This window comes from Salvia splendens, chromosome 1 (assembly GCF_004379255.2).
Source record: "Salvia splendens isolate huo1 chromosome 1, SspV2, whole genome shotgun sequence".
In the NCBI taxonomy this organism is placed as follows: domain Eukaryota; kingdom Viridiplantae; phylum Streptophyta; class Magnoliopsida; order Lamiales; family Lamiaceae; genus Salvia; species Salvia splendens.
In genome coordinates, this window is record NC_056032.1 from 40,617,045 (window position 1) to 40,748,898 (window position 131,854).

A 131,854-nucleotide genomic window follows, 5' to 3' on the forward strand; every position below is an offset into this window, starting at 1 on the left:
ACGAAGGCGATGATGGATCGCATCAATTCCCCCTTCTAGCACCGGCCAAGTTGGCGACAATGATGAGGAGGAGGCCGATCCTCCTCCTTCCGCAGGACGACAAAAGAAAAAGATGCCTCCCAAGTTGAAATCCGAGATTTTCACCAAACATTTCAAGAAGGTCCCGGTGGTAATTTCAAACCCTAATGATCCGACCACTACCGTGGAGACAAGTGAGTTCAAAGCATGTTGCAACTATTGCGATAAAGTCTATCCATTTGTTATCGGTGGGGGATATGGTACTCTCAATCGCCATTTGAAGTCAAAACACCTCGTGGAATATGGGCATACTAAGTCCCAAAGCCAAATAAACTTCTCCGCCGGCTCATCGTCTCAAACAGGTACGCCGCTATTTAAATATGATCCGAAAAATGTTACCGATGCTATGGTAAGATGGGTGGCAATGAAACATTTGCCGTTCAATTTTTTTAATGACAAAAAATATGAAGTTATTATGCAAACTGCTTTTAATGTTGCTACAAAGAGAATTCCCCCCTCTACTGCTCAAAGATCTAACAACCGTCAGTTTTTTGACAAAAAGCGAGAGGTTGGAAAATTCCTCTCCACCTTGGGGCACAAAGTTAATATTTGCTCCGATGTGTGGACGGATTCTTTCCAACGAAATTCTTACATGGGAATTTCATGTCATTTTATAGACAATAGTTGGTCTTTAAATAAACGTTTAATTGGTTTTAGACAATTTCCTTCCCCACACACCGCACAAGCAATTGCATCTTTAATTATTCAAGTTTTGAATGAGTATGAGTTATGCAACAAGATATTTTCGGTTGGTTTTGATAACGCAACCGCTAACACCGCAAGTATAGCCGATTTAATTGCGGCTTGCTCCCCGGTGATAAGTGGTAAGTATTTTCACCAACGATGTATTTGTCATATTTTAAACTTATGTGTACAAGATGCTTTGTCTTTATGGCAAAGACATATTCAATCTATTACTACAGCTGTATCCTTGATCCACTGGAAGTCTCAAATTGGCAAGGCGTGGAAGAAGTATTGCCACTCGAAGAAAATAAGGTACACAACTTTTACTTTAGACGTGTCTACTAGATGGAACTCCACATATGATATGTTGCAATCTACATTGGAGCATATAGAATATTTAGTTGATTTTTATAGAACTTACCCTGTTGATGATTTATATCTAACATCTTCTTGTTGGGATCAAAGCATGAGCTTGTTTAAGTTATTCAAAGGTTTTCGAAATGCCACTATTGAGTTATCGGGTGTGTATTATTGCACATCCGTTCGTGTTTTAGAACATTGCATGATCATATCACTTGGTTTTAAAACTGCAATGAAAAATTCCACAAACAATCTTGAGTTAATGTGTGTTTTATATTATATGGTTGAAAAATGGCTCAAGTATTTCAACGAGATCCCCACGGTTTTTTTGCTTGACAAAGTTTTGGATCCAAAGTGGAAATTAGTTGGTACTTTCAAAATTTTAGAATTTTATTACAACAATTTGGCTTATATTGATCTTGAACCACTCCGAGCTTTGCAAACTGACGAGGACGACGACAACTACATAAACCTAGCCCAAATATTCCAAATAAACATCCCCTACCTCCCAAGCCTCCAAAGAAGTTTCTTGCGGGCTCTCTTTCACGATTACGAAGCCAAGTACAACCGTACCCACCAAGTGAGACCTAGACCCCCCCCCCCCCGTCAAACACATAACTTTGGTTTCTTCCAAGTTGATGACCCCGACGCCCAATCCCAATTGGCGGACCTATACGGCTTCAGTAGCGGAGGAAGGACGGCAAATTCGACAAGTGAGTTAGACTTATATTTTGACTCACACTTTTCATTTAATAAGGAAAAATGTGGTCCCGTTCCCCAACAAATCGACGTCCTAGATTGGTGGGGATCACACGAGAAAGATTTTCCCATCCTTGCATCAATGGCCAAGGAGATCTTTTCGGTTCCGGCTTCCACTGTCGCCGTCCAGCCCGCCTTTAGTGTTGGAGGCAACGTCTTGGACGACAGAAGAAGTAGACTCACCGGGCAAAACATGGAAGCCACCATGTTACTTGATGATTGGTGCTCCGCCGAAATTAGAGACCAAGAACCGGATTGGAACAATCAAGTAGTACAACCCGACCAAGACTACTTCCCCGACGAAGAAGAGTAGACGCGCCGCCAATTCCTCCGATCAAGTCAAATAGGTAAGCAAGGTAAGAGAACTACGTGGACTTTGATTCCAAAATGCAATTGAGCATTGAGGATACGTAGGCATCTCAACTTAAATTTTAAATTTAAGTTGAGCTCGAGTCCTTTTCCTTTATTTTTTTTCTCCCCTTTGTTTCGAATATGTAATTTGTAAATTGTAATCAAGACTTTAGGTCTTTTGTAATTTATAATTTTTAAGTTGTAATTTGTAAATTTTAAGTTGTAATTTATAATTTTAAAGTTGTAATTTGTAATTTTGAAATTGTAATGTGTATCAATAAAATTGCATTTGTACATCGTTTTACTCTAATTTTATTTATGCAAATATATTTACATTTTTTACTTGAATTTCAAATTTACAATTAAAAAAAAAATCGAACCGCCGAACCGGACGAACCGGCCCGGAACCGGATTTGCACGGCGGTTCCGGCGGTTCACGGTTCACGAACCGGAACCGCCGAACCTTGGCCGGGCCGGTTCAGGTTCATCCAAATCTTGAACCGGAACCGGCGGTTCCGAACCGTGAACCGCTGGTTCCCGAACCGTGGTGACGTCTAATCCTTGGCATAATTGGGTTTTGAGTTGCTATGACTCCACGACCGATTGGCGAACCAAAAAGATTGATTGCTGAGGCTGAGGCCACAGAATCATTCCCTTCAGACTGTCGACTTCTGCTATTAATAAATCGGTGTATCACTCGCTGTATGCGTCGTCTGTCATGCAAAGTGAATGCCCCAGACCCAGAGGCAGGCGAAGTGGTTTGAAGATGCCCAACTGAATATCTTGGTGATTGAGAGTGTCCACTTACTTGACTCAATGGGGTGTCAGGTACGTATGCCTCATTGAGATCGAAAGTTTCACGGACAGCATAACCAGGTGATGAGCCAACTGATAAATTGTTAATTGGTACATGATCAGGAGTAGAATTCAGACCTTGGGCATTTGAGGCTGTTGGCCTACAGACATCACAGTACCAATTTCCATCAGGTACTTCAGGCCCGAGACCAACACAGTAAGTATGTGCAGGTGAGTCGCAGAGGTCGCAAAGCAGCACAAACACATCATCCCCACCGTGTAAACACTCGGTACAAAGAACATTTTCGTATGGATCAAGATAGCCCCTAAGCTCCTCCTCAGATGGCTGATAAACCTGACAATGTTTATTAAGAATGAGATAAGTAGAGCATCTAGGAGATAGAAAGAAGATATTGTTTGTTGATCATTTAAATTTATAAAATGGTTATCCTGATACCTGATCACGCTCAGGAACTGGAAAAACTGCATCCCTTAGATCATGCCCACCATCCGTTCGTGCAGTTCTACTGATGGTTGTGAACCTTTGCTTGCAGAGAGGGCACCGAGATTCAACTTTCGACCACTCCATGATGCAAGCAAAACAAAAGTAGTGACTGCAACAATTTAAAATTCCTTTGACTGTTCTTTTACCCTCTTCAGATAAACAAATCCCACAAACTTGCTTCCCGATCTCAATGTTCAAATCCACCACCTTTTGTTTACCCTTCCTTCCTAGGCACTTTCCCTTTAAAGGCCCTAACTTTTCCTCTTCCATCATTTTCAAAGAACCAGAGCTTCTTAGATTAGTTTTCAACCTTTTACAGAACCGAGTACCTTCTTTAATCTGCTCTCTCTCTTCTTCTGATATCGTGTATTCATAATCAGATGATTCTGAGCTCACAAAATCAGAGTCAAAATTCACAGTTACAGTTGCTTTCTTCCTCCTGCCCCAAACCCACTTCTTTATTGTTTTCCTTTTTTTTGAAGCATGTTTTTCATCTTTAAATTCCTTTGAAAGCTTAGACCTATTTTTTGGCCTTAAAACTCGTTTTCTTACTGGCTTCCTACTGTTACTTTTCAAAACCTCACCTGGAGTACGTTCCTCATCATCAGAGTCATCTGAACCTTGTTTCTCCAATCGGACTTTGTTTCAAGTCTTGCGTTTGTAACCAACCTTGCCTCCCCTAGCCATCTGTTCAGGCACCCCCTGATAAATGATAGTATGATTCAAAATTGAAACATATAACATCGCATTTACCAAAATAAACTTAATTGGGGTATTAACATCCAGAACCCACACTTCATATCTTTCTCTTATAAGCTAACACATACATATCCAAATTTCAGCGATTAAGGTTTATACACGAAAGCAATAAATCAGTTAATCAAACAGAAAGATCACTGTTTTACCAATTCCCAGTCCATGAATTTACATCATATTACTAAATTAAACAATCCAGAAGATCGACCCCATTTAATTTCTACAATAACTCAACAAAATAGGCGAATCAAATCACAACAATATCAAATTAAGTCCCAAACTATTATAAGCAATCGAGTTCACCAAAGCGCGAACAGTCCTTCGACCTAACCAAACCGATCTGATTCATCTCGAATTTGATAAATCCCCAAAAAAAAAACCTAGAACACATCGAATCAGAAAATCCTCACCCTTCAGTAATTTGTTCGAATTACAATCGAAAAACAATCATAATCAATAAGCAGAAACGATTTTATAAAAAAAAATGTGTTGACAACGTAACCCAATCTTCGATATGAATTACACTGAATAGACAGAGAGAAAAATAATTTACCGATAATTCCGAATAAAATCTCGAGCTAGTCCTTCTTTCTCAGGAAAAATAAGATAACGAATCAAGCAATAGGAGAAGATAAAGTAATATAAATGGTAACAGTCAGGCAATTTACAAGTTGAAGAGAGAGAAAGGAAGGGTAGCACTACCAGCGTCGAGAGAGAATGCTGAAAGAAGCAAAAACTAATTTGTACACACAGCTGCTGCTCCCTCTCTCTCATCGCACTTATATAGGGATTTGGATCCTCTACGGTGCTCAGCACTGCTGTGCACCTAATAAAATAATTTTTTAATAATAAAAAAAAATTATTTTTTTAATGTGTTGTGAGGTGCACAGCAGTGCTGTGCACCGTAGAGGATCCAAATCCATGCAAAATAGTTAAAAGGAAATTCAATCAAATTACGAAAGCGAGGACTGTAAAACCTTAATTCATTTCATATAAGAACAGAATAAAACTCGTTAGGTTTTACTGAATGCGGTAAATAATCATGACAGCCAATCTAATTGTGGATTATAAAATTTTTGAAATACGGAGTATGTATAAAATTTGTAAAATTGGTGAGATTGTATATATATGAATAATATATGATGATAATGAGTGAATAATACTTTCTCATATTAATACTGGTTATAAGATGTGTTTTTTATTGGATAAAAATTGAGATCGTTTTTTTAAAAAAAATATCTATATTACAAAAGTTCATCCTTGAAGGATAAAAATATATGATGATAAAAATTGAGATCGTTTTTAAATAAAAATATCTATATTAATAATCTTAGGAAATGCTTGAATGTTAAATAAAATTATAATAAAATAAAATATGAAGTAAATCAAATAGAATTTATTTTTTATTAAATTAGTCATAGTGGTGGAATATAAATAATCATAAAATACAATATATTATTGGTATTGTGAAAGCCACGCAAAATACATTGTCATAAATCGAATTTACCTTCTTCTCTTGGAATTCATTACTTTTCAAAAAAGTTTATCTTTTTGAGAAGGTAAATGAGAAATGTGTCTTCTCAATTTACCTTTCCTCCTTAGAGATATTCTCAGTTCGGACTTATCTAGGGCACGGTTGAGAATGGTGTTGCATGCAACTATAGTTGTAGGCATAGATCACCTACGTAGGTCACAATTTTTTTAATTTATTTTTATTTTATAAATATTACTCAATAATTTTAAAAGTATATGAAATTGTATATAATAAAATAAATGATGAATTAAAATTTGAATGATGAGACTATTAACAGTATTATATGGTTGACCTAATTTGTGGTCCGATTGGAAGTTTGGGATCTTGCTTGAAAAATTGATATTGCGAGTAAGTTTAGCCTATTTGTGAGGAAACTGATATTTCTACTTATTTGGGAATTCAACCCAATTTTAAGCATGGGTGTGTACGTGACTGTGTGTGATTTTTTATGAATACGAAATTTAAAAGATCATGTCACGACACACTATGGACTCAAATTTACAACCTTTAATCTCAAGTATAACTACTCTCTCAGTAAGCCAACATATGCATACAAAGTGTATATTTTGATTAGGGATGTCAATCGGGCCAACCCGTTCGGATTCGGGCTAACCCGTTCGGATTGTCGGGCCATTCGGGTACGGGCTATTCGGGTTATGATTTTTTCGGGTTATAAAAGTTCGACCCTAACCCTAACCCTTCGGGTTTCGGGCTAACCCACCGGGTTATTCGGGCCAATGCGTATTTTTAATTCTTTTAATATTTTTAAAAAAATAATACGTACTTTAAATTTTCTTTAATTATATACATATTAATTAATCATTCAATGAAATATGTATTTTTAATTTTCTTTAATATTTTAAAAAAAGATTAAGTTATTTAAATTTAAATAACTTATTCATTACATAATTATTTACAAAATATCTATCAATAGTATGTTTATGTTTATGTATTTAAAACATAAATCAACCCTTTGTTTCAAGATTCAAACATAAATCAATTAGTAGAAAATTAAATAAAATTTTCATAACGTGAGAGGTGCATCGTAGATGTAACAAAAATATTTTGAATTGTTAAAAAGTGAATTATCAAGATGCTAGCTAATTGGAGTAACTCTAAATTTTCTTGAATTATGATTGGTCAAATTTAATTTATTCCAGCTGTAAATAAGTCAAATAATAATTTATCTTTGTTTTAAGAATCATCAAAGTACGTATAATTCAATGACGAAGCGGCGTCAAAACACTTTGCACTATTATATTGGAAATATACTAAAAGAAAGCTTTTATATACGAGTATTTATGAATCCATGAACCACATAGTGATTTTTTTCGTGATCTTTTATAGTCGGTTGACGTATTTGGATTTTGCATGGTTTTAGAGGGTTGTCTTGGATGATTTTGATTATATTTCTATATTTTGGTATGTTTACATGTTTGTTGAAAAATGATAGAAAATGGATTAGAAAATGTACACAAAATATGTGGATGTGCAGCAACCTTGTTTGAGTCAATGTTTCTCGCGATTTTGAAGTCTGATAAACCTTTAATACATATCATTCTCTTCGTCTTCGAAAGAGCTTCGCGTGGATATATTGCACACCTCAATTGGAGCTTTGTAGAGAAAGTTATGACCGTTACAAAAACTGCTCGTTGTGCAGAAGCCTTCAACCCGACGGGCCGACCCGTAACCCGATCGGGTCAGCCCGCATAACCCGACAACCCGAACGGGTCAGCCCGAATGGCCCGATTTTAAATTCGGGCTGCGAAATTACAACCATAACCCTGTATTTTTATCGGGTTATTCGGGCCGGCCCGCGGGTTCGGGTTACATTGACATCCCTAATTTTGATTAGGCCTGCAAATTCGGGTATCCAAACCTAAAAATTCGGGTACCCGAACTCGAAATCTCAAAAATATCATATCCAATACCCGACCTATATGTGATTTCGGGTACCCTAATACCCTATGCGGGTACCCAAACCTAACTTATCGGGTATCCATAAACTCGAAATTATTATATTTTAAGTTTATTCTATTTATATAAAGGAAAATGATTTATAGACATAATGACAATGCCTTAATAGGGCTAAGTAGTAATTTTAATCATGATTTCATTTCTTATTAAATTATTTTTTTGTAAATGTACATTGTTGTCTCTATAACCGTTTCTCTCTTCTAATTAAGATGAATTAGATTTTCTATCCCTATAATTATGGCATACACCTAATACTTTCTTAATTAATTAATTAGTTACAACAAAATTTCTATTTGATAATTTTATTGGTTAAAAGTTGATTGTGATTCACTTAAAATTCGCAAATGTTGATAAATTAAATTGATTAATTTTTGGTTTAGTATTATTAATAAAATCAATACTAATATTATAAAATATAAAATACAAAATAATCAAACATTTAATAACAAGTTAATTGAAGATATACCATGCAAAATAAAATAAATTAATAAAGTCATTGATGAATTTTTTTATCAAATTAACTAATTAGTCCGGGATATATCTTTCAAAATAACTCTTATCATATTTAAATTTTATAAATAGTTTATTTTCTCTTTTCTTTAAAGAGGAGTATTAGAGTACTTTGTTCAATTACTTCAGTATGAGACAAATTAAAATTTGATTAATGACTTTAGTTAGATTGAGTTTACGATTTTGATTTAAATTTTTTACTTTCTCAAAGTTCAATTTCTATAGTCTTTTTAGAGCATTACGGTCGAATTTTGATAAAAAAAAAATATCGCATATTTTTAACTCTTTTATATAATATTTTAAATGTGGTTAACATTTTGTCTTTTATGCTGTAAAAATGTTAGAGTTCTTAGGTCAATTCTTAATATTACGAAACAAATTAAAATTTGTTACATGGTATATTAATACTGACTGAGTTTATGTATTTGTTTTTAAGAATTTCATAATTTGATTTTAGCTATTCATATTTTTAAATTCTATTTTCTTTTAATTCTTATTTTATAGAATATTGCAATTGAATATATCTTTTAATCCAAGAACAAAAATATTAATTTTTGGAGTAATTTTTATATGATGATGAAGTGCAGTTTAATTGGTAACACACTTCCATCCAATAGGTCAAAGGGTTTGAGTCATCACATGATAGATGCACAACGACTATTGATCTTTCAAAAGCAATAATTTCCATTGATCATAACAATAATTTTTATTCAAAAAAATAAATGGAGTAATTTTTATTCAAAATAATGATATTTTATATTAACATAGTAATTTTTATTAGTAAGAAGAATAACTTTTATTAGTAAAAACATTAACTTTTACTCAGAAGAATTATTATTTTAATCATATATAATAACTTTAATTTATAAAAGTAATTGAGTAACTTTTATAAATAAAATACTAGTAAATTATTTTTTTAAGAGCAATCATTTTTAATTTTATATTTTAAAAATCATATGACCTCTTTCTCGTATAAAATATATGTGTTTTAAAAATTATTATTTAATTAATAAATTTTATACTATTAAGTAAGTATGAAATAAAAAAATCAAATTATCCTACCATTTCATAAAATTATAATCAAGACTTTAAATACTCTAATTAAAACTATGGATACATTAAATACTAGCTAATTTAATTTTCATAATCTAAGCTATTTTTTTAAAACTAACATTAGGTATATAAGTCAAAATATAGATTATACTTATGGCAAAGTGATATAGGGGCATTATTGCATAGAGACATATGTACTACTACTATTTATTGAAATTATTGACTATTTATGAAAGTATAACTTCAATTTTAATACTTTAGCTTTCCCAAGGTTATGATTCTATGATCATATATATATAATAGACATTAGACAAATAGACACTACTTAATTTTAAAATAAAAATATTTTTGGCATAAATTGAAACTCAAAAGAGATAGAAATAAATTTTTAAGATTTTAAACTAACATGTAAATAAAATGGAGAAAGCATAAATATATATTGAAAATATAACAAGTAAGAACATAAATAATGCAACATGATGTTTAAATAAAGCATAACACAAATAAAAGAATAAAGTACTAGATAAGTATAACAATAAACGTCACACTAATCCTAAATCAGGTTGCATTATACTAAAAGCATTCATAAATCTAAATATGATTAAATAAATTTATTATACGGGGTTGTAGACCCTATACTAAATAAAAATATTTATCACAAATACATAATTAATTGGGTATTAGTCAGGTACCCTAATACCGATTTCGGGTACCCTAAACCTGAAAAATCCTAACATTAACTGCCCAAACACGTACCCGAACCCATAATTTCGGGTTTCGGGTACCCAAAACCCACCAGGTAATGGGTCGGGATCGGGTATACCCGAAACCCGAGAACTAAATGTGCACCCCTAATTTAGTAATTTTGATTACATATTACGTTTAGTTGTTATTTGAGTAACTTAATTTTGATCAAATTGGTAATATAAGCCAAAAATTGCAACAAAAGACGCAAATTAGTAGCTAATTAAATAATTTGAAGAATTGACTAAAATAGAGATAGTGATTTTGTTACTATATATACGCCTAAACCATTATGTCTGATTATTTAATTTTTCGTGTTTATTGTGTTATTGAGCCTTGGAGTGAACCTTTATGTGCAACTTATGTTTAACTTTTTTTTAGAGGGAACATTTTTGTAGTTCATGAATTTTGTCAAAGTATCATTTTAGATCAGTGAACTTTGAAAATATCATTTGAGATCCATCAACTATGAGTTAATATCAATCGAAATACTTTTTTACTATTTTTAAATTTTTTCGGATAAAAACCCTCAATACCTTGAAGGATGTATATTTTTACTAAACTTATCACATACTCATATTTTTTATAAATATCTTTACTATATATTTTTGACGAATTTTCTAAAAATAATTTGACCTTTAATATTATCACTTAATTATGTGACATGCAAGAAAAGTTAATTCTTCAACTTTTTATAATTAAATAATTATTCAAGTATCATCTGTTGTTTGTGACATTAATTTTACGAGTATTCATGCCTCAAAATTATTTAGTTATAAAAAGTTGAAGAATGATATTAACTCATAGTTGACAGACACCTCAAATGATATTTTTAAAGTTCACGGCTTAAAATGATACTTTCACAAAGTTCATGGATCAAAAAAGATGATCCCTCTTTTAAAAAGAGACTATACAGTTTTCAATTAACTCATAAATAAGATGTTACAACGAGTCTAAATAATAGCCTCTAATTCTTTACGAAAATAAAACAATATTTTTGTGTAAAAATTGAAATACGTTGCTTGGTAAACTATTTAAGCAAGATAAAATATGCTAACTAGTTATTTTTACTCTGACAAAGTCGGAAATTAAAATAATTTTTAAAACTAAGGGTGATTTACACAAATGTCCCTCTAGAGGTGGTTCGATTTTATGAATTCGGTAAACATTTTTTGACTTCTGGGCCCTATCCAGTAGTCGTATACCAATAATCCAATCAAATTATGCACAGCCTTGATTGCAGATTCAATTATTATCCATATATAATATACAAATAATTTGAGTAAAGTAATTTATTTGTTTAGTGATAATTTATCCTTCTAATAATACACAAACAATTTAGATGTATTCAAATAAATTCAATTCATATAGATGTATTATTATATGGATCTTTACCATTTTCAGATGTTTGCCGTTAAAATAGCCCATTTCGCTCGAATTAAAAATTTTCACTTATAATTCTCTACATTTATTAAAATTCGTGACAAATCACAATAAAAATATTTTTCTACATTAATTTTCACTTATATTTCTCTACATTTATTAAAATTCGTGACGAATCACAATAAAACATTTAATCTCGACGGGGACATAACATAGTCAGAATACTTTCCTTTACAATTATTTACCAATTTAGTCTGTTTATTTATAATAAATATTACACATTTCATCTTACCACAAATGAGTCACTTTCCTTTTTAAATGTTCCACCATAAATAAATCATTTTTTTTAACAAAAATTAACACAGTACATTTCTTCTTTCTTAATTTGTTCCCATTTACTTTATTTCTTTATCCTATTTTGCTTATTTTCTCTATCATACTTTAAAGTTTAATCTATTCATTTAACTCTTTAACTATCAATTTCTTAAATCTCATTACCAGCTTATGACGGGAACGGAGGGAGTATGTGTTTATATAGAAACCCTTTGGTCATGTTTGGTTGCCAGGATTCTGCATGGGAAAGTAATCTGATTCCTTAAATTTTAAATTCCTGTGTTTGTTTCCGTTTTTAATCAAACTGGGAAAGTAATCAAAATCCTGAAACAAAGAAAGTTAGTACAACTTTTCAGGATTCTGAATCCTAACTTTTCTTAGGTATTCTTTTTCCCAGTTTTAGGATTCTTACATATTTAATGCAATACAGTACAATTTATCATCATCATCATCATCATCATCATCATCATCATCATCATCATCGTCGTCGTTATTATTTATTACAGTGTTTTAAAAATAATTTAAAAGTATAAACCATACTTAATTTCAGGATAATAAATAACTATAATTCAAATTATCATAAATATAACTATATTATTAATATTTATTTTTATTTTTATTATCATAATAATAATTTATTAAATAATTAAATATAATTATAATTATATAATAATAAAATAATTATTAATTTATAAATTAGTAATTAACAATAAAATTGTAGTGAAATTTTAAATTATAAAATTTATTCAATTAAAAATTAAGTAAATATAATGATAATAATAATAATAATAATCTTATTTATTATTATATTATTATATATTATGATGTATAATCCATATTTAAACTATCCATCGTAATAATAAATAAAATAATATAATTATTATCATTTGTAATTAATAATTTATTAAATAATATGTATTATTATTTTTTATAAATAAAAATGATAAGTATATTTTTAGTTTAGTGTTTAAATCAAATATATACTTTCAAATTTTGATATTTTCCAAACACGGGAAAGTAAAGTTATTAGAAATCATATTCCCGAGATTCATTTTCCTTGTCAACTTTACTTTCCCGCTCAAACACATGAATGCTAAAAAAGAGATTCTTATTCATTATGTTTCAAGGGCAAAAGAATCCCCAAATTACTAAAGCCATTAAAAACAGGATCCAGTTAATACTGAATGAATGGAGAAGTAATAAAAATAATCAGGTAAAGAGTAGCACTTGGGAATTCGAAGCATTTGACATTCACAACCAACACTCTGCATATGTACCGAACTTCCTAGTGGACGAGGGTTATTTGTACTCCTCAAGGTGGCGATCCACGATGCTCGAAACACAGTCGAGGAAGGTACCTTCACTCGATCCGGGGAGGACAGAATCAAGAGCTTCTTCCACAATCTCTTCAATGACAGAGATCTTCCTCAATGTTTCTCTGCACATCATGTTGCCTATGTCAAACGGGGTGAGCCCTTTTTCCGCGCCTTTCTTCAGAAGCATAGTGGAGATGCGTAGTACACGAGCACATTCATTCGGTAGCTCCCATCCATAGAACTTGAGCAAGGCAATGTCCTTCTCTGCATCCATCGACCTTATATATTCAAGGGTGTCCATTCCAAAAGGCTGGCAAGCTTGAGGCCAGTACAGCCAGTCAAACGTGCAATCTTGAAACTACAATGATGAAAGAAAGAGATCAGAATGTGTGATTGATAGGATTGAATGACAAACTAATCAGTTTTGCATTTATCAAAGAATGACAAACTAATCAGTTTTGCATTTATCAAAGAATGACAAACTAAATCAGTTTTGCATTTATAAACATACCATGATGAAATGAAACTCTCTCAATAAAAGTGCTAGTACATATTTCAGACACAAACATGCCGTGGTTATGAAGTTTTGCTGTGTACCATTACAGTTTACCCCATAAGACCCAACCAGATTAAAAGCATGAGACACAAAATTATGAAATTTTAACAGAATCACAATATACATTATTATACAACATATAGCATGAATCTGTGGTTGATGAAAACAAGTCACAGTAATATATAAAAATGGTATACAAAGGTAGATGAGACTTACAGAGTATGGCAAGCAATATCCATGATCAATCGGGATGAGCACAGTTTGACCATCTTCACCTTTGCTTACTAATATATTTCCAGCATGCCTATCTGCATTGGCCATCCTCATATCCAACACTGCAATCTTTTGAACTTCCTCTACCGGGAATGCACCTGGCCCCATGTCTTCACAACTTCCATTGTTCTCCATGAACATTTGCAGCGAACCAGTCTTGACAGAAACGCCACCAGGATGATTAAAACCTTCGTGCAGGCATTTCACATATACAGTAGGCGGAACACCAGCGAAGCCCCTAATCTCACCAGAGAAAGAACGGTTACCACTCTTTGGATGATCAAGTAAAAACACAGCACACTCCCTTAGTGCCCCCTCCCCAACTCTTGTTCCCTTCTTCAGCCCTTCTCCATCCTCCGATAAGGGTAGCCCTCGAGGGTTATTCTCAGCCAAAGGCTCCTCGTCTGCTGGCTTAAAAACAGATAGATATTTAGTACCTGATGGATCAAGCATAAAATATGCACCTCCTGTGCCCTCCACAGACCTGATTGGATAACTACCTTGTTCCAATCCTTTCCTAGTAGAATCTATCATTTGGTTAATCTCAAGAGGCAACTCAGTCTTCGGGTTGATAATTACAGGCTCCAATACAGATACTCTTTCAGGGGCCTTCCTTGGCACATAATGATTGGCCTTACGTTCACTAACCACATCATTCTGCTGTGGTGCAACAATAGACAACTCAAAGTTCTTCCCCACTGGAGACCCCCTAATTTTAGCAGATTTCCTTACAAACAAATGTATCACAGCATCTGTATCATCCTTAGAGATGTCATTTATCAACCTCTGATCCTCAATCGGCTTGCCATTCAGCAACACCTCATGATCCTCAATGAGCTCCGATTCTCTTTCCGCAATCTGACGCTTGACATAGCCAACATCCCGGCACTTTTCCACCTGAAACTCGAACTCTTTCCCACAACAAGTCCTCACTTTAATAACCTGAAGGTCCTTGAGGCGGAGGAGCAAATGCACAACATTTCCATCACTTAAACCATAGTCCCGCACGAGGGATTTGCTTCGAGCCAATTCTTTACCACCACAGACCAACTTTTGGTTCCTGCGGGAAATCCCTTTACAGGACTGAATTCGGACCTTCACAGATTCAATCGAATCGGACTCCAAAACCCGTATTGGGACCTTGGAGCCTGGCATTGCCACAAATAGCAAAATCGACTCTTGACTATGTGCAGGAGGTAAAAATGTCATACTCTCCTCAAGAACTGGGACAATGGAAACCAATCCTGCTGAAGACATTTTTCTGTATTCTTCTGAAGCTCACCTCAGAATCTCCAAACCCTACAAGAAACTACACTACCAAACCTTTAAGAATAAAATAATTAATAATTCATCATACACATGGCGTTCACCTTCACACAAAAAACTAAACCCAAATGCAGGAACCTAAAACTACCCCGAATTCCAGAAACACCACACAAACCCTAATAGGATTCGTGATTGGCCATTCAATCAAAGCATGCAAATTGAAGAACAGAAAAGCTAAAAAATAAAACTTTTCAGAATCGAAGCTTGAGAAATCGAATCAAAACAGCGCCTCTGATTTCACCGAATAAAAATTGCAGCAGAAAAGGGGGTTTTTTGCCGGAGAGCAAGAGCCGAGGTAATCGGCGCCCTCAAAAGAGATGATGATTAAATCGGCAAGAAATTAGAGTGATAACAACGGGCTTCGCGGTGATTGAATGGAGAATAGGTACAGAGGAGAATTGAGAATTTTCTTTCCTTTTTTCGGTGCGTGTAGTGAGAGAAATTTTGTTTGGGTGGAGAAGAAGAAAGAGAACGCTGTTTTAGCTTGAATTCTTAGCGTTGAATTTCACTTCACGATTAATATAGCGCCGTTATCCATTTTCCCGTTATCCATTTTCATAAACTTAATTATTTTACGTTGTTTTTTACTAATTGGTACACGTTTCATTTTTAACATTGGTTTGAAACTTTAAGATATTATAATAATTGATACGAAATTATAGTTTTTATAACCAAATTTTCTGAAAATAAGATAAGGAAAACTATAATTAATAATTACCTATCACGAGTGGCAGTATAGATAAATTTTGTACATATAGTTAAATAAACTATAACAGTATAAACTTTGTTATTGGTCAAGTGAGAATAATTCACTCTTAATTAGAAGGTGTTTGATATATATTCATATCATTCTTTCATTTTTAAATTTGTATAATTATCAATGGGATTAATCAGCGGGGGGAAAAGGTTAGTGGATGTGATGTGGCAAAACAATCAAAATATTTTAATTAATTTATAAAAGAAACTATCCGTTTTCTTTCTGTTACAGAATATTCAAAAAATTATAGTACTACAGTACCATTTTGGATATCAACGGATTGATAGCAATCTTATTTTGTTACACTGACCAAATAATGAAGAATTGAAGGGAGGAGGTAGAGAGTGTTATCTCAATATAATATAATATACACCTTTAGTCCCCAAAGGTTGGGTCAATTTGACACAAGACATATTTTAAGAAATTATTTAACTTTATATTAAATGGAGTGTATAGTGGAATAAGGTTCCACGTTAAGGAGATTGAAGGTGTATTTCATGTATATTTTTGGTAAGATTCTAAATAGGACAAATTTTATGGGACGGACGAAAATGGTAACATGAGACAAACTTTGGGGGACAGAGGGAGTAGTCGAATTATAACATACGATCAGACTACTGTAACTGATCATTCAGGCTGAAAATGCTTAATACAAACCACAAATTTTAATTAAGCACATTTCCACTTATATCGTTCCTGAATTAAATTTGTTTGATGACGTGTTTGATACTAGTATGAAATTAGTGCCACGACCGCACTTTCTAAGGATAGAAAGCCGGTTGATCGCGACTAGGGGAGGATGAAAGAAGCGGGGAAGAAAGGGGAAAACTGTGGCACAACTGAAACTTGAACCGAAATAACTCAAATAATATATATCAGAGTGCACGATACAAAGAGCGCAAACTCGACTTTTACATTGCAGCGGAAGAGTCAAGAGCAGATAACGTCGTGTATGGAGACACGTCGCATCCGAGCACTATTCTATCGAAGAATCTTCATCGTCTATGCTCAACACCGCCCGCCGTCATCACTGCTCAACCTGCACATTTTTAAAACATATGCAGGGCTGAGTACTTGATGTACTCAGTGGACACGTGCCGATATATATTTTACTGAAAAACTAATTTTGTCAAGCCACTCTTTGAGTGAACTCGAGGTTTTGGGAAAAGGTCCGAGAACACTAAAACATTTTCCTTTTTTTTTTCTTTTTCAAAAGCGATCTGTCAATCTATTTTCCTAGAACATATGCAGTATCTGACTAACTCCTGGTGAACAGATGCCCACTAACCTCCTAGTACACAGAATTCACGAAACTCCTGGTGAACCGGAATGTATGGGCTTATCCCACTTACAAACCCGAATTCACTAACTCCTGGTGAAACGGAATGTATGGGCTCATCCCACTTATAAACCCGAATTCACAAAACTGAACTCCTGGTCTAGTAGGGACATCGCCTTGCTAGCCAATCAGATAGCCATTGTTCAAAACAAAACATGGCTTGACATAACCTTTGCAACTTTATTTTCCTCGTAAACATATTTGGAACAAACTCATTTTTATCGGTCAAAGCCGAACTCAAATCTTTCAATACTTCATTTTCCTCGTAAACATATTTGGAACAAACTCATTTCTATCGGTCAAAGCCGAACTCAAAACTTCAACAAAAGCTACACTTCATAAGCACTCGTAGAGCAACACATAACATCATATAATAACACCAAGCAAATAGCATTAAATAGCAAACTTGCACTTAACATCGTATCTTAAATAGAAGCACACAAAAAAAATACTTCTCATAAAACTGTACTTTTAACAGAAAGCCCACAAAATACTTTTCATAAAAACTGTAAACATACTTTAAACTGAAAGCTCACTAAAAATATCTTAGTTCGAAAGCCCACATAAAAACACTTTAGTTCGAAAGCCCACATAAAACACTTTAGTTCGAAAGCCCACATAAAAACACTAGTTCGAAAGCCCACATAAAAACACTTTAGTTCGAAAGCCCACATAAAAACACTAGTTCGAAAGCCCACATAAAAACACTTTAGTTCGAAATCCCACATAAAAACACTTTAGTTCGAAAGCCCACCTCGTTCGCTTAAAACTCCTTAACTTGAATTTTCCTGACTCCACCCTTAACTTGCGGAGATAGCATTTTAAACTTTAATTAGAATTAGAATGCATGCCCCTAATTAATCATAGCCCAAGAACTTAATTAGAATTCCGGCTCAAAACTAAATTAATTTCAGCCCAAGCTCCCTCGTAAATTAATTCCATCCGACCCAACTGATCTTCTCCCTTTTTGGTTTATTTTGGCCTAAGGATCAATTATTTCAGCCCAACAAATAATTCTCTGCCCAACTGCCCCTCTCATTTTCTAAGAACTCGGCCTAAATAAATTATACGAAAGCAGCCCAACTGTCAAATCTTCTCAGCCCAAGCATACACCATTTCCGGCCCAATATAAATTCCTCAAATTACTCCTCAAGGCCCAACTTCTGTAAATACTTAGGGTGGCCCAAATAAAGATACTGTATATGGGAGCAGCCCAATATTAATCCAACTATTTTATTTCTCACCTCCCTCTCTATTAAGAATCAGTCCTCAACAAAATTAAAACATCAACTATCCCTTCTCTCTCGCTCTCTGCGTGAATTCGCAGAATGGGATTTAAATCCCAAACTTCTCTCTTTTCCTTCAAACAAAGCTCCCAAATCAGAAACCTTAATCCATGTCTCTCTTCTATCTCTCTTCTTCACTCTCGGTGGTGCACGCCTATTGCCTGTAGCCGTCGCTGTTCTACTCCTATCTCTCAAATCACTTTTCACTTTCTCTTCCCTAATTGTAGAAAATAGGGAAAACCCCCAAATCGGTCTTCTTTCTCAATTCTAGTTCTAATTAGAGAGAAGCAGCGTCTACCAAATCGGTCTTCTTTCTCAATTCTAGTTCTAATTAGAGAGAAGCAGCGTCTACCTTCTTCTCTCTACACTTGCTGCCAATTGCTTCCCCTCTCACCGCCTGCCTCCTCTGGCGAAACGCTCACCGCCGCCGCTGCCAGACACGGCGGGAGCTCCTGACCGAGCTGCTGCTGCTCGATGGTAAACGGACAACCTCTCAGCCTAAGCTAAGTTCATTCACTCACTTTCATTACTTAGCATTCTACAGAGTTCTTAGGCTGTGGCTATGTGCTATTAGGATCCTTGAATGATAGGTGATCAAAACTGAAAAGGGCTTGTCTATTGTTTTTGTGTTGGGATTTTTGTGGTTTTGCTACTGAATTTGGGCATAAAGGCAGCTTATTGTGCTCTTGTTCCATTTATGTGCTAAAGCTCTAAGAATTGCTACTTTCATGGGGTTTCTATAGCAATGATTCTATGTTCTTTGAGTCTAGCATGATGTCTAACAAAAGCAGAGGGTGTGCTAGTGTTTTACCTTTGCTTGGGTGATTCTCTTGGCTGTCGGACTGCCCTCTCGGTCTTCACCACTCCTTCCTCCCTTGCTGCACTTCTTGTGTACTGTGAATATAGAGAGGTGTGAGGAAGGAGATGGTGGTGGGGCTGGTATTTATAGCCAAAACTCCTTGGCATTTTGTGTTTGATTTGGGTTAAAGATTCTCTCTTCTTTTTGATTTTGGGCTTAAAGCTTCACTACTAAATTGGTGTAAGGCATTGGAGAGCTCCAATTTCTATTTTAAGCTAACAACTAACCTCTCTTTTTGAGCTTTGTGACTGAGCCCCTTTTGCTTAATTGGTGTAACATTTGGGGCTGTTCTTAGGCTGGATTCTCGGCCTTGGTGTTGGGAAGGAGTATCTGACCCATGTTCCTTTTGAGCATGTTCAATGAGCTCATTTTACTATGCTCATTTGTCTTAGCTTCCATTTTGGTGTAAGATGTGAATGTGACAAAATGGCTGCCTCTCTGCCCAAGGAGATAGACTCTCGGCTGTACAATTCAGCCTGCTTCCTCTCCATGCTTATTCGAGCTTGCCCTTCCCTACCACTTTTCTATGAGATCATCTTCTAACCCCACTTTGTGTTAACTTTGCAGGTTTAGGGGGCTGCCCCTTTTTGGAGTTTTGGTGGAGGTAGAAATCGAGAAAGATAAAGTAAGAGAAGAGAAGTGATTTACTACATCACTCACTTTGTCTTATTGCTAAGTTTAGCAATTGTTTAAGCATTAGGTTGGGAATAGCTCTTGACCAAGTCTTAATTAAGCCTCTAGCTTGATGTTGGTTCCTTTCAAAGCTTAGAGTAGGATTAGTTGTTATTTTGTTCTCATTGTAGCAAGGGTCCAAGAAATGTATCACTCTCTTGTATTTTCTATTTTTCCAACAATTGTAATTTCAAAACTTAAATTTCCTTGCACTTTAATTTCCAATCGTCTCTTCATCCTAAATTTTTTTATACTCCAAAATTCGTGCACGAAAACTCGGGGTGTTACAATTAGATATTTGGATTTAGAAATAAAGCATTTCATTTTGAATTTACTACGACTTGATATCACAAAAATATTTGAATTAGATTGTACAAAACAGAGTAATAATAATATATTGCACTAATATAAAACGCATGCACCTCGTTTAGAGCCCGCTCTCCCTTCCGCTGTGAACCGCGGTGCCGCCCAATCGCCGCTTCACCTTCTTTTGCTCTATTTAGTCTTCTTCTTCAGTAGTGTTCGGTTTCCTAGATAAAATAATACCAAGATAAATTCTAGGATTGAATTGTAAGATTATTTTAGTCATATGGGGTTAGCTATGACTAATTATCCTATAATTATCCATCTAAGATTGAATTGTGGGATTAAATCTCATGAATCAAACACACTACATATTTAATTCGGGATAAAATTTTGCAAACCGAACAATCCCTTCGTAAATCCTCCATTGATTTGGGATTCAAAAACTTGGATTTCTAACACCCAAATTAACTCATTTATTAAAAAAAATGTTAGGAATTCTTCACTTACATTGCTTTTCACGTCATAGGATCGATATTTTGGTTAATTTTTTATTAATATCAAATTTACATTGATACCCAAGAGTTGTGCCATTGTCATCTCACTGCTTAAAAAAAAATCATTAACAATTTTTAGAGGTTAATTTATATTTTTAAATATATCACCAACGCTTCAAAAGACATCATATCCTATGTGTGGCAACTAAAATTATAGGATACAAATGGAAACATCCTTAAAAAAAAGTAAAAGATTAAGTTAATTTGTCATTAATTAAAAACGTTTTCTTTTGCGTCCTAAATTATTGTTTTTTAAAAAAATTAAAAGCAAGTAATTGCATCTTAATTTTTTTATGTCATTAAGTTTGTTTTTTTTTCTCATATTGCAAGAAAAAGTTATGATGAGTTGTATCTGCTATGCAATGCTTCTTTTCGAGTGACCACCATCGATTTCATAGGATTTTGAATGAATCAGCCATTGCCTGATTCTCCTTAAATATTAACTTCATTCTAACATTCATAACAATTTTTTAACTTAAAAAATCTAGCAAGTGATTTATATCCACTTTATTTTGATAATGCATAGTACTTTAGATCATGATTTGCAATGTTAAAAGCAATTTGTTAATGCTTCTCTAGTTGAACATTTGTTGTCCAAGCTGAGAATGTCATTTTGATAGTATCTAGAAAATTGATTCTCCACGATTGCTAGTGTTTGGTATTGTTGTCTAACTAACTTTAGTAATTTAAGATTGAAACTTTCAACTCATCATTCTGTCAAGCATTTCTAAATGCAATTGGGTTGATCTCTCTTTTCTTCACATAACATTTTTTTTTATTTGGTCATGGTTGATTTTGGAATAATGGTTAGATGAGAAACCATTGTATATTGATTTAGTTCTACATAATGTATAGAATGTAAATCAATGAACCATTCTTTTACTTTGACTACGACAAATATTGAATGAGACTATTCAAACTTCAAATTAACATGACTATACGAGTATGCATTCTTTGAACGTTAGTTACAATTTGTGTTTAATTTAGGGCAATTTGTTTGAAAATATCTAAATTTCCGTCAAATTTTGATTTTGAACATCAGTTTTAAAATCTGCTTGTAAATTATTAACTATTGATTTGTTCTTACTTCTTATTTACAACCAAATTATTACTATTATTACATGATTTTGCAATCAATTAGCTTAGAGACTTACTTACGTTGCACTATCGGACGTCAATCAAAACGACATCATATAATAGGTAGCAAAACAACGTCATATTATATCAATTTAAATAATTTCATTGGATATTATCCATCTGTCCCATTTAAAGTGTTTCACATTAGACGGGACATATAGAGTATCCAAAAATAATGAGATTGAAGAAATGAAACGATAAAATAGAAACAAGATGGAATAAAGTATAACAAATGAAATGATTTAATTTTGTGTAATAGGATGCAATTTTGCTACTGACATCATTTTGGTTGATATTCGATAATACCACAAAAATAAGGCACGAAGCACGGTATCATTGAAATCTTGATTGGTTATAAAATAAAAATAAGTTAATAGTTTCATAATTTACATACGTACTTTAAAGTTGATAGCAAAATTAAAATTTAATAAAAAAATAAAAAATTTACAGACATATACACATTTAATTTATTTGTCATCACATACTAATTTACATTGTAAGAGAATCATAAAATATCAAAATTCAATAACTAGTGTGCATATAATAAGAAAATTATACTATCTCAAAAATTGTAAGATAATTTATGTATATATGTTAAAAACATCTCTAAATTAATATATTATTATTATATAAATTCTCATAATTAATAAAATTTTCGGATGCCAGCATTAGCAATATTAATTTATAGAGGTTATAGTCTACTATAGATGGATCAAGCCATTTGTTCCAACTCACTCACTGCAAGCAAATCACACGTTAAGCTTAATCCAATGAAAAGTTCCACTTTCGATTTTAATTTAAACCGATTTTCTTATGAAGTATTATTTTAGTATTAAACCGGTTTTCTTATTAAGTATTATTTTCTTACTAAATTACCCTTTTTATAAAATATGGAAAATATGAAAATGTGGAAGATGAATACAATAAAAAAGATGTCATTTATATATGGAAATTTTGTAAACTAAGATAATTTAATGGTACCCAAGATTGTTGCTTATGCATAAGTTTTAAACAAAAGAATATACTACTACTTAATATTTAGCACTAAAATTATCGTTAAATTCAAAATAATAAGATTACATATCTTAAATTTTTTATATTTATAGTAAAATGATGAAAACAAAACGAAGTTACTTTACACTTTTAAATTAATGTCATATAGTATAAATTTAAGAAAAAAATTAAAAGTTTAAAAGGACTAAGCTCCAACGTAGCTTTGGCTATTACATTACTATATGTCAATTTTAAATATATAAATAAATAGAATAGAATAGAATAGAATAGTAAAGATTAAAAAGAATGTGAATATTATTTTATTGAATGATCATATTAGAAAATTAAGTATATACATGTAGTCGTGTATATACCTTAAAATTTCAGTGATAATTTAATAATAAAATAATTGAATGTGAATGATTATTACTTTCTCATCATATTAAATACTATTACAGGATTTTAATAATAATAATAATATTATTATTATTATTATTATTATTATTATTATCGAGTTAAATAAAGAAAGAATAAAGTAAAAGAGAAAAAAATAGAGAAGATGTTATTTCTATTTTAGGAAATGTGTCATTTTCAGTAGGATAATCCAAAAAAATATTTTATTTTTAATGGGACGGATGTAATATTAATTTGTTGAATGATAACACATATATACATTGTTGTTTTTATAACTTAAAATTTTAAGAAATATTTAAAAATAAAATGATTGCATGTGAATGACTATTATTATTTCATTTGATGACAACACTAAGATATTATATAATAATAAAATAATTGGATGAGAATGACCATTAGTATTTCATTGAATGATAACACTCAGAAATAAAGTATGTATACATGTAGTTGTTTTTATTAACTTAGAATTTTAAAGATTATTTAATAATAAAATAATGAAATGTGAAAAACTATGATCGTTTCCTTGAATGACGACACTAACAAATTAAGTGTACATCTACGTAGTCCTTTTATAACTTAGAATTTTATAGATTATTTAATAGAATAATTGGATGTGAATGACTAATTTCATTAGATGATAACACTAACAAATTAAGTATATATACATGTAGTTATTTTTATCACTTTAAAGTTTAAGAATTATTTAACAAAAAATAATTGGATGTGAATGACTAATGTTATTTCGTTGGATGATAACAATAAGAAATTAAGTATATATACATGTAGTCGTTTTTATAACTTAGAATTTTAAAGTTTATTTAATAATAAAATAGTTGAATGTGAATGACTATAATTGTAATGTTGAATGATAACACTAAGATAATAAATATATACGTTTACATGACTTATAATTTTACTTAATACTATTAAAATAATTAGATGGGAATGACAATAATTATTTCATTGGATGATAACACTATATATATATATATATATACATGTGTGTGTGCGCGCGCACACACTTTTATAACTTAGAATATTAAAGAATTTAATGATAAAATAATTGAATAAGAATGACTATGATTATTTCGTTGGATGAATGAAGTATATATACATGTAGTCGTTTTTATAACTCATAATTTTTTAGATTATTTTATAATAAAATAATTGGATGCGAAATGACTATGATTACTTCATTGAAATAACACAAAATATTAAGTATATATAAATGTAATCATTTTTATAACTTAGAATTTTAGGAATTATAAATAATTGGATGAGTACGGCTATAGTTATTTCGTTGGATGATAATACGAAAAAATTAAGTGTGTATACACGCATTTGTTTTATAACTTAGAATTTTGAAGATTGGATACGGATGTTATTATTTTTTCATTGACTGATAATATTAAGAAACTGAACATATATGCATATAGTTGTTTTTATAATTTTAAAAATTGTAAAATTATTTCATAATAAAATAATTTGGTTTCAATGATTATTAGATAGTGAATTAAAAATAAGTACGTATTTATCAGTTTTTAGCAAACTCAAACGATAAATAAACTTTTATATTAGTGTGTGAATATTAAATAAAATTTTCCATTTGTAAGTCAATTCAAAAACTTTTACAGGTAATTTACAAATTTGGAGAAAGTTAATCTATAATATTTTCTTAAAAATATTGTAACTTTTTATTAAATTTATTCCTAATCATATTATTCAACCGAAAATCATGAAATTATGAACCATATGAATATAATTTGTAGGGGAGAGTTTAAATTTAGATAAAATGGAAAAGGAATATCCTCATTTTTGTTAATAAAAGAAGATATATATTATGTAACGGTTGATCACATATTAATTACTAATCATTCCTTAAATATATAAATGTTGATTATGAGAAACTTAATCTTTCCTAAATGGTCAACAAAAAGGGTAAATATGTAATACATTACATTTTAAATGTAAAATACCTTAAATGTCCAAAATTGTGTATACAATTTTTGTTAATTTATGACCGAAACTCTGGTACAGATGTCAGGCACCTTCGATTTAATTAATCTCAATTACAATTAGAAACATTAATTAATAATACTAATTAATTGGGGTGTAATTTAAGAATTTGACTATGATTTTTTCGTACTTTATGTTGATGCATGGGAGGATGGCTCAAATTGATGGTGGTGGGCAGGGGCTCCTACTAGTTTATTGTGTACGTAATCCAATGTAGTATTAAAATGAAGAAATGAGACAATTAATATATAGAGAAACAATTTTAGAATATGTACGTAAAATTCCTATAATTAATATATAGAGCAAACGCTAATAATCCTACCGTAGGTAGCAACGAAGGAAAAGCCCTAAAATATACTACTCCATAGATTCAACGAAGGCAAAGCCCTACCGTTAGGGGGGTCATGGTCATGGTCATGGTCATGGAGCGACGATTATGATCACACTTACATCGTAGATGAAGACATTCTCTCTCAATTCAACACGCGTCATTGTGTTAATGATGAAGAAGACGATGATGATGGAGAAGAAGCGGATAACTGCTGCATCATGGACTCAGGAGTAGGTGGCTCTGCCGTGGCCAGAATTTCTGCCCCCTCTGCAAAGCTACGGCTTTACGCTGATCTGATTGCATACACTGTATTCAAATTTGGAGAGTTAGGGTTTGGAACTAATTGTGAATAGCATATTCAAATGTATGAAACAAAATTATCTTGAGATGCAGTTTAAGATACACTAAAATAGACCTAGGGTAGGATTAAATTAGTATTATGCATGGTTGTAGAGTAGGGTGGAGAGGAGAATAATGAGGAGAGCCAGATGGACAAATTAGGAGGTGAGATGGTTAGTCATGAGATTACGGGGAAAAGGAGTCCATTCAAACCCGCCCAAATCTACAATTGTTAGCTAAGATTTGGTTGAAAGTGTGAATGGAGAAGATAAAAGTTATCTTGGGAACCGAACCGGCACTTAATATATATAGCCCCATTCATTTTACTTTTATAGTACTATATTTTGTGAATTGTTTTTGTTTTCTGTGTTGGTATATACAAATATGTTTTCAAGTGGTTATTGATATTTTCATAAAACAGGGTATATTTAGACATCAAATTTGGAGATGGGAATGTTGTATGTGAATTGAATAGATGAATCTGGTAATGATAATTGACTTCGTTATAGTATCAAAACAAAATGAATGACTATCTATAAATTTGTTGTGAAAATATGGAATCAAAACATGATTCCAAATCAAGATCATAAATTCATTCAAGGCAATAAAAACACAAAATTAAGTTTCTGCCCATATAATTATACGCATAATACCTAAAGGTTTGGAAATTTATATATGAATATCTACAATTTTAAAATGTGAGTCCTAGTTTTATTTTATAATTCTCTAGAGGGATATATAATATAACATTTAAGTGATATAAGCGAAGCATTTCTTTTGAGCACATGATTTAAAGAATTGATATTTAAAGAGTAACAGTAGAGTGTGACGCCCCGGACTTTTAATCCCCTTATTTATAATTAAGTTGGAATTTTTTTTAGCTCGATTAATTTTCGTTAGAAGGCGTGTGGACGTAGAATTTCCGTTGTAATTTCCGACTTTGAAATGAGTTAAGTATTTGTGTTGGGAAGAAAATAAAGTACAAGGAAATTTTGGTTGAAACATAAAAGTAGAAGAAATACTTTTATTAGAGAAATGTGGTTGCACCTTGACGAAATAGAAATTCAAAATATGGAGATATAATTTGTACATGCTTCGATTTCCACACAGTGTAACAACTAATCCTACTCTAAGCTATGAGATGAGCTAAGATCAAACTAGTAGCTAATATGGGACTTGGTCAAAAGCTACTCAAAGTCTAATGCTTGAACAATGGCTAAGTTTGGCAATAAAACAAAGGGAGTGAGGTAATGGATTCTCTCTTGTCTCCCTCCTCTTTTCTCGAAATTCCAGCCCTCCATATGACTCCAGGAAGGCAGCCTACACCTGCAAAGTTTACACAGAAAGGGGTATTAGATTTTAGACACAAGTAAGGATAGAGGGAGACACCAGCTCAATAAAGAAATGAGGAGAAATAGAGCCGTATAGGTCAGCCTGTAGGCTGCAAAATAGAGCCAAGATCAGCTCCCTTCTGTCAACCATTCAGTTACACCAAAGTAGGAACCAAGGCAAATGGACCTAGTGAAATGAGCTTGGTATATGCTCAAAAAGGGATCATGGGTCAGATTCCCCATCCCCTCAACCGAGGTCAATCTGGCAGCCAAGTTTATCACCAATTTAGCATGCAGAACACATTCATCAAAGATCAAAAGGGAGCTAAACTTAAAGCCAAAAGTAGTAACGCCCAATGCCCCAAATCTCTGCCACAAGAAGCCAAGGCCTTGGCCTATAAATACCGCCGTCCCCTCCCCACTCCACGATTTCATTCTATCAACTTTCACGAGTCAAAGGGTGCGACGGAGTGAGGAGCGACGACGAGCGAGGCGGCGGCACCAAGAAGGGCAGATCAAGGGGATAAACCGAGCAAGGTAATCACCAAACCCCCCTCTTTGCATCATGTAGACAAGTAAGATAGCGCAAAGAACATAGACTTTCCCATAGGATTCACCACAGTTTCAAAAGCAATTACAGTAGGCAGAACCTCATCAAACATTGAACAACAAGAGATAGCAAGTTCTCCCCGAGTTTCGTAAATAACCCCACGAGATCAGACAATCAATGATCGAAGTGCACTTAACCACTACGTAATCCAACAAAGTAGTAAACGGGGCAAGGGGGAAGGGACTTAGCTTTAGGTCGAGAATGGGTTAACGAGGCGAGCCGGACGCGGGGGCAGCGATGGCCAATCCGCTGGAGCCAACGAACGACGACTGCCCGCGATGTAGCGACGGCACCCCGACCGGAGTCACGCTGCTGAACTCGCCGCCAACGCCGACGATGGCGCTGAGAACTCGCCGAACGGAAGAGAGACGCCGGCGGTGGATGACGAACCGTCGGCGGCAATTTCGCCGGACGGAGAGGAGAGCTCGAATGAGGGAGGCCTCGACGGAGTAAGGAGGCGTGACGGAGGAAGTGCGCGCCGGCGGACTCTAGGATTCCCGTTCAGACGGCGACGATTCTGTCAAAGGGGAAGAGGGCGCCGCTACTTCCCGATTTTAATTAGGGATTTGGATTTTGAAGGAGAGGTTTAAAACGGGAGAAGAGGTAGAAAGAGAAGGGGGATCCGACGCCGGAAGCGGCGGCAGATTCGCCGGAGGAGAAGGTAGAAAGAGAAGGGGGATCCGACGCCGGAAGCGGCGGCAGATTCGCCGGAGGAGAAGGGGGATGGGAGAAGACGAGACGTCGCAGCCTCTGTGGCTGCAAATGTTGAAATTGGGAATTTGGAAAAAAAAAAGAGAATGTGAATGAAAGGGGGGGGGTCACGACGGAAGTTAGGAAATGGGTGTTTGACCCCAATTTGAATTAAAGTGGTTGTGGGCCCTAATTAATTGGAGTGATGGGTTTTATTTAAGGATTTGGGCCTTAAGGATTTAAAGAGCTAAATGGCCTAATTGGAATTTGGGCCGAGAGTTTTGTTGGATTGGGCCGTATAATTAAATTTAGTGGAATTGGAAGATAAATATTGTTGGAAAGGAATTAATTTAAGGAATTAAGCTTGGAGCTTAATTAAATTAATCTCCGAATAATTTGAGTTACGAAGGGGGAAAATATATAAGTTAAGACGCGAAAGGCCGACCGGCGTCGCCCCGCGACGCCATGGGCTGCCTTAAGAAAAATCCGAAGGAGAAGGAATTTAAGGAGGGGTTTTAAGAACCCATATTTTATTTAGAGAAATAGAATTTCTCCAAGATAAGTAAAGCGAATAATTAAATGCGGCCGCACGATAAAGCCGAGTTAGGATTAAAGGAAAAATCCTATAAGCCGAGACTAAGAGATAGATGCTATCCTATAGGACGCATGCATTCTTGTTCAGAAAAATAGTTCAAGTACTAATTAGCGTGTTACGCTATCTATTTTCAAGGGAGAAAATATTCAAGGGCAAGTGAGGCCTAACGAGGAATTTAATTGAAGATAAGCATACGAGGTGGACTTTCTTTTAATATCCAGCACTATAGTGTGGATATAAAGCAAATGTTTTGAAGTTATGAAATATCTTTTCTCAAAAATGAAGATGTGATCTCTCTTTTAAAGTTGTTGTCACGCCATAAAATATTTATTTTTGAGACCTGTCTGTGAGAGCTATATGCCGAGAGTTTGGCGATGCCAAAAGTTTAGTAACGAATTCGGTTCCCAATAGGACCGCAAATCCTATTCGGAATTACGTGCACGAGCGCTGTGAGCCATCCTAGAGAGAGGTTGGCCGGCGAGGGTGTTTGTTGAAGGTGACCACCTTCAACGGCACATTAGATACTCAGACAGGGAGGGAATACCAAGAACTTAGACTGATCAGTCGGACTTTTAAGATCACAAAAGAATTTAGTATGCTCGGGCCTTTTTAAGAAAAACCCCGTGTGATACTGTTGATGGGTGACAACTTATATATGTATGTTTTGTTTTCGGCACGTGTCCACTGAGTACTCATGTACTCAGCTCTGCAAGTATTTATAAATGTGCAGGTTGAACGTCAAGATGAAGGAATATTGATCGGAGTCGATGCTATTGAATAATCAAGTGGATCTCTCTACGATTCGTGTCTTCATACACGAAGTCGTTTAGTAAGGACCTATTCCGCTGTACTTTTGTCAAGTGAGAATTTTCAAAGTCTCACCTTCGAACTCTGATTTAGTTGATATGTCAAATCATTCTATTTTGAGATCTTGTAATCAAATACTTGCATTCTAATTTGCGGTATCAATTGATTGGCCTTTCGGCAAGTCCCTTGAGTTCTTTTCTCGTTTCGTTAATTCCACTTATTAGTCACGGATTTCCCGCTTTTGCTATCATTAGCAAAGTGCGTTCGTGACATAGAGAGAGGAAAGTATAAGAAAGAGAAAAATAGAGAAATAAAGTGGAGAACAAAGTAAGAGAGATGATTTATTTGCTAAAAAGAGAAATGGTTCATCACTTATAGTGGGACATCTCAAAAAGGAATATGACTCGCTTATCTTGGGACGAATGGAGTACCTTTTTAAACTTTTATGGTCAATCCTCTTACTTTCAATTTTTCACAATTAATTTTAATTGGTTATTTGCCTATAAATACATGAACTTTCACAATTTTCTGTTATATCCCCCAAACTTTATTTTTTGAATATAAATACATCAACTTTAGAGTTTTCTAGTTTTTCCCCAAATTGAAAAATCAAAACTGATATGGCAATTTAAAGCTTATGCGGCAATTGTAATTTTAATTTAAATAATTTAAATAACTAAAAGATTAAAAAACAAAGTTCCATGTAATCAACTTTCTTCATCCACCTCAATCCTCTTTTTCTTTTCTTTCTCTTCGTGTTTTGATTTCTCTTCTCTTTCGTAATGGCAACTTTCTCTTCCACCTTTTAGAATAATGGGTTAAGATTGGTCAAATCAAATTTAGCATAACTTCCACCTTTTATATCGAAATCTAATTCCATTAGTACTTCTGTAATTTTTTCCCAAATTCTAATTTTGAATTTGCTGTTAGAATTGATATGGAGTCCCACGACTTGGAGCAACTTGACCCAATGCTCGAGCGGGATATGCCTTGGGATGACATATTGGTTCTACAACTTGGAGGAAGAGAAAGGAGAGAGATAGGTGAAGAAGATGATGACATGGAATTTTAGTTATTTAAATTATTTAAATTAAAATTAAAATTGCCACTTCAGTTCTGATTTATCAATTTGGGGAAAAACTAGAAAACTAAACAGTTCATGCATTTATATTCAAAAAATAAAGTTTTAGAGAAATAATAGAAAATTGTGAAAGTTTATGTATTTGCAGGCAAATAACTATTGTGAGTGTAAATTAAGTTGATGTTGATATATATGAAACGACATGATTTTATTGTCAAAGTTATATTAGATTTTGCCACATATTGACAGTATTATTTTAAAGTTAAAATTTAAAACTTTCTATAATTGATATAGACACTTTAATTTAATTTCAGACATATTATCACAAACAATGTTAGTGCGTTATATTATTGGTGAATTTACTAAATTTGTTACCGAGTATTGTTTTGTAAAACACTAAATTGTTGTTGCATACACATACTGTATTTATTAATAGGAGTTCTACTCTCTCCGTCTCATGAAAATAGACTACTTTTAAAATGACATAGATTTTAATGCACAACTGGCTAGGTAAGAGAAAATAGAAAGAAAAGTAATAGAGATGTTGTTAGTGAACAACGAGGTTCAATTCATGGGAGAGAAAAAAAAATTCTAAAACAAAGGTTGCTATTTTTATGAGACAATCCAAAATGACAAAAGTGATTGAGTATTATTTTTGTGATGTGTAGATATTGCTTAATTATTTAAAATTCGTAGTAAGGATATAAATTAATATACTACTATTTCTTATTAAAGTAGAGAAAAATAGAAGATAGGTTTTATAGGAGAGAGATTATATTTTGGGAAAAGTTTTTTTTTTCAAATAGATTCCACATGTCTGCTTGACATATTGATGTATTAGGAAATATTATTTGCAATTTCGCATATTACTATTTAGTATCCTAAACTGGGTTGGCTAAAATCATCAATGGACAATACACACTCAAATTTATCTATTTATTTCTTGTGATAGTAGAAACTCCTTTCATTTGTGATCGTAACATAGTGAAGTCAAGTGGATGGATGTTGTTGATTGAAGATTAAGCATGTTTATTTTTGAAAAATAGTAGGAGTATGTGAATGAGAAAACACTACGTATTCTTTGCACTGCATTTAAGTTCCTCTTCTCAAAATAAATAATACTCCTCCTATTTGATTTTTAACATGGGAATCATCTCCAATGTTTGCCTTACTAATGAATAAAAATATACTCTTATGTTTATTGTTGTAAAATAACATGAGTCTGGTTTCTTTTTTTGAAATGTCCCAACTAAATTGAGTCACTTTTTTTGGCCAAAAAAACATCTAATCACTTTTACTTAATTCCATCTCCTACTTTACTTTATTCTATCTTTTTTGCCAAAAAAGAAATTGACTAATTTAGTTGGCAAATTTTGAAACGGAATACGATTCAACTTAGTTGGGATGGATGTAGTAGTCGTACTTAACTGGGGTGTAAATTAAGAATTTGACTAGTATTCGTACATAATGTTGATGCATGGGCGGATCAAGGATGGCTCAAAATAATGTTGGTAGGCAGGGCTCCTACTAGTTCATTGTGTATGTAATTAAATACTAGTAATAATTAAAATGAAGTGATGAGACAAAGCATATCGTCGAAGAAGCATATGTAGAAGAGGAGACATAATATCTCTACATAAAGAAACTGCGTACCATTCCTTTAATTAACATATAGAGCAAACATTTATAAACCTATCTTAGGTTGCAAGTTGCAACCAAAGCAAAGTCCTAAAATATATAGATTCAACTTCAACAATAAATATCAAAACACTATTAAAGATAAAAATACCCAACTACTACCTCCATAAATTTACAAAATTAATGCGAACCTATCAAGATAGTCGTGGTTAGGGATGTCAATCGGGCCGGCCCATCGGGTTTCGGATCAGCCCTACTCGGGTTGCGGGTCAATCGGGTGCGAGCTAATCGAGTTGTGATTTCTTTCAGGTTATAAAAGCTCAACCCTAACCCTAAAAGCTCGGGTTTCGGGCTAGCCCAACGGGTTAATCGGGTTACTACCGATAAGATTAACATTCAATCAAACTAACAATAAATGATGAAAATTAGCTATATTCATAAAATGTAAAATATTTATTTATGATAAATTTGATATACATGCTCAAATTCAATCATAAATACGATAAAATACTAATATTAGAGATATTTCATGAGATTTTAATGCTTGTTTTTAAATTTAAATATTTTTTTAGTGAATTTGAAGTTTTTAGTTTAATTATCGATTACTATTATATTAATAAAAATTGAATATATAATTTGTATATGTAATATAAAATTAAAAGTTATTTTTTAGTTATCTATATTATAAAATTAATCAATAAAGTGTCGAATTAAGAGTAAAAATAGAATAATATAAATTTTATCGGATTTTTAGGTTTGGTCCTAATGGGTTGCGAGTTAATCGGGTGCGGGCTAATTGGGTTTTAATTTTATCGGGTTAGAAATTTCCAACCCTAATCTTACAAATTTGACAGGCTATTCGGGGCAGCTCACGGGTTGCGGGCTACACTGACAAAAACGACCCTACAATCAATTTGGATCCATATCATATTATGTTAAACTAATCATGTGACAAAGATTCAACTTGTTACTAAACCTTATGGTTTGTTGAAGTAATTAAAATCCATTCAATTCTTTAAAAAATATTATTACGAAAAAAGACTTCAATCTCAATTAGACCTCCCTTCACACTTACACACGGGTCTTTATCAGTAACCATATCAACCACCATCTCCGCCACTATCACCGCCGCCCTTCACCGGAAAAACTCACATAGAAATTCAAGATTCTCAAATAAAGTAACGAAAAGAATGATGTGGCCATACCCAAACCATAGCCATCATTGCTTTCTTTTTTTCTTAGATAAAAAGTAATTGCATTAAACATAAAATACTTGATTCCAAAACCACCTAGCAAAGTAACCACCTCTTTTTTCTCCCCTCATCTCTCTTCACTTCTGGAGAGATGAATGAACCTCAAATCCATCACAGATCTAATAATAATAATAATCACAACCCTTACGATTACAGTACCAAATCGAGGAGCGGCCGTACTAACCTAGCATCGTGCGCCGTCGCCACGGTGTTTCTTCTGGCAATCGCCGCCGCATCCGTCGCCGTCTACTTCTTCCTCTTCAAGCCGAAGCCTCCGCTGATCGCCGTGAACGCCGTCCAGTTCCCGACATTCTCCGTCGCCAACGGCACCGTCAACTTCGAGTTCTTCCAATTCGTCACCGTCACCAACCCCAACCGCGACGAGTTCTCGCACTACGACAGCTCGCTGCAGCTCGTGTACTCCGGCGAGCCGGTCGGCACCGTCTTCATCCCGGCGGGGAGAATCGGCGGCCGCGGCAGGCAGAAGATGTCGGCGAAGTTCGATTTGCAGAAGTACCCGCTCGCGCTGCCGTCGAGGGCGGCGATCGGCGGAGAGGACGGCGCCGTTGAAGCAGCAGCGGCGGACACGATGGTGATTGAGACGCGGATGAAGCTGGTGGGGAGGGTTCGCGTGCTGCGGGTGTTCATGCACCGAGTGGAGAGCAAGGTGAAATGCGGGGTCACGATTGAGGTCACGCGCGGGACGGTTCAGGGCGTCCGCTGCTGACGTCACCTTTTATTCTGGTTGTTTCTCTTTTCCCGAAGGGGGAATGAATGTATTGAAAAAATATATTGGGAGCCTTATTTAGTAAGATGAAAAAATAGATGTTCATATCATTAATATTAATATTAATATTCTATGAGATTGCTAAACGCCATTTCAGTTTTTTCTATGAACATTCAGCATTAAGTTTTATTTGTGGGTGATCAGTGTAATACTAATACTAACTCAAAGGCAATGCAGATGCGTTTTCAAGGCTTGATTTGCCTCCTTGATTTTCTTTTCGACTTCTTCCTGCAACCAAGGCAATGCAGATACGTTTTCGATTGAAAAAGAGAAAACTATACTTACTACTTCCTCCGTCCCTTAAAATTTGGCACAATTTGATCCGGCACGGGTTTTAAAAAATATAATAGAAAGTGAGTTGAAAAAGTTAGTGGCATGTGAGTCATACTTTTATATATTAGTTTTAAAATAAAATGTGAGTGAGAATGAGTTAGTGGAATGTGGGGTCCATTACTAAAATGGTAAAAGTGAAAGGTGACAAATTTTTTGGGACGGACGAAAAAGGAAATAAATGACAAATTTTCAGGGACGGAGGGAGTAAATGCTCTAAAGAGTAAAAGAAACTATACCTCTTGGTAGTAGGTTTGGTGATGCCGAACACCCCCTTCATCAATCCATTCACATCTACGGACCGCTCCTTCGTGATGCTATCATGGTATATCTTGCTTCCTATCTCTGCTATCGACTCTTCGACTTCTTCCAACGTCTGGTCCATGTTCAGCTGCAATTGCCCTTTCTTGATGACAGTCACACTGAACCCGTTTGCTTTGGCTTCGCGGTAAGCATCCTACAAAGACAAGACAAGTCAAATGTTATGAAATCTACGCATATGTTCCTTTTATGAACAAGGGTATTGCCAAAAGCACAATATGATCAAAGAGAGACATATGCAGCACCATGCATCAAAGTTATGGATTACCTTGGGCGGTCTAGCAATGACGAAAACATTTCCATTTCCTAGCATTTCCATCTTAGCTTGTATGATATAGCAAAGATTCTTGCAGTCACCAGCATCCTCGAAAGCAATAACATGATATGGCTTAGGATCCAGCTCTAGATCAGCAGCCATCTCCAATGAATAGAAACCAGCTCTCTCCTCCCCATCCTCAACAGTGTACAACTCAATGCACTGAGAACATAATTCAAACAAGGAAAAGATATTGTTTAGGGACATAGCTGCCACAGCAATAAAATGTTACAGAACGTGTGTCAATGGGTACCATCAGACGCAACAGAATGACACCTGCTCAAAAAATTTGAATAAATCACAAAGATATGAATAGATGCGCACCAGAACATGGGGAAGATCTAGCCACCACAGGTAATCTTCTTCCTTTTCTTCAGCATATTCACGATACTTGCTCACAACAGCTTGGGGCCCATAAAGTTCCATTTCCCTTCTCACCTTATTGAGTTTCTGTTTAATGAATCCTTTTTCGGGGAGTTTGTCCATTAGCTCAGCTGCTTCCTTTATTTCTTTCTCGGTGATCCATCGGTCCAAATCTTCCCCTATGTCTCTCATTACAGCTTTGGCTTCCGGGTCTGATTCAGCATTATAAGACTCAAGAAAACCTTCAGACCATTTCTTCGTATGCTGCCAGAACGCCTTTCCCTGTTTTTTGCCTGCCCTAATAGAACCATCACTACCTTCTATTACAGTCTTTGAAGACACTGAAATATCTTTCTTTACTTCTGCCCTTGGATCAGAGTCATTTGCTGCCACAGCACTATTCTCGAGGGAAGATAGTTTTTCTGATGTATTAACATCTTCTTTTGCAGTTTTCCTCGAGAGAAACGAGCTTTTAAGGCCTTCAGAAACAAGTTCCTTTCTTTGTTCCACAAAGTTGTTGAGGAACTCAGGGTTCCTCTCTGCAGGTGGGACTTTCCACCGAGGTATGACTTTCTCTGGCGGATCATACACACTAATGCCATCTGTTGTAAAAATACAAATCATCAACTAATATCTTCCACAACACTCTCCACTTGAACTATCACTTACCAACTAAAGTCCCATAGAATATTTAGAATCATTAATATGGTGGAAGAAATGCTGTTGGGAGTTTCTTAGTCTAATTTGTTTCTAGTCGATTAATTCTAAGATAAAACATTTGCAAGACCATGAAAATTTTCCAAGACATTTTAACATGATTATAGGGAAAGATACCCACATTTCTTATAGAGTTACACAAGAAAACAGCAACACCCAAAAATCTTCTCTACTACATAAGCTGGCAACAACCAGACAAGATGTGTCTGATGTTCAAGTTGAAATAATGATAAAATCAAATAACAAATTGTTTTAAAAACTAGATAGGAAGAAGAGTAAGTGGATCGATAGATCCTAAGCTAACTTAATCAAATTGAAAAAATTGGATGCCTTATCAAATAGGCTCAACTCAGCTCACATCACTATAACAAAATTAACATTGCTTGCTCTCTAAAGCAGCTTCTTAAATTAATTTAGGACTATTTATCCTCTGTTACTGAACAATAAGAGGAAGGGCTTTTTATAACAACGAATCCAGGCATAAATATATATAGCTCAAAATTTAGAAAAAACAAATAAAGCAGGAACAGTAACAAAATTGAAACAAGCGAAAGAAAGAGAGGTTAACAAAGAAACTCAAGTGGTCAAAGATATATATCAAGAATATCAGTATATCACAAGGGAAAGGACGTCGGGATTGATAAACTTAAAATCAGTAATTAATTAATACTAGTACTATGGTATAAAAGAGATGCATGTTGCAATACTTGTTGAAAATACTTATAATATGTTTGGCAGTTCAAATAAGACTAATGCACAAGACAATTCTCTCCCACCAACTATATCAACATGCTCATGACCCATCTAAAGCTAGCAATTAGTAGTACTCCGTATTTCTTAAATTTAAAAAATGGAGTGATAATCAAATATATTTTTGAACACATATTAAATAAAGAGGAAACAAAGCCATAAATAGATATATAGAGCTAGATTTGAATTGATCTGTTTCATATTTTCAAGAAAGGTGCATAAGAGATGCCATTTACCTGCTCCATAATCAAGGTTATCTATGTTTGAATGAAGATATTCGTGCAACTTCAGCAGCTTTCTGTTCTCTTGTTCGACTTTCTTGTCAAGGCCATTAAAGAAGGCGAGCTTATCTTCTTCATCCATAAGATGAAATGGATCTCTTCCTGACAGCTCATTATCTCTTACTTTGAATACAATCTCCCTAAGCCTCTCATCCTTCATCCATTCAAGTTCACTTTCAGCATCATCTGACTTAAGCTGCGTCAAATCAGTTTCTGAACCCAATCCTTGACTTGCTTTCTCCTTTGCAAGCTGATAACTATCTCTGAAGCCAGCTCCAATCTTGTCCACAATGGGCTCAAATTCGTTGAAATTCTTCTCCATCCAGTTTTCCTTACTTACTAATGGAGCTAGCTCATTCGTTGTATCATTAACTTCATCAGAAGTAGCAAATACAGACTCTTGAATACCTACCAATGTTCCATTATTTGCAGTATCTTCAGATTTATGGTTCCTGAGCTGAGTAGGAACTTTTTCTGTCTGGGGCTTGCCCGGTGCATCAACTTTAGATTTTTGTATGCCCCCTAGAAAAGACGATGTATCACTTGAGCTATTACAAGTCCAGCGAGTCTCAATATCTGTATCTTTTGCCTTGGGGATGTTATCTACGGGTACCCCAGCAACTTTGTTAGAGATATTAACATCATGATCTGAGTATATTCTGGATGTTTCTGAATGATTTAGGTTATCCGCATTTCCTTGTGGAGTTTCACTACCCAGGCTGCAATCTTCAAATGGATACGAAAATTCATCTATTCCACTTGTAGGGGTAGGATCATGTACTTTTTCAGTTAAATCCATTACTGGGCTTGTGTTACCAGATGCCACATTTGCAGTGGGTACCAGACTAGAAATATCCGCGTGTTCGTTGTTTCCAACATCATCTTTTTGATTCCCCACTGGTGTTTGATGCTTCCTTAAAAGGTACTCCCTTGCTTCCTTGGCATATTTTATGATTCTTATTTTTTTGGGGGAAGAATTTTTATATTGGTCTGAACCATCGGAATGTACATTGGCATCAGTCAAGTTTGAGGATGCTGAAACCTCTTTCTCATAGCTCACTTCTGATTTCAAACTTCCATTAGGGGTGATGTTATGGAGCTCTGTCTCACATTTATCATCTGAAGCTCCATTGATGGACAGTTCAATACCATCGTCTGTGTCAGTGTCACTGTCAGTGATGGACACATGTTCTCTCCTTTCATCAATATCTTCAACAGATACCTCCTCCTCCCTAGGAAGTTCATTTTTTGAAGTTGCATTAGACTTTTGCAGAGCGTCTCTTCTCTCAGTTTCCCGTGCATGCCGTGCCATTGCCCTAATTTCTTCAATTTTGCCTTGAAGTTCATTTTCAGAAGTTTGGTCCACTATCCCCAGTTGATTATTTGATCCCTTTGCCTTAATAATGCTGTTGACAAGTTCTTCTTTATCAAGTTGAGGCCTATTTAACGACACGCCTTTAGGCTCTACGGGCACCTGCATTACTTCCACACTACCTTTCACCATCTTCTCTTCTTTCGTTCTTGCTTTCATTTTCCTCCGCAGCATTTCCTTCTCAAAAGCTGTGTATTCACCTTTACTATCCTTGCCAACAGTGAATAGCCCCCTAATTGCCCAAACCACTGATAAGCCACATAACACTAACACTCCAACCTTTGACATACTGGGAAATGAAACTGACTTCACTGCGACACTGCGAACTGCTTCCACAAAACGTGATCCCTCAGCACCAGATTGCACAAACTTAGCCACTGAACTATTCTTGGGAATCACATTACTCCCCTCCTCCATCTCTCTTGCCAAGTCTTTTGCAAAAGATATCTTAAAATCAACTTCAGCCAAGACCTCGTCTTCGTTATCCAACTGAGGATCAACCCGACTTCGCCTCAAAATCTCATCTTCATTCACCACTACCCTTTCTACCTTACCTTCAGCATCCTGAAATACAGAAAATATAGGACCAGTTCCAATGCCCCAAAATTGGGAGTCCTTCTTATACTGCTCAACCCAACCCTCCAATTTGTTCCACATGATAGATTCCCCTATATTCTTTTTCCTAAAATCCTTTCCCAATTCTATCACACCCTCATTCTGACTTAACTTATCAACATTCTTTCTAACTTCACCGTAAGCATCAAGCGGTTCGTCACTAACGCCACTACCACGCTCGAGATTCAAGGTCATTTCACTAGAACTTTCAAAATTGGAGTCATGCGTATTGAGTTTATGAAGGTCTTCACTCACCTGATGCTGCTTGTGTTGTTTGGTGAGTTTCTTCCTCAGATAATTCTGGCGGCTAGAAGCTCTGCCGAAATGAGCTGAAATCCGGAAGTTTCTCGACGGAATTGTGCGAAATACATTTGTAGAAAGCGGTAGTTGCAAAGGGAATCTCTTCGAGTTAGGTATGGTCAGCGTTGAACAATATCTCGTGCCTTTCCATGTGAGGAAGGAAATTGGTGCAGAAATTTGAAGATTTGTTGATATTCTGGAGCTTAGAAACTCCATGAGCATCAACTATTTCCTCAGGAGCAGAGAGAAACAGAGGAGAGGAAGAAGATAGAGGGTTTAACGGTTTCGGTGCCTAAACCCACGGCCGCTGAAATGGCAAACTCCAAATACCAAAACGATTTTAACTTTCTTTTTTGTCCTTGATGTTCATAATTTAAATTCTATAAATCACATTTTATCTATTACAGTACAATTTTAAATGTTTTTATGTATTAAAAAAAATTAATATTGCATATTCCGGAAGGGGTCATTCAAGTTTGCATTACTTGAGTATTTTAAATCAACTTAAATGGATACAAAAATGAAAATATAGCAATACAAGTTTTGTAGAGATAAAAAAATTCTGATTAGCATTGGATTTATTACTTTATATATAGATGTTTTTATTTCGCAATTCAGTTTTTCTTTTATTCAAACACTTGGGTGCAGTATATAGAACTCACACTACAATCTAATGGTACTGGTTTTAATGCAAAACACAAACTAGTACATTTCAAGAAATTGTCATAACATATGCCCTTGTGATATAGCAACCATTTTTTAATTTTGAAGTTACATTTTTCTGAAAAGGGAAGAAAACAGCCCAAAAACAACAACAATTGAAGCAGCATTAGCTGCAGAAGTTGGGTATGCAAGCTCCTCCCTCTAGGTTCTGTTGTTCCTTCCATATTCGCCCCGTCACACGAAGCTTGAGTTCTTTCCTGTCCCCTCCTGAGAAGAAGAGGGCCATATTCCGTTGTATGATTAGGCCATCATGGCTGTCCCTAACCTTCCGGTGACTGTCTCTGATGCTCCGAGGGGTGCCCTCCCATATAAGCTTCCGGCCGTTTCCCCCAACCTCCAAACTGTAGCTGTAGTTACGGGCATCCATCTCGTCTCCCATGAATCGAAGAAAAGCCATGTAGACAGGAGCCATGCCCAGTTGGAAAGCTTCGAAATGCAGGCAAAAATACTGGCCAAAACAATGGAATACCTTCGGAAAATCAACAAGGTCTTCATCAGGGATCTTGACTTCAATCGAGTAAACTAGCATTCTTCTAATGCAACTTTCTTGATAAGTAATCAGAACAAGATATCATAGGGTTCTACAGTTCTACTGGTGAAGGATGGAATTTAAATGAATTCAAAGTCCCACAAAATGTTATTGATCTAGACTTAAAACGAGTGGTTCACCAGCATATTCAATCACAACTTTCTTGATAAGCCCTACTTGATATGCTAATACAAGAACTGTAATCTGCAAAATGCCATTATCGTGCAGTAACCGAGCTCAAAGAATCATTTAAATATTAAAGAAACAAGCAGTGATTTTTAGGAAACAATCATTGTAGAGAAATACTCACAGTCAGCATCCATGTGGCATTCTCTACATCCCGAGGATTTGATTTAACATAGCGATGATTGAATGTGCATCCAGAATGCATGTCCACTTTGTGATCGTCACGCAAGTGAGCAACTAGGTAAGGAATATCCCCAACGACGGAGCACTCTGATCCAGCATATGGGCAGGTGTAAGGCCTAAAATTACAGGCTGCCTCATGTTTCAACTTACCATAATAAGGAAAGATCTCGGGGCATCCAAGGGTGGAATACTTGCAAGGAAGTTCAAGTGATTCAGCAACCTTTTCTAGTGCTAAACATCTTATATCACCAAGCTCATGCCTACAAGTCGGACATTTGTTATGGACCCTTACTTTACATGTCGAACATATGGTATGACCGTTGTGACACTGCAGGAAACATCTTTACATTAGGACAAACAAACAACTAAGTATAATCAGCATAACACACTATAACTACAAGAACAATTCATTTTAAGGCAATCTAGGGAGTATTAGAAAGGATGGCTACAAAGGCCCAAACAATCAAGTAAATTCTCATCTAAAAATTTCGCATCAGCAGCTTGAAGGTCAAATGCTAATCCAAAAAACATGAATATAGTCAAGTTTCATCCCTGTAAATCTCCTGCCAGTGTTTTATTACAGCAAAGACAATTTTATGATGTGACTCAAGTCGAGTGGCACGCCCTGAACAAGCTTTGATCGATTTCGCTCAATCTGCTTCTTCTAGGTCCATACTCTAATGCAGAAAGGGAAACAAACAGATTTTGGCAAACCAGAAAGAAATTTCCCAGGGTTTAAACCCATACTTTTTGTATATTCCCAAACAAGATCAAGGTAGACAAGGTTCATCCAAATAACAAGTTTTTTTTTTTAATATTGGGACAAATTTCCTATTTTTTGCAGAAATTGGACAAGATCGGTGAAACCTAAAATAGTAAAAAAAAATAATGAAATAATAATAAAAAAAATAATCGGCGAACCCTAAAAAAGTAAATACCAACTCATTCACAAATTTATCCCAAATTAAAAGCAGTTCGAGCAGAGGATAGGAAAGAAGAATCAGATTCCACCAGCAATTTCTACAAACTTCCAAGCCGAAGCATCAATCAACACGATCCCAACAAAAAAAAATTCAACAGATAAAACAATCAGAAAGATTCAACCTTCAAGCATATAAACCCATCACAACGGTAAATAAAAACCCATTTCCCAAAAATATCAAGAGGTATTATTAAATCTTCAAAAGAAGACGGCAAGGGAAAAACACAAAAACTTCAGATATAAAGAGAAGAGAGAGAAACCTGATGGATTGGAGGGTACATAGAATTGGTGCAAACAGGGCATTCTAGAAGCTCGTGAACACTCGTCGCCGGATTAATAACTATCCCATTCAGATTATTGGTGTTGATATTAGTGTGAGACGACTTCGAAGACGAAAACTGAGAAGAGATCTCATCTTCGTCCATTAATCCGTCAGTTACGCATTCAATGCTGGATTCCATTCTCGCAATTGTTTACTTCTTTGCTCAGATCAAACGGCTGATCATTTCTGGAAGTCGAGAGTGCGAGGAATTCTTAGCCCCTCATGGCGATATTTTGAATTTGGGGATTTCTCAGAATTCTTTTCCGAGATTTTAATAGTACAAAAGAAAATTGGAGGAGCCAAGGGTTCTCAAATGGAGGTGCTTTTCTTGATGGAGTGCTCTCTTTTCTTTTTAAATTTGTTTTCTCCTTGTTTGTGTGTGTATGTGAGAGAGATATGTCAATTTACTCCTTGCCATAATATTTATTGATTTAAAAAAAAACAGATATGAAAAATATGGTTTCTTCAAATGGCAATTCAGATAGGGAAAGTTATCTCAATATTGTTGCAATTAAGCATGCACAAACCGAACCGGCCCTGTGGTTAACCGGCGGTTCCGACCGGCGGTTCCGAACCGCCGGTTCATGAACCAGAACCGGCACTGGCGGTTCAAGCGGGCCGGTTCAGGTTCGGGAATATGACAAAACGTAACCGGCGGTTCAACGGTCCCAACGGGCAGATTCCGGCTAGGGCGTAGGGTTGCAGGCGAGGTGTGCAGAAAAATCGGCGGTTTCTGACGTAAACCGCCGGTTTTCGACAGTTCCGGTGCTTTTCAGGTGGCAGAGCGTAGGTGGCAGTGTATAGGCCTGAAAACCAGTCAGAAACCGTCGGTTTTCGGCCAGAAACCGTGGACTGAACAACCGATTCAGGCGGTAAACAGGCCGAATTTGAAATTTTATTTTTTTATTTCTTCCAATTTTACTCCTTTAAATACCCCACTTCCCCTATCATTTTTACTCATCTCATTCTTGTGTTAACAACAACAAGATGACGAGTACGACGTGTCTATAATGTCGGACTCGGACAACAATGATGATAGATCTCATTCTCGTATTCCGTCTAGCACCGGCAGAAATGAGGAGATGCCTCCTCTCCCTCCACCCACTAACACTACAAAAGTTTTGAAATCTGATATTTTTGTTAAACACTACAAGAAGGTCCCGGTGGTGATTCCAAGTCCTCATGATCCGCACTCTCAAGAAGAGACATCGGCGTTTCATGCATATTGTAACTATTGTGATAAAGTCTACAAATTTGCGAGTGGTGGGGATATGGCACCCTCCGTCGTCATTTGGTGACAAAGTATCCGGTAGAATGTGGCACTACCTCTACCCAAACCCAACTAAACTTCCAACCCAGTGGCTCAGGTTCGTCAGGTACGCCTCGTTTTAAATATGATCAAAAAAATTTGCTGACGTTATGACTAGATGGGCTGCAATGAAGCATTTTCCTTTTAATGTTTATGATGATAAAAAAAAATTGAGGTTACTATGCAAAGTGGTTTAAACGTAGCTATCAAAAGAGTAGGCCGAATGACCGTTCAACGATCTATCGTTAGACAATGTTTAGAGAAAGAAGTTGAATTATCACGTTATTTACTTAACTTGGGCCACAAAGTGAACATTTGGTTAGATGTATGGACTGATTGTTTTAACCGGCATTCATACATGGGCATTACGGTTCACTTTGTGGACAATAGTTGGACTTTGAACAAGCGTTTAATTGGTTTTAGAGAATTTGAGACACCACACTGCACCCGAAATTGCTTCTTTAATTATTCAAGTTTTGAATGAGTTTCAATTATGCAATAAGATAATTTCTGTTGGTTTTGATAATGCAACTGCTAACACTGCAAGTATTAGTGATTTGATTGCGGCTTGTGCTCTGGTTATTGGAGGTAAGTATTTTCATCAAAGATGCATATGTCATATTTTAAATTTATGTGTACAAGATGCGCTTGAATTATGGCAAAAGCATGTTAGTACTGTTAGAACTGCAGTTAAATTAATCCATCAAAAGCCAGCTATTGGCAAAGCTTGGAAGAAATATTGCCATCAAAAGAATGTAAGATATACGAATTTTACTATAGATGTGTCTCATAGATGAAATTCGACATATGATTGTCTGAATTCTATTTTGACGCATAAAGATTCTTTATGTGATTTTTTTAGAACCTATCCCGTTCATGATTTATATCTTTCGCATAGTTATTGGAAACATAGCGTGGCTTTATTTAAATTGTTCAAATATTTCAAAAATGCAACTGTTGAATTATCGGGTGTTTATTATTTCACTGTTGTTCGTGTTTTAGAGCATTGCATGTATATACCACTTGGTTTTAAAACTGCAATGAAAAATGCTTACTCTTCACCTGAATTGATGTGTGTTTTATATTATATGATTGAGAAATGGCTAAGTATTTCAGTGAGATTCCAACGGTGTTTTTTATTGCAAAGGTCTTGGATCCAAAATGAAAATTAGCCGGTACCTCAAAGATTTTAGATTTTTATTATAGCAATTTGAGTTCTATTGATCTTGGTCCACTTAAAGTATTGCAATCGGATACCAGTGACGAATTCAGAGTAGACCTCTCAGAAACATTTCAAATAAACCTCCCGAACCGGTCAATTATCCAACAAACCTTCGAGTTTAACTTGCGTTCTCTCTACACCGAATATGAAACCAAGTATAACAGTACCCACCAAGTCAGAAGACCCCCCTCCTCAAAAACATAACTTTGGCTTCGCATTTCAAGCCGATTATGATGACCCCGATGCGCAATCCCAATTAGCCGACCTATACAACTACAACACCGAGGAAGGTCCTCAGGTATGGTAAGTGAGTTAGATTTATATTTCGATTCACTCTTTTCCTTTGGTGATGAAGGTCCTACTCCTCCCGCCCAAATCGACGTCCTCGATTGGTGGAGAACACACAAGAAAGATTTTCACATACTTGTGTCAATGGCCAATGAGATTTTTTCTATTCCGGCTTCCACTGTTGCCGTCGAATCCGCTTTTAGTGTTGACTCGTATGTGTTGAATGAATCAAGAAGTAAGCTCTCCGTGAAAAATATGGAAGCCGTGATGTTACTTGATGATTGGGCCAAAGCTGACGTAAGAGAACAAGAAAATGATTGGGATGATCGTCAGGAGGGATCACAAGAAGAATTCACCGGGGATGAATCGTAGGCCTACCGTCAACCGCTGGCCAAGCCAAAGAGGTAAGTAAGGTAAGAGAACTACGTGGGCTTTGTTTCCCTAATGTAAATGAGCATTGGGAATACGTATGCACCTCAACTTAAATTTTAAATTTAAGTTGAGCTTAAGTCCTTTTTCCTTTATTTCTTTTTTTCCCATTTTTTTCTACTTTAAAAATATGCAAATACAATTAAATAATTGTATTTGTATATACTCTAGTCGATGAAATAGATTTCTCTATAAGGCTAAATCCGGGAAACTTTTGACAATTCTACTATAATTGTTGATTGTTAAACTAAACTCAACATTTAAAGTTGAATTGCTAAAGGTGTCCTCAATTTAGTTATGTAGAAAGATCTCCTTCGCCGACTAAGAGTATATATACTTATAAAATTATTGTTCAGAACTTCTAAGTCTTTTTTGTAGTTTGTAATTAGCTTCGTTGTTGACTAATAGTCTCGTTGTATTTAAATTTTTGTTTAAGACTTCAAGACCTCAAGATTTTTTGTGATTTGTAATTGTTGTAACTTGTAATCTCAATAAAACTGCAACTTTCATCGTGTTTTTTGAATTGTATTTACGCACATTTCATAGATAAACAAATAAAAAATGCAAAAAAAAAATTGGCGAACCGCCGAACCGGCCCGAAATCGGCGGTTCAGGCCAAAAACCGGCGGTTTTGAACCGCCCCATAAACCAGAATCGGAATCGCCGGGACCCTTGGCGGGCCGGTTTCGATTCATGGGGATGATGAACCGTGAACCACCGGTTCATGAACCGGAACCGCCGGTTTCGACTCGTGTGCATGCGTAGTTGCAATTATTAGTAGGAGTATTTCATGTTGTGTATCCATATTATAATTACTTACTATATTGGCTTAATGTTTGCAAATACATAAGCAAAAATTATTTTTTTTAATATAATACCCACTTGGCACTTGGTATATAGTTGGTGGATGAATAATTATGCAACCAACCTACTAAGAATTCTTGTGCCAATATATTATTACTATATACAAATTGAGTTTACTCGGGAAATTTGAAATATCTAAAATAATAAAATATGTACAACTATAAACGAGTTCACATTTATTGATCACATCTACGAATGTGCTATGATATAGAAGGTCCCTTGGATAAGACTCAAAAGGGTGGATTATGTCCTGTTTCTTTCTTGATGGGGAATCAAAATGGGACAAAAATAGGGTTGAGAGCTCATAAATGCAGGCTTAATTGTAAAATATTTTAAATTTGAAATGGCATGGACCTAATTAAATATGCATGTCAGATGCTAAGGATGTTCTTCCATGCCCGGAGCACTATATGTTAGGGCATGTGGAGCCTCGTCTTCATTTCCAGGCTCAACTTGTAGTCCCGATGGACGAGCGAAGCATGTGAGAGTCAATAAGGACGCTCCGTGTTTTGCTCTGATAAAATAATTTATCTAGCTGTTTAGTTTGTGTGTTAATTTTTCACATTAGCCTTTGTTGACCGTCTAGTACTATAATAAATTTTCTTGCTATTGCGAATAACAGTAGTAGTGCATAACTAAACGGCCATAATTCATTATACTCTACAAAAGAAATAGCGTGTTTGAAAAGTTGCTTGGATTTTTGCCAGCAGATTGGGTTATGCCAATAATTATTAGCAATGATTGTCGAAGGTGTTATACTTGGAGCTATAGTGGCATAATTATAAGAATAATGCTATGCGGCCACATTATGGTCAGTCATAAATTAATTAAATAACAAAAAAAATTGATTTTTTTTCAAATTTTTGGTTTAATACTACTTGATTTTACTTTTATATCATCTTCATTATATGTTACTCAACATGTTAGTGTTGCTCTTTCGTAGTTTTTGCTCAACTTATTACTACTGTCATTTCTTGATTGTTGCTCAACGTATACAGTAATTCGTGATATTAATGTGTTTTACGTAATGGAATTCAAAGATAAGTATCAACTCGCAAGTCCATTCACACACATATAAGTTTATATCGGTAATTCTAATTTTTTTATACATGTAAATGGACTAAATTAACTCTTTATGGCCGGCCACATTATGGTCATTTAGCATCACTCTAATTATAAAAGCAAAATCATTGCTATTACAAATTAATTAAAATCAATATTAATTTCAAAAGCAAGACAAAAAAATAAAAGTAAAAAGGAGCACTAGAGTGACACAAAGATTTATGAAGCATCTTTGGCTTGTTTGATTGGTTCGACAACAATTCCTTACTCCTCCCGTCAAGATCTCCATTATTCTTTATGCCCTTTAAGCCATGTGCCCTATGTTTATTCACTCTTCTTTCAATACACTAATTAGTGAAACTTGGGATGGGAGGAGAGGGGACCCCCTCTTTTTACCCTTATAAAATTTTCGTGTTTATGCAAAAATAATCAATACCTACTATTGTAGTATCATTGACAGAGCGTATTAGTTGTTGTTGCCGGCTTCTCATAGTCTTCAATGATTCACATTTTCCTCAATGCTCGCCACATTTCCTGTCAAAATCAGTTGAATGTATCCAAATTATTGCATTTATATAATATACTACAACATCATGGATAATTTTGAAGTCAGATATATTAATATATAGTTACCTGACAAACTGTTTGTAATCACCTGGAGAGAGGCAATGACTTGGTTTTAGCAGGACAAGACACGGCTATTTTATTTTTCATTCTCTAACATACCACAAATAATACAGAGCTTTAAAAAGTTGGGTGAAAACTGCGAGGCTGCAAAAATGAGGCACAGACAATAACCACAGTGGAAACTGTCCAAAACTAACTACTAGTAATTGCAATTCACCTAATGAACCAAAACATAAGTGTACCTCGAGAAGAGCTGCTTTGGTTACTCAAGAGATGAAATTTTGGGTATATTTCTAATTCTACCATTGTTAGGAAATGCCCTCTTCTGCTATTGTCAACTGTCGGATAGCAGAATCTCTGGCATTAGTGTTCAGTAACCTTTGAGCTAATCTGTCTTTATAAGTTTCTTTCTTTTTCAGCATTGATGCGAGCGTTTGTATCTTCCTTTCCATAATAGGATCTTGAAGAAGCAATTGCTGCACCCCGGACTCAGAGCATAGCTTCACTGTGCTCGCTTGAGACCTGCTTGTCTACTTCTCTCAGTTTTTAGTCCTCTCTGTCCCTCCCTCGAATATTCTTTACAGCTTGCTTCAGTAGCTGGTGCAACACATTACTCTCGGCATTGGACTAGATTCTTCTGGTTGGTTTTGGCTGACAGTCTCTTCGGTTGATTGGATTTCCTCCATCGTCTCAAGGGATGATGGGTACATGAAACGGGCAAACTTTCAAATCTTTTCTTTGACAAAGTGCATCATTCTTCAAAGGAGCTCTACATGGTTGGATTTTGAGAGGCTTTCCTTCAGTTCTACAATTTTCTCGGCTTGTATAGCTGCATGCATCCTGGTCGACCCTACCCCAGTGAATTTCAACATCCAGTCCCCTTTTGGTTAGCCAAGACATCCTCATTTGGTCCCCAACGATCCGGGAAGATTCCCAGTTAAGAACTGTAGCTTCAGCCAAAAGCACACTTCATACAGGATCGTTGTGACTGTTACTTTCACTGCTTCAAGCATTTCTTTTCTCAGTTACATTCGACAATTTTATAGCTCTTTTTTACATCGAGATTTCTTATATCTATTATATTTTTCAAAGCAGAACCCCGAAAGTGAGATCGGCCACTTCCACTCTTATAAGAACAGAAATCCACTCCTGCACTCAAAGCAGTGATAACAACTTCATTCTAACTATCTTCTAGGAATATTTCCCCTCTTTCAAAGAAACAAGCTGGATCTGTTGTAGTTCTGAGTTACAAAATTCTGCCATTTCTCATTATGTACAGGATCAAACTGCATGCCATCATCCTTCATCCTATTATTCGTAAACACTCAAATCAATTTCATCAATACTGGTATGTATCTCCTCTTTTATTTTTGCTTCCACAGATTCATATCTCTTCTTCTCATTTCTCTCTCCTCCTCACTTGCTGTATGCATGCTGAATTAGCTTGCAGGTTAGGAAACTGGAAACTAAGGGTATTCTTGAGATAGTCGTAACCTAATCCAAGATGTCAATAATGAATTCCAAACAAACCACTCCACTTCTCACATAACTCAATTGCCTTTAAGAAATGAAGAGATTATTCAACAGAAGCAGGAAGCGATAGTTTCTACTTTCTTCCAAAACCAATAATACTAAGGAATGGATCCAAGTACTCAACAAGCCGACTTCTTGAAAAGCTCCGAGCGCATGAAAAAGCTCATCTACTATGAGAACTGAGAAGTGAAAGATACCATACCTATAACAGATAGTTCATCAAATAAAGTTATAAACATATTTATCATTAATGAATATAAATCAATATACAGAAAATGAAGAAAGCACATTGAGATAATATACAAAACTGAGGTGTGCATCATGCAGATGTTCTGACAAAAAATGTAAAGCATTTTCTAAAAAAGTAATAAAAACAGAAACATTGTCACAAACATAAGCATTCATGAGCAAATTAACCAATTGTTCTAGCATAAAATAAAATGCGGCAATCAAAACATGTTCTCTTATATCTGGATATACCAAATTTGACTAAACAAAGATCATGTGAGCTGATTACAAGCTTACAGCTGAACAGGACGTAGTGAAATCGATGCCGAAATAACCACCAATATATTTCTACATGCCGCTAATTGCCCAAACTCTAAATCAAACACACACTTAAGTCTTAATGAAGAACTTCAAAATCTATTCCAAACACGAAGACAACCAATTCTACATCACAAGAAACAAAGCAGAAATTGCTGATAACATCTAAAGTTGAATCGTGCCTGAGAAAGGTTGCGCTTCATGAGATACATTAGGGATTGGGATGCGAAACGGAGCTGCAGTCGGACTAATGCACCACGAATTTGATCGATCCACCTCCGCCGCCGTTGATTCAACGGCTAACTCTGTCAAAGCCACCTCCGCCGCCGTCTCCCATCTTCCGCCATCACGACGTCCCAATCTGGGTTTCAAGTCGGTTTATCGTTGGCTTTGTTCCCGGCGGTATCCTATTTTGTTGTTTTTCGTGAAATGTAAGAGCATCTCCAGTGGTCGGCGAGCGAGCAGCTCGCCGAATCGGCGAGAATTTCGGCGAGGGTACGCCGATTCCCGGGCGCTCGCCGATTCTCTCGCCGATCGGCTCGCCGCTATTGCAGCCTCCCGATCGGCAAGAAACCGTAGAGCGAATTTTGTTTTTTTTTCAAATTTTCGAAACACTATATATACACGATTTGCACGACATTTTCATTCGCACCACTTGTTTTAACGAGTACTCTCTCTATCTTAATTTCTGTACAAGATCAACAACGCGAAATGGATCTCAACAACGAGCCAGCTTCAGGGTCGAGCGGGTCTCAAACTCCCGCGGTCCCCGTGGGAGGTGGATGGAATCAGATGCCCAAGTATTACAACAACATGTACCCTTGGCAGCAGATGATGCCCAGGATGGCATCTGATGGTGGTATGCCGGGATGGCAGGGGATGCCGGGGGGTCAGGGGGGACCGAGGATGCATCCCGGGTACCGATGATGCCGGGGTGGGCACCCGGGATGCAGGGGACGCCGCTGTACCCGGGGATGCAGGGGACGCCGGGGATGGCGGGAGGCGCGGGGGGGGAGGGGGGGGACAACGTCTATCGCCCCAGTCTTGATTTTGCTACTGCTGCTTCGCACACATCGACCCCAGCGGAGACGCAGTTCACTGGGTGTGATACTTTATCCTTAGAGGAGTTGGGGATAGATCTCGGGGATGCGGACACTCCCGTTCGAACGGGAGGAGTAGGGCGAGGTCGGGGCGCGGCCAAGAAGAAGAAGGGGAAGAGGGTGGTCGGCGAGTCGTCGCAGCCGGCTGGTGACGACAGCCAGCCACGGAGGAAGTGGACGGACGCGGAGAACGTCACGCAGTCCAAGGCATGGGTGAGTGTTTGCGATGACCCCCTCGCCTCGAACAATCAGAGGATCCTCAACTTATGGGCTAAAATAGCAGCAGCCTACAAGGCATTTTGCCCGGAGGGGAGGATACGCAGCGGGGAGGAGTGCCGGAAGGCGTGGGACCGAATCCGGACTGGGGTCTCCTGATTTTCGGGCTTGTACACCAACGCCCTCCGAATGAAGTCCAGTGGCCAAACTGACGAGGACTGCAGGAGGCTGGCAGAGAAAGAGTTTCCCGTGCCCGGGCTTTACAAGGACTTCACCTACTGGAACTGCTACGAGGTGCTAATGGATTCCAAGTCGATGCGGGCTGGCTGAAGAAGCAACGCCTGAACTATTAAGGTGATTATACCGGCGGTAGCAGCGGCGGTTCCCACGACCTCCCCGAAGATGCTCAGGAGACCCCGTCCCCTCCCGCGTTTACTCGCCGCACTCGCCCGGTTGGTCAAAGGCGGGCGCAACGCGAGCGCCAGAGGTCCCAGGAGGTCCAGTCGGCATCCCCCCTGTTGGCAGCTCGACAGTCGACCTCGTCTTCTTGGCGCGTCAACAAGCGCGGGCTCAGATGATCAAGATCATAGATCAATGGAAGAATGCAACTGACCCCGAGGAGAATAGTTTTTTTCACGCCGTGCTCGTGAGTATGCGAGAGGATTTGAATCCTGGCGCGGCACAGGTGGGGGGCTCTGACGCGGGCTCAGATGCCGCAGATTTGGGGGTCCCGGATAGCGGCGACGACGGCGAGGAGTGAGGCGGCGGCGGAGGCGGGGGGCTCGTGCGTGGATTAGCAGTTTTTTTAAGTAATGTAATTTTTTTATTTGACTTTTTTTAATTAATGTACTTTTTAAATTTTTAATATTATTATTAAATTTTCCTGTATATGTGTCGTAAATTTAATTCCGTATTTTGTGTGATTGTTTAATTATTTGTTTTTAGTGCTGATGATGTGGATGGACTATGGCTGGGCTATTACTTGTCCAGTTGCTTGTCCTGCTGATGTGCCATGAGGAATTTAGTGTTGCTGATGTGGCAGAGGAGTTTGTGGTTGAGCTATGGCTGAGCTATTACTTGTCCACGAACTATTGTGAATGCTCTAAATCAATTTAATTTCATCACTAAAGAGCTGCACATTTGACGAGAATGTCCTTGGACACCATATGACTTGGAGGCGTATGCCAAAGCCATTAATGAAATTCAGAGCATCCACATCCATGTTCTTTTATTCATTTTTTCTCTATGCTCTTCCGCAATAGCAAACACCTACATTCATGCTCTTCCGCAAAAGCATGCTCAAGGTTCCACCATTCTATTATTCAATTTAAATGCTTCAATTACTAAAAACATTTCCACAATATTAAAATGCATTAACAATACCTGAAATACTATTACAAATTACTAAAAAATTAAAAATTACATAATTAAAATCCTAAAAATTAAAAATTACATAATTAAAATTCTAAAAATTGAGGTTGAGAGAGTTGTTTGGTATAGTGTGGTTTTTTGTGTTTAAATGAAGGTATTTATAGATGAAAGTGTGAATTTTGAGATAAAAATAATAAAAAAATAAACTAAATGTGTGGAAAAATGGATATATTTTATTGGGAGGTGGGAAAATATTTTTTTTATTAAATTTGAATTTTTTTTTTAGATTTTTACGAATAAAAAAATGATAAATCAACGGTCAATCAGAGCATGTCACGTCGGCTGTTCGTGCTCTTGCCGTGGGCACGGCTGTGCTCTTAGCTAAAAGCAGGGTCGTGCCGTCGGCAAGAGCACAGCAGCGAGCAGGGTGTTGGCCGCGCCGTCGGTACGGCGCCTGCTCTTAGCTAAGAGCACCGATGCACATGCTCTTATTGGTAGCATTTTATTGGGTCAATCAGAACAGCAGTGGTCAAACCCCCGAGGACTAATAATTTTATGCAGTAGTATTATTTTATCAGTTAAATAGCATATCTAAAAAGAAAATATATCAATTTGATTGGGACGAACAAAATACTTTTTCATACCATTCCATATTTTTAGTGATTCATATTTTTTTGGAGGAAATTATATGGAGTAGTAAAATGATGTTCTACGATTATCAAAAACAAATGCAGAGAAAATAAATTACAGTCGATTTTACATTGTCTATAAATTTGAAATTCAATATCAGTTGGTGTGCATACTCCCTTTAAGTCTCGAATTAAAACATTATTGTAATATATTTCGGATGAGAAATTTCTTGTATTTGACTGTCACACGATGAATTTTGACGGAACACGTGTTGTGCCAACCTCTTTTTGATGTTAAGTGCTCGTGCTCGTGCTCGTGCTTTTGTTCCGTTCTCAGTGAAGATTTGATTTTCCAATTTCATAATTAGTTACCATCGTGTGTGGTTGTGGTCAAGAGATAGATAAAGAGTATTATTGGTCGCGTGACTTATTAAGTATGTTTGTCTTTTTCATTTAAAATAAGTAAAAAGTTATATTTTTAAAGTACTACGACATATAATACATTTAATCATTTTGGCTAGCATTTGACAAGTCCCACAATTTCGTAGAACACTCATAATACATAAATGTGGAGTTATGCCAAAACTATAAAGTGAGTGGGGATTAAATTTTGAGTAACAAAAAATTCACATGTTGGAGTTTAGTAGTTTACCAATATTCAAACTCCACTTACTTAAAATACATGTAGAGAAAATAGGAGCAGGAAGGAGATTTGATTGGTCTTATTTTATTGCCAAAGATGTTGTACCATGTCATAAGGTTAAGTTTTAGCTTATAAAATGTTTTATTCGTAACAAACTCACAAATATGAACAATTGCATAAAATAACACAATGACTATTCTTAGTTGTTAGTATACAAGAAGATAATTAAATGTTAAGCATGAAAGTCATACCCATAATTTATGTGAATTGCAACATAGTTGAAACTATGCGAAATTATAATCGACGTGGTTGTCCGATATGGACTAGTCGACCAAGCAATGCCATTCATTTTGAAATTTTACATGTCTTATTCACGTGTACTTTTTTGTGTCATTGTCAATTTTGCTAAAAAGAAACCGATGTTATAAATACACAAATTATAAAAATTGTACTAGTGACAATATTTAAAAACCAGGCTATATGTAAAAAAATGCATTAAAAGAAGAGTAATAGGAGTACTTATTTAAATCACGAAGTTTATAAACGGAAAACTATTTTACCGAGTTTTAATTTTTATAAATTATCTCGATAGTATGCAAAACGGTGTCTTTATTAGTAATTCTCAAAACGAGGTTGTTTAATTAGAATAAGAAAATGGATGGAAAAAAAATATTTTAATGAAACAATGTTATTTTGAGCATCATAAAAAGATATCATTTTGTATACATATGAGACAGATAAAAAATATTAATTTTTTTTAATCCACCGGACGAACTGGAATTTGATTAAAATTAATAAATTTAATTACATACAATCCCAATTATTAATATTCTATTATATGGGTTAAACTCTTAAATATCTGATGCCATAATATTTGCAGCTGTCTTTCTCTTATCCTTTGAATTTGGTAATTAGGGAGTACTATCTTTTTTTTATTAAACAAATCTGGAGAATTATTTTTTGTTTTGATTTATAGGCATATCCAAATATATGAATCAATTCCCTGGTTATTTAATTAAGAATTGACGAATCTATATCAATCGATCATATACATTGTGCTGAAATTGACAATTATCTTATGATTTCTCAAATAGCATCATTATTCATTTTAGCCCATAGCCCAATTTCAGAGATTTTTTTTTCCATTTGTGTGCTTGACTTTTATATTTTGGGACACAAGACAAGACACCTGATCCAAAGAAAATTAACACTACTACTTGTAATAGCTTTATTAATTAATCTCAAACTTAATATTTAAATAACGAATATACTCACACAGTCATTCCGCGAAAAGTCATCCAAATGATTTAATTAAAAGAAATGGATGTGTTACTATATTCAATCCATAGATGGCAAATCCTATGATTGAAATATATATTTAATCAAGTGTAAGCAATAGAAACATGTGGGGTTATCTGAGATATAGAGCTGTGTTTGATTTTGCACATGCTACATTACATGCCACATTGCCACATGCACAAAAATCTTACTCATCTTATCTTAACTTTAAACATTTTTTGTTGCACGTTATGTAACATGCATCGTGCATGAATCTATAAACCGCCGTTTAGAGCATCCACAATGGCGGCGAGCGGACCGGCTAGCCGATTTCCGGTGTTGGCCGGTCCGCTCGCCGAACCATTGCAGTCGGCCAGCGCCAAATCGGCGAGAAAATCAGCGAGGGCACGCCGATTCCCGAGCGCTGGCCGATCGGCTGGCCACCATTGCAGGCTCCCGATCGGCGAGCGATCGGCCAGATGATTTTTTATTTTTTTTAATTTAATTTTTGAAACACTATATACGCGATTTGCACGTCATTTTCATTCGCACCACTTGTTTTAACGAGTTTTCTCTCTATCTTAATTTCTGTACAAGAGCAACAACGCGAAATGAGTAGCGCGGGTGGTAGTAGTGGTGGTAGTGGTGGGGATGCTGAGGAGTATGAACGGCAAATGAACGAAGAGCTGGTGGCCTATACGTCCCGTGAGATAAACCGGCTGATACAAAAGGCCTTACAGCCGGCGGTACCTCGACCTCGACCCGTTGTCCACCGCCGAGCAGTGATTGAGCGGGATCACGTAGCTGCACATCAGCGGCTATATGAAGACTACTTCGCACTAGAGCCGCGGTTCAACGCCAACCTTTTCAGGCGGCGTTTTAGGATGAGCAGCGCCCTGTTTATGCGTATTGTTGACGCTTTGGAGCGTCGATATATGTGTTTCCGCTTCAGGCACGATGCGGCTGGCAGACCCGGCCACTCACCTATTCAAAAGTGCACTGCGTCAATCAGGCAGTTGGCCTACGGAGGCACGGCAGACATGTGGGACGAGTACCTCTACATCGGTGAGACGACTGCCCTTGAATGTATGAAGTATTTCTGTCAGGGCGTGGTTTAAATATTCCGTGATCAGTACCTTCGAAGCCCTACCCCCGAGGACTGCCAGGAGCTGATGCAGATGCACGGGGAGAAGCATGGGTTCCCGGGTATGTTAGGCAGCATAGATTGTATGCATTGGGTGTGGAAGAACTGCCCCGCTGCCTGGAAAGGGTTCAACACGACCGGCTACAAGGGAAAGAATCCCACGATGATCCTCGAGACCTTAGCTGATTACCGGCTGTGGATTTGGCATGCATATTTTGGGGTAGCCGGGTCGAACAATGACCTCAACGTCCTCAACTCGTCGCCCCTTTTCAACGAGCAGTGCCACGGCATCGGTACGACCATCAGTTTATCGCCAACGGGAACCAGCATGATATGGGCTACTACTTGGCGGATGAGATATACCCTAGGTGGCCCGTCTTTGTGAAGACAATCAGGTGTGCATCAGATGAGAGGAAGGTCTACTTTGCGGAACGGCAAGAGTCGACGCGCAAGGACGTGAAGCGCGCATTTGGTGTGCTCCAGTCTCAATGGGCGGCAATTAGGGGTCCAATGCATTTGTGGCATGTCGACTGCATTGCTGATATAATGTACGCATGTATTATCATGCACAACATGATTGTCGAAGATGAAGGTGTACAACTGACTAGTTGGGCCAACAACGATTATGAAGTCGGCCCAAGCCACGGCGTGGCCGCCCCCAACGTACGAAGTGGGGTACCCCACGATGAAGTCGGCCGCCTCCAAGCACATGCCGACATGCGCCAAGTGGAAGCTCATATTGGACTCCAAAAGGATTTAATTGAAGAGTTGTGGGCGCGGAGGACTGCACGACGTTAGTTTTTTTTTAATTATGTAATTTTTTTTAATGTACCTTTTTTTATTTAAATAAAATTATTGCATTTTCCCGTATCTGTGTCGTAAGTTGAATTCCGTATTTTGTGTGATTGTTATTTTTATAATTTTGTTTATTGTGGCTAGCCTATGGCTAGGCTATTGCTTGTCCAGTTGATTGTCCTGATGATATGACATGAGTAGTTTTTAGTGCTGATGATGTGGCAGGAGGAGTTTGTGGCTAGGCTATGACTGGGCTATAGCAAAGCTATTACCATTGTGGATGCTCTAATACATGATGAATTATTTAATCGATTACTCCAAACGTGAAGAATCGTTGAATTGCTGCGATTTTTCTATCTCATTGTTTTTATTTATTATTACGAAATAATCCATTCACAGAAATAATTTACATATAACTACACAAACAAGCCGTAAAGGGAGATTATTTCAAAAAAATAATGTCGTTGAATGACTACGAAAGTGTATGCCAGCTGCTGGTTTCATTCAGCGCAAGAAAAGAATAATACGACTAGGCAAAAAAATTCTTGAAACTAATCAAATTAATCATTAACGCATTGTAGTAGTACATCAGTTGGTGCCTAAATATTCCAATTTAAGAGAAATGTAAAGCACAAGAATTTCCATTTATTATTCTTCTTAAAATCATCCAATAGAAAAACATCACTCCCCCGTCCCTAAGACCATCAGCAGTGGGGCGCCCTAAGGCGTGCCATATCAGCATTTTTATCCTCCTCATTCTCCACCTGCAGTGGGGCGCCCTAAGGCGCGCCTATGACGCGCCACATCATCATTTTGTTGTTTTGTTTAATTAATTTAACTGTTTTCAAATAACACGTAACGAGTAAAAAAAACGACTAAATAACAAGCGGCGAAGTTTTAATAAAAAAAAAATTACACCATTCAACTAAAAAAAGAAAAAAATTAAGTCGGGCAAATTCCCAACTTCCTACGCAACTCATCGAGTAATGCACGGAGATACTCGGCTTGTTCGGGGTCGGTGCACTTCTTGAGGGTCTTGTGCGTCTGCAACATCGTCCTTGTCATCGACGCTGTAGCTAACGAAACCGCGTGCCATCGTCCGCGGTTTAAGTCACCCGAAGCATAGGCCGCGACTATCGTCCGCGGCCTATGCCACACACCCACAGTGGGGGCAGACGATGAATGGCGCAGACGATGCGCGCCATCGGACGTGCCATCATCCGCCCATTGCGGATGGCCTAAGATGTACGTATCCATTTTTATTTTTTTTGTAAAACCTTTTTCACTGTACATCATTTGATTATGTTTTAATAATTCTGTATTTATAAAGAATCTATGGAATACTAGGAGCAAACCGACAGAAAAGCACACTTTTACGCATTCTAAGAAACTAATTTGAATATCATAATGAATAAAACAAATTACAACTGAAAAAGCAAAAGAGAATTGATCCGTACCATGTGAAATGCCTAGCTAGAAACTCAATTCCTCCTCAGCGGCATTCACGCCACAGATATGTCAATCGTGCGTTGTGCCTAACTTTCCTTTTCATTTATTAATTCGCATTATTGCTAATCCTATTTAAACAATTGAAATTTTGGATTATTCGTAATACTATATGAATTCGATTAATTTGTTTAGTTTTGTTTAAGAGAAGGACGTGGGTGGGGATTAACCCCGATCCATAGCTCCTATTGAATTATACAGTAGATTACAAAATAACTCAGTTAAAATTAGAGATTGATAACATCATGCACGAAACTTTTGACAGTGCATCTAGCATACATATACGAAACCTTAGTTAAAATTTCAATATAAAATGTTAATAAGCCCCTTGTGATTAATAGTACTACTCCAACATCAGTCATCTAATCAACAAGCCAAATGACACGATCACATTTAGCCAAGAAACATAGGAGTAATACCCAATCATTCAAAAATGTACTCCTACATAGTACTACTGAATTTGATTTTGAATTTTAATTTGCCTTATAACTAAACTAAATAAATATGCAATACTTATATTTTGACACATTCCCACAATTAGGAGCAAACGCAAAAAATAATATTGATAAAAGTTAACTTTGCATATTAAAAAATAGAATAATAGAAATTTTATCGGGTTTTCGGGCTAGCTCATCAGGTTTTCGGATCTGGTCCTAACGGGTTGAGGGTTAATCGGGTGCAGGCTAATTGAGTTTTGATTTTATCGGGCTAGAAATTTACAGCCCTAACCCTATAAATTTGGCAAACTATTCGGATCAACCCACGAGTTGCAGCTACACTGACATCCCTACTAATTTCAATTACTGTTACTAATTTCAATTACTGTGATTCAATTTTGACTATTTGATTTTGAATGATGGATCCATTCAGCATATTTAACTTATATAGTAAATTAGTACTAATTTATATTGAAAAGGTATTCAATATTTGCCTCGTGAATGGTAAACGATTTCGAAGGAGGCTTAGATGATGCGGTGATAGTTAAATAAATTAAACCTCAGTTTAAAATCGCATGTCTCTGGAAATTACTACTACTGTTATACATACCACAACCATAAATCTAATGTGACTGGAAATTTTCAGGTATGAATGCATCTTCATTTATCTATGATAGTCCTACAAAATACTACTCAACAAGTTACGACAACAATTTATAGGGCAAACACAATGCAACAGACAACATGTGCCGCTGTTCCCTTTCAAACTTCATCAGAAACCTTTTTCTAAACAAAATTAAATTTAGAAATTAGTAAGCAAATAATTCCCTTCTTTGAATATAAAATGGAAGCGAAAATATAAACCCTGCCTAGGTACAACTGTTAGCAGCGAACCCGACCCGATTGTCCGCCAAATCAAATACGACCCGGAAACCCTGCTGCTGGATATTCCCAATTATGGATAACCCGCTCGTTGTACCCGCAAACGCAAAGCAGAACGTTCCGTCGCTGTCCACCGGAATCAAGTAGTTCGACGCCGGCAACGACACGTCAGCTCCGGCAAAATGCAGCACCACAGTCGGCACCTTCACCTCCGTCTTCCCTGACAGATCGAAGCACGTATCGAAGAGAGAAAAGTCCGGCGCCCGCTTCAGATTCGAAGCCCCCGCCCGGAACGCATTCCTTAGGGCAACGTAAGCGGGTCGGGTCATCCGGGTCACCGACGTCCCCGAATCCACAATCACGCCGCCGTTGCCGCTGGCGTCGATTTTGAAAAGCTTCGCCGTAATTCCGGGGACGCGTGCGCCGCCCACGGAAATTCCGTTCAAATTAACGTAATAGAACGTGTCGAGCTTCGGATTTGTCACTAGCGGAGTGAAGACGGCGGCTCGCGGCACTGCGGCCGCACCGAAGAGCATCGAAGACGGCTTAGACGACGCCGTTCTGTCGACCAAGCAGTAGGAGAATTTTTTCCTGCACAATTATGTCACTTGATTCGACTTCCAATAGTGTATATAATGTCGCAGTGTGTCGCCTTTCTTCTTCAAAAATACTATTGGTGCTCTCCAAAGTAAAACATTGAGTCATACGTATCTCTTGTCTGACAACTCTTGTAACTATTTATTTAACTCTTGAAACTCTAATCAAGACATTTGATATGGATGAATAGAAATAGATACAGTACCTGGTAGTAACTCAATAGTGAAGTTTTGTCTCTTTATCAGGTGCTAATCCAGGCAAATCTCCACTTTGAATAAATTGAAAAGTCGATTTAGCTAATATAAGACAAGTTGCAATTGGTCGATACCATTAAATATCACTCGATCTCGTCTCGATGATTATATTACCATTTCTTTAACATGACAAGCTGCCTTAGTTCGATGAAGTGACAACTAATCTATACCCATGATAATATCAAATTTGTGTATGAATAAGAGAATCAATATTCGCTGGCAGCTCAACTGAATTAACTCACACCACGCAGTCTAGATAAACCGTGTACACTGAAACAATGCCAGCTCATAATCAACAACAAACATAGTTCTTGTTTAAAGACAGAATCTCTCTTTACTTCATCATCACAATACACTTCTTGCATATATTTATCATTAAATTCTCTAGGAAAATCGTCTGAACTTAGTACCAAAGGTTGTATAATAGCTTGTGAGACTGTTTCTCACCAATAGTAAGTATTGCTTCAAAGAAGAGACACTGTATAATCAAAACGCTCATCTGACGTACAACTCATCTGATTGAACACATGTTCTATCCTTTTCAACCATATCTTGGCCTCGGTCGGATCAGTAGTCTCATAAAGTCAACAATTCCATTTTTCGGTGCTATTTAATGTTTCTACCTCTTTGACTCATCATTGGTCCATGTATTTACTGGAAATCACCATATGATGCAACATGTATATGAGATGCTTCTATAATTAATTGATGATGCAGGGCGGCTGACCCTTCTCTCCTCAGTGAGATATGTTTATGATAATACAAATGCAAAGAAACTTATAACCAATACGTATCATACGGAATGCATGGATGCAATGTCCCAGCGGGATCCTTATCCCTGCTCTGATACCACCTTAACTGTCACACCTAAACCCCTCTGACGTATACTCTTATAATAAATAAATCCCTTATCATAGAAACAATCAATACACGTGTCTAATTCATAGAACACCCATATTATATAAGTTCAAACCAACACTTATCCGATACATATTTCAAAATATCATGTAAAGTAGTGGAACCCTCACACCACTCTATATACTATACATTTATCTACATGCAAAATGATGTGGAGGAGAAGGTTGCCAATATGCCTATTGTGGATACCCTCAGACTGTCCACAATAGAAGAGCCGCGACGTGCTATAGCTGAGGACGAGGGTGCCACGGCGGGCTGAGGAGAACGGGCTGAGTCGCATCTGCGGTGAGGAAGGGGTGGTGGGTGGGTCCTGGGACGCGGCGCCACCGCCTCCGGATTTTTGATTTTTTTAACTTTTTGTTTAAATCTTTATCTATAAATAAACCATTCCCAAATCATTTTTTCCATTCCATTCCATTCTATTTATTTTTGTTCAATTAATTTTGTTCCAGTCCAATTAAAATATACCAACAATTGATAAAAATAATGTGATTTGTGACTGTGGCGTGACTGCTATTGGACTGGACAAGTTTTTGTAGCTATGGAAGAATTTTTGTAGTTGTTGAAGAATTTTTGTGGCTGTGCCTTAGACGGAATCATGGTTGTGCCACTCTATTGAAAAATTTAGTGGTTTATATGAGCCACAACTCAGTATATATAAATTTCCACCTTTAATCTCACATGATACAAACATCAAGCATATTCTTTTATCAATACATATAATCAGAAACAATATATATCATAATTTAAAAACAAACCATTTCATATTCATATGTATATGCCACTCTATTCAATTTATTATTCTGTAACAGTCAAGCCTGGTATCTGCCCGGGATTCCTCTATGACCCTAAGGTCCCTCTGTAATTGGACTCATAGGTCCCTCTGTATTTGACCCGAAGGTCCCAATATGTTTGACCCGAAGGTCCCAATATGTTTGACCCGAAGGTCCCAATATATCCACTGTGATTTCAGATCCAGGGCAAAACCGTCACAGATCCTCTTTAATCCAATGATTCACATAATCGGTATCATAAACATATCTTTTGCACCAATAACATATCCATATCATATTCCATCAAACTATCCAATATATCTAAACAAACATGTCCATTTAAGCAATCAAATAATCATATCATATTCGACCATCAAAATCAAATAATTCATAATCATATCAATTTCACACCATATAATTCAATAATTCACTCCAATTTAACATATAACAATCAACCACATAACACATGTAAAACTAAAAGTGTGATTTATACACACCTGATGGCGACAATAATCGAACCCTTAACTCTGCCTCCTGATCTACCTACCGCCCTCAATCATATATAGCCGTGAATTTAGTACTTCTCTTTTTCTCATTCTTCTTTCTTCAGCTAAATCACTTAAACCCTCAACTCTTTCTCTTCGTATAATCACTTTGAGTTTATCTCTCCCTTTCTGTAATATTACAGTGCATCTCCTCTATTTTTATAAACTAAGATGTCGGTCTAACTTACTTAAATATATCATGCTAAAACAATACATGTGTGGCTCAGCTTCAATTTCAAAATACATATATATATGGCAAACATTTATATATATTCATAAATTGGGTGTTTCGATCAATACAAGATATTTAAACAATTAAAATTATGACAAGTGTTATAACATGCATGCAATTGTATGGATTTAATTTGTACACGTATAGAATATGTGTTAAACATGTGATCCTTCATTTTCTTTAGTAAAAGTTACGTGTGTACACATGCACACATATTTAAAGTTAATTATTTAATATTTAAAGTACTCATACGCATATACTTTATATGCATAAAAAAATACTTATGCAAATAACATTATAAATATGCAAATTTATGCATGTTTCGGGTTAGGGATGTCACAATTCTTCCCCTCTTTAAGAATTTTGTCCGCAAAATTCACTTTCCCCATGAGTTAATGCATCTAATAAAATCACTAACCCGTAAACAGATGTGGATAGTTCTTTCTCAATTTTTTTTCTTCAGCTTCCCAAGTCGCTTCTTCGACTCCGTGATTTTGCCAAATAACTTTTACCATTGGAATCTCTTTTCTTCGCAATTGTTTAACCTGTCGGTCTACAATATTAACTGGTTCCTCTATGTAACTTAGATTTTCAGAAATCTGTATATCAGTATCTTTCAAAATATGTGAAGGATCAGATAGATAACGTCGAAGCATACTGACGTGGAAAACATTCTGAATCTGCTCTAACTCTGGAGGTAATGCTAAACTGTATGTCAATGGTCCCACTCTTTCTACAATATCATGCAGACCGATATAACGAGGACTCAACTTACCTTTATAACTCTTCTGTCTATCCCATGTCGCTTTCAATCTGCTTTTAATAATGTCAATCTTGGACAGTTTCTCGAATAATCTCTGACATTTCTAGAATCTCCATATAGAACTTCTACATTTTCTACTATACAATGTCTCATACAATGTCATAAATGAAACTGGTTAGTATACGCAAACTTTATCAACAGAATATACTCATCCCCTGAAGCCTGAAATTCAATAACACGAGCACAAAACATTTCTTCCAACGTCTTTATAGTTCTCTCTGACTTACCATCTTTCTAAGGGTGAAAAATATTAATAAAATATAATCATGTCTCCATAGATAGTAAATTGCGGACCAGTAGACATAAAAGATAGAATACCATATAGTCGTGCTGCATCTTTCGCGTACTTTTCAGCTAAGTGATATAACGAACAACGCCATCTTATAGGTAAGAAATGTACTGTCGGTGACCCTGTACCAAAATTTATGGTAATGTGTTCTCATTTTGAGACTAGAATAGTTAAAGGCTTCAACAAACCTGTAGGTACACATTGTTCTGCTTTAACCTGTTGACATATCAAACACCTTGAAACAAACTCTACGAGTTTCTTCTTCCTCTTCGACCAACAATAATACTCTAATAATGATATTTGTATATATGTAATCACTCTGCTTGACTTGTAACTCAAAGCATCTGTAACAACATTCACCTTCTTAAGATAGTATTCGATGGTGCAATCATATTCTGTAAGAAACTCCATCCAATGTCTTAGTCTCATATTCAACTCCTTCTCATTCTTTAAATATTTCAAACTCTCGTGATCAACCAGAATTCGACGTAGTCCTCCATACAAATAATGATGCCAAATCTTCAAAGGAAAACCACACTATTAAATCCAGATTAAAAATAGAATAAGAAGCTTCATGTACTCGTGATTGTCCTTGACGCATAAGCAATAAACTTTCCATTTTTTTTAATAGAAATCCAGATCAGAAATAGAAAACCAAATCCATGTTGCAGTGCATTACTGTAAATAACATAATATCATGTACCTGTGGAAATAACCAATATAGACGACATAGTCAATCAATGCTTCAACTCATCAAAACTGTTTTGACCATATAAGAGGAGAACTCTTCCGTAATAACATCTTCATCAATTGAACCATAATCGAGAATCATTTTCAGTTGACAAATACTTCAATATTCTGTATATCCATTTCTATTCTTCAACCTGATACCATGTGTCCCAATAATACCATATGATCTAGCTAGACTTACACTTACCCAACCTTGCAATAAGATGTTTATCTCGCAAAACTTGTAATACTGACTACAAGTTATTAACATACTCATCTGTACTTCGTGAAATATAATCGTAAGTCAATAAAAATAATCACTAAGTGATATAGGAATGGTTGAGAGACTTCGTTCATCAATGCCATAAATAATTTTAGGTGCAATAGTTAATTTGAAAGGCATAACCAAAACTCATAATGGTCGTACTGAGTTTAAAATGGTGTTTCTGCAATATTCTCTTTAGCTATCTTCAACTGATGGTATCTTGATCGAAAATCAGTACTCGAAAACAGTTGCATACCTTGGAATTGATCAAATAAGTCTTCTATTCTCGGTAATAGATATTTATTCTTCACAGTCACTTGATTCGACTTCCAATAGTGTATATAATGTCGCAGTGTGTCGCCTTTCTTCTTCAAAAATACTATTGGTGCTCTCCAAAGTAAAACATTGAGTCATACGTATCTCTTGTCTGACAACTCTTGTAACTATTTATTTAACTCTTGAAACTCTAATCAAGACATTTGATATGGATGAATAGAAATAGATACAGTACCTGGTAGTAACTCAATAGTGAAGTTTTGTCTCTTTATCAGGTGCTAATCCAGGCAAATCTCCACTTTGAATAAATTGAAAAGTCGATTTAGCTAATATAAGACAAGTTGCAATTGGTCGATACCATTAAATATCACTCGATCTCGTCTCGATGATTATATTACCATTTCTTTAACATGACAAGCTGCCTTAGTTCGATGAAGTGACAACTAATCTATACCCATGATAATATCAAATTTGTGTATGAATAAGAGAATCAATATTCGCTGGCAGCTCAACTGAATTAACTCACACCACGCAGTCTAGATAAACCGTGTACACTGAAACAATGCCAGCTCATAATCAACAACAAACATAGTTCTTGTTTAAAGACAGAATCTCTCTTTACTTCATCATCACAATACACTTCTTGCATATATTTATCATTAAATTCTCTAGGAAAATCGTCTGAACTTAGTACCAAAGGTTGTATAATAGCTTGTGAGACTGTTTCTCACCAATAGTAAGTATTGCTTCAAAGAAGAGACACTGTATAATCAAAACGCTCATCTGACGTACAACTCATCTGATTGAACACATGTTCTATCCTTTTCAACCATATCTTGGCCTCGGTCGGATCAGTAGTCTCATAAAGTCAACAATTCCATTTTTCGGTGCTATTTAATGTTTCTACCTCTTTGACTCATCATTGGTCCATGTATTTACTGGAAATCACCATATGATGCAACATGTATATGAGATGCTTCTATAATTAATTGATGATGCAGGGCGGCTGACCCTTCTCTCCTCAGTGAGATATGTTTATGATAATACAAATGCAAAGAAACTTATAACCAATACGTATCATACGGAATGCATGGATGCAATGTCCCAGCGGGATCCTTATCCCTGCTCTGATACCACCTTAACTGTCACACCTAAACCCCTCTGACGTATACTCTTATAATAAATAAATCCCTTATCATAGAAACAATCAATACACGTGTCTAATTCATAGAACACCCATATTATATAAGTTCAAACCAACACTTATCCGATACATATTTCAAAATATCATGTAAAGTAGTGGAACCCTCACACCACTCTATATACTATACATTTATCTACATGCAAAATGATGTGGAGGAGAAGGTTGCCAATATGCCTATTGTGGATACCCTCAGACTGTCCACAATAGAAGAGCCGCGACGTGCTATAGCTGAGGACGAGGGTGCCACGGCGGGCTGAGGAGAACGGGCTGAGTCGCATCTGCGGTGAGGAAGGGGTGGTGGGTGGGTCCTGGGACGCGGCGCCACCGCCTCCGGATTTTTGATTTTTTTAACTTTTTGTTTAAATCTTTATCTATAAATAAACCATTCCCAAATCATTTTTTCCATTCCATTCCATTCTATTTATTTTTGTTCAATTAATTTTGTTCCAGTCCAATTAAAATATACCAACAATTGATAAAAATAATGTGATTTGTGACTGTGGCGTGACTGCTATTGGACTGGACAAGTTTTTGTAGCTATGGAAGAATTTTTGTAGTTGTTGAAGAATTTTTGTGGCTGTGCCTTAGACGGAATCATGGTTGTGCCACTCTATTGAAAAATTTAGTGGTTTATATGAGCCACAACTCAGTATATATAAATTTCCACCTTTAATCTCACATGATACAAACATCAAGCATATTCTTTTATCAATACATATAATCAGAAACAATATATATCATAATTTAAAAACAAACCATTTCATATTCATATGTATATGCCACTCTATTCAATTTATTATTCTGTAACAGTCAAGCCTGGTATCTGCCCGGGATTCCTCTATGACCCTAAGGTCCCTCTGTAATTGGACTCATAGGTCCCTCTGTATTTGACCCGAAGGTCCCAATATGTTTGACCCGAAGGTCCCAATATGTTTGACCCGAAGGTCCCAATATATCCACTGTGATTTCAGATCCAGGGCAAAACCGTCACAGATCCTCTTTAATCCAATGATTCACATAATCGGTATCATAAACATATCTTTTGCACCAATAACATATCCATATCATATTCCATCAAACTATCCAATATATCTAAACAAACATGTCCATTTAAGCAATCAAATAATCATATCATATTCGACCATCAAAATCAAATAATTCATAATCATATCAATTTCACACCATATAATTCAATAATTCACTCCAATTTAACATATAACAATCAACCACATAACACATGTAAAACTAAAAGTGTGATTTATACACACCTGATGGCGACAATAATCGAACCCTTAACTCTGCCTCCTGATCTACCTACCGCCCTCAATCATATATAGCCGTGAATTTAGTACTTCTCTTTTTCTCATTCTTCTTTCTTCAGCTAAATCACTTAAACCCTCAACTCTTTCTCTTCGTATAATCACTTTGAGTTTATCTCTCCCTTTCTGTAATATTACAGTGCATCTCCTCTATTTTTATAAACTAAGATGTCGGTCTAACTTACTTAAATATATCATGCTAAAACAATACATGTGTGGCTCAGCTTCAATTTCAAAATACATATATATATGGCAAACATTTATATATATTCATAAATTGGGTGTTTCGATCAATACAAGATATTTAAACAATTAAAATTATGACAAGTGTTATAACATGCATGCAATTGTATGGATTTAATTTGTACACGTATAGAATATGTGTTAAACATGTGATCCTTCATTTTCTTTAGTAAAAGTTACGTGTGTACACATGCACACATATTTAAAGTTAATTATTTAATATTTAAAGTACTCATACGCATATACTTTATATGCATAAAAAAATACTTATGCAAATAACATTATAAATATGCAAATTTATGCATGTTTCGGGCTAGGGATGTCACAAATACAATGAATGTGATTGCTCTTATAGCATGACCCAAAACAATGGGCTCATTTGATAGGGTGAGCCTAACAAGTTCTACGTATAGTTTAGTAAAAATACTTATAAAATACTTACTCTATTTTTCAAAAATAGGTACTTTGGATGGAAATAGCACAGATTTTAATAAAAATTATTAAAGTAAAAGAGATGAAAAAAATATAGAAAAAGAAAGAGAGAAGAAGTAGTGAAATTAATATTAGTTGATTGTGATTTTCATTACTAAAAATAAAAAGTTTCTACTTTAGGAAAGAGATAAATAAAATAAGAAAGAATTTATATTTTTAAGAAATGAATGAAAGCAATTTTGTTTGATCAAACACAACCCATAAAGTTTCTGACTACCGTTTGCGGATCTGGCATGCGTATTTAGGTGTTGCAAGTTCGAACAACGACATCAACGTTCTGCAGACATCGTCTCTCTTCAATGATGAGTACCTGGGGGCAGGGACGGATCCAGAAAATTATAACAGGAGGGGCAAAATATTAACATATAAATAAATAAATATTAAAATAAAATAAAACAAAATATATTATATTATTACATGTAAAGGTACAAGGTGGTGTGTTTTTGGGAGAGGGACAAATAAATTATTATTTTCTTAAATGTAAGGGGGCAAATAGTGTGAATTTACATATATTAAGGTAATATAATATAAATGCCTACATGCTTATGAAAAATTGAGGTGGGGCATTTGCCCCTTCTCATTCTATACTAGATCCGTCCCTGCCTAGGGGAGGGTGCAGAAATCAGATTCGTAGCCAACGGAACGCAGTACCACAGGGGATACTATTTGGCAGATGGGATATACCCTCGTTGGCCCGTATTCGCCCAGACAGTTCGCCAACCGGTTGGACCGAAGAAACAATATTTTGCGCGAAAACAAGAGGCTGCTAGGAAGGATGTTGAGCGAGCTTTGGTGTGCTCCAAGCTCGATGGGCCATTATACGGTGCCCGACATGAGTTTGGCACGAAGATGATGTCGCAAATATTATGTTAGCACGTATCATATTGCACAATATGATAATAGAAGATTAAGGATTTACTGCAGAGCGCTGGGCACCGGAAGATGGTGCAAGTACAAGTCACGGTGTTGCCTCCGCGCCGATACAGATAGGTGTACCACGTAATAATGAATATCTGCTCCAACGTTTCACTGATATGCGCCGGAGCACAGCACATACCCAACTCCAAGCCGGTTTGATTGAAGAGGTCTGGGCACGTAGGGGAGGGGGCGCAGCGTGAAGAACATGTGTGATTTTCCATAGATGAAATTTTCGTTGTATAATTTTCCCCTTACTTTAATACGACGAAAATTTAGTTTTCAATTTTAATTTATTTAATTAGCTGTTTTTTTAATTATGTATATCCGATATTTTTAATCTTTATTGAATTAAAATATATAAAGAATATAAAGTGAAATGTGGCAAAAAAAAGTGTCAACTATTGCTGTGGAAAGAAGTGAATGTAGACAAAAAAAATGGCAGGGCGGGTGGAAGTGTCTACCCATAGTGGATACTCTAATATCTCAGGATTAAAAATCCGGATACACTAATCATACCTCATTTCGCTTACTAACTAGCAGTAAATTCGACTTCAAATCTAGAGGGTAGAAAATTAATGTTGTCGTTTGCAAATTAATTTCAAACCTAAAAAAGACCATTAACGACAGGCCCTGCAGAATTAAATGATTCGACAAATTCTTCTCGTGCTCAAAAAAGAGAGAGAGAGGGAAAGTAGTTGAGTTTTCCTGTAAAGCACTTAACGCAATAATGGTGTTGTATACAATTAGTAATGAACCAAGAAATGGTCCACTCTCTGAACTGTCCCCCACCCATATTTTTCTCTTTTCAATTTATTCACTATTTATTTACTTTATCCCAAACTATTGAACTTGAACCATCCCTCACCTACTCAACCAATTTCCCTCTACCAACACAGTCTTAAATAAAATTTTTGCTCCTTCCACTTTTCTAAATGAATGATTCAAAATACTACGATTAAGTAGTAAAAAAAAGTCGTAAACTACATAATTTAGGGGATGTTAATTTAACATAATCAGCAATAATCAGAAGTCAGTGATACAAATGGGCCGCTAATCTAGGCCGGGCAATGGCAATCATGGGCCGGGCCTTAGGCATAGTCATCCCATACACTTCACTCGTATCGATATCTTCAGGCCTCAAGCCCGCAGCCGGGGCCCAATCGAAAGCGTGCAGCAGACGCGCCAGAGCCGTGAGCACGAGCGTCACGCCGAGCGGCGCGCCGGGGCACTTCCTCTTTCCCGCGCTGAAGGGGAGGATTTTGAAGTCGGCTCCGTGGCTGATCTCGACTCGGCTCCCGTCAGGCAACCAGTGCCTCTCCGGCTCGAACCGGTCCACGTCATCCCAGATCGCGGTGTTGCGGCCCAACCCGTGCGTGTTGATGAACACACGTGTCCTCTCCGGGATGTAGTACCCGTTTATCGTGGTGGGCCGGGTCGACTCGTGCGGGATGAGAAACGGGCCGGCCGGGTGCATCCGGAATGTTTCTCGGACTATGCAGCGTAGGTAGTTTAGATGGGCTAAGTCGGCCTCTTGGACCATTCGATTTGGGCCGACTATTGAGTCCAGCTCTTGTTGGGCCCGTTTGAGAACATGTGGATGCTTGATTACTTCGGTCATGGCCCACTCGTTTGTCACTGCGGAAGTGTCGGTGGCGGCCGCTATCATATCCTAAAATAAATATATAAGTATTTAACAACTTATATTTATAGTATTATTTTTTTGGAGATGAATATAATAATCGAAAAATGTTTGAAATGACCTGAATGAGTGCCTTGATCTCTATATCATCCATATGCTCTTTTCCATCTTCACCGGGCAAGGACAACAAGACATCAACAAAATCCATTTGGCCATCATCTTGATTTTCCTTACTTGCCCTATGTTGTTCTATAATTTTTGTATGAAATTCGTCAACTTTTTTCTCGACTTGCCTCATTTTCTTCTCGCATCGAAACGGGTCAACCCACCTCCAAATGGGCAAATAATCACCCAAATAGATGAGGCCCAAAAGCCGAAAGAGCTCATGCGTTATGTGCATGAACTCCGTGGCTTCTTGTGGGGCGTCCGATCCAATGCCAAAGTATTGCTTTCCTAGCAACATTCTAGTCACATTGTTCATCGAGAAAGCACCTAGTAGTTCCCTCAAATTCACCTCCTTTCCACATTGGGCCGAGGCCCATACATTCCTGACTAGATGTTGGGCCTCATCTGATCGGTGGCCCGAAAACGACTCAAGTCTTTTGGTAGTTAATAAATTCTCCATGCAAATTCGTCGTAGTCGTTTCCATTTTGGGCCGAGAGGGGCCAGTGCAACGTCTCCACAATTGTAGGCAAGGTGCTCCGCTGCCAAGGTTCGCGGTCGTGAGGCGAATACATCGTCTTGTTGCCTTAGAATCTCACGGATGATGTCGGGATCATTGGTCGTTATGGCGTCGACCCGACCCAATCGGAGATAGACGAGGGGTCCATATTTCTCACATAGGGCCGCTAAATCTCTATGAGGAAGCTGGCCCAACTGAAGAAGGTTGCCGAATATGGGCGATTTGGGTGGGCCCGGGGGCAGTTTGATGGCTCCTATACTGGAATTCTTAGAGAAGAAAAGCCACCAACTAATGAATTTGAAGAATATATATGAAGAACTTAGGATGCACAAAAAGGTTAGAAGATGATTTAACTTAAGAAAATGCAAATCACTATCCATTTATTATGGCAAGATTTTGAGTGATTTTATTATCTAGATCAATTTCAAATATATAGATGGTAAGATTGAGTAGATCGATGTTAAGTTGATGATTCTTGCATGCTAAACCATCATCATTCTTTGGTTAGTAGCCTACATTTTATCTGATAAGAAAGAAGCATCATATGCATGTGTGTGAGAGACTGTTAATTCTAATACTATATTAAAATTTACATAAAATATTGAAGAGTAAAAACTAAAAACCATTACTAATAAGTCTTTTGAAATCATCAAATTAACATGCTCAAAGATAGTACAATTGAACTACATTTATACTGGAACCAAAATTTTCACAACTTCGTTTGATAGTCACTCGCCTCTGTTATTTTAAGTTTCATGGCTTAACTATATCAACTAAAAGAAAGACATTGCATTCTATAAATGAGTGATTCTTCCATTCCCCCAAGAAATGGAGGAGTTTTGGTGATATTGGTTTGTAAAACTTGAACTCAATTTTATCTGCAGAGAAAAAAAAACAAATAAACCAAACATAAATCTTGAAGTATCATAAATCCATGGATAAATTGTTTATTGCACAAAATGGGATCAATTGTTTGCTGGATAATCCCAATAGCAATCAAGAGTGTTATTTTTTTGTATATATAGACATGATTAACCTCCATCTCAAAGCTAACCATGAAGGGCATGTGTTGAAGAGCTCCAAAATCTGGATTAAGTTCGATAGAGTTGCATCAGAAGCACCAATTCACATCTTCCAAAATACCTATACTATATGGAGTATAATAAACCTTGAACTGTTATCTACACGAAGATCTATAATATGTATGATAAGCATAAAACATCGAACTCTATTCGCTACAATTCAAAAATTTTTATTGAATAACATCTCAGTTTCTGATACTCCCTCCGTCCACGATTTAAATATTCATTTTAACTCGGTATGAATTTTAAGAAATTGGGGTATTTGACTCTGCGAAGAAAAACGAGTGAAAAAGTTAGTGGAATGTGAGTGTCACTCTTAGTATTGTTTATAATGAATTATGCGTGAAAAAGTCAGTGGAATGTGGTCTCAATGTGTTGTTTCTAAATAAAGGAATGAGGTAAAAATGTCGTTGAATCCATAAGTATTTAACGGAATGAACGATTCAAGGAACGTGGTTGTGGATGACCAAAAGATGTGTTTTCGTTATTGTTTTGTGTTTTTGGTTCATAGAGAATATGTGAAGAAAAATGCATAATGCGAAGCATATATGATTTCTTCATGAACTCAGGAGCATCAATCTCACAAAGGTCAATACGTGTTAGTTCCGTTTGCCGCTTTGTAATTACTCCCTCCGTCCGCGAATAGGAGTCCCGGTTCATAATTACCATAAATGGTAAAAAAGCCCCACATTCCACCAACTCATTTCACTCAAATATCATTTAAAACTAATATATACAAGTGAGACCCATATTCCACCCACTTTTCTTAACATTTCTTAAAACACGTGCCGGGTAGAAATGGGACTCCTATTCGCGGACGGAGGGAGTATTATTCAAATAATGTTTACGGTAGAAACATAGCAAAAAGGTACCATGGTCTAGTGGTTAGGACATTGGACTCTGAATCCAGTAACCCGAGTTCAAGTCTCGGTGGAACCTATTCTCTTATTTTTTTTTCAACCTGCATTTTGCTTATTTTTATTGTGGTTTAAAGTTTGAACGCAAAAACAAACGCCAGATGTTAGAGGTCCTTTAATTAAGTCGTAATAATTATACAGAAACACTACCGGTTTAAAAATAATTAAAACAGCTCTACTTCTTCTAAGATACATTCTCATTTATTCCATAATTAAATAACTGGTTTCTATAATTCGAAGCACTTTGAAAATAATTTAAACACTATGAATCAATCATCAAACGTGTAAACAATTTACAAGGTCACGGACGAAAAATACTACCTCGAGTTCAATTAATTTGACCCATAGAAAATGGAAAAGCAAAAAAAAAGGAATTTGTAGGCTTTTGAATTTTGGTCACGTGTTTCCTGCATATGAACTCACGTTATTCGATTTGCATAAATAAAATAGTACTAGTAGCACATGTATTTGTGGTGTGCGTGCATTCACACTTATCATGTGGAATATTCATGTGGGTGCAATTAATAATTGACAGCTTACTCCAATTTATTTAATTTGGGATGGGAAAATAAGGGCGAATATATCTATGTCACTATCATCAACATGGGCGAATAATTACTACTCATATTAGACGCGTTTTACAACGCGGAATTCAAATGACCCTACAAAATTAATGATTGTTCTCAAGTTTCATGTTTTCAAAATTGTGCAAAATTATCATTTTAAAACAAATTAATTAAAGAATACTACAATTAAAGGGTAAAACCAGAGCCGTATCTGACGAGATTTCAAATTTGTACTAACCCACCGATGATGTCACTTCGACCCCATTTAAAAGAAAAATGCAATCATTCATCATCCATCCTATCTCAATTTCCATTTTTATTCTTTTTCCCATATAAAAGAAAAATGCATATCAATCATTGCATTTATGGATTAAAATATGCACACCATTTTTCTTCAATAACAATTTTCCACGTCTTCAAACGTTTTTATTGCATTCCTTTGTCACTACGAATTTCACACATTCTTATCCACAAATAATTAGTCGTCAAATCAGAGAGTTGTGTAGAGAGGGTTCTTACATGTAATACATCATCTCCATGTTTTTCAGAACATAAAACAGAGGAAAATCAAATGTTTTTTTCATTGTAAAAGTCTACCAACCATCAACACATAAACCATTTCCACACTTGCTGCTTCAACATACTATGTGGTAAGACTACTACCCAAGCAAAGCATCCTACCGAGTACTCGATAGAGAAACATAAAACATTGCATTCGATATTCGACGTGTACTAAACTTTCTACTAAAACTAGATTTGCTATCTTTGTATCTCAACTATATTAGAAGTGCAAAACTTAGAACACAAGAAAATGAGCCAAATCAGATATACAGATTCCAAAAGACCCAAAAAGAAGAAAATAAATAAGGATGATATCTAAAATTGATAGGTTTAATTAATCTTGCGACTTGTGACTCGACTAAATATGTATAAAACTATAAGCAACTAGAGATTTGCTATCCTAGAAGGCCAAAACAAAGTTTTCCTCCCCTATTTCTAGCATTAACTGCTGTATATCAAAATCTCCTCAAAAGCTTCTATGATGATACACTGCAAAGCAACTAACTTAATTTGTTCAACACCATAACTCTATTACCCGAGAGATAACTGATGGGGTGATCTGGATCTACGGGAAAATGCTTCAAGCAGCTTCTCCCTAGTTAACCGTTCGGATCCATGGGATTTGACAACAAATGTGTGGAACACTCGCTCACTCCCTGCAGCCATTTTTGCATCGACTATAGTTGCCTGTGCATCATTGATTGCTTGGATGACTCTTGATGCTGGATGTGTGTCCAACGGGCAGCTGACCCTAACAGTGACTTCTTCACGGTCAGCTACGATGTTTATGCTTGAAGCCAGAAGGTCTTGTGCTTCTCTGTTTGAATAAGTTTCCGAAACAGATGCTTCTCTCGTTATGCTGCCAACTCCTTCTCTCTCAGACTCCATGTCCTTCAGCTTCTTCTGCAGTTCTGTTATGTAAGCAATAGCATCTCCAAGGAGAGAAGCTTTATCCATCTTAGAGATATTTGGTACAACAGCTCTTAGAGCGTAGAAGCGCTGGTTCAGCTTCTCCCTTCGCTGTCTTTCTGCCTCTACATGATTCAATGGTTCGTCTCTTCCATTTGCGGGCTTCCTACCACGCTTTCTTGGCCTCTTGTCTTCTGATAGGCCTGCAGCCTCTTCCTTGCATGAAGCCTCAACATCTGAAAGCTCAGACTCGAGACTCTGTGGATGCGGGGTTAAAGGCCTTGAGGTCGCTCCAGTAAAATCTATCTGCATTTGAGCCGACTTTTGATGCTGAAAATTATTGATCATGAATTCTTCTCTATTCCCGTTGACAATCTCAGCAGGCTTTTTGGCTGGAGTCTGAGGACTGTAAACCTCTAGTGGATTCCCTCGCTTTAAATTGCTATACTGTGTCCATGTAGCGCCATGAAGACCATTGCTATTGTTGGTAAATGGTAGCTTGTTCCTATTTCCACTTGCGTCCCAAGTCCTTTCTTGCACTTCAGGTTTCCTAATGGAAACATTTTCCCTGAATTGCACATTACTGGACTTCAAGTCCTGCCCAAAAATCTTGGGAACAACTTCTGGTCGGTCACAAATAGCCAAGTTAGGAATATGGCCATTTGTATCTTTTTTGTTCATTACTGTCGCCAAAGCCGCAGCTGCTGTTTGCTTGGACCTGTTGAGCGAAGAGTACGACGAGAAGGAAGATTCGACCACCTTGACTAGCTCCATACTTTCTGGGATGCATCTGACAGACCCTAATTCAAGTACCCCAACATCAGTTGGGATTAAAACAATAGTTTGCATGCCAGCCGACTTTGCAAGGAATGACCTAACACAGAAATCAACCGGTGACTTCAATGCATCCAGCAACCATACATGCCTACTAGATCCAAAACACCTCCCAGGGCCCCCTTCACCCCTAGGAAAGGAAAAGTACATTGAAGCTAGGAAGAACATCTCAGTGTCCGTTACCTTATCCAATCCAAACGCGTAATTCTCCTCACCGCCTCCTCCAAACAAAGTATGCAGCCTTTGGAGAACCCTTTTCCTCATTGTCTGCTGAGATTCATCCTCAAGCCTCATTTTAAGAATTCGAGTAACCTCAGATTCCTCATCCTCACGAGGTTCTCGACAACACCCATCCCCCCATCCCAACACCAAATCCCCAGCCTTGGACCTAGAGAGCTGCCAGAAAATTGCATAATTCCAACTAAAATTGGAAGAATTTGGGCGCTCAACAAGATCTGCAAGCTTATTCTGCAAATTCTCATCATTCCCCATCCCCATTAATGAGCATTCAGCAGAAACTGAGCTCGACAACAAGTAATCAAAAGCCTTAGTTCCCAAAACCGCCGCCGCCATCGCCTTATCCTCATTACTCCAACTGACAACCCCCATGCCAATTTCTAATCCCAATTCTCAATAGCTGCTCAGCTTCAAAATCCAAATAACTGAGAAAAACAACAAAAAATCCAGTACTTCCCGATTGAAAATTTCCAAATCACGGAAATCAAACTCATCTAACAAACCAATCCAACATCACTTCATCACAGAAATTGAACCTCCACTCTTCAAATCCCACTAAGCCGCAGTTCTTAGTCTCAGATCTCAAACACAAGGCATCTACACAACATGCATGTCCACAAACAAGGCGAAAAAAAAACTTTCAAATGTAAGCAAAACATGAAATTCGGGAACAATAAACAATCCACGAAGAGCAGGAATTGAATGAAATTGCTCACCAGTATCTCGAGCTCTTCCACTTTCCGAGAAAGTATGTATTGCTAAGAGTCTGTGAGAGAAAATCAGAACAAAATAATCAGTAGCAGAAATAAGAAAGAATTTATTTCTTGCCTCTTTTTCTCTTTTTTTTTTGCAGAGCAGATGAGATGGAGATGGAGATGGAGATGGAGATGGAGATGATTTCCTTTGGCGTTTCTAAATTTTCTTGCCCAAATTGCTGCATGTGTATGAAGTTTGGGTTTGAGGTATTCTGAATAGTGAAAAAGTAACCATGGTTACTGTGGGTGTTTTGTGTGTGTGTGTGTGTGTGTGTGAGAGAGAGAGAGAGAGAGAGAGAGAGATGTGCAGTCGGCAACAATCTTGTTTTTTCTTTTTCCTTTTTCCTTTTTTTCCATTTAAATCCTGTTGAGTACATAAAGCTATGTGTGAGCCACGTTTCATAGGTGTAACAAATATAGGTAGTAATTCGATTTTTATTTAGTGTTTTAATTTTTTGGAGCTATGGACATGATTCATGATATTAATACATAATTTTACTAATAAACTTGTTTATGAGAAAAAGATAGCATATGAAACATTACTGGATAATTTTGGGTTGGAGAAAATGACACTTTAGAAGCACCCCCTTTTCTATAAACAGCTAGTTTGTGTTACACAGCGTTAATCAATCAATCACCAAGAATTATGAAACAAGAAATAATTTTAGCTTTTCCATCATAAGAAAACTTTATCCTATATTTTAAATGTGGCTATTTTGAAATTGAAGTGCCAAAAATAGTACTGCTAATTTCCATCAAGAACTGTACATGAGTGTTAAATGTGGAAATGGTCAATGAAGTGTACTGGTGAAAATGTGGCCAAAATTAACTCAAAGTGAGGGTGCATTTTATGTTGAATTAATACATGTGTTTAATATTGTAGGCACATAAATAACCAGGGAGTACTTATTTCATTTAGCTATCGTGTTATATATATATATAGGGTTGTGATCAATTGAGATTTTTTATTCTAATTGAGAATTGAGATGCATTATTAGCCACTCATTTTTATTAAATGAGTGGTCTAGAATTTGGCACATCAAAAATATTTTAGGATTAATTAATTAAAAAAGGTCAAAATGGTAATTTGAGTAAAAAACTGTCGCTGCTTTAGCCCCTTCTCCAGCCCCAATTCCTAGGGTTTCTGCTAAAGGAAGATCACATAGCTCTTTCTCTAGATCCAATTCATAGGATTTTCGGTAAGAGTAAATCTCACATAGTTCCTTCTCTGGCACCGTCGCCGGCGCACAAGGAGAAATCCGAGAGTCCGGCACCAGCTCCGGAGGCCTTCGACGGTGCAGCTGATTCATATTCGGACTGGATGGATCCGTCTACTGCAGCGGAGCTCAACCGAAATGAAGATTTTCTGAGCAGAAGTCCGTCGCTGGCTCCTGAGACTGAGGGTGCGGAAAATCTAGTAGCATCACCGGTGCCGTCTCCGGAAACGCATGGCATCAAATTGGTGCTGCTAATTCTCACTAATTGGGACAATAAAGGTCACTCGATCAGCCGATTACTTTTGAGTTTTTTTTATAAAGTATTTTAGATTAATTAATTCCTTTATGTAGAGTCAGTAAGCTATTTTTCTGCTGCAAGCTTTGAATAATTTGGATAATGTCTTGTGTATTGATTCACATAATTTCGATTATATCTCTCGTCATAATTTTGATTCACATAATTTCGATAATTTCGATTATAAGTGTTATTTTTTAGTTGTTGACAATTTAATACGAGTTGTTGACATTTGATATTATGGCTATTGATATGTGAATTATAAGTGTTATTTTTTAGTTGTTGACATTTTAATAGAGTTGTTGACATTTGATATTCTGGCTATTGATATGTGATTATAAGTGTTATTTTTTAGTTGTTGACATTTTAATAGAGTTGTTGACATTTGATATTCTGGCTATTGATATGTGAATTATAAGTGTTATTTTTTAGTTGTTGACATTTTAATAGAGTTGTTAACATTTTAGTGTGATTGTGTGTGTGTGTGTGTGTGTCCAAGAACTGATGTTTTACTATGGATTGAATTGAAATTGTTTTGCTTGGACAGGTTTAGGGGTAAAGAAGCTGATGCTTTGTAGCTTCTTCTAGCAAATAGCTTTTCTGTCTGAATTTGTAGATTATTGTGGTAGGTATTAATTCCAAATTTCCTCCCTTAAATAAATGAAAAATGAAATTTTGCTTGATGTTTGATGCTTGAATGCTACATTAATTAAGTCTCTCATGGCTTTGAATTAGTAGCATCTAATAAAATCTCACAGAAATTGGCTTTGAAGAATTTATGGATTGTCTCGGAGTCGTCGGGGAGCACGGGCATCTCGTAGGCGGCGGCGGCCGACGTTTGTGGAGATGAAAGGTAGGAACATTGGGCCTACTGTGATTACGTATACGACTTTGATCGAAGGGTGTGTTGCAGTGGAGAGGGTGGATGATGCATAAAGGTTGGTGGAGGAGATGAGAGGATATATGATTAAGCTGAATGTTGTAACCTATTCAACCTTGTTGTCGGGCCTGTGTGATGCAGAGAAGATGTCTGAGGCTCGGGCTTTGTTGAGGGAGATGGTGGAGTAGCACATTCCACCTAAGGATAACTCGATTTTCATGAAATTGATGCTTGGCTAATGCAAGGTGGGTGATTTTGATGCTGCAGTTGATGTGTTACAGTTGATGATTAAGCTGAGTATAACGGAAGCAGGGCATTACGGTGTTCTGATTGAAAACTGCTGCAAGGCTGGTCAATATGATAGAGGTGTGAAGTTGCTTGAAAAGCTCATTGAGAAGGATATCATATTAAAGCCTCAGAGTACATTGTATATGGAACCGAGTGCTTAAATTTTGAAAGGTCAAAAAAAATTTTCACTTAAGAGGAGGGAGCTTGTGCGCCGGAGTTCGGGAGCGCGTGAACATGTACGCGCTGCTTAGAGTGACGAATTTGAGCGCCAAGAGTAGTTGTTGCTTCATACTCCCTCCGTTCCATAGTAGTAGGGGCATTTCTTTTCGGCACGGAGATTAAGAAAGTAGAGAGATGAAGAGAGAATAAAGTAAGAGAGAGTAAAGTAAGTGAGAAGAAATGTGTTAACTTTTACTAAAAAGGGAAATGACTCTACTACTATGGAATGTACCAAAATGGCAAAATGACTCCACTACTATGGAACGGAGGGAGTATCTCTCTGATTCAAGCTTCATGGCTGTGAAATTGACCGATTTTGCTTTTGATTCGGAAATGTGGGATTGTTGGAAAGTTATAGATTTGTTGTTGACTAGCTGTTGACATTTTTTACTATAAGTTGTTGACATTTGATATGCAGGCTATTGACATGTATTGTATGATCATGATGCCAGAACTTGTTCAAATAAAAAAATTAAATAAAATAGTTGTTAGTATTTTTTAATTACAAGAATTGTTTTTGAGTTGTTGACATTATATACAAGTTGTTGACAAGCCGTTGACATTTGATATACAAGATGTTGACATTTTTCTATAAGTTGTTGACAATTGATGTGCATTCTATTGACATGTATTGTATAATCATGATTTCAGAACTTGTGTCAAATAAAGAAAATAAGAAAAAAGAGTTGTTTTTTAATTATAAAAATTGTTTTTGCGTTGTTGACATTTGAATACGAGTTGTTGACATTCATTAGAAGTTGTTGAACTGATTGACATTTGATATATATTACACGTTGCTAAGTTCAAAAGTCAGAAACCACAATAGTTACTTTAAAACCCATCCAAAAAATAAGTTAACATCAAACATTAAAACCACTTTTTATTCACTTCTTATTTTTTCCATGTTTGCTTTCTATATCCAACGCAAATCACACTTAACCTCAAATGACAATACTAATCCTAATAAATTATCACATCCATCAAAATTATTCCATGTTTTATTATTCACCTAGTGAAAGAAATGAATAATATATTATTTGATATTCATTCAACCCTGCAATTGAATGCTACTAGTAGATTATTAGGCTTAGTTACGTGGATGAAATCATAAAGCAACACCGAAAAATAATTGTTGTTTAATGGAAGGCTAATTACGTCATTATGCAGTTGCGTTAAAGCTTCAGTGATCGACTGTAGATTGTTGAACCCCTTTTCCCCAATTCTACTCACACTTGCAAAATTCAATTAATCGATCAACAGATTATGCGACGAATTATAGCATACTCTCCGAATCTATGTGTTTTGCATGTTTTGCATAAAACGCGTAGTGATTAAAGGGTGAACAATTATTTGGTTGTTGATTTGGTCAGACCGGAGCTTCGATGGAAACCACGACAATGGCAACGGTGGTGGGGGCGGTGGTGCTGCTGTACTACGTGGTGAGCCGCTGGATTTCGGCGGCTGCTGAAGGGGATGATTCCGCCGGTGGGGATTGCTCGAAATCGAAGAGCAGATCGCTGAAGAAACGGCTGTTGCGGGTTAGGAGATGAATAACAATGTTTGATTGATTTTTGAAGATTTGAATTGTATAAGAGTAATTGAAGATTTGCATAATTGTATAAGAGTAATTGGGAGAGAAATGTATGTAAATGTTCGAGAGGGTTTTGACCATAATTCAAAGAGTTTAGAACTGAAATGCCAAAAATACCCCCTTGTTGACATAAACTAAACGTTGTTGACATCGCATGAAAATTGTTAATGAGTGGCTGAGATTGCATCTCAATTCTCAATTAAGCCAAAAAATCTCAATCTAACAGGACCCTATATATATATATATATATATAGAGTCCTATTATTCACAAATCCACTCTTAAAGAGCGAACCACCGAATCATACCAAATTAGGGTTTTTAGATCTAGTTTTTTATGGATGAGAGACACAAATTTATCAATTATTTTCGCCTTCATCACGAGCCTATTTTAATCCATCCGAAGGTAAATAAGTCATACTAACATGTTACGAAGATTTAACTTCATCCCAGTAGGTTTTTACTTCATTCCAGTAGGTTTTTACCTCATTCCAGTAGAATTATTACTTCATTCCAGTACGTAAATGCGGTTTCGCCGTCGAGTGCCGTTCTTTCTCTCTACAATATCTATCACCACCGCCACAACGCTGATATGGTGTAATAAACACATGGAATGATGTAATAAATTGTTGGAATGAAGTATGTGTAGAAGCACTTGAAGTCCTACTGGAATGAAGTAAAAACCTTATCCAATGAAGTAATAACGTTTCTGAATGAAGTAATAAACGCACTTGAATAAATTGTATTTTTTAATGTAAATAAAGTAAAAACTCAGGTCAATGAATTCAAATGAAACATATGTTGAATCATTTCAAAACCTACTGGAAGAAAGTAAAAACATGTTGTAGTTTCAAGGTATTACGCACGGAATGAAGTAATAAACATATACAATGAAGTAAAATGGGCTTGTAATGAAGACCAAAAAATTTACACAGCAGCACATCTCATCAAAAAAAACTAGATCTAATGGCCCAGATTTGGTCTCTAGTTCGGTCTTTAAAATTGGTTCGACATTGATCACAACTCTCTCTCTATATATATAGGGATGTATTCATTTCCTTTTTGTATCTTTTGTTCTATTGTTCTTTTTAATCTCAGCCCCACGATTTTGTCATCCGAATGTTTGATTGATGCCACGTGTCATTTAATAATGTAGATTTTCAGTTGAATATTGCACACCGACTAATAATGCACCATTATACTGTAATAATGCAGATCATCACAACCATCCAATTCAAGGATCCAAGGGCTGTGATCTGATTGAAGCTTGGACTGAAAAGCTGCGAAGGACCTTAACACACCCCTATTTATATATATATATATATATATATATATATATATATATATATATATAGAGGTGTGATCAAATACAAACTCTCATTTATCATGCAAACTACAAACTCTAATCACACACCATCATTGTAACTAATCTACGGCTGTTAGGAGGTTACAAATTCGATGTCACCGGGTAATACAATTTATGTCAGCAGGGGGTGTATATGGAAATATTTTTTGCCGGCAGTTACATACATCCTCATTTCACTCCAATTCTGCTTTGATTTTGTTGTTGATCCTCATGTTATTTTTGTTGTTGACATTGCTGAAGGTGTGTTGCTGACATTATTAATTTGATGTTGACATTTGGTGTTAACATTATTGGAAATGTACATTTTTAGAGTTGGTGTTGTCATTGTTGCCAAAAGAATGATTTTAGAGTTGTTGTTTACATTGTTGTTGACATCGTTGATGGTGTGTTGATCACATTCTGCTTTAATTTGGTTGTTGCTCCTCCTGTTATTTTTGTTGTTGACATTGCTGAAGGTGTGTTGCTGACATTATTAGTTTGCTGTTGACATTTAGTGTTAACATTATTGGAAATGTATGATTTTCCATTGTTGTTGACATTGTTGACATTGTTGATGAAAATTGGGGTTTTCAACGGAAACCTCACCTCCGGCTGACGCTCCAGCCGCTTGACCCGCTCGCCTCGCAGAACTCATGTCAACGCGATCCTTGAAGAACGACGATTGCGTGGGGTACAAATTCGAAACGGTGGAATGGAGGAAATTGGAGAGGTGAGACGTGTTTAATGGGTGGAGCGTTGAATATGCTTAATTGATGGAATGGAAGAGAGAGGGGAAGACGTGATAAATGAGAGGTGCGATGAATAGCCGATATTATTGGGATTGCTTAATCTAAACGGATTTTGTGATTTCAGCTTATAATTTTTGTCCCAAAAGTAACCCTTGGTGACCGATTTTATAAGCTGTGTTGACATATGTAGAGACCATAAATTACAACCGTTGATTAAATATACTTAATGGATGAGATTATAGTTTGCATACTTTGTATCTTAGGGAGTTTGTATATTATCATGACCCTATATATATATATATATATATATATATATATATATATATATATATATTTATATATATATAGAGGTGTGATCAAATACAAACTCTCTAAAATACAAACTATACAAACTATGTCACCGGAGTATACAAATTCTGTCACCGGAATGTACAAATTATGTCAACGGACTGTACAAATTATGTCATCGGGGGTCGATGTCAACGGAATGTACAAATTATGTCACCGGGGGATGTATGGAGTGTACAAATTCTGTCGACGGGGGTGTCCAAATTCTGATTTTTCGATGTCAAAATGTTGACATTAGAAAAATCTCTTATATTAACCGTTGATTAATTGTATTAAGTGAGTATGATTAAAGTTTGTATAGTTTGTATTTTAGAGAGTTTGTATTTTATCACACCCCTATATAGATATATATATAGGTTTGTGATCAAATACTAACTTTATATAGTAATAACTAATAACTAAATATCAATATTGTATGTTAAAAACATCAACATAAAGATATAAATTTGTCAATCTTTCTTGTGTTGATAAATTATGTCTTTGTATTGATATTTAAATTTACATGTTATATTGATATAATTATGTCTTTGTGTTGATAATTTTAATACATAGCATTGATAGTTATTAGTTATTACCGTAAATAGTTAGCACCCTAGTCTATATATATATATATATATATATATATATATATATATATAGGGTTTTGATCTATGCAAAACTAGATTTAAATACAGAAACGCAGAACAATATCATAATTAGGTCACTTTTAGGTCATAATTAGGTAATTTTTAGGTCATGCTAACAAAGCATGACCTAAAACGATCTTAGCATGACATTAAACCCAAATATTATAATATGACCTAAAATTGCTTAATTATGACCTTCCGTGTTTTTTGTTAATTATTGACCATTAGATCATCTAATCCTAGGGCCAAGATTTGGTCTGCATTTCTGGATTTAAACACATACTTATTTTGATCATCTCCCTATATATATATATATAGGGGAGCGTTATTCTCCTTTTCACATCTTAGATCCTTTTTCCTTCTTAATATTCCGCGTTAAATCTAAGGCATCAACGGATCAGATTGATTCTATAAAACTGGATCCGTGTTGCATTATAGAAGGTGGTTATATGCATTACAGGGTTATTATTGACATTTGACGGAAAAGTAACTGCCACATTTTGGTATCTGCGAATAATGCACCACATGGTCACGAGTAATGCATATAATTGACTATATAATGCACAATATGTGAACTGCAATGCATACGAATAAGATGTACCATGTAATGATGTTTGGACACACGTTTCTTGTTTCCCCTAAGGGTTTAATAAGCTTATGGGCTAGGGTATAGTACGTAGACACGTATGTAATCTTCACATGGTAACGAGTAATGGATATAATTGACTATATAATGCACAATTTGTGAACTGCAATGCATACGAACAAGATGTGCTGTGTTATGATGTTTGACACACGTTTCTTGTTTCCCCTAAGGGTTTAATAAGCTTAGGGGCTAGGGTATAGTACGTACGCATTAATAACAAATTATAAAACGATACGAATAATTCACCAAATTGTCACGAGTAATGGGTGTTATTAACTATATAATGCACAATATGTGAACTGTAATGCATACGAATAAGATGTACCATGTTATGATGTTTGACACACGTTTCTTGTTTCCCCTAAGGGTTTAATAAGCTTAGGGGCTAGGGTATAGTACGTAGACATTACTAACAAATTATTGTTATTGGAATATACGTATGTGCATTATTTGGTTTAGGTAGTGCATTATGTAGCTGTTAATTGTCAGTATCTCAGTATATTATGCATTATTAGAGGTATTGTGTATATGGGTTAATCAACGGATTGAAGATTACATACGTGCATTTAGTAATGTCTACGTACTATACCCTAGCCCCTAAGCTTATTAAACCCTTAGGGGAAACAAGAAACGTGTGTCAAACATCATAATATGGTACATCTTATTCGTATGCATTGCAGTTCACATATTGTGCATTATATAGTTAATAACATCCATTACTCGTGACAATTTGGTGAATTATTCGTATCGTTTTATAATTTGTTATTAATGCGTACGTACTATACCCTAGCCCCTAAGCTTATTAAAGTCTTAGGGGAAACAAGAAACATGTGTCAAACATCATAACACGGCACATCTTGTTCGTATGCATTGCAGTTCACAAATTGTGCATTATATAGTCAATTATATTCATTACTCGTTACCATGTGAAGATTACATACATGTCTACGTACTATACCCTAGCCCCTAAGCTTATTAAACCCTTAGGGGAAACAAGAAACGTGTGTCAAACATCATAACACAGCACATCTTGTTCGTATGCATTGCAGTTCACATATTGTGCATTATATAGGCAATTATATGCATTACTCGTGACCATGTGGTGCATTATTCGTAACGGTTTTCAGCCATTATTAGATTACTATTGTACCCTCATAATGCACAAAATAGGACAAATAATGCAACACGGGATTAATTACCCAATGTTGATCTTGACCGTCCATTTCTCTAATCTAATGACTGATATTAAGAAGGAAAAAGGAGGAAATATAGGAAAAGGAAATGAATACATCCATATATATATATATATATATATATATATATATTGGCATAGGAATGTGATCAAATGTAAACTCTAAATATGATACAAACTCCAAACTATGATCTGGACCGTTAGAAAATGTCAACAGATGACAAAATAACAACAACAGAAAATATTAACACAGTGTCAACGGTTGATACCGTATTGACATTGCGTTGAAATTGTGTTGACATCAAAATCTTGAAATTTTACACTGAGGTGATACTGTGTTGAAAAGTTTGAAGTTTGTATAATATATGATTTGCATTTTATCAGTGCCCTATTGATATAATAATAAAATTATGTACTGTACTCGTTTATAGCCTTCGTAGAGACTAATAAATCATAAAGAGTCTTACTTACTTCTATAAGAAGTTGACACGGAAGGATTTTTTTATTAGTTTAATTAAATTAATCACTGAATTCACATGGATTATTAGTTTGTAATCATGAATCACTAAAATCTAACTAAAAGTAATCAAGGGAAATTAATAACCTTTAATTATAAATATGGACTATAAATTTCGAACCTATTTATCATCTACCTTGCATTTTATGCACGGTACAAATAATACTCCATAGTACTACTACTATAATAATTTTTTTTTTAAACGAAAGATAAATATCATCACAGAAAAATTTGAGCGTACAATAACTAAAAATCATGATAGATATTTCAAAACCTACAAATTTAGAGGTGGAGTCGGTTGAGGAAAGGATAAAATTGAGAGGAGAGAGTGAGAATGTATTTTATTTATTTTTTAATTTTGTGTTTCAATATTTAATTTTCGTTCAATTTCAAAGAAACCTTACCAACTCAAAAGCAAAAGTGCGTCCTAGGATTCATTGATAATCTTTTGATGGAAGTTAAGAGACACAATTAAAGTCTTGAACAGCTTGATTAAGAAAATAAAATACGGGTGAAAATTATAGTATTGAGTAAAGCATTAGGCCATCTGCAATGCTATCTCTTATCCGTCCCTTAACCGTCCCACAAATGACTATTCATGGGTCTCACTGTACTTTTTTACTCAATCTCTTAACTAGGGGACGGAACCTGCAACCCTCCATCTCTTATCTGTCCCTTAACCGTCTCTTAAATTACTATTCATTCAATTTCATTTTTTTATTTTTATTTTCAACCAAATTCAATTAATAAAAACACACTTCATTAAATAAAATAAAATTACAACATAGAATAAAAATACAACTTAAAATTAAAAAAAACACATAATTAAAATCCTAAAAAAATAAAAATTACATAATTTAAAATACAATTTTATAGAAAATAAAAAAAACTACTCCGCCGGCGAATCATCCCCCGAAGGCGGTGGAGGTGCACTGAAGCCACCTGGAGGCGGAATACCAAGTTGTCTTGCCATAAACTTAATTCCAGCAAAATAGGCTTGGTATTGGGGAGGCGTCATGCGGGAAGTGTTCCCCATTGTGGCGGTCATGTACATGGACATTAGGGAGTTCGAGGGTGCCCCCGAGCCCGAGCCCACCTGCCTTGATTCGGCTCGGCCCCTTCTCCCTCTAGCCGCCTTCGCCGCATTTCTCCCTTGCGGCCGACGGCGCCCACGGGAGGACCCCCCGACATCGTCTGCCGTGCCCTCAACCTCCTGCGAGGCAAACTCTTGTGCGGCGCTGCCCGAACCGCCCTCACTAGACGAGTATTGGCCACCCATCGTGTGCTTCGTGCGCTTCGAGGTCGAGCCCGAGCTAGACCGGACACCGCCGGCCCACCTTTCCTCGTCTTTGACGACCTCCCAAACATCGACATGTTTGAATTGTGTGCCGGTGTCGTCGAAGTAGACTCGCAAAGTTGACCTCAGAATGTCGACTCCCGTGGCTCCGCTTTGGTAATGAGCGGTGCTCTGGCCGGGGAGATGATTTCCGCGGCCGGTTAAGGAGGAGGATGAAGAAGGGAGGGAGAGAGAAACTTGAGAGAGATGGAGGCGTCGCATGTTGGATTAGAGTTTTAGAATATCATTAATTTATTGTATATTGTTTGAAATTTTTGTTTAATATTTAGTAGGCTTTTAGTACTTCTTATAAAACTATGTAATCAATTTAGTAGGCTTTTTATTAATTTATGTATTGTATAATTTTTGGGCTTTATTTTGGGTATTAATGTACTACTTGGGCATTATATTGAGATTTAAATATATATTTAATATTTAAAAGTTTCAATTTGGGTGTTTTGCTCGATTATGTCTTAAATTAGTAGGTTCTAATTTTGACTTATGATTTTTGGATTATGTTTACTACGTAGTATGTATTTTAAAAATTAAATTCTTTGTAATAAAATAAATAAATTTAACATTAATTTATTACATATTTTTTTATAACCCTTTCGTATATTAAAACTATCATATGCAATATAAAATAGTAAAATTTATTATTTATTTCTAATATTTATGGAAATATATCTACAGTTAAATTTAGTATACATAATTCTAATTGAGTTGATTTTATTTTATCTATTATAAATAATTACTATGTAGATCAAACTCTACAACCATTCAATAAGAAGCAATACCTTCTCTAATTTGTTTTCATTTTTTTTATTTCTATTAAGCTCCACAAGTTTATTGGTAGTAAGCCTATTCCATGTAAAAAAGTTGCATTGGCCCACCGAATATTTAATTAAGGAAAGAAATAGGGAAAAAACAATGAGAGAAATAAAATTAGAGTACTACGTGTTTAAAATTCTACCATCCTACTGCTTTTCATATGATAGTGGTTACGTTTAACCATAGCAACCCCCGCTATGTTATAGTATAACACAACAGAGGATTCTCCTCATCTTACACGTGTTTTTATTGAATGTGTCTTTGTTATATATCTCTCATAAAACAAAACGTTTATTAAATTTAGATGTTTGTGTAGTGTTTTTTGTCATTTGTCATTTTGTGTGTATTTGTGCATTTTGTATATGCATTTTGTTTTTGTGCGTACTAATGTAATAGTCGGGTGAAAGATATAGTCATACATGGTTTATGGTTTTATATATTCATTTATTTTGTATTTATAATTTGAAACATTTATGTCCGGTGCATAGCACTGGTGTTAATACTAGTTAAGAGCATCCGCAATGACGGACTTCCGCGCGGAATTCCCACGGACGTCCCGGAATTCCGTCGCGGACGTCCGCCATTAGGCGTGCCCGCCACGAATACGGAATTGGGCTGAGGACGTCGCAGGTCCGCGGCGTTAAGCGGAATTTCACGGGGACGTCCGCCATTGCGTCGACTCCCGCGGAATTTCGCGCGGAATTCCGCTTTATTTCATTTTTTTGTAATGTCTATATATACCGCTCGTTGAACTTCGTTTCATTTCGCACCACTTGTTTTAACAAATTTCTCTCTCTCTAAATTTCTTTTATATAATAGTAATGACTGGTAGTGGTAGTGGTAGTGGCCATCATGAAGACGTAATGGCTCCGATTTGGGCACGTGTGCGGGAGGCCCCGGCGAGGGAGGAACAAGAGGCCTCGGCGCCGGCGGTGCCTCGACCCATCCACCGTCGCACTATAGTACCCCGCGACCACCTTGCTGCCCACCATCGGTTGTACGAGGACTTCTTTGCTTCGGAGCCACGGTTTGGGGAGACCCTATTCCGGTGACGGTTTAGGATGCAACGACCACTGTTTATGCATATCGTTGGCGCTTTGGAGAGTCGATACGGGTATTTCAGGGTACGGGAGGATGCAGCGGGTAAACTCGGCCACACACCGATTCAGAAGTGCACTGCCGCACTCAGGCAGTTGGCGTACGGAGGTGTGGCGGACATGTTCGACGAGTACCTCCACATCGGCGAGTCGATAGCCTGCGACTGCCTGAAGTATTTTTGTCAGGGCGTTAGGGAGATATTCGAGGATAAGTATCTTCGGAAGCCTACCCCCGAAGATTTTCAGGCTCTACTGGATATGCACGGGGCTCAGCACGGCTTCTCGGGGATGCTGGGCAGCATAGATTGTATGCACTGGGAATGGAAGAACTGACCCGCTGCATGGAAAGAGATGTACACTACTGGTTTCAATGCCAAGAATCCCACGATGATCCTTGAAGCGGCAGCTGACTACCGGTTGTGGATATGGCATGCCTATTTTGGAGTAGCCGGGTCGAACAACGACATCCACGTCTTCCAGTCGTTGCCCCTTTTCAACGACTAGTGCATGGGCGTCGGTCCGACCGTCAACTTCGTCTCCAACGGCAACCAGCACAACATGTGCTATTATTTGGCGGATGGGATATACCCGATGTAGCCCGTTTTTGTGAAGACGATCAGATGCCCAACGGATGCGAAGAAGGTATACTTTGCTCAACGTCAGGAGGCAGCGCACAAGGATGTGGAGCGGGCATTTGGTGTGCTCCAGGCTCGATGGGCGGCAGTGAAGGGTCCATCACGGCTGTGGTACGTTGACAGCGTCGCCGACATCATGTACGCATGTATTATCATGCACAACATGATCGTCGAAGATGAAGGTCCAGCACTGACCGATTGGGCCAATGATGATGCTGATGTTGCGGGTCCAAGCCACGACGTGGCCACTAGCAATGTACGCATGGGGATTCCCCATGACGACGTCGATCGAGTCCATGCATTTGCCGACATGCACCAAAAATAAGCCCACGTTCGACTCTATAACGATATTATTGAAGAAGTGTGGCAGCGTAGGGGTCGTTGATGTAGTTTTTAATTATTGAAATGTATTTTTTTATTTGGTGAAATGTACTTTTCTTATTTTAATGGATTTTTTTCCTTATTTTCGTCGAAATTTTAATTACGTAAATTGTTTAATTTGTGAATTTGTGATTTTTTTTAAATGTGGGAATTCCGTCGGGAATTCCGCAGGGGAATTCCGCCACTGTGCAATGGGAAGTCCGTATGACGTGACAGTGCAGTGGAAATTCTTATAACGTGGCAGAAGGTGTTTTTAAGAATTCCGCCGGGATATCCGCACCACTGCTAATGCCCTAAAGCAATGTGCTTTGTTATTTATATACTGATTTAATCTCTTAATATTATTTCATGTGATCTATAGGGGGTAACGGTGGGTCCCGCCTCTTCAAGTCTTGCGCAACACATGATAGATACCTACAATTGTTGGTAGGTTAATTAAGTTATTATATTAGTTGAATCCATGTTTAGCACGAGTGTATCTGTGTATGTATCCCTAAACTACAGTTAAGGTTTAGGTTTGGTATATTATTGGATTTTAATTTTTGAAACAACCAGTATCCTTATAGTATTTTCTTAAATTGGATCTTTGTAGAAAAAATGAATTTTAATCTGGACCACGCTTAGATAGTTAGATTTAGCAGCTCGCTTAATTTAATTATACTATGCAACATCTATACAATATATACGGAATTTAATTTACAAGATTGCATTTAATTTAAAAAATTATATTAAATTAAATATATAATTTAAAAGGAGTTAAAGGCCATTAAATGTGTGTGGTTTTACTATGTCACATGTGATTAAGTGGAGCAATTGGGAGGTTTTACTATGTCATTTAAATTATCCACCACTGATCTGATTAAGTGGAGCAATTGGGAGGTTTTAGTATGTCATTTAAATTATCCACCACTGATCTGAGCACCTACGAGCCATACCAGAGGGTGAATTCCCAAGATGCAAGCCTACTTTGTGCAAGGTCCCTTCGTCTTTCTCAACCTCGTGATTCATATGCAGCAGCAAACTAATGGTATAGACAAAGGTAACATAAAGTTAAAAAACTAACTTTTACAGTGCCTGAGAAATGTCTAGAGATGTGAAAGGAAGAAACAGTTGCATATATGTATAACCTTCTACGTGCCAAAGGAAGAAACAGCTGCATATATGTATAACCTTCTACGTGCCCCACCAGGATGTGGCGTGAATTGTTCGACTGTGTACTTTCATAGGTAGGAGTATAAATGGTACTTGATCTTACTCTCCTCGACTGAAGGCATCTTACTCTCCACTCTCTACACTATCACCCACCACCACGACTCTGGAACTTTGATTGAAAAAAAATTATTGCGTGAAGAGGTGTTTATGGAGAGATTTGTGTGAAGTGGGCCAACTATAATTCTTCTTTGCGAAGAGTCCACACACCACACTTCAAAAGATTATTTGAATTTCATATACTAGAGTTTGCTGAGTTCAAACTTGGTGACCCGCTGGCAAGCCCAAATGCGTTTTAAAAGTTTTTTCATCTTTTTTTGGGTGTTATTTATAGCATCTAGTATACTCTGTTAGGGTTTGTGAGAAGTCAAATTTTGACTCATTGAACATTACAAAGTCTCAACGTTGAGCATCCATCTTCATATTTGAAAATTATCAAAAGCCCTTGTTGTTGCATTATTCTTTTGTCGGGCTAAGTTCAATGCTAAGTTGTGCTTGCTAGTTCTTGTGTTGTTAGTTTAGTGTAACCATTAGGTTTTTGTTTTAGTGAAAGTAGGTTTTAGTTTTTTTTTATGAATTTTGTGAAATTAAAATTTTCAACAACAATTTATAATGTATTGGATTCAAACTAAATATATAAAACAAAACAAACAACGTTAAGCGTGCTCCGAATGAGAATGATGCTCATACAAGGAGCTCACATAAATTGTACTCCCTCCGTCCCGGGTTAGTCGCACCTTTCCTTTTGGGCACGGAGATTAAGGAATTAGTGATAGACAAAGTCAACAATTACGGCTGTAGGAGATAATTGTTACTAAAAATGGAAAGAGTGCAAATAACTTGGGACACCCAAAAAGGAAATAAGTGCAAGTAGCACGGGACAGAGGGAGTATAACATATCATTTTCCATCGCATCCCTACAAAAATATAAGGTTTTATAGACATATCTTCTAAATTTTTTTCATATACTCTATTATTTTATCTTTTTTAAATATCCTCTAAACTATATATTATAAATCAAATGAATAAAAATCAGTCTAATCACAGTTCTATATAGACACAAATCTCTTAAATCTTTTTCATATATACTTCATTATTTTGTTTAAAAAAATATTTCCTCCAAACTATATTATAAGTTACTTAATTATACATTGGAATGTGTAGCATTCGCAGAATTTAAAAAATATTTTCCATTTTTAACATGATTATTTCATGAATTTTGCCCTTTTATGCTGTAATAGTGGTTCATTGAGATTTAAATGTATATGAGTTCATGATCACTCACTATGGTTGGGCCGATCTCTAGGCCTTGAGATCGGCCCTATCGGCCAACCATTGCGGAAGAAGGGCCAAAGAACGGCTATTACTTCTCTCTCCCTTTTGGCCGATGATAGCTCCCCCATTGTGGAAGAAGGGTCGACCATCCGCCCTTACACAGTTACACATATCTTCTTTTATTTATTATATTTTTTAATTCCATAATTTCTACACTATAAATACTACATAATATTTTTATTTAATTTTGGTTCTCGTTGATTCTTTTTTCTAATATTGTAATACAACGAAGATTTGCGTATTAATATTTTTGTATTTAATTTTATTTAATTTGATATTGTAATATATTAAATATGAATGTGCAAAAAAATTAAAATAAAATAATGATGATGTGAAAATGAAATGAAAGTGAGATAGCTCATTTGGAAAAATCCTTCTATTGCATGGAGATAGACCTTAGATAAAATGTTGACATGGAATGGAAGGGCCCATAATGGATGCCCGATCGCGCGAGATCGAGCTCAGTCGTCCTCGGGCATCCATTGTAGGTGCCCGATGGATCGGGCCCCCGAGAGATACGACCGAAAGATCGGTCGTCCCACTCGAGCGCCCATTGCATCGCGGGGGACAAAGGTCCGACGTCGAATCGGCCTCTGGATCTGCTCCGCCGCTTCACGCTCACGCTCCATTTCGGCTAAGCATTCCGCCGCAGCCTCATGAACGCAATCGAATAATGCCCGAGTCAAGGCCCAAGTAATGCCCTCCGAGGTACTCCAGTCGTCGCTGGGTCACATTTTTTTAGTGAGAAAGATTGGTATGTGGGGAAAGAGAATTGGGAGATGGAAGAGAAAAATTGGTGTGAAAAATGGAATGAGAAATGAGGTATATATAGATAAAAAATTTCTAAACGTCCGCGGTATCGTCTGCGTGACCCGCCATGGGGCGGACGATACTGCGGACGATGCGTATTCCGGCGCCATAGGGCGCGGACCATGCATCGGGCATCGTCCGCCTTGCTACAGTGGCGGACGATAGCCCGCCCGATGCATCGGTCGGTTTGGTGTTTGTTATATGGACCGTTCAGAAATTGGGCCTAAGAGCGCCCATAGTGAAGCGAACGATAGCTTGCCCGATGCATCGGTCGAGCTATCGTCCGCCTCACTGTGGAAGTTCTTAGGACCCAATTTCTGAACGATTTGCATCGATCGGGCTATCGTCCGCCTCATTGTAAACGCTCTTAAGGCTCAATTTCTGAACGGTCCACATAATAAACACAAAAAAGGTCCACGAAATGATATATTATTTTTATTTTCCTTTTTAAATTGCTTACTTATAATAATGGTATTAATGATCCTCAATGTCCCTCCCACCCTCCTCTTGCTCCATTACCCTATTTCAAATTGAGAGATTTCAGAAAAAGGGTCTCAATTTGCACGCCTTTCGAAATTTAAGATTCAATTCGGTTGCCTTTTGAAATATGAGATCGCGGCATGCGAATTTTTTGAAATTAGGAATTTTGAATATTTATCAATTTTATCTTCCTTTTACTTAGAGTGTCCACTAAAGGTGGACACTCCAATAGCCCCGCCCCTTTTTTTGTCCACAGCCCCAATTTTTTTGTCCACAGCCCTAATTTTTTGTTTCCGCCACTATGGTGGACACTTCCAGTAGCCCCCAAATTTTATAATCAATTTTTATTTTAAAATGTTTGTAGTTTCAATCAAGTATAATTAAAACCATTGCAATGTAAATAATTAGAAAATGAGCTAATTGGGACCGAATATTCGTTGTATTGGCAACGGTAAAATTATGCAATGAATATTTAAAATAAAATACAAATAAAAACTCCGCCACCGTCTAATTGGTGTCGGAGTCGGCTTCTTCCTCTTCTTCTCCGCCTCCCTCGCTGCTGCCGGCCGCCGTTGCCCCAGGAGCCTCATCAGCCAACCCTAGACGACGCTGAATCCGAGTTATGAGCTTTTGGTATATATTCTTGATGTACGGGTCATCGGTGGTTAGGTATTTGCTGCAGACGTCCTGCAGTTGTTGCATCAACTGCACATCTAGGTTCTCCCTCAAGACCTCGTGGGGACCAGGAACCATGGGCTACAGGATTGGGGCGGGCTGCGGGAGGAACTTCTAGCCCCTCTGGCGCTGCAGATAGAGGCCTGTTGTCCCGGGGGCCGTCCTCGTCTAGTGTGTGTTGGGGCGGGCTCTTCGACTTGCTTGTCGTTCTGCTCGAACGATTGCGAGCCGCTTCCGCTGCTGTAGTCCCCGGCAATGTTGTGTCTTGTACGTTTCGGCCCAGGAGCTCCAGTGACCTCTTGCACGCAAATGGCCTTAAATTTCAGACAATGCTCGAGAATTAGATACTCCTCCCACATTGTGAACTTCGGTCAGCCCTCCGTGTTGTATTGGCCCATCGACAGTGCCTTCACGTCTGCTTCGCTTCGGCCACTCTCAGCGTGGAGCGGGTTGTTCTGGTATATGCTCGCGAACCGCTTGGTAGCCGGCAGAAACCTAGACCACTTTTTGCGGATCTGTTCTGGGTCGCGTTCTCAGGCGCCGCGAAGTTTGAACTCGTTGTATGCCATCAGGACGCGCCTCCAAAAGCTCCCCTCGGTGCCCACTATGGGGTCCGATGTGATGGCATCCCACGCCCTCGCCACGGCAATGGACTCCGCTTTGGTGTAGAGCGTGCCCCGTTTGGAGCGCGAGCCACCGCCGCTGCCTTCTCCACCGCCACTGCCACCGCGGCCGCCGCCCCTACCGCCACCGCCACCGGCACTTCTTCGGGTCGGACTGGGCGTTTCCACCTGTGCTGCAGGCGTATCCGGGACGCCGGAATTGAGCAGACCCATCACGGTATCCAGTGCATCTTGATCTGCTTCGGTGTAAAGAGATTGGCTGGACAGGAAACGGGAATCCGGACGCGGCTGGTTAAGCGCGTCGAGGTTGGGTCTGTAATCTCCAAACGCCGAGCGACTTAGATTCCGCTGAAAAGGTTGGGGCGTGGGAGAAGACCTTCACGACTGAGATGGAGGAAGGTTTGGACTCGATGCCCACGGCGGGGGAGATTGACTCCAAATCCACGGCTGGGACGGAGACCCGCCATATCCCGACGGCTGATAAGGATAGCCGCCATATTCCGACGGCTGTGAAGTATAGCCGCCTGGCGGCTGTGAAGGATTGCCGCCATAGCCCGATTCCTGCGAGCCGGGTGATTCGTCGTCTCTACCGTGCATTTTTAGAGAGTGAAAGTGTATATAGTGAATGAAGGGAGAGTGTGTGAAAATGGTGAAAAATAGGTGGTGGGGGAGTGATATTTATAGAGTTAATTTTTTTAAAAAATAAATAAATAAAAAAATTCGAGGGGGCGCTGGCGCTCCTATCACCGGCGCACTATAGGCTAGTGCCCGTATAGGCGCGGCGAAAGGCCGACCGGCGTGTCCTCGCCCCGAAGTCGCCGCATGACCGTCCGCCCCGAGGCGGACGTTGCCTCCACTATAAGGCGCCCCGAGATCGCCCCCGCCGAGGCTATAGTCGCGGCGATCCCATAGTGGATACCCTTATTATTTCTTTCATAATATTTATAAATACACGAAAATACCCCTAATATTTTCACCCCAATTTTAAGAGTGTCCACAATGGGGGAGCCGCGTCCCCCCATTGCAAAGAGCCGAGAGGCGGGGCGCAGGGCCGAGAGCCGAGGGCGAGCCGCGGCCTTCACGCGGCTGACCCGTGTGAGGCGCGGCCCTCCATTGCAGCGGGCCGCGTTTGGCGGGTGGGCCGCGGATTTTAATTTTTTTTTTTTGTAAATTTCGAAAATTCTTTATAAAATACTACACTTCCATTCCATTTTTCCAACTCCATTTTACTTCCATTTTCCTTCAATCTTTCCAATATTTCCTTCCAATTTCAATTCAACCTTGCAACTATGGATTCCGACGATGAACAATTTCAACAAGCGGTAGATCTGGAGTTCCAAAACCTTGTTGCAGCGGTGCAACGTGAAGCCGACGAGGCGGAAGATGCGGCGGAGGCGGCGGCTGTGGCGGCGACGGCGGTGGCAGTCCCTCGGCCATTCTATCATCGGCAGTATTTTGACCGTGATCATGCCGGGGTTGACCGCCGGTTGATGGAAGACTACTTCAACGAGAACGCCCGCTATCCGCCAGAGGTTTTCCGTAGGCAATTCAGAATGTCGCAAAATCTCTTCGTCCATATAGCGACGTGTTTGGCGCAACGGTTCAAGTGCTTCAACTTGCGATATGATGCCACGGGCCGACCCGGCTTGTCGACATACCAGAAGTGTACGATGGCAATTAGGCAGCTTGCCTATGCTGGGCCCGCTGACATGTTCGACGAATACCTATAGATGGGCGAAACGACTGCCCTACAGACGTGAGGCAGTTTTGCAGGGGCATTAAGGATATCTTCAAAGGGGAGTATCTACGGAAGCCATCGGCCGATGATTGCCAGAGATTGATTGATATGCACGGGACTGCACATCATTTTCCAGGGATGTTGGGGAGCATCGATTGCATGCACTAGGAGTGGAAAAACTGTCCGATGGCTTGGAAGGGGCAGTTCACTTCTGGTTTCAAAGGCAGACATCCCACGATGATTCTGGAAGCCATTGCTGATTACCGATTGCGAATCTTTCATGCGTATTTTGGGGTCGCTGGATCGAACAACGACATCAACGTTCTACGATTGTCACACCTGTTCAATGACGAGAGCCGGGGTGAGGGTCCGCAAGTTAGATTCATGGCCAACGGCACTCAGTACAACATGGGGTACTATTTGGCCGATGGGATATACCCCCGCTGGCCCGTGTTTGTGAACACGATCCGACAACCCGTTGGGCCGAAGCAAACCTACTTCGCGAAAAAACAAGAGGGTGCTAGGAAGGATGTTGAGCGAGCTTTTGGTGTACTCCAAGCGCGATGGGCCATTATACGGTGCAAAACTATTTACAATCCAAATTATTTTATTTTAATTAAATTTATAAATATCATAAATTTAAAGTCTAATAAATTTAATATAGTTAAATTAAAAATAACATTAAAAAAAGTGAACAAATTAATTTTTTTTTTTGAGAGAGCCACATTTGGTGGCCCTTGTTGTTTTTGTTAAATTTTGTTAATTACCATTGCAGAGGGCCACAAGAGAGCCACGAATGGTGACCGGGCCACATTTGGTGGTCTTCAAGGGCCACCATTGTGGACACCCTAATACTCCTATTAGAGCATCAGCAATGGAGGCGTCAAAACCGCGACGCCGATTTTTTGCCGACGCCGGTTCTGACGCCGAACCATTGCGACCGGCGTCGGCGAAATCGGCGTCAATTTCGGCGTACCCATGCCGATTCGTGTGGTGACGCCGGTTCTAACGCCGATCCTCACGGCGCCATTGTAGGCCCCGGATCGGCGTCAGAATTTAATTTTTTTTCTTTCGAAAACACTATATATACGCGCTTTGGACGTCATTTTCATTCGCACCACTTGTTTTAACGAGTACTCTCTCTATCTTTCTTTCTGTACAAGATCAATTTAAGAAATTAGTAATGCCGGTGGTAGTGGTGGTGGTAGTGATGGGGATGCTGATGAGTACGAGCGTATGCTGAACGAAAAGCTAGATGCCTATACGAGTCGTGAGGTTGATCGATGGATGCAGAGTTATATGCAGCCGCCGGTACCTCGCCCACGACCAGTTGTCCGCCGTCGACAAGTGGTTGATCGTGATCATGTAGCTGCACATCAGCGCCTGTTCACAGATTACTTCGCAGAGGAGCCGCGTTTTAACGCCAACCATTTCAGGCGTCGTTTTAGGATGAGGCGGGACTTGTTTATGCGTATTGTTAACGGTTTGGAGCAGCGATATCTGTATTTCCTCTTCAGGCACGATGCGGCTGGCAAACCCGGCTATTCAAAAGTGCACTGCGGCAATCAGGCAGTTGGCCTACGGCACTTCGGCAGACATGTGGGACGAATACCTCCACATCGGTGAGACGACTGCCCTCGAATGTATGAAGTATTTCTGTCAGAGCGTGATTGAAGTATTCGGTGATCAGTATCTCCGAAAGCCTACCCCCGAAGATTGCCAGGATCTGCTGCGGATGCACGGGGAGCAGCATGGGTTCCCGGGAATGTTAGGCAGCATAGATTGTATGCATTGGGAGTGGAAGAATTGTCCCGCTGCCTGGAAGGGGTTCTACACGACCGGCTACAAGGGAAAGAATCTCACGATGATCCTCGAGGCCGTAGCTGATTACCGGCTGTGGATTTGGCATGCGTATTTTGGGATAGCCGGTTCGAACAACGACCTAAACGTCATCAACTCGTCGCCCTTTTTCAACGAGCAGTGCCAGGGCGTCGCTCCGGCCATCAGTTTTGTCGCCGACGGCAACCAGCATGATATGGGCTACTACTTGGCGGATGAGATATACCCTAGGTGGCTTGTCTTTGTGAAGACGATCCGGTGCGCATCAGATGCGAAGAAGGCTTACTTTGAGACGCGGCAGGAGTCGGCGCGAAAGGACGTGGAGCGCGCATTTGGTGTGCTTCAGGCGCGATGGGCTGCAGTTAAGGGACCAACGCGTTTGTGGCATGTCGACTGCATTGCTGATATAATGTACGCCTGTATTATCATGCACAACATGATTGTTGAAGATGAAAGTGTACAACTGACTCATTGGGCCAATGACGATGATGAAGCCGGTCAAAGCCACGGCGTCGCCTCCGCCAACGTACGAGGTGGGGTACCTCACGATGAAGAAGCCCTCCTCCAAGCACATGCCGACATGCGTCAGACGGAGGCTCATATTCGACTCCAAAAGGATTTAATTGAAGAGTTGGGGGCGTGGAGGATTGGAAGACATTAGTTTTTATTTAAATTTATGTAATTTTTTTAAATGTATTTTTTTTAAATTATTGTACTTTTTGAAATTTTAATAGTATTATTCAATTTTCCTGTATTTATCTCGTAAATTAAATTCCGTATGTTGCTACAATTGTAAATTAAATTTATATAATTGTTATTAGTGATGTGGATAGGCTATGTGAGGGTTATTTGATGTCCAGTTGCATGTCCAGATGTTATGGCAGGAAGATTTTAGTGCTGGATGATGTGGCAGTGGGAAGACTAGGTGAGGTGAGGGCTATGGGAGGTCCTACACTATCGTGGATGCTCTGTTTTCACCTAAATCACGGCGAAACACCGCCGAAATCTCTCATTTCGAATTCTATATTTGGGCCTTTGCTGTAACTCTCTCTCTCTTCAGCACTTTCAGCTCTGGTATTCTCTCTGTACTAAATTTCATATACTAGATCTCTGTAGATTATCATACTAGGAGTATGTGTTAAGGAATATCTCTTGCCTATTGGTTTGTAGAATATCATCTGAAAACCTACCTTAAACCCTAGCCTTCACTGATTGTGAAATGGCAATGGAGTGGAACGCCGAAACCCTACAATTCCTGTCCCAGTGTTTCATCAACACTCTGTCGCCTCTCCCCGAGCCCCGTCGCCACGCGGAGGCAGCGTTGGCGGAGGCCGCCGATCGGCCAAACTATGGCCTCGCGGTTCTCCGCCTGGTCGCCGAGCCTGCTGTCGATGAGCAGATCCGCCAATCTGCGGCTGTTAACTTTAAGAACCACCTCAAAGCTCGCTGGGCGCAGAATCCCGACGACCCTGACCGGGTGGGTGTGCCTGACACAGAGAAGGAACAAATTAAAGGTTTGATAGTTAGGCTCATGGTTACCGCGACGCCTAAAATTCAAGCTCAGCTTAGTGAAGCTTTGACTGTCATCGGGAACCATGATTTCCCTAAGCAATGGCGGGCTTTGTTGCCTGAATTAGTTGTGACATTGGATGAATTGAGTCAGGCAAATGATTATGTTTCAGTCAATGGAATTTTAGCTACGGTTGATTCGTTGCTGAAGAAGTTTCGATACGAGTATCAGACAAATGATCTCTTACTCGATCTCAAGTATTGTCTTGATAACTTTGCTCCGCCATTGTTACAAGTGTTCCAGCGGACTGCACGGTATCTAGACCAGGCTGTGGCTTCTGGATCTGCAAATGCTATTGTTCTAAAGGGTTATATAGAGTCGCAGACCTTATGTTGTTGGATCTTTCATTCTTTCAATTATATGGATTTGCCGGAGTTTTTTGAGGATCATATGGATGAATGGATGGTTGAGTTCAATAAATACTTGACGGTGAAGTATTCTGCTTTGGAAGATAGTGGAAGTGACGGGCTTGCAGTAGTTGATGACTTGAGGGCTGTGGTTTGTGAGAATATTAGCCTCTACATGAAGAGAGATGAGGAGCCATTTCAAAGGTATTTGAGTGGGTTTGTGGAGGCTGTGTGGGGACTCTTAGTGGCTGCCTCTAATTCGTCTAGTCGGGAGAGTCTCACTGTGACTGCTATTAAGTTTTTGACGACAGTTAGTACAAGTGTTCATCATACTTTGTTTGCAAGGGATGATATTTTGCAGCAGATATGTCAGAGTGTAGTGATTCCTAATGTGATGCTAAGGGATGAGGACGAGGAGCTTTTTGAGATGAATTACATTGAGTTCATTAGAAGAGATATGGAAGGCAGTGATTTAGAAACCAGGAGGAGGATTGCTTGTGAACTCCTTAAGGGAATTGCTTTGAACTATAAGGAGAGGGTGGCTGAAAAGGTTTCTGCTCAGATACAGGGTCTTCTAGCCTCATTTTCACAGAATCCGGCAGCTAATTGGAAGCACAAAGATTGTGCTATCTACTTGGTTGTTTCTCTTGCCACAAAGAAAGCTAGTGGCACCTCGGTTTCCACTGACCTAGTTGATGTTGAGAGCTTCTTTGGGTCTGTTATTGTGCCAGAGCTGCGAAATCAAGATGTTGATGGATTTCCTATGTTGAAAGCTGGTGCTTTGAAATTCTTCACAATGTTCAGGAACCAGATCCCAAAAGCTGTTGCAGTCTCACTGCTTCCAGATGTTGTCCGCTTCCTGGTCTCTGAGTCAAACGTGGTTCATTCATATGCTGCTAGCTGCATTGAGAAACTCCTTCTAGTTAAGGATGAAGGTGGGAGGGCTAGATATTCAGCTGAAGATATTAGCCCATTTCTGCTGGCATTAATGACCAATCTTTTTGGTGCCTTACAAAAGGCAGAATCGGAGGAGAACCATTATGTGATGAGGTGCATTGTGAGGGTTCTTGGAGTTGCTAATATTTCACATGAGGTTGCATTACCTTGCACCAATGGTCTGGCTACTGTTCTAAAAAAAATAAAAAAAGACATAATTAAAATCCTAAAAAAATAAAAATGACATAATTTAAAATATAATTTTATAGAAAATAAAAAAAACTACTTCTCCGGCGAATCATCCCCCGAAGGCGTTGGAGGTGCACTGAAGCCGTGAGGAGGCGGAATGCCAAGTTGTGCTTCCATAAACGTAATTTCGTTAAGCTAGGCTTGGTATTGGGCGAGCGTCATGCGGGAAGTGTCCGCCATTGTGGCGGTCATGTACATGGCCATAAGGGAGTTGGGGGGTCCCGCCGAGCCCGAGCCCGCCTGGCTTGATTCGGCTCAGCCCCTCCTCCCTCTAGCCGCCTTCGCCGCATTTCTCCCTTGCGGCCGACGGCGCCAACGGGAGGACCCTCTGGCATCGTCTGCCATGGTCTCAACCTCCTGCGAGGCAAACTCTTGTGACCCACTGCCCGAACCGCCCTCACCAGACGAGTATTGGCCACTCGCCGTGTGCTTCGTGCGCTTCGAGGTTGAGCCCGTGCTGGACCGCACACCGCCGATCCACCTTTTCTCGTCCTTGACGACCTCCCAAACATCGACATATTTGAATTGTTTGCCGGTGTCGTCGAAGTAAACCAGCAAAGCCGACCTCAGAATGTCGGCTCCCGTGGCTCCGCTGTGGTAATGAGACGCTTCATTCTTGTGGATGGCGCAGAATCGTTTGACCTCTCTGTCGACTCGGTCAAAGTGAGCGCAGAACATCTTATATGTGCGGCGGCGGGACCCCTTCGGCTTAATCTGGTGATCGGCCTTGGTGATCTTTTCCCAGAAGCACTTCCGGGGTTGTTGATTCCCGACGATGGGATCGTACCAAACGCTGATCCATGTGTTGTACACCGCTAGCGTTTCTTTGGGGCCGTACGGATGTCGGCCTAGATCCTCCTCCTTGTCCGCTTCCGCCTCCGCCTTGGAGCTTCCACCGCCTGGGCCTCCTCCCCCGCCTGGGCCTTCTTCCGGAGTGGGTTCAACGAAATAATCCTCCTGAATCTGGGATAATCCCTGCGAATACCGCAGGGCGGAGGGACGGACATATGCATTCACGTCAAAATTAGGTGGTTGGTAACCCCCGGCGTCGACGAACCCTGGGTGCTCGGCGTCGGCGAACCGGAACTACCCAATGTGTTGTACATGCTCCCCCAGTCGCCGAATGCATTGAGATCCCACCCGCCGGAGCCTCCACCGCTGGAGTTTCCGTCGCCGGACATTTTGTGATGAGATGTTAGATGAAAATTGGAGAGGAAATGGAGATAATTTGGGAAGAAAAGATGTGTAGTTGTGTCTGAAATGATGATGAATTATGAGTATTTATAGTGTTAAAAAATAAAAAATAAATTAAAAAATGGAAAACGGCTATAAACGGTAATATTACCGTTTTTAATTTTTATTTAATTCGAATTTTTTAAAAAAATGAATTATTGCGTCCGCGTGACGATGCCCATTCGCGGGCCGGCGAGTGGGCGTCACGCATGGCGCCGGGGCGCGCCACGTCGACTCGGCGCGTGGCGAGACGTCTCGCCAACCGTCATGGCGTGACGGAACGCGGAACGGACTGGGGACGAGACGGGGCGCCGCAACGCTTTACGCCGCCGTCTCGTTCCTTCGTGACGGAATACGAGCCACCCGCGTGACGCGTTGCGGGTGGCCTAAGAGATGGAAGGTTGCAGGTGTTGTCTCTTAGTTAAGAGATAGAGTAAAAAGTACAGTGGAGCCCACGAATAGTTAAGAGATGAGATGGTTAAGAGACGGTTAAGAGACGGCGTTGCGGATGGCCTCATATTCTATTTCTTTTATTGATTGGATTTTCTTTGCCCTTTGGCTATAAGGTGGATCTACTATAAAATTAAGGGGAAAAATACCATTGGTTTACACAATGCATATAAATATAAATCATCAATATACACATTCTGGCAATCAAAGGAATCCATTCAGCATAAAATCTCTACTAGTTGCAGTCAACAATTAACAAGAAAAAACTCAAAAATCATCCACAACTGAATCGTCTTAAGCAATTAAAATCTCGAAACTGCAATCCACCTAATCACATCAAAATTCCAGAAATTCACGAAACCTAGCATCAACGAAATCAAATCCAAGATTGACTATGAATTCAGCTGACCAAACATCAAACTTAATTAGCATTGAGCACTTACTGAGATAGTCTCCGAGATTGAATGTCGTATTAGCAGCCCAAGGGAAGTCTTATTGGTGGTGGAGTCGAAGAACCAGCCGGCGTCGCCGCCTACTGTATGGTTGGTGTAAGTGTCCGCCGCCGCAGCTGCCATGACTAGCAGAGCCGCCACAATCAGCCGGAGATTGGTCGCTGCCATCAGTGAGGGCTGTTCGGATGAATGCTGGTAGCTTTCCAAATCTCGAAAACCAGAGATTTAATTGTGTGTATTTTTTTTCAAAAAATGCTAAAAGTCAAGAGATGTGTGTGAACTCGCTGACAGGTAATATGGTTTTATAAAAGATACTGGGTCGGGTCTGGTCTGGATGGTTCCGGGTCCGGGCTTCCCTTGTAGTTAGGGTTTTTGAAGAATTAATAAAACTCTCTCTCTCTGAGTTGAAGAGAAGCAGCATTCCCACACTACACGTAATAGCAGGTGAAATTAATGGGGGGAAAGGCGATAAGAAGGAGAGAGAAGAACTACAGAGCTGCTCATGACGGCGGGAACAGCACCCGTCTCCCGCCGCCACCTGTTGCTTCCTCCATTGATGCTCTCCCGTCAAAACTTCGCAAATTGATGTCCTTTGCAGGTTTTGTTCTATTCTTTGTGAATTAGGAGATTTATCCACATATATTGTATCTGAAATTGCAAGTAGATTGATAATTTTACCTGTGTAACTTATCCTTTCGGATTTGTTTGTGTTTCATGTTTAGTGTGGATGCTTGTTCGGATTGTTATCCATCGTAGTAGTATTATTTATTGGCTGTGTGTTTGAGTGCTCACACAATCAAGTTTTTAAATAATATTGGCAGGATCTGCAAAGGAACCACTGAATTTTGGGAAGAAAAAAATAGGAGATGGAGCTGATAAGGTAATAAGGCCCTCTTAAATTATAGTGTTTGTTGCTTGCTTGTCATCTTTGAGAATTAAACGAGCCATTTGAAGATGTGAAGTATAAATTGTAGCCTTGTAAATGTCAGTTCTAGCCCAGTTTCTTTCCAGTCTCTTGGTTGTTATTTTTGTATCTTACAATTATACTGTTGGTTGTTGTGCTATAAACAAATTAAGATTTTGGTAGAAACCAATTACGATATTTTTTCTCAAGTTGGATTGGAGAGGGTTTTGATTACATGAACACTTTCAGAGTGACAGAATCTATTTGTTCCGATCGTGCACCATTGGCTTCGACACTGTGTATACAATTGTTTTCATGCTATGGGAAAATCCTATTTTCGATGTTTGACATACTAAATCCAAAAATGGAATTCGGTTGCACGTGCTTTCTTTTTTCCTCGAAATTACTTGATAATTGATTTTTCTCGAGTTTGATTGGAGGATGATTCATTTTGGTTGAATAAGACTTATCCTGGAATAATCTTCAGAATTTAAAATTAGCTCTCAAGTCTTTGCTGACTACAAAATTTGGCATTTGTTCGGAGTGTGATGATAGCTGATTCTGATGGCATGGATTGAGTACTTATAGCAACATGATACTTAGTTGTCCATTTCTCATATCCTGCTGTTGTGGGTGACTGTGTGTGTTACGAGCATATCTAAAATATTATCTCCATATCTCTATTATTTAGTCTATTAGTGATTTACCATATCTTTCCCATATATGCTTAGGATATTAATTTTCTTGTTCGTTAAGTTAGAATACTTAGCATTATAAATAGTGGACATTGTTATTCTTTTCCATCAAATGAAGAAATACAATTATCTTTCTCGTTTTTTTACTCTTCATGCAAAAACCCTTGTTAGAAAAGTCTCTCGCTTGATCGACGAGCAACGTTCCCGCGATGACAACCCCTTGATCGAAGATCTACGGATGCCGATCACCCCTAATTGCTTTCATACGGGTTACCCGTATCAGGGATGATCGGCGTCTGTAGATCATTGATCAAGGGGTTGCCGTCTCGGTAACTTTGCCCTCGATCAAGCGAGGGAGTTTCTAACTAGGTTTTTCTCACTTTGGAGAAGAAAAGAAAATAACGATAAAGATAATTTGATATTTCTTGAATGATTCAAAAGAATAACAATGTCTCTATTTATAATGCTAATACCTAACTTAACGAACGGGAAAATAAAAATCTTAAACATATATGGGGAAAATATGGTAAATCAATAAACTATGGAAAAGATATGGTAAATAAATATGTGGATATGCTCGTATCAGTGTGTTGTTTTCATTTTCTATCACATCAACAGATAACCTGCCATAGAACGTCCGTGATGACTGATTCACCCAGTTAATCTTTTGTGCCTATTCAGGATCTGTACATAGTTTATAGGATATATCAAAGTCAGTCGATGTACTATTGTCTGTCCCTGCAATGTTTGATACTGAATTAGTGGATTAGTGAATCAGCTATCAGAAAATTCTAATGAAAAACGTTGATGGCTGTTTATGAATTTTGTTGAAAATTTTTGTGCCATATTTTCTAGGCAGCTCGTTCGGTAGAAGGAACGGAATCTAGTACTGCAGGGATGAAAAGAAAAAGAGATGGTAAGGATTTGATGGAACAACAAAAGGGGCAAGGAGATGAAGACCCTGAAATGAGCAAGAACGAGAAGAAGAAAAAGAAGAGGAAAAGTAAAGTAGCTGATGACCTCCGGTTTAAGGCATTGGATACACCAGCTGCTGGTTCCCGGAAAAAAGAGCGAAAAAAGAAGTAAGCTCTCCAATTACTGTCTCTACACATACCTTATTGAAAGGTGCACAAGTTTCATGTGACTCTATCTATATGCACCGGAAAATGGCAATTGCTTTATCTATGATTCTATGCTGATGATTGTCTATTCCAAAAGTATGAAATGATTGTGTACAATATGTCTCCACATGATGAAGTGAATTTCATACTCAACTGGAGCTGATGTGATATTTTTGTGAACATCTGTAGGCTGTTGGAAGCAAAAAAGAAGAAACAACAGAAGGTCCAGACAGAAGATGACATGGACTTTCGTGGCCGTGAAGAAATTAAGTTTGGGGATATCGTTCAGGCACCTCCGAAGTTAACTGCTGTTCCCAAGGTTTTCTACTTATTGTTTATCATGAGATGGACTTTCTTGGAGATATTAGCTCGCCTAGTACTATTGACTAACCAATTATCTATTTGTAATGAAGTTGTCCAAGGCAGCTGGAGTCCATGATGCTTCACAAGAAAGGCTTCGTTTACAGGCAGTCGAAGCCTACAGAAAACGTAAAGGATGGGAATCAAGGCCAGGGGTTAAGCTTTCTGCACCTGTGACTACAACAAGTTTCTTTTAACTGCTCAGCAAACAGGCACAGGATTACTTGACCTTCTCCTTAATCTCATTACATCTACGTCCGTACAATACAGTCAATATCTATACTGGAAGATGGAAATCATGGAAGTGTAGGAAGAGTGTCATTTTCCATGATTTCTGTTGACCTATAACTGTAGATATCCTGTACCTGTGATGAGAGCTAGTCGAGAGTTGATGTAAGAACAATTCTATTATTTTCACTATAGTTTAAATCAGAAGCTTTTTATTTATCTTATATGAAAACTATTCAGTAATTAACATGATCATGATACTTGAGAGGTTATCACATTCCATGTTTTCTCTAATTCTCGGATCAGTGTGTGAGGCCATGGTCCACGTTGATTGATTCAGTAGACTAAGTGTCCTCCCTAGTAAGGACGCGAAGAAGGAGCCCCCCATCGATGTGGAGATTGATCATGGTCCTATAGTTGACTGCTTTGGTCTCGTCACTCAATCTCAAGGCGAAGAATCTGAGCACAACAGCTGAGAGTGTCTTCATCTGCCTGTAGGCAAATTCCTTCCCCAAACAGATTCTTGGCCCAGCCTGTTGCCATTTAACAGAGATGAATATTCTGCACTGAAATTTTTATTCCATTACGCTTAGTTAGCACTAGCCTGGAAAGCAGTGAACTTGAAAGGGTTCTCAGGTCGAAAGCAGCCACCCGCATCGAGCCACCTCTCTGGTCTGAACTCTCCTGCATCATCACCCCATATGGCTGTCATTCTCCCCATTGCATATGGTTGGTAAGCCACCACATCGCCTTTCCTCACATGGAAACCATCAGGCAACGTGTCGTCGGTCAAGCACATTTTTGGGTTCTGCAAGTCACACAATCACATACAGTTACAGTAACTCGAGACATCACAGTACTGGTAGTCTTACCACAGGAACCGGAGGGTAGAGCCTGAGTGTCTCGGACAGTGCAGCGTGAAGGTAGTGCATTTGTTCGAGAGAGCCTTCGCTCAAACTGGCTGCGAACTCGGAGATGCTACCCGTCACAGCTGCAACTCGTTTAACCTCCTCGGCTGCCTTTACCTGTGATAGAGGGTGCTTGCACAACATGTAGAAGAACCATGACAGAGTTGTTGCTGTAGTATCTTTGCCAGCCATTACAAAGTTGAGCACCACATCTCTCAAGTACTTGGGATCTGCCTCCGACAAGCTGAGGAACCTTGACAAGATGTCTTGTTTCTAACATGAAGCACAACACTCAGCTTTTCAAAACATAACCTAATATCCAAAACGGAAAAGGGGCAAATTTTCTTACACCATGATGTTCAGAATGAGCAATCTTGGTGTTGATCAGCTTATACACAAACTCATCAACAACTCTAACATTCTCCTTCAGTCTCGCCTCCAACCCAAGATTGAGAGCCCTCTTGATCCTCCACAGCACGTCGACGTATCTCCATGCAGTAATCTCGCTGGCAGCATCAAAAGCGCGGCTGAATCTCACACCTTCTTCGTTCAAGCCAGACGTGCTGTCAAGGTCGGATCCGAACGCTACTTTGAATATGGAGTCGAGAGTGGATCTCATGAAAAGGTCCTGCACACACAGAAACATCATTAGCAAGTGCAACTGATGATTTGCGTCGGTAAGGATGCTGACTTGGATATCGATAGGGCAATCGGAATCTGCAGATTCCGATAAGACGTTGGCGAGCTTGAGGGCGTTTTCCTTGAAAACAACGGCGCTCACATCCCTGAGAGCCCTGGCAGAGAATTCATGGCTAGAAACTTTTCTCTGGTCCCTCCATTTCTCTCCATCAACTGTGAAAATCCCATCGCCTAATAAATCCTTTAGAATGCTGTGGTTGTGCCACCCCTGCATGTAATGTATGTACTTTGCTAGATTAAAAAAAATTAAAGTCCTGTCTCGATACGACCTTTAAATTTCTGTTTATTTGACGATAAAAAAAAAGTAGGGTTACCTTGGCATAGTTTAGGAAGTTGGTTTTGAGTATATACTCGACGTTGGTCGGATCGGAGGTGTAAACCTCGCTTCGCAAAGGGGCGAGGAGTCGGTAGGTCTTGTAGTGGGCGGCGAGATCGGTCATGTAGTCGTGCAGCCTCCGGAAGTTGAGGAGCTGGTCGAATATGGTGCCGGCGATAGGGTGGTATCTTCTCTTGTCGAATTTCCGAGCAACCAACCCGGCCATCACTGCGGAGAACGCCAACATCCACAAGGCAAGACCCATGGAGATCATCACCGCCATTGCTTAACTTTACAAATTAAGAAGACTCAGTCTTTTTTTTTAAAGTGGAGAATATTTTGATTTTTGAGTGATGAACTGCTTACCTGAATAAGAGTGTTTGGAGGTTGAGTGTTTTTGCTTCTTTATTAGATAGTGATCCCACCGTTGTGGCTCACCAATCTTGCGAATTTAGGGAATGTTTTTAAATGGCCCAAACAAACTTTAGATTCTACATTTTAGTCATATTTTGTTTTCATAAAATTATATATTATTCGACACTTGTATTTTAACAAAATTCCTTAATTATTTTTTAATGCTCTCATGGATAGTTAAGAAAATATTCAAATACAAGATAATTCAAAAACTGAAATTCAAGATAAACTACTTGGTAGCAACAAATCTCCTCTTGGAATCTAGCAGGTTGTCAGAATATATTTCAGTGCAAGTGCATAATATGGAGGAATTTATTCTGTAGCTTGAAGGAAGCACAAGAATCCACTTGCTTATGACAAGAAATGACAAAAGGTGTTAGTGTTATTTAGTTTGATTGATGATATGGTTCAACTTAATTATCTATTTTAGTTTTAATTTTTTTCAATTAACAAAAATTGCGAAATTTTAAATTTATTTACAACGTGTAGAGATTTATGGGCCTTGCGACGATGTAAGCCCATTAGAGCTCACTAATCTAGAGGGGCGGCCTAACTCGTAGACCCAAAAGCATTTACACAATCCTATTTAAGCCCTAAGCTTCATTAATTGTGATGTGAATATGTTAACATAATAGTCAGAGCAATTGAGAAAATATCTATTTCGATATTGCAAAGATTATAAAAAATAATAATAACAAAAATAGCATCATGTGATGTAGGTTTCACAAATTTCACAAGAATTCAATCTGAAATTAATTGTAGCATCCAGGCAAAGCAAGAAGTAGACTTTTAAACCATCTAAACTATAATCAAAAGAAGATCATATTATTTCTTTAGAGTCAGAGCATTCACTATGCTGTCCTCGCACCGCCCCTTAAGCTACTATTTGAGGGGCCCACTGTACTTTTTACTCCATCCCTTAACTAAGGGACGGAACCTGCAACGCTCCGTCCCTTAAACCGTCCCTTAAATTACTATTCATTCAATTTCATTTTTTATTTTTATTTACAACTCAATTCAATTAAAACAAACACACTTCATTAAAATTAAAATAACATTACAACATAAAATAAAAATACAACTTAAAATTCAAAAAATAAAAAAAGATATAATTAAAATCCTAAAAAATAAAAATGACATAATTTAAAATACAATTTTATAAAGACATCCTTGAATGTTTTATGTTTCACTTTTGATGTGGGACAAAATCATTCAAGGATGTCTCTATAAAAGAGAAACAACCAAGAATGAGTTTGTCCCACATCGAAAGTGAGGCATAAAACATTCAAGGATGTCTCTATAAAAGAGAAACAACCAAGAATGGGTTTTTCCCACATCGAAAGTGAAACATAAAACATTCAAGGATGTCTCTATAAAAGAGAAACAACCAAGAATGATTTTGTCCCTCATCGAAAGTGAAACATAAAACATTCAATGATGTCTCTATAAAAGAGAAACAAGCAAGAATGATTTCATAAATTCGCAAGCCCATCAAATAAATATGAGCTATTACGAATTTCTTGTATTCATTTATTTGTAAAAATTGTTTTTAAACATAAAAATAATTTTTATAAATAAAAAGAATTTTTTTTAAAAATTCGATTTTTTTTAAAAAAAAATGATTTATTGCGTCTGCGTGACGACGCCCACTACACGCATGGCGCAGGGGCGCGCCACGTCGCCTTGGCGCGTGGCGTGACAGCCCGTCCCGTGTCTCGCATGCACGGGTCGCGGGACGGGCGCGGGATGGGACGATGTGCCGCAACGCGTCGCGCGAGCGTTCTGTCCCTCCGCGACGGAACGCGGGACGGTGGCGCGCCGCTGCGGGTGCCCTCAATAGTGTTTTGCTGCCCAACTCTCAAAGTTTTTCAAAAATATCTCCGGTTTTTGTTTTGTAATAATAACCCATAAATTGAACAGTAATTTTCATAAAATGTCATGCTATACAATTACAAAATTCAGTAATGTCATGCATGATGTCTTATGCGGCAGACATCAGTCAGCATATGTTGACTAAAAATACAATGCCACTCTCATCATTGCTGACAATTTTTACTACGATCAATGTGAAACATAAATGAATTCAAGAGTTGAATGAATCTGTCACTGTCGTGTCTGCAAGACTATAGAAGCATCAAGTTGGGGAAGGAATTCGTGAATGCCGCAACTCACCTTTCATCTTCTCACCATTTCACTATGCATCATGCAACTTCTTTCATTTATTTGTCTTTACAACTGCGGTCATAAAATGATACTCCCCCGTCCCATCAATGATGTCCTACTTTCTTTTTTTAATTTGTCTCGCTAAAGATGTTACATTTTCATTTTCAAAAATAGTTATCTCTCACATTATTATAAAAATTATATTTTTTCTCTCCATAATACATAAAATAAAACCTTCTAATATCCCGTGTCAGCCCACAAGTGTAACATCTTTTGTGGAATGGAGGGAGTACTACTTTAAGAAATTTTAAAGTTTCATAAATACATACAGCTATTAAATGCAATTATAGGTTAATTTCAAAGCTAAAATCTACAAAATTCCAAGCAAGATGCATTTCAATTGCTGCCATTGTGCATATATATATATATATATATATATATATATATATCCTTGTAGTTGTAGGCATGGTGCCACCTAGACAAAAGTTTTCGTCGTCTAAATTTATATAGCATTATATTTTATGATAAAACACTAAAAGTTTGAATTTTTTAATTAAAATCAAAGTTTAGATTTTTTTGGAAAACACTAACACTAGACGCAAAATACTAGTGGTTTGAGTTTAGAATATTAACCTTATTTATACGTAATGTTTTTTTCATTAGTTTTGTTTAATAATATAATAAATTCAAAAAATAGAAAAACATAATAAGTTAAGAATGTTTAGTTGCTCTATAATGTGAGGTAGAATTCAATCTTTAAAACGACCCATATATAGTGAAATCAACACTCTGCAAACAATCATAGAGATGCAATTTTACTTACTTTGGAAAAGTTACAAAAAAACAACCACAATTTAGAACCCAAAGATTTGTTGAGGATAAAATGAGTTTGAGTTTTATAAATTATTTAAAACCTGGAAACTAAAGTACATACCTAAACTTACTAAATTTAATAAAATGTAGCTCCAAGTAGTGCTAAGTGCAGTAAGATGTCAGTAGGCTAAGTGCAGTGAACCTTAATTTCCTGAATTAAGACTGGAGACAGACTACTCACCTCAACTATGACTGTGACCAGACTGAGGTTAAGAGGTGGTGGAAACTTTTATCTGCATCTGCGACTACTGCATTAATCCCTGCTACAAAGAGTTAGTTGTGCCTTGTAATTCAGCTACTCCGGGCCACTGCACGTGTAAGTAACCCAATATTCACTATACTCACCAATATTATTTCCAAATTAATATTCCTACTATTATTATTGCATTCAAACTAGAAATCATCAACCCACAATGTTAAGCCCATACCTCTCTGTTCATTTACACTTCTAGTTCCATCAATTATGTCCACTATATGGATATTAATCAATTACACATGTCGCAACTTAATATTTTAAGATACTCAGCATTCTATATAGTGCATAAGCCATAATTAACACCAGATTCTTGAAACTCAAACATTAGATGACGGAAAATAGTTGTGCCGCCTTAATTGTTTTCATGATTTCATCTACATCTAAATATTTCCTTTCTTCTCAAGATGATCATATTCTTAAATGATACTAAAGTGATTTTAAACCATTTTTCATACCTTCAAGAGGGTAATATTCTTAAATGAAGATAAGTGATTTTAGACGAAATCATTGACATTATTAAACATAGTAAAAAAATGAATATTTTAAAGAGAAGAGGGAAAAGGCAAATTTTATTCAAGTTTGAAAAAAAAACTCCTATTAGTTGCCACAAAATAGAAAGAAAATGAGATTGAAAGGGAAGAAGAAGAAGTAGTAGTACTAATCAGTTGGATGTTTTGGGGTTTTCATTCTGTGTCTTAATAACTCATGCAAGTGTATGTTAAAACATGAAAAGAGAATGAGGAAGAAGAAGGAGATGGAGATTGTAATGTAACAAGATTTGATAATATGAAAATGTAGCACAAAAGAATTCATGAATTTACACCTCCCTTGCTGGATTTAAAGCTGCATGCTTCTTCTTAAGTAATTAACCAAACCAACCATGAATTCAAGAGAAGAGAAAAAGAAACGCTACTCTTACCGGAAACCAATTAACAAGAGAAAAGAAAGTAGATTAATGCAAATTGAGAGAAAGTCATTTCTTTTTTTTCAAAATTCAAAATGTAGGGCGACCTGTCGCCCAATACGCCTCCGCCGCCGGGATTTGCACCATATTTTGAGGGTTTCCTTGAAACAGATTCGCGTTCAGATCACTCATCATCTGCGGCCCTGACATCCCCGCCGGCGATCCCAGCTGCCCTCCTCCTCCGCCGCCGCTCCCAACCGCCTCCTCCTCCTCCAGCGGGAGGCGCTCGTAGGCGGCGTTTCCGAAGGAGGCGGCCATGATGACGACGGGGCCGGAGGCGAGGAGCGGGCCGACGACGGTGCCGCCGACGACCTGGCCCTGCGATCCGGCGAGGTAGATGGCGAGGGCGGAGGCGGCGGGAGGGGCGGGGGGAGGGAGGAAGGAGCCAGAGAGGGAGAGGATCTCGAAGCGGCCGTGGAGGGTGAGGACGGAGGTGGGGGCGGCGGGCTGGCGGAGGGTGACGTTGGTGACGGTGCCGGTGCCGCTGAGGATGCAGACGCCCCTCTGGCGGCGCGTGGCGAAGGTGGAGATGCTGTCGTGGACGTCGCAGCCGTTGGCGATTTCCATCACGTGGGATCTGAGCGCGTTGGCGCTGTCGCGGGTGATGATGATTGGGGGTTTCGGCTTGTTCTTCGAGCCCGCTGGCCGACCCCGGGGCCGCCGAGAGACCTCGCCCTGGTCCGCCTCTTTGCCTTCGGAGATGGTGGCGGGGTTATTAATGGCGCCGTAGCTCTCGTCGCGGTCGCGCTTTAGGCTGAGGGAATGATTGGTGTTGCCGCTCTGCTCGTCCTCGTGCTGGAACTGTTGGTGGTGGAGTTGGAGATCTCGGGTGTGGAACGGCGGCGGAAGAGGGCGGCCGTGAGCTAGTTGATCCATTAATTCACTTCAAATCGATTTGACCTAGAAATTAGTAATTGTGATTAGAGGCACAATTTGAAACTGAATCGATTCAAGCTTGACCAATTTCTTCAGCTGATTTAAGCATCCCTGGCTTTATCCTCGATCGATCAGTATAAATGTGATATTGATCCTCCGATTTCAATTTCTTCTTTCTTCTTCTTCTTGAGCTTCTAGTTTAATATGATGTGTAGAGGGAGGAAATGGAATGATGGTGGAGGTGCGGTAATAAGAGGAAAGGGTGCGCATGGGCGGTGGTGATGGGGCCCTCCTTTGTCTACAAAACCCTCATCGCACACAATTTGAGGATGCTGCATTTACACTTTGATCCACCATACTTACTCTTTTACTACTTTCCTTCATTTACTTAATACTCGTATTCCACAATTAAACTCACATGCTTATATATACTGCTTCAATCAGCCACTGAAAATATTTTAATCTCCAAGTATTCGGATAATGATCTTTACCTATTGAACAATCTGGTATATTTCCAATTAATACACGAGATAGATATTCTCCTTGTCAGACTTGTATACGATTCACATTATCGAATCGCCGATTTAATAAGTTGAAGGGCGTGATTCATGATCCTTAATTAGTAGAGGTGTAAGTTCAACTTGAAACACATGGATTAATTATAATATATCTATAGTTTTATAGGATTAAGATTAAAAATATAGCCCAAAAAATATAACAATATGTATAAACATAAATCGAAAAAGTTTGCAATTTGATAGGATTGGCATGAAATGAGTTATACAGGAGTAGTTCTTATGGAGTATCATTTAGTATTCAATTTTCGTTACTTTTTCATACTTTTAAAAGTTAGTAAAATGTTTTTGTTATATACATGAAAATATATTCTGATTCATTCTTTAAAAATTATACTCATTATTTTATTTTATTTATTTTACTTTTATAAATTTACTTATTTAGGAAAAAATTATATTATCGTCACTCCATAAGTTATTAGTTTAGAGTAAATTTGTATGTGTATTCGCTTATTATAGATACAAAATTATCAATAGCGATATAGTAGTATTAGTTAAAATATTGAGTTTGTTTAGTCTGACGGGTTAGCTCAAAATCCGAATGTTTAGCTAATATTATGGTTGACAATTTATAACCCAAAAATATTAAGTATAATCCAAATGACTTGTAATCGAATAATCTTACAATCTAATACGATTTGGCCAAACCCTAGTTTGTTGGCTCGATAGATATCCCTATTTATAGACATAAATTTTGATATAAAAAAATTGATATGGTGATCAAAATAAGGGATCTTTAACATATAATCTTCTCATAATAGGGTATACTCAGTGGCGGACACAGTAAGAGAGAATGGAGGGCTTAAGCCCCTGCCAACAAATTAATTTCTTCTCTTTTTTATACTTCAAAACTTTTTGTAAATTTCTAAAGCAAGCTTCAACCCAAGCCAAGATAGTGCAATTAAAGAATAAATCAACAAAAAAATTTTGATAGGAAGGGCTGAATTGAACCTGTAAATTGAAAACTTAGTGAGAAAAATAAAGAAATAAAATGGCCGCCCAACGTCTGAAGGAAGAAGATGACCATCGATATAGGATTATTATATTATTTTATTGATTGATGTGCCTATTACATTTATTGACTTTACCAAATAATTTCACTTTCCAAAAACTACTATATCTATTTTATTTCTATATGTAATTAATTCACTTAAAAAATCCGTAAACTGATATATAAATGATAAATCACATTAATTGACTAAAAAACAATCGAGGTCGATCAAATAGTTTGTAGGAAATTTAGTGGCTCAACTTTTTAGCCAATTTTGATTTAAGTTCAGTTTTCATCATGATTTTTCTTTTTATTCAATTATGTAAACATTAATTTTTTTTTATAATTCTTTATATTTACTTTATTATTGAAATATGAGAATACAATATAAAAAATAAGCATCGGACGTGTAATAGTATAATTCATATAAAGTTGTATAATTTATTAAAAAATTATAATTTATGATTATTTTGCTTGACTTTAAAATATTAGGTTTAAATTTTTTTATGGTGGGTTAGAATTTAAGTTATTTAAGTTGAATATTTTGAAGTAGATTCAAATCATATTTACACTCTTCAGAAAATATATAATTCAATCCATGAAAATACTCCTTCTGTTTCGCCATAGTTGAGGCGGAACTTTTCGGCACGGAGTTTTAGAAAGTAATGTTGGGTGTGTTGAATAAATAATAAAAAAAGTAAGAGAGAGGAAAATGTAGAGATAATAAAGTATAAAGTGAATAAAGTAGAGAGAATAAAGTAAGAGAGAGTAAAGTAAGAGAGAGAGAGAGAGAAAAGTTACCATATATGGAAATGACTCAACTATGAAGAAACTTTCCGAAATGGTAAAATAACTCAACTATGGCGAAACGGAGGGAGTACATAAATACTATCAAACAATAACAAATATAAATACAACATGAATCGCTTTAATATACTGCTTAAAGCGAAATTTCTTTCTAGAAATGAGATTTTATATGGTGTTCTATTCAAAGTTAAATTAAGAAAGAAAAAAATAGAGATGATGTCAAAAAGAAAACAAGTCATCTTGAATGGATCATGGGAAATAGTACTATTTTTCACATACTAGTGAAGCCCCTGCCAAGATTTTTTTATGCATCCGCCATTGGGTTGGGTATACTTCTAGATAAAATAAGTGTTCTTTTTCTATTATGAGAAAGATTATATATTCAGATTATATATTCAGACCCCTTATTTTATCCATGTATGAGTTCAAGATATATAACATGTCCGAAAAGTGAGAAGAAATGGTAGATGAACGAGATCAACAACTCTTTCTCTAATTATTGAAGTGGCAAAATACATATATGTCATTCCGTCAAATCGAGGTGTAAATTAATCATTGATTTGAAACGGGTCATCTCTCATGTATATTAAACAAAAGAGGCAAAATTTTAGGGTGTTAGTGTTAACAGATGATGATGTTGAAATACGATGCATAATTAAACCATGATTCTTGGCAATTATTCGTCGTTTTTGTCAATGCCGTCCTCATCATTTTCTCAAGCATTAATATTTACTCCCTTCGTCCGCGAATAACAATCTCGTTTTTCCATTTTAGTTCGTCCACGAATAGAAGTCCCGATTCATTATTATTATTATTATTATTATAAATGGTAATAGGATCTCACATTCTGCTAACTCATTTCACCCACATTTCATTTAAAATTAATATATACAAATTTCCTACAAATAAGACCCATATTCCATTTTAATTCGTCCACGAATAGGAGTCCTGATTCATTATTATTATAAATGGTAATAGGATCTCACAATCTACTAGCTCATTTAAAATTAATATATATAAATTTCCCACAAATGAGACCCAAATTCGTGCCGCCAAGGAATGAGACTCCTAACGGCGGACGGAGAGAGTATATATATCAATCGATATCAATTTACTATAATTAAAGAGTGAGTTTTCAATTTGCAATTGATTAATTCCAAATTGATTTGAATGATAATTTTGTAAAGTGTAAATTGACTGAAACTTAGGTCAAAATTCTTGCAATAAAACAGAAGGTTCATTCTTTGTGTGCATGAAGCAGTGGACTTGGAGAGGGAATATGTGTGTGCTAATTTTCGTATTTATTTTAATCTACATTCCCTTTCTTCTTTTTTAATCTAAAAATTGAATAAATTAAAAATATGCACGTCAAACTGAAAAGGGTGACTAGATCCTTTCTTTAGAAACAAAGGCGAAATTTTATAACTAAACGGCGTTGAAGAAAAAGTGAGCAAATTTAGGTAATTAAACTGGAGCGCGATGGAATATGTATCACGAGGTAGCCAACTTAAATCCCATGATCACTTGAACTACCATTCTTGGTTGAAGGAGGTTTAAATGCAAACTAATTTCCATGATCAGAAACAATAGATTTAACATAATTAAAAATTTTGAATTCAAGTGCGAAACTATTATCGTTTAGTAATTAGGGCTATTTGTTCATTAATAGTATTAGGATAAAAGATTAAGGGTAATCTGCAAATAATTTATGACGGTCGGAATATCGACATGACAGTTAAAATTACAAGTCGATTGAGTAACCAATGTGTAATTTGGGTAATCGACATACTATTTCATTTGTCATATGAATATTCTGATTGCACGAAAATTTTACAAGACATTTTATTCTTAAAAATGAAGCGATTGATACTAAATGTTAATTACCTAAAGAGTGGGACATTTTTGGGTAAACGTCCAAATGATAGACAAAATTGACTATTTACCCTTAATATCATCAACTATGGTAAAATTCTTAACTTTTACATGAACTTGATATTTATTGGTGGTAAAAATTATGAACTTTGATAGTGTTTGAGATTTCCGTCAATTGACTTTAGTAAAGTTGAATCACATGTGACTCGTTAGTTGACCTGGGTGGACTAAAAAGATGGGAAAAGCAATGACATTGTTTCAAATAGTTGCCAACGACATTATTTTATGCAAACATTTCGATAAAACCCCGTATCAAAAATATTCCATATGTCTTCCAATAATCGTCCTATTTTGAATTTTTTTTTCGTTCATCAATAAATGTCTCATTTGATTTTTTTTTTACTAGTATCTTTTTTCTTTCACTTTCTATTCATTTCCTAGAATCCGTATCAAGTCAAACTAAACCTTCTATTTGTAGATGGATGGAGTACTTTTTTCGTGTTTTTAGATGAAATTTCTTCTTGTTCATAGACAAAATTTAGGATTGAGTGTTAGCTAACTTCGTCGAATTTCTTCCTCTTCTTCGTTTAGATTCGATTTGGTAAGGGCTTAGAATCTAATCGATACAGGCCCCATATTATATTGTAGTCTACGATATAAAAGTAAATGATTTCATTTTCAATATTAAAGACCTTCATTTTAGCCCCAATGGGGAGATTTGAATTCGTACACTAAGGAGTAGTATATTTATATGTAGTATATTTATATAGTCATCATAAATAAAATAGATTAATGAGTGTAAAGGAAGTAGAAAATGTAGAGTAACCAGATGTATGATAAGTATAGGTTTGTTGAGGTCGCAGGAATGGAGCCAAAATGAAAGAAGAAAGACGACAAGTTCGGTGAGTATAGACAGAGAGAGAGCACATGTTATGGGGAATTGGACCTAAAACTCCTGCTTCTGTTCAAAGCAGACCGTGTCTGAAGGCCGACTTCCCCAATCTCGATCTATATTTCTTATATTCTCTTTTGTTTTTTTATATCTAAGAGCATCCACAACCGTGCTCTTGCCAGCGGCACGGTTGTGGGCCCGGGCGGTACTATTCATGCCTGCTCTCTAGCAAGAGCACAACATCCACAACTGTGCTCTTCCGCAAGGACGAGCACAATTAATTTAATATTCAATTAAACATAAACATTTCCATAATACTAAAATTCATTAAAAATCACAATAAATATTACAAAATACAAATAAAATAAAAAAGACATAATTAAAATCCTAAAAATTAAAAATTACATAATTAAAATAATAAAAATTACATAATTATTGGCTAATATTACCCGAGGAAGACTACTCATCCGGCGGCAACAACCCCAATTGTTTTTGGAGACCCACTATCATGCCCTCGTGCGTTTGAAGTTGCGTGGGGGTCATAGTTGACCTATCGGCCATATTGAGTTGGGCCAAAAGGGCCCACAACGAGTTGTTCGGGGGTGGAGGTGGAACATAGGGTGCGGGTTCGGGGGCGGGGGCCGATGGAGTCGCGGAGCGCCGGCGCTCGGCCGCCGCCTTCTTCCTTCCTTGCGGTCGGCGTTGGGAACCGCTTGGTCCGGCGTCGGGGCTACCCAAGTTAGCTCCGGCGAGTTGGCTAGCCACTTCTTCGGAGCCGGAGTCGGATAGGGATACCGACCTTGACCGTTTGGAGGAGCCGCTAGAGGAGGATGTTACGCCTCCCAGATACCTCGGGTGGAACCGCGTTTCCTGCCAAACGTTGAGGTACTTGAACGACTTACCGTTCATGGATTGGTATGTGCTCAGCGCCGCAGTGATGATGTCGACCTCGCTCCGGCCGCTCCCGGCATTCCGCGACTCCTGGAGGAAATAACCATTGAACTTGCCAATTTCGTCGTTGGCTCGGCCGATGCAGTTGCTCACCATACTCTCGTTGCGCTCGATCGTTCCCGGCGGCCGGCTTGCATTGTACCGGCGAGATACGCGCCACCAAAAGTGATCGCCCGATTGGTTCGTGCCAACCGCCGCATCTTCGGAGATTTCGAAGTACGCCTTGAACAATTTATCCATCTCCGCCGGCGTGTACGGTGTGCGGACACCGCTGCCGCGAGTAGGAGCTTGCGGAGGTTGGGAGGGGGCGGTCGGCCTAGGCTCCGGTGTCCACCCGTATCGTCCTTCGGAGGCACCTTGGTCGTCGATTGGGTATGGACGGTAGCCACCCGGAACGGCCGAATCTTGGGTTTGAGGAGGGGCCGAATATTCCGTTTCCGGACTAGGAAACGGTTGTGAACCGAACCATTCGGGGTTCCAACCGTGGGAGCCCGTAGGGTTATCGCCTTGGCCGGACATAGTGATGTTGTAGGGTATGAGAGAATGAAGATGAAAATGGATATGAGAGATTGAAGATGAGAATGGAGATGAGAGAATGATGATGAGAATTGTGTAGTTTGATGTGAATTTTTGGGAGTGAAATTGGGGGTATTTATAGATGAAAGTGTGTATTTTTGGGGTAAAAAATTTTTTTTAAAAATTAAAAAGTGGGAAAAAACGGTTATAAACGGATATAATTTTTTTGGGAAGTGAAATTTTTTTTTATTTTTTATCGGTTTTTTTAATTAAAAACCGATTTTTAAAAAAAATTATTTAAACCCAACGGCTATGCCGTTGACGAATGAGGGCGCGCCACGTCAGCTGCTCGCTGGCACGGCGCTGCTCGATGCATCTAGCAGCGCCGTGCCAGCGGCACGAGCGCAGCGGCGGAGGGTGGCATCCGTGCCAGCGGCGCGAACGGCGGTGGCGAGCAGCGCCACCGTTGCGGATGCTCTAATATTCGAGTTTTCACTCTTTTCACTGATTATTTATACCTCTTTCCTAACTTTTTTTCACAATTACTGTTGACCATCTCGGTCTCATTAGTACTCTCTCGGTTCCTTCAATTCCCAATAGAAGTGATTCTTTTCTGTATGGAGATCAATAGTAGTCTATTAAGTGGATGATGAATAAAATAAGAGAGAATAAAGTAAAAAGAATGATTATTTTTTGTCAAAATTAAAAATCACTCAATTATCTTAGAATTTCTCAAAATAGAAAAATGACTCAATTAACATGGAACGGAGGAAGTAACTTTTTCACAATTATCCTCCGTAAAAAAATGAATACTTGGAGTGATATAGAAATTTAAGAAATATTATTTTGTGTATTAAGTAATATGAAAAAGTAATTGAATAGCATATTATTGTAGAGATAAAAGTAATGGCAAGAGTAATAATTAAAAGAGAAAAGATAGAGTTTGATAGGAGTATAAGTATTAGAAACGTGAAAACTTTACGTGAGGCCAATGCAAAAATAAAATATGACATATTTTCTAGTATGGAGAAAGTAATTCTAGTAGACAATGCCGAAAATTTCAACTGTTTTGAAATGACATGAAATTCTTGTGATACCGACAAAATAGTTCTAGAAATCAAATTCATTTTATTGCTTTAGGAATCAAACCCAATGACAAACTCATATTTTAGTTTCGTGATTGGTATGTTGAGGTGCTTAATTGTTGAGTTTTTGTGCTCAAAGTAGTTTTCAGTCAATTACTGTATATTTTGGAGTTTACGTGTTTGTTGAGTGTTTGAGGCAAAAATAGGCGAAATTGGGGTAAAAAGAGCTCTACCCGACCGGGTGATATTCTATGAATAATTCCACCCGGCCGGGTATGAATTCTTCGATCCTTTCTGGACTTGCGTGATCAACTCATGATTTAACTGTGAGTGAAGTGCTTGTTTACTTGGTCAATACTAATCCTGGTGAGATTTGAGCCATATTTCATTCATGTGTGATTTGATTGGGTACTTACTTTTGTTTCTAGAACTTGCTCCTCGTCATGTCAAATCAATATAGTGGATGTGAACTTAAGGGATGAAGTTAGGCATTCTTCGATTATCCTCATACACTTGTAAAATCCCTAGTTAGCCTTCATATCCTCATATTTTAGTGTCGTGATAGGTATGTTGATGTGCTTAATTGTTGAGTTTTTGTGCTCAAAGTGGTTATTTCCAGCCAATTACTATATGTTTTGGAGTTCACGTGTTTCTTGAGTGTTTTAGGTAAAAATAGGCGAAGTTGGGGTAAAAAGAGCTCCACCCGACCGGTTATTATTCTGTGAATAATTCCACCCGGCCGGGTGGCATTCAGCAGCCTTGGAAAAGTCAGAAAGGATCGAAGAATTCATACCCGGCCGGGTGAATTTCCTGTGTAATAATTACACCCGGCTGGGTGGTTTGTTAATGCTTGGCGGATTCCAAAAAGTTTCACCCGACCGGGTGATTTTACCGTGGATTAATTCCACTCGGTCGGGTCGGTCAAATTGGCGTTTTTCGAAGCTGAAAACGCGATTTTAGAAGAAGGGGAATAAGAAGGAAGAATTAGGTTAATTCTACTCAATCTCTACCAGCCGCCAAACACACACACACTCTCTCTCTCTGAAGAATTCTTGGAAGAAGATTGAAGATTCAAGCTTCAATTCCTCCGCCAATTGTAATTCGTATCATGATTTCCACTGTTTTTCCTAGTTTTGATTTGTTTTCTGCCATGAACATGAGTAGCTAAACTTTTCATGTAGAATTCTTGGTGAAGATGCATTGATTCATAGTTTTAATCAAATTGACTTCGTTTTTATCTTGCTCTTGCAATTGTTTGAATTATTCTTGTGTTTTTTCCTAACAATTGCTTGATCACCAATTTGGAGTGTTAGAGATTTTTAGAGTAATTGGGGGATGAAATATTTAATCTTGAAAGATGAATAATTCACACCTTAATTCAATAAAACTCGAGAGAGTTGAGATTCTGAGTAGGATCTTTAATCTAATCAAACTGTTGGGAGTTGGGTCTAAGAATTAGAAGGGGACTTCAATTATTACATTTAATCTACAGATTTCTCACCTCGGGAGGGGGTTTAATCTACAATTGTGATTGATTCAACAATTTTGGAGATTTTAAATGGTAAATCAATTTCGATTGGGTTAGGCTATAAGTTGTGCATCGGATCCTTAAATTCTGCATATTTCTCTATCATTTTCTACAAGTTGCTTAAGTTCTTTCTTGTTTAAGTGTTTTATTTCAATCTCTGAATTTATATGCTTTTAGTAGTTGTTAGTTTCAAAACCAAAAATTCTTGATCGTCTGGATAGTAGTTGAAATTTGTTCGGTGTACTTAGGTTTGCACTTAATTGTCTCTGTGGGATACAATATACTCTTGCTTGCTATTTGCTACAATAACCTAGTACACTTGCGGGTATTATTTGGGTAAAATAAAGTTGAGTCACCCAACCAGTTGATTTGAAATTTTCCATCAAGCATCGAGTAAAGGTCGGAATCATCACTTTATTATTTTTTTATGATTTTTATAATTTTTGTAATTTCGTTTTATTTCCTTTCGAGTCCCTAAGGTTTCCAAACCACTTATAAATACTCCCCCCGTCCCGCTTAAGATGACATGTTTTCATTTTGAGTTTGTCCCAACTAAGATGACACATTTCTTTTTTTGGAAACTTTCTCTCTCCAACTAATACATCCAACCACTTTTTCTCACTCCTATTAAAATACTCATCTTTCTTTCTCTCTCTATTTTCATACTTACACCCACATTTTATCTCTCCAATTAAACACTTTAACCAATAACTCCAAAAATCTCGTGCCGGTCAAGAAATGTGTCATCTTAGCCGGGACGGAGGGAGTAGTTGAATTCATTATTTTTCAGACAGTTTTGATATCATTACTAATTTTTGGAATTCAAGAAACTAGAGTTTCTTTGTATTTTTTATTGGTCCAGTAATTCTTGTGACGTGTTTGCATCAATTAGTATCACGATCAAGGTTGATTACCAATGACTGAATGTGGATGTGACATTGTCCATGGTGGCAGTCCTGGTAGGGGATACAAAGAGGATCCCATAAACGAAGACGCTACATGGCAACAAGATCAGCGTGACATCGAGAGCGAAAACCGGAGGCAACAGGTTCACGCACTCCAGCGAGTCTTGCACATTTGAAGAACTCAGCCGATGCAAATATGGATTTAGATTAATCCAGTCATAATTATGTTGACATCGAAAACTCTTTTGCTCGTGCGAATGAAAAGGTTATGCAACCAAAGACACAACCGACGATAACTTATAATTAATGTTGGGTCATCGATGGGAGACAACCAACTTAGTTCTGCGGATGATATCGAGCGCCTAGGAGAGAAATTGATAAATGATAAGAACTCTCATAAAAACGCATAAAGGAAAGTATTATATCTTCTCTAGCTCCATCCGTCCGTCTGCCATTAGGAATCCAAGTTTCCTATTATAGTCCATTCGTGATTAGTAGTTTCGGTTCATTTTTACTATAAATGGTAGATAGATCATACATTCCAAAAACTCATTTCACTCGTATTTCATATGTTTGTGTTACTCTCGAAGACAAACTTAAAGGCACCTATAACTCCATAAAATAATGAACAATTATTAATGCATGTGTGGTAATAAAAAACCAAATATCAATTTCTATGGCAGTCAACTAATCGCCATGCTCAGTTAAATTAATTATTTTTCTCGCATATAAGAAAATTATTTTTTTCTTTAATAAATTTTTGTGATACGGAATTTATGGTTGCAATTGTATGCCAAATGATTGGCTTATGCCCGAACTGTATCTCATGTCGACATCAATATTGCTTTTAACCGCAAACTCAACCACACTAAAATAATACTCCTACTAGTACTCATAACAACAATCTTTTAGTTAATTCTATGTTAAGTTTGGATTCATATAATTAACAAAATAAATACAATTGTGTTAAAAATATATTGTCAGGCTGTTCTCCCTTCTCTTACCGAGAGTAACATTTTTGTTATCATGCCTTAACAAGTTAAAATTAAATTAAAGATCCTGCTAATAATAGTTAGCACGAGGTAAAATAACAAGATTTTTGTTAGACCAGTTCACTTTACAAAATAATTGTGCTGATGGCTTAAACGATCCTCTTCATTCTTCTGTATTGCCTTTTTCTCAACATATATAGTCTTTCTTATAATAACATTCCTAATTAAGATTATTTATACATATATACAACATGCCCATACTCATAATAAATCCATTTTTTTGGAGTCTTGTGTTACATAGTAACATGAAGAGGTCAAATACATACGGATTTAACGTTCCAGCGAATTAGGGATTGGTACATATAACGAAACATCGAAATACCACGCAATTGTATTGAAAAATATCGAAAAATACTAAAATTTCAGTATATCATAAAATTAAAATGTTATCATCTCAACTTATTTTTCATACTTTGTTCTCCCTTACTCTAACTCACTAACTAAAATTGCACAAAATTTCGTACCAGATAATAAATGTTCCACTTGAAGTGGGACATGTGAAATATTTAATACTTCCTCTGTTTTAAATAAGTTCCTAAATAACTTTTTTTTCCATAATAAGTCTCATTTTAAAAGTTCGAAGTATAATTATGACATTCTTCCTATACATTTTATTTAATATTTTTTAAAATTTTGGTAATCAATTGTAAATGTATCTATTTTGAAAATAATTTTTTTTAAATGTAGTAATTTTTAATTTATAATATTTGTGAATTGACAAATGGAACACTTAATAAAATCTTAACCTAATTGTTTGTGAAATTTTGTGGCGCGGAGAGTTCAAATAAGACATACTACTACATGCGGCAGCCTTCCTTTTTAGAAGGAAATAAATAATTATAAAGCAACTTTGGAGTTTGTGCAACCTTATAAATTAATTGAATGTTATGCTTATCTTAATCAACTCTTTAATCTGATGGATTCCATTACCTTCACCACATTAAACAATTAGCTTAAGCTAGCTAATCCTCCGTGGAAATTGGACCACTTGAAACAACAGTCACTTTCATGTGATGTGCACATACACCATTTGGAATCTATCACACTTATTTTATATTCTCGAGATATTTACCCCTAATTAACTATCCTATTAATAAAAAATCACGATATGCAAGAAAAGTCACTATACGAACCCGGAAGACAACAAATTTGATTTATTTGATTATTAATTAAATCAGATCTGAATATCTTCAATTAATCTCGAAGAAGAGATGAAGACCCCAAAAATTATTTAATTAATGGTGTGGGCACTAAACGCCAAACTTAGACGAAATTTGTAAGATAATGCGATGCGCCTTATTCCATGGGTGGTGGAATGACGGAAAAGCACCTCGGGTTTTCAAACAAGCTGGGATTAATTAATGTTAATTGCAACTGTGATTGGAGGGTTTAAATGGCTAAGAAGTTGAGGTCAGCACGTGATAAGATAGTGATCTGTTTGGAATCTCTTTTAATAGTCATCTTTCCACCTGCTAACTTCATCAACGTAACCACTACTTCACTACACAATGTCAACGCTTTACTCAAACATAAAAAGTGAAAACTCCTTTGTTAAAACTTAATAAGAAGGCCTCTACGGTTATAGAAAATGAAATTCCTCTTTTATACTATGGTCAATTATGGGTACATTGTAATAATGTTGAGCCTTAAATGTATGATATCATGATACACGTTATTATGGTTGTTATACATACCCATAGAGATGTTTAAGTGGGAATAATTCTTAATTATTGTTTGATTCTGAGAACCATTTTTAGATATTGAATCACGAAATTATATGGACTTTATATGCATCTCTTTTGGTAGATGAATATAGTTTTTAGATTCAAATTATACTTTCAATGTAAAATAAACTGCTTTTATTTAACTAATCCCAAATTCGCATGCATACGATAAATTTATAACTAAATACAAAATGCCCAACAACTTGTTTGAAGTAGTCATTTTTTGTCTTTTCTTAAATATAACAGATAAATAAGTTCACGAAATATACGAAAGAAACTTAGTATAATAACCAAGTTAGTATAAGGGATGTGATCAATTGCTAACTAATTAGCAATCCAAAATTAAGACCAATTCTTAATCATTAGTTTAGGAGATCTAAGTGGTTGATATAATGTTAAGAGGATTATATTAAAATTTAAATAATTATTAAATAAAATTAAAGGGTATTAATGTCAATTCTCTCTTATTAAAATTATCCCAAAATTTTAAATTTACGTAACTTTCTCGATTTAAATTATTTTTTCTCAAAAATATATCAAATTAAAGGTAATTTTATAAGGATTCTAACGAGATCTCAATTGCATATGTTCCATCGACGTTCGGATGATAAAATTTGATCATTTTTATTTCAGTTTCGTATATGTTGATAAGCAGATTTTTATTAATAAATGCATCAAAAAGTCTCATGCAAAATCTCAATAAAACTGTGTTGATATTTTCGGA

At 37.3% G+C, this 131,854-nt stretch overlaps 13 protein-coding genes, 2 long non-coding RNA genes, 1 other non-coding gene and 1 pseudogene across 21 annotated transcripts; 6 read left to right on the top strand and 11 right to left on the bottom strand.

Moving 5' to 3' along the window:
• Positions 1-2,667: 2,667 nt before the first annotated feature.
• LOC121800331 lies at positions 2,668-5,081 on the bottom strand. 4 transcript variants are annotated; one of them, XM_042199913.1, is made up of 3 exons: positions 4,991-5,081; positions 3,485-4,234; positions 2,668-3,382 (listed from the first exon to the last, which is right to left on the bottom strand). In XM_042199913.1, the coding sequence occupies exons 2-3, from the start codon at positions 3,803-3,805 to the stop codon at positions 2,717-2,719; spliced, it is 987 nt and encodes a 328-aa protein (XP_042055847.1). In that variant the 5' UTR covers positions 3,806-4,234; positions 4,991-5,081; the 3' UTR covers positions 2,668-2,716. The 4 variants fall into 4 exon arrangements, with proteins under 4 accessions (XP_042055847.1, XP_042055859.1, XP_042055851.1 ...); XM_042199925.1 differs by having other exon boundaries at positions 3,485-4,219; positions 4,991-5,067; XM_042199917.1 differs by having other exon boundaries at positions 3,485-4,219; positions 4,842-5,037.
• Positions 5,082-12,913: 7,832 nt separating this feature from the next.
• On the bottom strand, positions 12,914-15,792 carry LOC121751645 (phosphatidylinositol 4-kinase gamma 4-like). Its single transcript, XM_042146448.1, has 2 exons — positions 13,911-15,792; positions 12,914-13,496 (listed from the first exon to the last, which is right to left on the bottom strand). Exons 1-2 carry the CDS (start codon positions 15,222-15,224, stop codon positions 13,122-13,124), a joined length of 1,689 nt encoding a protein of 562 aa, XP_042002382.1. The 5' UTR covers positions 15,225-15,792; the 3' UTR covers positions 12,914-13,121.
• Positions 15,793-18,144: 2,352 nt separating this feature from the next.
• Positions 18,145-20,449, top strand: LOC121751657. The gene is made up of 2 exons (XR_006040140.1): positions 18,145-19,152; positions 20,102-20,449. It is a non-coding gene; the product is annotated as an uncharacterized LOC121751657 (long non-coding RNA).
• A 13,736-nt stretch (positions 20,450-34,185) lies between these two features.
• On the top strand, positions 34,186-35,174 carry LOC121751671. The gene has a single exon (XM_042146478.1). It carries the CDS (start codon positions 34,393-34,395, stop codon positions 35,026-35,028), a length of 636 nt encoding a protein of 211 aa, XP_042002412.1. The 5' UTR covers positions 34,186-34,392; the 3' UTR covers positions 35,029-35,174.
• Positions 35,106-40,771, bottom strand: LOC121751662. Its single transcript, XM_042146465.1, has 5 exons — positions 38,122-40,771; positions 36,380-37,020; positions 36,008-36,217; positions 35,658-35,875; positions 35,106-35,316 (listed from the first exon to the last, which is right to left on the bottom strand). Exons 1-5 carry the CDS (start codon positions 40,673-40,675, stop codon positions 35,274-35,276), a joined length of 3,666 nt encoding a protein of 1,221 aa, XP_042002399.1. The 5' UTR covers positions 40,676-40,771; the 3' UTR covers positions 35,106-35,273.
• Positions 40,772-41,136: 365 nt separating this feature from the next.
• Positions 41,137-43,771, bottom strand: LOC121751679 (E3 ubiquitin-protein ligase SINAT3-like). Its single transcript, XM_042146484.1, has 3 exons — positions 43,317-43,771; positions 42,016-42,402; positions 41,137-41,645 (listed from the first exon to the last, which is right to left on the bottom strand). Exons 1-3 carry the CDS (start codon positions 43,515-43,517, stop codon positions 41,283-41,285), a joined length of 951 nt encoding a protein of 316 aa, XP_042002418.1. The 5' UTR covers positions 43,518-43,771; the 3' UTR covers positions 41,137-41,282.
• A 4,962-nt stretch (positions 43,772-48,733) lies between these two features.
• LOC121790026 lies at positions 48,734-51,595 on the bottom strand (annotated as a pseudogene).
• Positions 51,596-61,016: 9,421 nt separating this feature from the next.
• LOC121800359 (aspartyl protease family protein 2-like) lies at positions 61,017-62,652 on the bottom strand. The gene has a single exon (XM_042199933.1). The coding sequence runs from the start codon at positions 61,793-61,795 to the stop codon at positions 61,247-61,249; it is 549 nt and encodes a 182-aa protein (XP_042055867.1). The 5' UTR covers positions 61,796-62,652; the 3' UTR covers positions 61,017-61,246.
• Positions 62,653-72,034: 9,382 nt separating this feature from the next.
• Positions 72,035-73,842, bottom strand: LOC121751700 (cytochrome P450 703A2-like). The gene is made up of 2 exons (XM_042146504.1): positions 72,897-73,842; positions 72,035-72,805 (listed from the first exon to the last, which is right to left on the bottom strand). The coding sequence occupies exons 1-2, from the start codon at positions 73,836-73,838 to the stop codon at positions 72,167-72,169; spliced, it is 1,581 nt and encodes a 526-aa protein (XP_042002438.1). The 5' UTR covers positions 73,839-73,842; the 3' UTR covers positions 72,035-72,166.
• Positions 73,843-75,407: 1,565 nt separating this feature from the next.
• Positions 75,408-75,479, top strand: TRNAQ-CUG. The gene has a single exon. It is a non-coding gene; the product is annotated as a tRNA-Gln (tRNA).
• A 1,385-nt stretch (positions 75,480-76,864) lies between these two features.
• Positions 76,865-79,649, bottom strand: LOC121751690 (transcription factor MTB1-like). Its single transcript, XM_042146493.1, has 2 exons — positions 79,281-79,649; positions 76,865-79,161 (listed from the first exon to the last, which is right to left on the bottom strand). Exon 2 carries the CDS (start codon positions 78,934-78,936, stop codon positions 77,116-77,118), a length of 1,821 nt encoding a protein of 606 aa, XP_042002427.1. The 5' UTR covers positions 78,937-79,161; positions 79,281-79,649; the 3' UTR covers positions 76,865-77,115.
• Positions 79,650-92,457: 12,808 nt separating this feature from the next.
• LOC121790122 lies at positions 92,458-92,826 on the top strand. The gene has a single exon (XM_042188428.1). It carries the CDS (start codon positions 92,458-92,460, stop codon positions 92,824-92,826), a length of 369 nt encoding a protein of 122 aa, XP_042044362.1.
• Positions 92,827-102,989: 10,163 nt separating this feature from the next.
• Positions 102,990-105,279, top strand: LOC121751710 (exportin-2-like; the record flags this gene model as incomplete). Its single annotated transcript, XM_042146511.1, has 1 exon — positions 102,990-105,279. A coding segment is annotated over exon 1 (1,842 nt), but the record flags the coding sequence as incomplete, so codon positions are not given.
• A 1,894-nt stretch (positions 105,280-107,173) lies between these two features.
• On the bottom strand, positions 107,174-107,585 carry LOC121751750. The gene is made up of 2 exons (XR_006040182.1): positions 107,447-107,585; positions 107,174-107,364 (listed from the first exon to the last, which is right to left on the bottom strand). It is a non-coding gene; the product is annotated as an uncharacterized LOC121751750 (long non-coding RNA).
• LOC121751742 (coiled-coil domain-containing protein 137-like) lies at positions 107,359-110,987 on the top strand. The gene is made up of 6 exons (XM_042146539.1): positions 107,359-107,650; positions 107,747-108,053; positions 108,277-108,335; positions 109,910-110,136; positions 110,365-110,494; positions 110,589-110,987. Exons 2-6 carry the CDS (start codon positions 107,909-107,911, stop codon positions 110,730-110,732), a joined length of 705 nt encoding a protein of 234 aa, XP_042002473.1. The 5' UTR covers positions 107,359-107,650; positions 107,747-107,908; the 3' UTR covers positions 110,733-110,987.
• Positions 110,959-113,168, bottom strand: LOC121751717 (cytochrome P450 704C1-like). 2 transcript variants are annotated; one of them, XM_042146514.1, is made up of 7 exons: positions 113,053-113,168; positions 112,685-112,976; positions 112,363-112,578; positions 112,021-112,299; positions 111,636-111,944; positions 111,368-111,571; positions 110,959-111,296 (listed from the first exon to the last, which is right to left on the bottom strand). In XM_042146514.1, exons 2-7 carry the CDS (start codon positions 112,967-112,969, stop codon positions 111,108-111,110), a joined length of 1,482 nt encoding a protein of 493 aa, XP_042002448.1. In that variant the 5' UTR covers positions 112,970-112,976; positions 113,053-113,168; the 3' UTR covers positions 110,959-111,107. The 2 variants fall into 2 exon arrangements, with proteins under 2 accessions (XP_042002448.1, XP_042002452.1); XM_042146518.1 differs by lacking the exon at positions 113,053-113,168 and having other exon boundaries at positions 111,639-111,944; positions 112,685-113,043.
• Positions 113,169-114,984: 1,816 nt separating this feature from the next.
• LOC121751729 (AT-hook motif nuclear-localized protein 22-like) lies at positions 114,985-118,595 on the bottom strand. 2 transcript variants are annotated; one of them, XR_006040181.1, is made up of 2 exons: positions 116,318-118,595; positions 114,985-115,294 (listed from the first exon to the last, which is right to left on the bottom strand). XR_006040181.1 is itself a non-coding variant. In XM_042146529.1 (2 exons), exons 1-2 carry the CDS (start codon positions 118,230-118,232, stop codon positions 116,428-116,430), a joined length of 846 nt encoding a protein of 281 aa, XP_042002463.1. In that variant the 5' UTR covers positions 118,233-118,595; the 3' UTR covers positions 114,985-116,427. The 2 variants fall into 2 exon arrangements, 1 of the variants encoding a protein (XP_042002463.1); XM_042146529.1 differs by having other exon boundaries at positions 114,985-116,444; positions 117,404-118,595.
• Positions 118,596-131,854: the final 13,259 nt, after the last annotated feature.

Coding starts and splice junctions, on each gene's coding strand:
- LOC121751679 (XM_042146484.1), bottom strand. CDS start 43,517: ATGGAATCCAGCATTGAATGCGTAACTGACGGATTAATGGACGAAGAT. Junction 42,403..43,316: donor TGTACCCTCCAATCCATCAG/GTTTCTCTCTCT, acceptor TGTTTCCTGCAG/TGTCACAACGGTCATACCAT. Junction 41,646..42,015: donor ATGCCACATGGATGCTGACT/GTGAGTATTTCT, acceptor GATTTTCCGAAG/GTATTCCATTGTTTTGGCCA.
- LOC121751742 (XM_042146539.1), top strand. CDS start 107,909: ATGGGGGGAAAGGCGATAAGAAGGAGAGAGAAGAACTACAGAGCTGCT. Junction 108,054..108,276: donor CAAATTGATGTCCTTTGCAG/GTTTTGTTCTAT, acceptor TAATATTGGCAG/GATCTGCAAAGGAACCACTG. Junction 108,336..109,909: donor TAGGAGATGGAGCTGATAAG/GTAATAAGGCCC, acceptor CATATTTTCTAG/GCAGCTCGTTCGGTAGAAGG.
- LOC121751671 (XM_042146478.1), top strand. CDS start 34,393: ATGAATGAACCTCAAATCCATCACAGATCTAATAATAATAATAATCAC.
- LOC121751729 (XM_042146529.1), bottom strand. CDS start 118,232: ATGGATCAACTAGCTCACGGCCGCCCTCTTCCGCCGCCGTTCCACACC.
- LOC121800331 (XM_042199913.1), bottom strand. CDS start 3,805: ATGATGGAAGAGGAAAAGTTAGGGCCTTTAAAGGGAAAGTGCCTAGGA. Junction 3,383..3,484: donor CAGTTCCTGAGCGTGATCAG/GTATCAGGATAA, acceptor AAACATTGTCAG/GTTTATCAGCCATCTGAGGA.
- LOC121751645 (XM_042146448.1), bottom strand. CDS start 15,224: ATGTCTTCAGCAGGATTGGTTTCCATTGTCCCAGTTCTTGAGGAGAGT. Junction 13,497..13,910: donor GATATTGCTTGCCATACTCT/GTAAGTCTCATC, acceptor TCATCATTGTAG/TTTCAAGATTGCACGTTTGA.
- LOC121751717 (XM_042146514.1), bottom strand. CDS start 112,969: ATGGCGGTGATGATCTCCATGGGTCTTGCCTTGTGGATGTTGGCGTTC. Junction 112,300..112,362: donor ATTGCCCTATCGATATCCAA/GTCAGCATCCTT, acceptor CTGTGTGTGCAG/GACCTTTTCATGAGATCCAC. Junction 111,297..111,367: donor TCAAGTTCACTGCTTTCCAG/GCTAGTGCTAAC, acceptor AAATGGCAACAG/GCTGGGCCAAGAATCTGTTT.
- LOC121751690 (XM_042146493.1), bottom strand. CDS start 78,936: ATGGGGGTTGTCAGTTGGAGTAATGAGGATAAGGCGATGGCGGCGGCG.
- LOC121751700 (XM_042146504.1), bottom strand. CDS start 73,838: ATGGATAGTGATTTGCATTTTCTTAAGTTAAATCATCTTCTAACCTTT. Junction 72,806..72,896: donor AGATCAAGGCACTCATTCAG/GTCATTTCAAAC, acceptor TATTTATTTTAG/GATATGATAGCGGCCGCCAC.
- LOC121751662 (XM_042146465.1), bottom strand. CDS start 40,675: ATGCTCATGGAGTTTCTAAGCTCCAGAATATCAACAAATCTTCAAATT. Junction 37,021..38,121: donor TAACCTTGATTATGGAGCAG/GTAAATGGCATC, acceptor TTTTTACAACAG/ATGGCATTAGTGTGTATGAT. Junction 36,218..36,379: donor TAGATCTTCCCCATGTTCTG/GTGCGCATCTAT, acceptor TTATGTTCTCAG/TGCATTGAGTTGTACACTGT.
- LOC121800359 (XM_042199933.1), bottom strand. CDS start 61,795: ATGCTCTTCGGTGCGGCCGCAGTGCCGCGAGCCGCCGTCTTCACTCCG.
- LOC121790122 (XM_042188428.1), top strand. CDS start 92,458: ATGCAACGACCACTGTTTATGCATATCGTTGGCGCTTTGGAGAGTCGA.